General features: G+C 42.9%; 1 protein-coding gene across 1 annotated transcript; it reads left to right on the forward strand.

Annotated features, from left to right (window-relative positions):
• Positions 1 to 9,918: 9,918 nt before the first annotated feature.
• On the forward strand, positions 9,919 to 63,068 carry EMCN (endomucin; the record flags this gene model as incomplete). Its single annotated transcript, XM_084204825.1, is given in 13 exon segments — positions 9,919 to 9,981; positions 9,984 to 10,104; positions 26,062 to 26,121; positions 28,390 to 28,491; positions 28,890 to 28,997; positions 35,888 to 36,010; positions 41,869 to 41,901; positions 44,602 to 44,673; positions 46,144 to 46,239; positions 47,893 to 47,917; positions 48,904 to 48,965; positions 60,037 to 60,099; positions 61,349 to 63,068. Coding segments are annotated over 12 exon segments (924 nt in total). The 3' UTR covers positions 60,096 to 60,099; positions 61,349 to 63,068.
• Positions 63,069 to 109,491: the final 46,423 nt, after the last annotated feature.

Here is a 109,491-nt window from a genome sequence, read left to right on the forward strand (position 1 = left end):
TCAGATATCTGCAGGTCTCATTAGCAAGGTCACATGTGGTTATGAGAGAGTGCTGATTCCTGCACAAGGAGCCGCTGAGTTGCAGAAGGGCAATCTCAGGTGCTTTATGGAGGTATAGATCACATCTGCCTCAGCTTTCAAAGGGAATGGGATGTATGCTTCTCGTTCTGTGCCCTGGTACTTAGAATTGCATATGCTTGCCTGTTTTCATGCCCAGTGAATGTCACAGGCTAATGGTTCACAAAAACCTCAGCCTTAGATCTGATGTGATAGAAAATTCCTGTTGCAGAAAATTCGTGTTGCTGTTGGTATTCTTTCTAACTTGCAGGTTCTGTCCTGTCACATAAACTGGGCTAATGCCCAATGGAAATAAAGATTATCCCTATTCCATATAATCCCCACCCTGAGTGAGGCCAACCTAGTGTATATGACACTGGAGTAGGATTCTGGAGATTTGCAGAAAATAGAAATACAGGACCATTGTTTGCATGCCACTGTTCCTTCTCCAGGGCCTGTTTCTGTGAACACTTGAATGTGTAGCTTTCAGCATTAAGATGACCAGCTGAATTTAATAGAGTAATGATCACACACTCAAAATATGGATTTGTTAACCTGTCATTGAAGTACATATTGAATAGGCATGAGAAGATTTTTCCAAAGTAATCAGTCCTATTGCTGCTCACCAAAATTGTTGAAAGGATGGTTCTGGATTTTTTTCATTGACTTCACTAGGAGTACAGTTAGATTTGTCTGGAAGACTCTGATGAATTTCCAGTAACTTTATCTGGAGAGCAGATCTGGCCTGGCTTGAGAACAGATCTGGTATGGCTGGGCACCAGAAAACATTATTTTCAGTTAAATTCCTGAGGAAATACTGCTATTTACTCCCCAAAACATGCATTGAAAGCACATATATCACCAGCTGTGAAGATGATCAAATATTTAAACAATTCTTTATCAAATTCTTATCTTTTAGCAAAATGCAGAAAAACTCACTAAATTTTAAGCTTGATAAATAGTATTCCATCAGTTCTACTGTTTGAAAGATTTGTGAAAAAAATCCATTTTACAAGAGGGAATAAAATAAAAATATGGCCTGAAAGAAGCATATTTCTGATGCAGTTGCAAGAGTTGTCAGCAACCAGCAGTCTAGCCTGGATGAAGACACCTCCCAAACACTGCTGTTCTTGAAGAATTTTGTGATTCTTCCTGTTGTTTTATGGTGGGTAGCTCAGTGACTCACCCCAGGGCCTCCCAGCCAAACAACAGGATACCAGGGAAATGAAACTACCTCTAAAACACTAGTTGCTACCAAGAGACTAAAGTGCAGGGGCTCTCCTTTCCCCTTCCCCCTCAAAAAAAAAAAAAAAAAACAAAACAACAAACCTCAAAAAAACCCAAAAACCCACAAACAAAAAGAAGGTCTGATTGCTATGAAGATGTACTCAGTCAAAGTAGGGAAACCACAGAACAGGGGCTGGCTGTGGCTGCAGTGAGGTGTTGCTCCTCTTGCCCCTTGCTCATTGGTGCTCTGCTGGAGCAGCTCTAATGTCTAGATATTACTTCTATAAAATATGTACTTTCCAATGCTTTTTTTGCTTTCAGGTACTGAGCTGATCCAGTCCCAGCTGCAAGCTGATCCAAGTATCAGGTTATATAGTGGTTATATCGTGATTTCCAGCAGCTATAAGCTAGGTTGAAACAGTCTCTTCTCATAAAGCTCTGTTGTGCAGTGAGGATGACAGAAAATGGTTATGCCAATTAAATGAAATAAAAATCTTAGGTTTTCTCAAGGAGTACTGAACAAGTGCCAATACTTTACAGTTCTCCTAATGCAGATGAAGGTACTCTGCAAAGGTGAACTTTCTGTCAGTACCGTAATACTCCTGCAGAGGAGGAGTTTTGTGCAGTCATTATGTCCACTTCAGTAAATGGGACAATACAGGATGTCATGTCACAGGTCAGGGCTGTTTCTACCCATCTTTTGCTAACACATGGATTTGACAGGCCATGTTGAAGAATTGACACCTAGAGCAGCCAAAGGTAGACTTTGCACTTCATCTCATTACTCTGATGGATTAACCCCCAGGATCCCCAGCTATGGTCTGTACATGCAGGCTGAAAATGGCTCTGCATATCTGTGGGTGATGACAGAAGTTGGATAAGTAGTGGATTAATAAATTGAGAAATTATACATTTTCCAGACTGAGATTCTACCTCAAGACTCTGAGAATAGCAAGGGCTCTACAGAAATACAAGTCAGATTCCTGCTTGAAACCACGGTGCTTTATCTCAGATAGATACTCAACCTGCTTTTACATGCTCCCAGTGATGGCAATGCTCCATCTTCAGCCAAACTATTCAGACAGTAGAAAGTCAGATGAAAACAATATGCTGTGCTTTTATTGAGTGCTTACTTCCTTCATTAATGTGATGAGGGTACTCAGCCTGAAATGATGGCTGTGTGAATAGCACTGTCACAGCCTTGACATTGTTCCTCCTTTCTTTGCCCATCCCTCGAGGAACAAAAATAACTGGTCTGCAGAAGTAATTGCTGTCCACCTGCTACTCCCAGCTAAGTATTAACTTCAGTGTCCTACGTACTGAACTTCTGAGTGTAACTCCTGTTTTACCAGAAGTCACTGGCATTTTGCATTCTAGATGAGCCATATGAATTAACTGTCTCCTAATCTAATCCAGCTGTGAAGGAAAATAAATTACCTTAACCTGCTGGAGCATAACTTGTAGATTGTATGTGGTCCTGTTCTTCATGGAGAGATGCAGGAGAAGCAATTTCTAAAAACTGTTCTCTGCCTAGCCATCTTCTCATGGTACCCCAAACTAATATGTATAGGTCTTGACTGTAAATCAGCACTTTTGAATGTTAAATTGAGGTAGGGTGTTGTTGCTGCAAAGACCCCATGGTGTTAATGTCCCTGAGCATAGTTTTATAACTCCAAATATCTTCCAGTGTATACCATAAAGCTAATTTTAAAAGGTGATTGGCATAATACATAGTGGTTTAACAGCTTTTTGTTACTACAGGCAGTTTTCATTGCTACTGGACAGTGCAGTGTGTGAAAGCACAGAATGCTGGTAGTTAATTTTTTTCTATTGTTTGGTGTAGGGTTTTTTCCCTTAAAAAAAGTTGTAGTCTTATCCCAGCTGTCTGGAACAAAAGTTTAGATGAGTATAAGCACAGATTAATGTCAGTCAGTGCATTCCTGATGACAAGCTGCCCAGCAATATAAGAGATTTCCAAAAGCATGGAAGTGTGAAATATTTTTTGTGTGTTTTCAAGTTATTTGTGGGTGATCTAAAAGACCTGCTTCTAGCAGGTGCTCAAGATGCTTTTATTTTCAGTTGGCTACTTACTACCTAACTCTTAAATCCTGTGGAAAGCATTTATTCCCAAGTGGATTGCTGAATAAATTGGAAACTATAAATGCAGAGAACAAGAAAACGTTTGATATCTGTGAAGGGGCAGATATGCAGTCTTCTAGGAAGCTGGAATGCTGGGGGTATGTTTTGGCACAGGGATTTTACCTACTTTTCTTGGAAACGTTGTTTCCTTATCAGACCAGGCATGCATTGTATTTTGCATGTGTCAAAAAGTGCTTGCCAGCAGGACTCATTCTGATAGCGACAACAGGAAGTCTGAAATACACCAAAGGAATGAAGGCTTGGGAAGCCAGACACAGAGGAGCAGCAGTAATAGCTGTTCTGGATAAGGAGGTTAAGCCACAAAGAGTTCAAGCCTATCAATGCTGGAAGTTGGATTGCAGGAGATTGTAGGTAGCTGCAAACAAACCAAAAAAATTGCAAAAGGAAAAATGCCAAGCAGAGAAGAGCTGTCTCAGTTTGAGAGGCTCTGTTCAAAAAAATGTCTGATAGATATTGCCTTGGAGTATAACTTAGTCTCAGATTCATGATATGCGAATTCTGGCTTTTTGCTGTAAGTTCCAGAAGAAGCTGTTCATTATGAAACATCTCTTTACCTCACTTTTTTTGATGGAATAAGAGATGCAGGAAATGAACGTTCTGGCCCAGCTGTTCCTGCATACTCTCTATCTGCCCAACATTAAATTCTGCGCAGCTGCCAAATTTCCTGTAACTCTCCTTTTTCCAGCCCCATGACCTGCAACTCAGAAGCTCCCAGGGTCTTCTAAGTAGCCCAAGCCCTCTGAATCTCACAACATTTATGAACAGGAACAAAACTGATCAATGAGGAATCTGGAGACATTTTTATCGGTGACTCCTTTAATGAGTGGATGAAAATTTATGTTTATAATACACGCTGGGATACTAGCACAGTAATAGTGTTGGCTGCTAGGAAAGCTATAAATGCTTGTATTTAAGTACAATAGGCTCTTTATAATCAGAAATTTTATAATGTTCTAAGATGTTTCTGATGTTAGTGGCCTAAAAACAAAGCTGACACTGTTAGAAACTGTAGCTTAGAGAGACCAATGCACAGAGTATCCCCTCATAAGACTGCCAAGAAATCCGATACATTTTTCCATTGCTTGTGTAGAGGAAACCAAATGGAAAAGAGAAACCACAGAAACTCAGCTCAGCAGCTTAATGTCTAACAACATCTTGCACAGTAAAAATGACAAGTAAAATTGGAACAGAAAACACATCTCGCTTTTCAGTTCGGGGTCCACTGCAGTCTCATGCCGCTGCCTGTTTTTAACCAGGCTCAAGAAGAATGAGCTCATTGCAGTTTACCACAATAAAGATGAGATATCTCTCTGGATAGATAGCAGTTGGATTTATCCATCCTTTTGGAAAATTAAGGCATGGTTCAAACACATATTTGTGTTTTGTTTCTTCTGAGACAGCCAGCCATAATAATCACTCCTTGCGCTTCGAATAACATGAGAAACTGAGACTGACTCACTGTTTCCCATTTCATTAGCTCAGGACAGGATGCAGATCCTATAAACACATTCCGTGTGAGGCTTTACATGACATGAAGTTCCTTGCTCTAAGTTTGCAAACCCACTGTTTTTCATATCCCTAGAACAACTGTTTATGGTCTCTCTCTTCCAGCTCTTCTGACTGCCCATATCTAAGCATAAAATATGACTTAGGACTGCAGTAACTTTTCCCTTCATAATTTACTTTTCTCAGCCACAGTAGTTCTGCTTAAGCTTCCCTCTGACTAACAAAATCAAATATCTACCCATCAGTAGCTCACCAGTAGTGAAAGAATGGACCTTGGATGGTGCCCTTGGAAGGATCCTGGCTGTTAAGCTGCACATTGCAACTCCATTTCTGCAAATAGGGGCCTGAGTTATACCTGCTGCAAGTGAATAACCATTGAGCCGGATCCTTCAAGCATGTTTTGAGTCCCCATGGTGAATCAGTAGGGTTCCAGGTATGTAAGAGTGGGAAAGACATGGAGTAGGAAAGAGCAGGAAAAACACGCTCTGTGGTAACAGATATTGTTACAGAGTCTGTTGGTAGAGCAAATAAACAATCCTCTGAGAGCCAGAGATGCAGTAGTTCTATTGGCCTTGAAAAAATCTTTTGTAAAAAAAATAGCCAACAGACTAAATGTGTTTTTGTCTTTAGTTGCCTACATAAAGGCACTTAGAGATTTAGTGGAATTTTTCACATTAGCAGCTGTCTCTAAATCAAGTCAATGAGATTGAAGCAGTTCCATCCTGCAAAGAAAAGGTGGCTAGCTTGGATTTTTAAGCACCTAAATACATTTTTGAGCCTGGTCTTTAATATTTTTAATATTACTTTGTGCAGCAGGATTTGGATACTGACATTTCTAGTCCATGAAATATTCCAATGTTTCCATTAAAAAGTTCAGAACAAAATATCTACATTTTAATATGTCCCACAGTATGAATTTTTAGAGAAACTTCTACATATAGCCATTAAAATACCTTGGTTTTCTACTGCTAAATTCAAGTTCTTTGAAGTTCTACTTTTATGTAAAAATTTTAATATATGTAATAGGCAAAACCCAAGTACTTTAAAAAACAATTTTTAAAAGGACAGAAAGCATAGCAAAGCAAAATATTCTGGCACTGTTACAACTGCATTTTTCAATGCAAATTTACCCTGTTTATGGAAGTAAGTATAATGAAATATACAGGTAAGTCATAGGTAATTTCTGGTTTTAGCAAATTTCTGTATTTTAGCCAACACATCCAATATTGCTTTGGGTGTGTTTGCTACAATACAGACAGAGCAAAACAATAGACTTTGAGGTTAGTTGCTGTTTTTATATCATTCTGCTATAAGAGTTAAAAAATAACCATCAATGGAAAGGATAGCAAGCACCAGTGGGAAAGGCTGAAAAATTTGGCGCGTTTGTTTCTTCAGTTTAGTAAAACACCAAAGACTGTATTTTTTGTACCTTTTTATTTTTGCTTTTGTAAAGACTTTGACAAATTGACTCTTCACACCCACACTGGAAATTGTCAGCAGCCCACAGCAAGGTAGCACTGCTGTCCGTCCACGTTATTACCTGTTTTATGCAGTGGTGCTTCAAGGATATTGAACAATATGTAAAATTTTTACATTCTCTAAATCTGAAGGGGATTATTTGAACCTCATAGGAAAACTGTGCATGAAAAGGCAGTGTTATGCTCCAAGCAATGTGAACTAAGAAAGAATATATAAATACAGCCAGAGACCAATAAAGCTGTAACTGCAAATCCACTGTGGCTGTAAATGGTTTCCCTTTAATAATGAAATACCACACTGGCAAAAATGAATATATAACTCATGCTACCCCAACCCTTATTGGACTACAAAATAATGGTATTTTAAATAGAGAGTCCTTTCATTCTCTAGAGTGCTCTTTGGTCATGTTTCAAGTTTTCTTCTGCAACTAGGAGGACTAAAATCTTACATGAAAAGATGTAGAAACTGAGTCATACAGACACTTGTTCTGGGGCTTAAAGTGAAACTCCAGATATCTCAACACTGGCAGGAACACCACAGTTGGCAGGAGTACCAATGACCAAATTTCTCTGTGAAACAAAGAACGTGTTGGCACTGAAGCCAAGTTTCGCAGTTTGAGGAAAGAAAGAAAAACATTTATTCAAAAAAGGAAAACTTATTTGCTGATAGGAAGGGAAAAAACCTCTTTTCAGTGAACACATAGAAGAATAGTCTTTAGCTATGAAGATCTCTAGAAGCTTTTGAAACCTTACATTATTTCTTGTTAAGAAAAATTGTTTCTATTGACAAGAGTTGTGAGAATCTCTTCTGCAGTTCAGATAATCCAAGCCAGAAGCTGCAACTCAGCTTTAGCCAGAATTTTTCTTTCAGTGAGTTATTTGAGCTGTCCCTCTTTTGTTCCTATTATTTCTTACATGCATGCTCCTGCTGCTGCCCAAATTTGATCTAGCAGAAGTAGCTGCCTTTGAAATTGACATGAGTATCTGAGAGGGACATTTTTCTCATGATGTTCCAGGGAGCAGAAAGTTGTGTTAGGGCTCTCTGACATAGAACCTGAGTTGCATGACATAGTGTAAGGCAAAGACACTTGGTTCTTTCTCTTTCTTTCCCTTCCAACCCCTTGTGTGAGGCTGGGGAGGCTTTTCCAGACTTTTACCTACAATATGCCCACCTTCAGTGAGTTGCAAGGAACCATCACAGTCACCATCTTAAGCTGCAGCAACTCCTTGGGGAGCTGTTGTTCAGATAAACTGCAAACCATTACTCATTTAGGCATTCAGACAGTTTCTCTGGGTCTCAAAACCCAAGAAAAGGATTCTGTCCTCATACCCTCATGCCTCTTAGATCTTGCAGAGATTTCATTTCAGTCAATAAAATAATATCCCTTTCTGTATCCTTCTTCTGCATTAACATTTCAGGTGGTAGCAATAAAAGGTTAGAGTCCCTCTTATTACATTAGGAACAGTACTAACCTGGGATGAATTCACTCTCTGTGTTCAGATTTGTCATCTTTATTGAAGGCTCTCTGCTGCAGCAGTTATTGCTTTCCTAGCCCAGTCTAACTTTAAGTCCTATGTCAGCAGAAAACGAATGTAAAAACAGAGCACTGCTGCAACTCCCTTGCATAAGCTCTGATGAACTTGGCAAAAGTGTCATTGTGTGGCCCACTGCTTTGTGAGTCAAGTTTTTATTTCTGTGGGATCCTTTTCAATAATGCTGAGAACACAGTCCAGCTATGGAGAACCTACATGTTTGCATCTCTCATGGGTGCAAATACCCAAGTTTGTCTGAATGAAGTGCCAGAAATTCATTGCCTACAATCAGATTTCTGTTGAGCACCAGCTTCTGTCACCTGCAGAGGATGTGTCAGAGTCTTAAGATGTAGCAATGTAATTTCTTTAAACCACAGTTGTGTCAGTCTTCTCCCAATTAACAAGCAGTAGAACAAGAGGAAGTGGCCTCAAGTTGTAGCAGGGGAGGTTCAGGCTGGATATAAGAAAGATTTCATCACAGAAAGGGTTGGAAGCAAGGAAAAGGGTTGGAAGCAAAGGGTTCCAAGCATTGAAAAAGGCTGCCCAGGGAAGCAGTTGATTCATCATCCCTGGAGATATTTAAAAGATGTGTAGATGTGGCACCTTGGGACAGGGTTTAATGGTGGATTTGGCAATGTTGGGTTAGCAGTTGGGTGCAATGATCTTAAAAGTCTTTTCCAGCCTAAACAAATCTGTGATTCCACACATAATACCAAGCTACTACCATTTTCCTCATCCCATGGATAAAACAGCACTGTGGCTGGAAGTACTGTGGATTAGCTCTTGGAAGTTCCTGCATGTGAAGCCATTCCAAAATTTCCCCTTATAGCTAGAACCTGTCATGAAGAAAAAATATGTTAATTACTGAAATAAGTAGAGTTGACTATTTAATCAGTCAGGCTGTTTATGAGCTCAATTTTTCCAGTTTTTCCTGAGAGCTGACAAAGAGGGAGAAGAGCAGACATACTGCACTTCATTCTCATTGTGGTTGAAGGTTTGTGATTTATTGCCATCAGCTGCATTGAATCTTTGAGGGGCAGAGCACAGGACTATTACAAGATCATGCTTTGATAGCCTTTAGCTCTAGAGCTCTGCTTAGGTTTCTTTCACAGAAGCTGGAGAAATTGCTGAAATTGCTGTAAGAAGGAGGGATACCAAAATTTTGCAGTCTGTCCTAGGGAGAAGAGTGAGAATCTGTGCTAGTTGCTTAAACAGCTCAGGTAAGAGGCTTGTTTTGGGGGTCTGTACTCCCATCCCATGGCACAGCAAGTAGCTAAACAGAAGAATGAAAAAAACCCTTTCCATTACTAATGGAGCAGACACAGTCAAGGCTAGTTGAAACTTCTCAAATTATAAAAAAAAAAAAAAAAAAAAAAAAAGACCTATTTTCATGTAAACCCCCCACCCCAGCTCCTCTAACTCTGCCCAGCCCAGAGCCTCTCACTGCTGGGGCACCTTGTTGGAGCCACTTCCTCTCCCTGTCCTGGTAGCCCTTGCATCCTGTTGGTTGCAGGATGGCAGCTCTCTCAGGGAGACTCTCTACCTTTAACATGAAGCAGCTGTGATTTTCAGCAGGGCCACTTTACACAGCCCAGAAAAGAGGCAGATGAGGGCTCTTGCTTGCTTGTTTTACTCCTCTGTTCCAGGCTGTGTTATCCCCCTCTACCTGGGCTCACTCACTGCTCACAAATATGTGCTTTAAAAGTATCCCAAGCTCCAGTAGGAAAGCTGGTGATGTATAGTGTATCCTAAGGAAAGATTTGCCTCTGTTCAAAAACCTTCCTGACTTCATGACTGAAGAAGAACAAAATAATGTATTAACAAAAACATGGTTCACTGCCAAAGAAAAGGAGTTCCTGTAAGGACTGAAACAATAAATCTCCTCTGTACTGAACTCCCAGAGGGAGTATGTTGTGTTTCCTCCTGTTCTTTATCAAAGTCCCCAAAATAAGCAGGAATGGGCAGTGACCAGGCACAGTCACCACACACCTTTTTCCATGGAGTAATTAAGGCCTGCCTCAGAGGAAGAGAGCACTCCCTGCCCAGCTGCACAAGGGAGAGCTGACAGCACTACCACCAAGCATGAAGCTCCTGGGGACTGCCTTCTTTTTCCTTGCTGTACTCTGTGTTTGCACTGTGGGAGGTAAGTTCTTTGGCTTTTTTGGATAGACTTGTCATATCTCTCAAGTGGTTTGTGAACAAAAGCTGAGCTGTCAGTTGGTGTGTGCTTTTTCTTCATTTCTACTGCAGTGATTGAAAGACTGTGTGTTGGAGGAGAAGGTACTAACTGGCAGCTGAGTTATATGTGTTCTGTGAAAAACTTTCCTGCCATTGTATTTTTGTGACAGTTTTCTTTCTAGGTGTCATGAAGCTCCTAAATCTGAGAGGAGTCAAAAGCAGAGGTGTATTTACAAAAATTTGCAGTTCTGTTTTTCTTCTACATGTTAAAGCATTTTTTGCAAAGATGGCTTTAAGGGGACAATTGAAATGCCTGAAAGATTTTGCAATTTTTGCTCTTGCAAATTAGATCCATCCTGATAGATTTCCCTTGCACTATGCCAGCTATAGGTTTGGCCATGAATGTCATTAAGAAATTATTTAATTTTTGGCCCTATAGATATAGGGACTTAAAACTTCTGTCAAGTGTCTGATAATGAGGGGGGCAAGCCTAGGGGTCATATTGTTTACTGGGTGCAGTATCTTAGATATGGTTCTTAAATGCACAGATTTAATACAACTTTTGGTGTCACTGAACAACTTCAGGTGGTCACTGAACTGATGTTTTCGTTTTTCTTCACTTTGAAAGATCATACTTTTAAAATGGAATTAACTAGTAAAACCTGAAAGAGTCAAAGAACCTGCAACAAGGGCCAGAGTCTATCATCACCTTTGCAAAAAGATACATTTTAAGTAAAATATGCCTTTTATCTGTACTTTCATTTCCCATCTCTCTGGGCTACAACTTCCACAAATGCCTATAGATTTCCTGAAAAGGATCTATTAACCAGAATTAAAATTTGATAACACTAGATTACCCAATCTAAATGAAGTTAATCAACTTTTGCTCAGGTTATGTGTTGAAATCTAGTATTTTGTAGTGTATCTTATTCTATTGCTTGGGCTCATTGCTGTTAGGAAAACAGATCAATAAAGGAGATTAAAAATAAACCTGTGCCACAGAAAGAACTGCTTTTGAAGTTATGTTAAGTACAAGCCCCAAAAGTCTGTGTTGAGGTACTATTTATTCTCTGTCTGCTACTCCTTGTAAAAATAGTCTTCCTGTTATTGTCAAAGCTTTAATTTCACTATTTCTGAAAAGCAAAGTGGAGTTGCATCAAAAAGAGCATATTTAACACAACAATCCATAAAGCTTACCAGAAAGCAACATGCAAAGGTGGGAGGAATCCTACTAATTTTGTACAGTCCTTTCTTAAAAAAAGACTTTTCCTCCTCTGCATGATATGAACATGGCAGAAATTATGACAGTGAATAAGCAAATTTTATATATGATACATTTGTTCTGAACAATTTTGGTTCTGTAAAACGGAAAAAAAAGTATTTTTTAACACTTAATTTCAAGGTAGATGTGGTAGTGAAATTCTGTTGGTAAATTCACACTAGAAACTTAAGAAAATTTTTGGGGAAATTTGAAGTATGTCTTTTTCTACCTTGTGAAAGTAAAGTTATATGCTCTGGTCAAGCTTGCTTCAGGCAGCACCATGCACCAACCTGTTAAGACAGAAGTGGTTTTATTGTCTGTTGTGCAAAGCTGGACCAGAGTATTTGGGTTTCCACTTTTTGTGATCTCTAAAGTGCTCTGGTCATCTGGGCTGTAACAACAGAATCTTGTAATCTGAAGCTGGGAAGTGATGGTGAGGAGACTCACACCAGTCTCCCTTTTTTGAGCATTGGAGACAACAGCAAGACTTTCCTCCAGTGGTTTTTAGTATTTTAAAATTATAAATAATAATATAATTATATGTTATATAAACTTTAGAGAAGGTCAAATCCCACCCCAGTGTTTTAATGCTCCCTCCCCCAGGGTTTGGAGTAGTTTGCTTTCAAAGCTCACCAAGACAAATGTATGGGCTTCCAACTTTTTCCTGTGCTACACACAAGGTGCTTGTCTGTGTATTTTTTTTTTTATATCATACAGAAGTGGACTAGGACATTTCTACTGTGGTTAGTAAAGAACATACTCCTGTGGGGCTTCCACATTTCATGATTTTTTCTTCAGCTGTATGCTCACAGTGTTTTTCTGTGCAATTTTCTAATTTGTTTTGGGATCTTTCATCCTCAAAAGCCCGTAATGTTTTGGTGGATTCTGCCCTCTGTCAGAACATTACTAGAGGCTCAGTTAGGTACAGATGTGGAGGCTGATAGCCCCCTGACAACTTGTTCCTCCTACCTAGACCTTTCTCAACCTCTGGGAGTTAAATGGCATGCTTAAAATAGGAGTTCCTTCAAGCTCATCTCAAGGTGTTCAGTTCTCCTGGCATATTGCCCTTTATTCTTACCTGTTCCAAAATGTAGCTCAAATAAAAGTGCTTTCTAGGTCGGTTCATAGCATTTTCAGCTTTAAACAGGCAGCACTGGGATGTGTCAAAAAATACAATGTCAAATTATAGTAATCAAATATGAATGCTCTTGAGTCTGCCTTAGGATGTAATTACTTTAAAATGTGTAAAGGTGAACTTGTTTCCTTCTAAAAGATAAGAGGAAAAGCCTTGGCATGTGCTTATAATGTGAGTACTTAGACATTGCATTTTCTTGTGCCTTGGTCTCGGAATACAATGTGGCTGTGGCTGCACAGCAAACATCCTCCACACAGTGCTGTAGCGCAGCTCAGCATCCTTCTCCCTCAGGCACCCAGGCTGGTTTCTTGCAGAAGTGGCAGCAGAGGACAGTGGGCTGTGCTCCTCCCGGTATGGGGCTGGACGTGTCCAGGTTGTGCACCTGAGCAAAGGGGCTGGAATTAATCACCCTGTGTTGGACACGTCCAGGGGTGGGGTTTTAAATTCCAGTTGCTGACCCCTCTTGACAGCCAGAAGTAGCTTTATCTGAGTCCTCTGTCAATGTTGATGGCACCACAAAGAAACAGGGGATTCTTCTTTTTTTGAAAGGTAGGAGCAAATCTTGGCATTGAGGGTTTGGTCCAAATGCCCCTGAAGTAATTTGGAGCTGCTCTGTTTCACTGTGGATCAGCCCTAAATTATGAGTTTCCCAGCCCCTTTCCTCATTACAGGAATGCTGTGTAGCATCCCAAGCCTGCAGCACAGCTGATTAATCCTGACTCCCAGGCTGACAGCTTGAGAAAAGTTCCACTGAGCCAGGACTCCTGTAGTTACTACACACATTTGCAGCTGTCTGAATGCTGCTCTTGTTGATGTAAATTAGAGGAGATGGATAGCCTTTTCTTTTCCAGCTTCTGTGTTCATCTCTCACAAGCCCTCAAGTATTTTAAAAATTAATTTTCAAAATTAAATACTAACTAAACTGTTTTGAGCAGTGAAAGCTTTTGAAACCCACCTCACTCTGGGTTATTATTCACGTTTGTTCTCTGGAAAACCAGCAAGGCACATACGGTCAAAGTTGGATCATTGTCTCATTTCTGAAAATTCGAGAAATGTGAATAGGCTTTAGATATTACTTTCTTACACTTTTAACTTGCTTGAGCCAAAACTTTGGATGTCTAGAGAATTTGCCTGTTGTGAAAAAAAAAAAATTGTATTTGGTGCTTTCACTGTTTCTAGCAGTTTGCCAAGATTAGCTTTGTGAAAAATCAAATTATAGTGCTAGAACTTATGATAGCCTTTAATGGAATATTGAATTTTTATTGCTGTGCAGATTTTTTTGTTCTTTTTTTCCCCCCTGCTGCCACGTTCCTTTCATTCATCAGATCCTTTGCATTTTGGGGCAGCTTTTGACTAACGGAACTTAAAGGTGTATTTATTACTGGACAGAAGGAAACTGCATGTTGTATCCCCAAACCCGAAAGCAAGTTTACTGCATTTACTGAGGATAGAAGCAGATGGCTTGATACCTGCTTGGTTATGATTTACAGCCAAAATAAATGGAAACTGAGTATGAAGGGCAAGTTGCCTACAGCATTCGGTTCCAAACCTGGGAATACATAATGCTGTGTAACATGCCCAAAAATTGGTTGTCTTTTCTGAAAATTTACCAGAATGTTTTCTCTTTTCTTTAGCTGACTCTTTTTATCTGTGTTCAAACCTAGAGTTCTTATTAATCTTCACTAGTTTATAAATTAGGAAAAAAGATCTGCTGAGGTTTGGTTTGGTTTTGTGGGGTTTTTTTCCTAATTAGGAAAGTACCTCAAATTTGTATACCTCAGATGTATAAACAATCTGAGTCCTGTGTGGAAAAACCTGCTACAGTACTTGAACTTTTTGTTGTTGTACTATAATTTGTACTGCAAAAGTAAAAATTTAAAATTATCTTTAAGACACTCTTAACCTTCAGATGGGAGTACTTTTAACTGGTACTACTTGACAGCCAGACTAAGATCAACATGTAAAATTAGTAAAATCTCATGGAAAACCAGCATTTTTATTTATGGCCCTTTGAAGGGGTGAGGGGAAGAGGATGATGTTGCTTGTAATTTTTGCTGCAGCAGCTCAAGGAAGTCTCATTAATGGGTTTATTTTGCAATTCTGTAAATAGAGAGACAAAGTTGGATTTGTGTGTAGCAGGTGTTATTTCCAAATACAAGTCAAGAATTAAATACTTGGCTCCTTTGGAAGACAAACAGCTACTTTTGGTTTCAACTAGCACTCTAGAAATTGGTTTCTCTATTAAAATAGGTCTCCCTTTAAAACAGAAGGGTCAAAACCCTGATTTGCACCATGCCCTGCAAGTCACTGTCATTGTTCCAGCAGCTGACGTATCAGGTAGCAATACCTTGGCACTCCTCTTGTGAAAGTGGATCCTTGGATGCCCTAACAGTGGCATGTGGTATCAGCCAGACCTACTTGCCACAGGAAAAGGGGTTTGACACAATATAATATGATTTTATCTCCACGCTGTGCCTTCTGGCCCTACCTCCCATGAGAGAAGACTGAGCTGATGATCACTTGCTGATATGATGCCTTGGAATAACATTCAGCAAGTGTGATCTGCTGGGGTGTTGTAGGAAGGGCTAGGAAGCCCACTGCTGCCACCCACACATGTACTAGAGGCTGGTCTGGAAGGGTCCAAATTGATTTCAAAATACTTTTTTTCTCAGCAGTCAGAATAACAACGACCCCTTTCAGGCCAGACTAACTAGCTGGTGCTCCAAAGGCTATATTTCAAACTAGGAACAGGGCAAGGATTTTCTGACTGCTTTTATGTAGAAAGTGGATACTTGCCTTTGGTACAAGGCAAATTCTATGCTGTTTATCAGTATATCAGTAGAGTAGTTTTACAACAATTTTGAATACTTTCTTCTTTTTTTTTTCCCAATGGCAGTAATGTGCTTCTGGGTGTTAGCTGCATGTTGTAGATAGCGCTGCACCTCAGGTTTCTGAAACCACAGAGCAAGTGGCACACAATTTTGCATCACAATTATCTGCTGTAACCATTCTGCCTTGTCTTATCATTCTGACAAAATTATGTGTTTTCCTGGGATGGGAGCACTATACCAGCCTTTCTGTCTGAAGATTTCTACAAGATAAGTAATCATTCTAAAAAGTGTATTCAGTTTGTCTTAATGGTGTGATTTCTCAGTGTGATTGATGGTGTGATTTACTTGGTGTGAGGAGTGTCAGTGTAACTTTAGGGTTAAATCAATTAACATAATGATATTAATGAGATGTTTATTCTTCCTGCAGATTTCTTCTTTCATAATCTTTAGCAGGAGATTAATGTTGATTTTGGGCTTGAGAAATTCAGCTATTGAAGCAACAACCGATAAGAATGGCAAAAGCTTTGGATTTTAGTCGGTCTGAGGAAAACAGTGCCAGGAGATTTTCTAACCTTTTAGGCTAATTTGCATTATTTTCCTCTACAAAATACTTATTTGTTGAGGTGTCTTTCCACTGCATATTAATTACTTGAAGTGACCAGAACCCCATATATTCCTTAATTTTTTACTACTTTTCCTGATTTTTCTCATGCTCAACATTGAGTCTAAGGTTTTATTTGAAATTACAGTGTTGATAACCTTCTAAACATTATTATTATATGGGTACTATCTATCCCATTGGGAGGATAGCCTGAAATCATCCTTCCTAGACAGATGAATTACTCCTCCTCATCTCAGCACAGGTTATATATCACAACAATATAGATGATGTAAATATAGATGTTTGCAAACTCATTCAAAGGCTAAGCAAAAATATCACCAAATATTTCTATATAGAAAATGGCAAAAACAGGTGATGATTACTCTGCAAAGAAATGTGTAATTCAAATCCTTTCCGCCCAAATTCCTGGTCTCATGTCCAGCAGAGAGGGGCAGCTTTTGACATGATCCATAGCTAATCCTTCCATGGCCATTCAAAGTCCACAAAAGCAATAATTTGGGGATTTTCTTTACCCTGGAATTCTAGACACTCTGAAACTCCTGCCAAGTTGTCAAACCTCATCTACCCCTAATTCCTTCAGTCAGAAATGTGTGGGGTATTGAAGGAAGTGTTTGGGACCAGTGTGCAATTCCTGTTGTTACTCATTCTTGCAAAGGACTGTTAAAACCTTTTTGTGAAAACTAGTGAATTATGAAGCTTTCTGGACATCCTATAGAGTCCAGATGGGGTCTGGACATACTGTGTTTTGACTCAGATCACATAACCCTTGGAAGTTGTAGCTCCACCAAAGGCTGGCTGTCCAGAAAGGCTCTTCCAGCAGAGCAATTTTAGGTTCTCTTTAGGAAGGCTTTTTCCTTAAAAGAGTAGTTTATAAATATATTTGCTGTTATTCAGAAGATAGCAAATGTATTTAAGAAACTGTTGGGCTTGCAACAACTCACTAGTTTCCAACATGCCAACAACAACAAAAAAGACTTACTCAAGATCTATGCCAAATAACCCAGTCCTTGATATGTGCAAGGGAAGGACACAGCACACGTACTAGAGGCAAAAAAATCCTCCCAGTGCACGTTGGTTTTTGGTTCTCTGCACATTTTATCCTGTCTAGTTCAAATGGCTCCAGAGGATTCCACTACTTTTGCAAGCCATTCCCAGTGCTAATGGAGTCATGAGGCTGGCATGTCTTAATGCTCTTGAATTTAGATGAACTAGTGCAAAATTTATCTTACTGACTTAAGAGATGCTTTCTTGTAGTGCACTGTCTGCTTCTTCCCTATTTGCTTTCACCTTGCATTTCCAAGAGCTGGCAGAAGCTGCTGTTTCCAGATGCAAAATGGAAAGCAGGGATTGATCATTCATGGGAGAAAAAGATTGAAGAAGAGCAGAAAGGTTTGTGTAGGAATGGAACAGCTTATTCCCAATTGTAATGTAATAGTTGTAATTGCCATGGGAATATGACTGCCCTAATTGTCAATAAAAGTACAAGGGATGTCTGTAGCTGTTCACCAGCATGATGGGATCAGCTCCCAGCTCACCACGGCTTCCCAGTGCACTGACTGGAAGCTGGGATTTTGATAGGCCTGAGAATCTTGAATGTGTGCCGCTCTGTTCCCCTAGGAAGCTGTTTTTCAGAGTGGGAGACAGTGTGGCTACTGCAGCAGTTCCCACTGCTCTTTGATAGGATAAGTCCTCAGTGCTGACACTCTGTTTCAAGTGCTCTTTGTAGTAACTTTGTTTTTAAATGGGAATACTTCGTTACCTAAAGCCTGTGAGAAGAGTTTCAGTTTTGTATCTGACCTTAGCAGTTGTATCAGATTGGTAGAAATTCAGAACAACGTAAGTTATAATCAGCTTGGCGAGATACAGACAGGCGAGAGGAGGTCTTCTGCAGCTGTATGTGCCAATTAGAGAAATGAGATATTTTCGAAGTGTTCCCTTCATCCTTGCATACAGAGTAACTCCAGTGAGACTGTACTGCACGCAGGGCTTGCATAGCCCGTTTGGGGCCTTCCCTTTGGGATATTCTGTACCATTTAACCTTGTTCTAGGCAGTGTGGTAAAGACAAAGAGAGTCTCAATGGACCAGTGAGCATGGAATTACGTTAATTATAGAAGCAATTTACAGTGTTTCCACGGAGTTTTCTGACAGGAACTGCTTTTTGATGTTCCAGAGGCTTTCAGAGCTTTGTCAGGAGCAGAATGGCATGGGCGGGTATGGCTAAAATGGGTGTCTGGGTTGATCCCGGATGTTCTAAAAATAAATACATCATAGCAGACACTGCAGTGACCCTTTCCTGAATTATACAATTAGTCATGCTGCTGGAGATGCACTTGGGTCACAAACATAGCACAGAGCTATATGATTTTCCTAACTTCTGCAGCACATTGAAAAGGAGAGCTGCTGATTGACCCGGGCTCAGCTTCCGCTCTGGCTGTTCTGTATCTGCCCTACCCAAACGTGCTCTTTCATTGGAAACAAAAATAGGCTTGCCAGTAGCATGTTAAGGAAAAAGCATTGTAAGCGTTACAATTTTCTCTCTGCCTTCTGGGTGGGGGTGACTTGCACCAACACTTATTCCTTCCTGTTGCAAGGAAAGGGGCTCTCCTTTATTTCTCTTTCCTTCTGCTGCTCAGCAATGCACAATGTATAAAGCTTTCTATATAAAATTGCACCCTCTAAGGACATTTTTCAAATTTATTTAGCTTAACTAACTCAAGGGGAGGGGGTGGCAGTTCATTTTCTGTACTATAATATAGTGCTTAGAAATTCCTGGCTTTTATCTTACACATGGACAAACAAATATATCATAATCAAAGGGTGACAATCTGGTGGTTTAAATAGCTTTAAAGGACTTAATTAAAACCTATTAAATACTTTTAACAGGTTTAAATAAAAATAAGTGCGGAGCTTGGAGCCTTCATTCAAGGAAGGCTGGAGTGCTGATGAGCATGCTGAGCACATTTATTGTTCTATGGAGTGCAAACAATGTACTCATCCCTCTATAGTACACGGTAATAGGGATATCCACCAAAATTCATGTGAGCAGAAGGCACACTAAGAAAACTTGTGATTTAAAGTCTTTCATAGGGAGTTTGCATTTCTTCTAAGGCATTAAAAAACCCTCTTAAAACTGGCTATTTAGGTGCCCAGATTTCTATGTCCACACACGTAGAGGGGCAAATCATGCTGTGCTTTGGTTGTTTCAAATACTCAGTGACACAGGAGCACACATCCAACATTTGTCATTAATGTTTTGAGGAGGGGAGTCCTCACCAACTTACAGCCACGCTGGCTGAGGCTGGTCCTTGGCATCTGCCTTGTCAATATTTCTCTGTGCAGCAGGTCCCGAAGCAGGAGCTGTTTGCTGGGTGCTGTGAGCAGGCTTTGTGGGAGCCTTTTGCCTGGGGATTGGTGATTCCCAGGAGCTCTCTGCCAGAGAGTGTTGGGTCATGCTAGCCCCACTCCTGGGTGAGCAGGAGAAGCTCTGGGGCAGTGCTGGCGCCAAAGCTGCATTTCCTGCCTTCTCTCTGTTCCCTGCTGGAAAAATTGTGGCAGATACCTCCCTTTCCTTCCTCCCCTCAGCTCTTGCTGCCGGCTGCCTCCAGCCCACCCAGTTTATGTTTCCTCTGCAGAAACCAAATCCCACATTGCCCCAGTTGCTGCTGCCCATTCCCATGCAATGCAGGAGGAGCCCTGGCCCTGTCTCCTTTTCCAGCTACGGGGCCTAACACTTATTCTCTCCCTTCCCTAATATCCATCTCTCAGCTGTTTTCAGGTGCTTTTGCCCTTTGTGGGGAGAGTGTTATGTGTCTCTGGCCCCGGAACTTCTCCCCGCCTTTGTGTCCTCCCCATGCTCATGCCTGTTAGTTTTCCCCACTCTGTCGTGTGACACCAGCCTGCAAACCAGGACCGGCAGCTACAGAGAACAAGTAGAAAGTTGACCTTAAGTGTAAAATCTCCCCATGTAGGATTTGTATAGTTTGTTTTTAGTTTGTTGCTGAAGAGAGACGTGACTGGAAGGAAGGTGACAGCTTGGCAAACCGGAGGTGGTTTCCCACCTCCCTAGGCAGCAGGAATCACAGGCTTCCAGCTGGTTGGCATCAGGCAGCAAAGGATGTGGCCTTTCTCCCTGCCTTATGGTTTTAACACTGCCTGTAGTATCTTAATACACCTCACAGGGATTCACCTTAAACATGGCCAGTGTAACTCTGTTCAGGGTCTGCATTGTCCTTCCAGGTGCCAATGTGAGAATTTCACAGTGGAGAAATTCCTGAGGTGGAAAATGGCTTATGTTGCAAGAGGCTGCATTAAGAGCTTTTGCAGCAGTGCAAAATCATTGTGAGACCAGGCTGGAAAAACACTGTGCAATTCTGGCTTTTGGTGATAGTGACGTGGCAGTGACCAGCACAGAGCTGTTACTGGGGACACAGCTTTCCTTTCACCAGGGGCTGTCACAGCCTGAGTGGTTGTGTGCAGTTCCTGTTACAGGCACAGCTGAATGCAGGTGTGAGCCATGCCACACTTTGGGTATTGCTTAGCATATTAAAGAAATATGAAAACACAAAGGTTGTGGGGTTTTCTGAGTTTGCTTCAAATTCATGAAGTTTGAAAATGGCTTTGTTTAATTTAATATCCTTCCACACACTTATCTGCTGGGTCAGCTGTTATCAGCTTCAGCCATTCACAGGATTACATCAGAACCTTGGTTCCCCTTTAAAATCTAGTTTATGTGACTAAAGAAGGAAAATCTTTAGTATGAGTCCTTAAGGATTAAATGCTAGAAACTATCAAATACTAGAAATAGTATTACTTCTATAAGATTAATTCTTCCTGAAAAAAATATCTGGGGGGAGGGGGAAATAATTTTTTTTTCCTAAAAATTTATTTCTGGAGTATTTCATTAATTTTTCTTTTTCTTTTTTTTTTTTTTTCTTTTTTTTTTTTTTTTTTAATCTTTGAATAGCAAAAAAGGAGTTGATGTTTCCAAACAGCACTGTTAAAATTGCACTTAAACCTCTTCTATTAGTATATTTGTATTTTTGTTTTTTGGATAATGTATAAAACTTTATACAAGATGCACTACAAAAGAAAAAATAAATTTATCTCAAGGTTTAGGGTAAATGGTCATGCACTGGAAAGAAAGACAAATGATAGTGAAAACAGAAATAGGAGAAGTGCAAGGACTGTACTGGGCCTGGGGAAAGATCAGATAAGAGAATGTAGAGATGAAGCAGCGTTAAATGCAAGAAAACGTAACAGACAACAGAGCTCCAAGGTACGAGTAAACAAGTTGTTTTCTTGGTGTCAGGCAGCAGCTATTTCTTGGGACCCCTGAGTTTCCAGAACCAGATTTTCTACAAGGACAGCTATCACTTTGGTTACAGGAGGCTCTTTCATGGTCACAAAGGCTGGAAAACAGAAATCAAAAAAGCAACTTTGACTTCTCCATGACTTGTGTGTAGTTACAAAGGCCCAGGGTTGCACAAAAACCCAAATTTAACATCCTGAAAGAGAGTAGGTTTAGATCAGTTATTAAAAATTTTTCTACTAGGATTAGAATAGGATTGGTTAGGGTGGTGAGGTACTGGAACAGGTTATGTGGGGAAGCTGTGGATGCTTTTTCCCTGGAAGTGTTCAAGACCAGACTGGATGAGCTCTGAGCAAACTGGTCTAGTGGACGATGTCCCTGCCAACAGCAGGGAGATTGGACATAGATGATATTTAAGATCTCTTCCAACCCAAACCATTCTGTGATTCTATGATAATTCATAATAGACAAACATTAGATAAACATCTGTAGGTTCTGCTTTATAACCTTGAAGCAGGGAATTGTCATGTGCAGATTTCCTCAGGACACCTCTTTGGTAATTGCTCCCGGGTAGAGCCTATAGAGCATTGGTCAGGTTTGAGTGGGAATATATCACATCCTCATCAGCAAAATGGTAAAAGCACCAGCTCCTGGCTGTTATGCCAACAGTTTGACACAAGCACCGAAATACCTGCAGAGTTTATAGTCCAAATTTCCCTTCTCCATTACCTCTCATTCAAACTGCAGTTTAATGATAAGGAATTTATTAATAAACTTATTTAAGGAATAAATAAGTTTATTCCTTTGTCTTGGCTGCAGCTCCTCACCTACTGACAGCTGTGGTTGTGCCTTCCATTAATCCTTCCCTCTCTAGGCTGAGCAAATGCAGTTTTTGCAATCCTTCCTGAAAGGTCATTTTTCTCTAGACTCCTGATGATTTTTATGGCTGTCCACTAACTCCCCAACTCCAGGAATCCACATCCTTTTTCACATGCTTCTGAAGCTGGACCAAATACTTAATCTGAATGAAAGGATTTTAGCCATGTGGTTTTCTATCTAGTGCAATGTCAAGTGAAAGAAATGTCAAACAGGCTATTCCAATTGTTATCTGTAACAAGAGTGACTTTTCCAAAAAAATAATTTCTTTCCAAAGTTAGGTATTGATGCCAAACCAGACAGCACTTAAATTCAGTAATTCATGTAATGAATATAATCAATATATATTTTGAACTATCTATTAATCTTTTAAAATGTTTTTGCTTTGGCATTCAGTTTTGTATTATCTGTTTCATGTGGTGTTTTAAACTTTGTGGTTAGTAACCTGTGGTATCCTGTAGGATATAAACAGAAGTACTGATATAATAACATGCAATCATTCCCTTTTTTTAATGTCTTGATTATAGCAATAACAGGCACCAAATTAACACGAGGTCAGAACTTATCTTTCCAGTGTAAAGGTAAAAATAATAAGAGAGAGAGAGAGAGAGAAAAGGTTGTGAGAACTCCAGGCTCAGATCTTAGAGACTGAAGCCTACATCAAAAGCTGCAGTCTGAGGACAACTGTGGCTATCAGTCAGTCCTGTCTAAATTCAAGGACTCCTTCTGAATTTAAGAGAAGAAAGTAAGTTCAGTGTTTTGGTTCATCCATTTCAAAATCTGAAGACCAATGCTTTCCTTTTAGAACAAATATATCATTTAAATCCAACATAGGAAAGACAATAAATGGAAATTCTGTGAACCTGAAAAAAACCCAAACAAGCCACAACAGTTACTCTCTTTTCAGTTTGGTCTTGTGGCCATGTGTCACATGTTCTTGGATCTCTTCTTAATTCCTTTGTATTTTTCCTTGTGAACCTGTCTCAAGACCTTTCTGCCCTTCTCTTCCTCTCTTGTTATGTTTCTCCCAGTCTGGATTTCTTTTTGCCTTATTATCTGCTTTAAAACATGGTGGGTTTTGAATTTTTTTTTTCTTTTTGGATCTTACCACCACCAGCATCCCCCCTTTACTCAGCACAGTGTTGTGTCTGAGAGCCTTTTAGCTCCATGTGTATGTTCTGGACACAAGGGTGCTGCATCATGGGTTGCCCATCCTCCTTTAGCTGGGTTTATTGCCAGCAAACACAGCAAATGGCAGTGGTTTCTGTGTGGGAACTGTGGCTGACCAGATTTTGGCTACTCCTATGTCATAGTACATCCATGTGCTCTCATATCAAAGGGATCACTGCATTCAAATCTGCTAAAAATCCAGGGCAATTGTAACTTTACTTAGTTGTCCATCATCTGAGCCTGCAGCCAACTTTGCATGGGCAGAAAAATGAAGATTTCTGTCCCTCTCTTTGTCTATCAGCCGTCTCAAATGGTGAAAATTATTTTCTCTATTTTTTTTTGGGGTCTTGCTTTTATCTCCCATAGGATTCTCCTTAGTTACAATTTAACATTGCAAATAAGAGCATAATAAGCCACCAGTTCTATCATATCTTTTAATCAAACAGTTCCCCCCACAATCCTGTCATGGTTTAAACATTTTTGCATGATGTTTTTAACTTATTTTTAAAGTATGGTTAATTATTCACCATTTTACAAAAACAATTAATTCATAAAACTCTGTTGTACTCTGTTAATTGAATTTATCTTAGTTTATCTCTAACCTGTGATAAAATCAACAAATAGTGAGTCATAATAAAACTATGGCTTATATTCACTTTTTTTTTAGTTTTGAGGAAACCTTTGAAGAATAACATGGTTATTAAATAGAACACCTTTAAAGGATGAATAATCTTAGTATTGCAATGAGCTTCCTACAAAGTCATGCTGAGTTAGAGGAAGAGTTTTGGGAAGAGTGAGTTTGGGAACGAGCTGATTGGCCAGCTAGTACGTTTAGCTGGCATTACAGCCATGGTAGCTACTGAGATATGGTAAAACAAAACCATATGAAATGTAGGCACTGTTGAAAAAACATTCTGTTCTCGTGCTGTGGCCTTGTGGTGTGGGGGATTACAGGAGCTTTGTCAGCAGCACATAATGAGAATGAAGAGATGGAAAAATGCTTGCTGGTTAGGGAAACAAGATTGCCTTTAGGTCTTTCTGCATAAAATATGTTTTCCAAGTTTTTCAAGTGTGGGCTATGAAGCATCATTCTGACTGGGTAACCACGTGGCAAGAAAACCTGTATTTTAAATGCAGTGTGCATGGGTCTGTGCATGGTGTGACTCTGTCCATGTGTTCTGGAGAGTAAAGCTGGGGCAGCAGCAGGCCCACAGGGGAATCATTTAATTTTATATAGGATATGCCCATATCAAACTGGGCCAGCATGTGCTCTGACAAGGCATTATGGAGGCAACAGCATACCTAGAAAAGATGCCCAAGAAAGTGAGGCTCACTGGGAAGGGGCTGAGAAGTGTTAGAAACATGCAGGTGCCAAGAGGACTGATAACACACTGCTTGAAGAGGAGTTGTAAGGGCTCATCTGGTTAGACCTTAATACATTTCTGTAGAGCCCCTGCAGTTGTATTATGTTGTTTGGGGTTTTTTTTTTCCAGGTTAGATCTGTGGCTCTTGCAGGCTTCGGGTGGTGCTCGTGAAATTTTAATCAGAGCGCAGTACACCGAGCAAAGGGAACAAAACTGACTGTTCTGCCCTGTAGCCAAAAAAAGAGAGAATGCCAGCAGATATTACCATGAATGGAGTCACACAAGAATACTGACATGCTGTCCTGACTCAGTTTAGCATGTCTGTATTACAGCATGCTAATGCAGCCTGACAGGATGTCACACTTCAAACCTGACAGCACATGGGGATTAGCCTGTGCCATTTTCCTCTCCCATTCAGATACAGAGTTGATCTATTCCTCCACAAATGTACCCATACTTGTCTCACAGCAGTCTAAAATGGTTGAGAAATGCCTGTTTCTGAGTCAGTGCAGCTTTTTCACCCCTTTCAACACCCCCAACTTCTTTTAGTAGAAAAATATGAACGCCGCTGCAATAAGACTGAAAATCTTGTTTGAAGCCAAAACACTTTTTGAGTTATAATGGTACAACCTTGCAGCACAGTAAGAAGAGACATAAATTATTTTGCTTTTTTTTTTTTGTTTGTTAGGTTTCTTTTTTGGATTATTTATTTCTTTTGTAATATTGAAGTGCCACCTACTAAAGAGGTTTTAAGACTGGCATCACCTATGGCAGTAAAACCCCAGTAGCTGGAGCACTGCATTGAGGGCAATGGGGAAAGTCAGTCTTTCAATGTGGTGCTTCTTGAGCCATGTTCTGGGAATTTTCCTCTTCCTCTCACATTTAGGCATCAGGGTGATGCTGAAAAGCCCTCCTGAAGTGCCTAGCCAGGGAGCTAGTTCAATTTTGTTACTTCAAGGCAGAAGGGCTGCTTACTCCTGTGGCCAGTTATTTTAGTTAATCCTCCACCCTGAAGACTCAGAGCAGCTGTGGTTGTATTCAAGGAGAGGAGGAGATAGCAGAAACCACTTTGTCTCCATTTCCCCTCTCCTAAGTAGTCTGGGAAAAGAGCAAGCAGTCCAAGGTGAGAGGCAGCAGCAGATGCTTCCCATTACAGCAGTCAGGGCAAAATGAAGAGATTTAGGCTACAGCTTGAAAATGCTGGTAGCAGAGTTACATGATTTGGTTGCTTCTGCTGATAAGATTCTGAGCTTGATTTTCCAAGAAGGTCCATGCTGCTCTCTGCTATCATGACTATGTAGTGCTAAATAGATCTGGAAGGTACAGAAGTGATATGATTCTGTGTTTCTTTCAGAAGATGACCGTCAAACCACTACTGTCAAGACAAATGCTGCTACAGTAACACCAAAAGCTGGTAAGACTTCCAATTTGCTGTTATCTGGTGTTCTGAAGATCCTTTTGTCTTTCTAGCTTTCAGCTTTTCCAGCTTCTGGGAGAAACCAGGTGAATTATTTCATCCAGGGTCATCATAGGGCAATGTATTTCCCCCAATCTCTTATGAAACTCTGTTGCAAAGAAAGGATTGAAGTATCTTGGTATGGAGACACTTAATTTGAGCAGGCTGCACTTTTTGTTTTAGGTGAAAAAGGTTCTCTGAGTTCCTGTGCTCTCAAGGAGTGGTTCAAGCGAGAGCAGAGATTCTTAAATTACCAAGGACTCCCACTTCAAGAGGACTTAACAGAGAAAATACATGATTCACATGTTAAAAGTCTGTGATTCTGGTCCACATCTTCGACTGTCGCATTCAGTTCTCTTTATTGTGCAGCTTTGTTATGAAAATGTATGATAAATCAATATTTACCATATTTCAATCATGTGAGCTCCTTTATTAGTCTGAATATTGAAGACTGCTGCATTTAATAAGTTATACATATGAGAGAAGAAAACATGGACACTGTTCTATTTTTTGATAACTGGGGATACTAATGAGTCTGCTGTGGAGCTGAAAGCACTGAGATTATGAAGTATACACTTGAAGTGCTGGTAATGGAGGTGGATAAGATGCAACCAGGTGAAATATGTGTATATGATGTTTGTTACAGCAAAGGTTTTGACCTATCCAAATTGTGTTGCTGCTTTTTTATGCAGTTCTCAAAAATCCTGATGTTTATGTTTGTTTAAAAGACTCATCATAAATGTACCTCACAGTGAGTTAACTCTTTGAATGCCTCCCTGAAATTTTTCTTGCCGTTTTTTCATGGAAGGGAAAGCAGTGTTGATATTTTTGCCACTATGAGAAAAGCTTTAGAAACCCAGTATGAGATTAAAACAATTTGTGAGTGTGGAACAAGGAGGCCCATTTCTTGAGGCATTGCTATTCTAGGTGAACAGCCAGAAAAGAGCAGAGAAAGAAAGTATAAGTTATATTTCAAAAGTTCCAGTGTGAACATTGCATTTAGAAGTACTTGAGTCTTATGAGAGAAAATTATATAGGGTGCAATGATTTATTCCTGTTCTTTCACATATATCATCCATTAAAAATGCTAGAAGAGGTAGTATGTAGGTAGAGATAGTAGTCAGGTGTTTAGTTGAGCCTCTTTAGCTGACAGTAGCACTTCCTGTTTGCATTAGATCACAGAATTGAAAGCTGAACTCATAAATTGATTGGTTATAGGTTTTTTATCCAGATCCCCTGACTGTAATTTGGTAAGTCCATTCCTTTGAGCAAGGGCTGGGAATACATGGGACCTGCAGTAGGCCATCCATGCACAGCAAGACAAGGTGATTTAAACCTTGCTATTGCTTTAGTGATGTTTGGGCAACTCTGCTCCCATCTCTCCATAGCAGCAGTGGCTGGGAAGGTCCCTGCTGCCTGCAGGAACCCTTTCCCTTCCCCTTAGCCTCCAAGTCTCACTCCTCTTGAGGACAGAACTAGGAGTCACCTTACAAAGGGCACTGAGTTCACTCCAAGGAATATAATTTTCTAGAGAATACTACTGATATCATCCACAATGTCCTAAGCTCTACTGTACTCCAAAGAGGAGGGCCTGCTGGGTACTTCTTTTTCCCCAGAAATATGGGTGCAGAGGAAGAAGGTCTGGGAAAGCTGGCTTTGAAGAAGAAGACTCAAACATGTCTCAAAGTGGGCAAACACAGGGAAAACTGCCAAAACACTAGGGGAGTCCATTCCCCTTCATCTCTTTATCTGTGATCAATAAGCTGTGCTCCCATGTGCCACTCACACTTCTTTATGGAGATTTTGCATCCTTCCTCCTGCTAAGCAGGTATGCAGCAAAGTGCTGCTCAGAGGGGCAGTCCAGCAGCACACTGAACCCATCCATCCACTCCAGGCTCTGTTCCCCTCATTTCTTCCCTTGGATGTCAAGCCAAGCACCTCTGTATAACCCCCAAAGATCAGCCCCTCCTTTAGGGGCTGGCTGGAAAGTACAATTGCTTCCTTTCAGTAGGCAATTGCAGGTTGTTCACAGGCCAAACCTCCCCTCTGAAACCAACCATATGTACTTTGAATCCTCTTTCAAAATGTGTGGGTAATAAAGCTCTGCGAGGGCCAGCCTTTAAACAGAAATTCACTGCCTTGGTAAGAGAACACAGCTAGAGCAATGTGATGTTTATTTAGGCATGATAAAATAAATCCACAATGATGTGAATGCCTTTCTTGCAGAAGGGGAATCTATGACTACAGGAGCTTCACAAACAACAACATTGGCAAGATCAGTGCTGACAACATCTGCAGTCGGAGATACAAATGAAACCATCACAAGCAGTGAGTGAAAATCTCTGAGTTAATTGATGCTGCTCTAGTGGTCACTGAGGAAATTAGGCAGCAGTGCTTCCTGGCTTGGGAATTTGTTTCACAGGGAGTGTACTCTTTGGTGAAACCTTACAGGTGGGTGCAGGAGCTCCCTTCTGGTCAAGCTTAAAAGCAGCTCCAAGCTGCACCCTCCAACTGCATCGTCACTAGCTTGTCTGCAGCGGGATGACCCACCTATGGGACAGGGAGTGGCTTTCCCTGCTGTCAATGGGGCCCTGCCCCTCTTGATCTTGAATTTCAATTAAATATCCTTTTGATAATTTAAAATCAGTCTGCAAGCAGGGCAGTAGGTGTGTTTTATGAGTGTTTACAAAATCAAGGGAATAAATTAAATGTCTTTCCTCCGCTAGGCCCCATGTCTTCTTCACCTAATGCTACATCACAAACAACACAAAGTGCAACAGAAAAACCATCAGCTGTGACTTCAGCAGCAAATACAAGTCTCAGCACAACAAACAGTAAGTGATGATTTCATTGAGTCATTTCTGAGTCAATCTATGAAACATTTCTGTAAAACTCTGCAAAACAGTAAAAAGAGGTCAAAAAGAGTAGTTTGGTTGGTGGTTTAGGGAAGCAGACCTAGTCATCCTACCATATTATATATCTTAAATGAAGCTTGCCCTGGAATCTTCCACAAAGAATATTATACCTTTAATTTGTAATGGAGGTGATCTGAAGCCATTAGACAGGTTGTTTATCTCCCTGTAACTGGGAGAGATGTATTTCAAAGTGTTTTAATTTTTTACTTTCTTCTTTGTTTGGTTTTTTTCAATAAGTATAAAATAAAAAAAAATTATTTTATGTGATCAGAATGGTATCAGAACAACATCCCTTTGTTTCTTATTTTTATATGTGCTATAACACTATGCTTATTATGTTTCATATTATTGTAAGCCATAGTACTGAAAGAGAGGTGGTACTAGTTACTCTGCATCAATCTAAGGAGATACTTGTATTTCCCATAAATCTTCAGAATAGCATGTGTATTGGCCTGGAATATCAGATTGGATTTTAGAAAAATATAATAATAATGAAAAAAACTCCACAAAAACAAATAAAAAACCCCAATCAAACAGCAAGTCAAACCCACATATCCAGCAAGTAGTCAGGTTAATTTTAAATAGTATAATAACATCCCAAAGGAATTCAGTAAGCTTAAGATGAAATTCAGTCTCCCTTGTCTATGATATGCACTGTAAATGTTTGCTCCAGTCTTCTGATGGACCAGAGCTTTGGAACACTCCATTTTTTTATTTTTAATTGACTAAAAAAAATTAAATACTCCAGGTATTTACCTCAGCAGTCAGCAATACACCAATGTACTCAGAATTGAAGTTTACAGCATACTGAACTGTTACAAATTATTAGAATGTGACTTCTCTTCCCTTAGCTTATATGTCTGAAAAGGTACTCCTGTGAAGCAGTCTGCATTCTTTTTTTTGTGCAAATTTTCCTTTAAAGCCACCCCTCATGGACCCAAGCCTGCCAAGCTTCCTGGAGAACTATTCCCCTTTCACTGCATGGTTTCATTTTCTAATGATGCAGCTTTCCCGCTGTGTGTTGTGTAAGGAGTGGTGTGATTGTCAGCCCAAAATCTTTGGGGTTTTGGCTTGGCATTTAAATGCCACTGTCAATGAGTCACAGAATACACACAACCTGGCCAATGCACAAGCTGCTCAAAGTGATACCAGAGGCCCCAAAAAATCTCTTAAAACTTGCAATTGTGGCACTGCAGGCCTGTCAGAAGCCCACAGCATGGCACGTTGCATTATGGATGTAATTCCTGCTCCTTTCTATTTGGCAGAGGTTCCTGGCTTGTGGCTACCAGAGCAGCACAGCCACCTGGAACTAAACCTTGGTGACAGGTAGAACTCCCGGCAGGGGAAGGGAAGCTAATGAGGGAAGGCATGCCTGCCAGTGCAGCTTAGCTCCAGCCACTGCTCTGCACTGAAAAACTGCTGCTGGAGGTGTGATGGGCCTGGGCAGGGAGCTTTTTTGGTTCGTTTCCATTCCTCTTGCATTCTCTTCCCACCTGGTAAAGTTGAGTCTCTAGCTGCTTGTGTTGTGGTTTGGTTTTGAAATTCTTCATTTTAGCTAAGCCCTTGTCCCCCCTCAAACTTGTGGTAAAAAATGCTTGGTAAATTAACCTAAAAAGAGGGCTTTCCTGCCTCTCAGTTCCCTTTGTAAGAAAGAAAACTGGCACGGCATTTCCAGGACATTGGAAATGCCCTGCATTAAAAAAATTGTATCATCTTTTAATGCAGAAGTAGTACTTCAAAATATCTGTATGTGAAAATCAATTTTAGTGGGTTTTTTAAGATAAAATTGTGGTCTACATTTCAAGAAAATCCTAGCCTTGGCTTCAGCAGAAAGGAATGGGATGGGGCACAAAGTGTTGGTGCTGGGACAGGCGTGGCCCTGGGCCTCTGTGCGTGTGACCAGCCTTGCAGGAAACCCTCAGACCCCTCCTGGCCACCATCCAGGGGTCCATGGCTGCAGCCACCCCCGAGTTCCCAGCCCAGCAGGGCGCAGCAGGGCGGCCCTGGCTCCATTCCCTGCATCCTCCCAGCCCCTGCCACACCCCGGCAGCAGCACCGGGCTGCAGGAGCTGCACTCCCTGAAGCCAGCACAGGCACAGCGACACTCCTGCTCTCAGAATGGACAGGAGGGAAAACTGGCTGCTGTCTCTTTTTCTTTGTCACCAGCACTCGTTTTTCCCCGTTTCTGCATTGGCTGTGTGAGGCAGAAATTGGTGATGCCTTTATGACACTTTGAAATTTACTTTTGCTACACCTGATTTTTAATAAAAAGCAGGTACCTCTGTCATTCTGTAATGGAAGCCATCCCTTTCTCTGCTTCAATCCCTGCTAAAAGCTCCAGCAAGCGATTGTGTTCACACAACTGAGATTTGACAGGGCTTCCTGTCACTGCTGCAATTTCTGTGGCTGCTGTCACCTTTTATTATAGATTCAGGAAAAGCCCCTAGTGCTCCATACACTGAAATCATGCAAACATCTTTGTCCTTTATTTTTTTTTCAAGGCTTCAGTGTTCTTTTCCTTTGCAGGCAACAAGTACAATCTCTCCTGCTTGCCTTCCTACTCTGTTTATTGTGTTAGAAGCCAACATCAGACTGGTCTCCTTAGCCTTCTTATTTATCACTCACTATAAGGTGTCAAAGGCAAGGGTTAACATTTAGTCAGTGACCTCGCTTGTGAGGTTCAGGCCCTTAAAACAAGAATTCGTATGGTGTCACACCACAGAAAATTGCATCTGCAATCAGGATTTCATATCCTGGGACACCTGAAGTCATCAAATAGAATAAGAAATGAAATGCAACAAAAATTTCTGTTCTTCCTCCCTTGGATATGAAGCAAGCATCTTATATAAGATTAGTATTCAAGGTGTTATGTGACAAATAAGAGTGGAATTTTGACTGTTGTGTTTCTGAGTTCGGCCACTCTTCTGGATGATGATACATTATGGTGCAGTGGTATATTAAATATTTAAAAGTGACAAAGGAAAAGAGTGGAGGATTTTTTTTTAAAAATCAAACTACTGGTAATTAAAAAGTAAGTTCTACCTCAGGAACACTACCAGAAAAGCATTCTTGTAACAGGTATTGCTCAATTTTCCTCAGTTTGTTAGCACATGCTATAGGTAAACACTGGCTGCTGAGATATTTTGTGCAGAGAGAAGTTTTAAAATATGTATTTTGAAATACTTTGGGGTTTTGCTTACCAGAAAACATAAGCTGCAAGACAGCACTTGCAATCAACTATGGATGTAAACATTAAAACTGAGATCTGTTTGGTTACCTCCCTAGCCAGTTTTCATTCCTCTGAATGGGCAAAAATGTCATTGGGATTGCTACAATGGGATTTTTCAAAGCTTTTGTGCACTCATTCATGCAAATGGCTTTTCAGGTTGCTGATTATGGGGGCAAGGCCTGTATGTGTGTTAATTCTAAAAATACAAGCTCAAAGGAAAAGCTTTCATCTTCCATTTAGAAGAGCTTTGGTGCTGGTATTTTAACATGGTTTAGGTGGAGTTCATTTTGCCCCTTCAGATGTTTCCTTGATTGATTGCTTGGTCAAGGAAGGTTTCAACACACATAGAGATGTCCATATTCTTTGTATTCTTTGCAGAGCACAGAGTATGTGCAGGGTGTTTTTTTACTTGAAGCATCTTAAAATGTCAAAACTAATTAGGTAGCAGCTTAATGTAAAGAAAATTTAAAGCACTGTAGGGAAATGCCAAAATGTATGTGGATTATACGTAGGTTAAGCAGAAAACCATGCTAAGATCAAGTGAGGATATGTGTCGAATTTCAGCTAGTTAAAGAAAATTAAGGGTTTTCAAAGCACAGAGAGTAAGGAAATTCCTGAAGCTCAGACAGCAGCTTTGCAAGGCAGCTTCAGGTTCCCTGTTGTTGATTATCCCTTTGCCAAATATGTGTTAACACACTGTCATTTATCTTATAAAAATATCAGCAGGGAGAGCTGCATCACCACCAGAGAGTTCTGCCGCCGCAGCCATCATCCCCATTTGGACAGCTATTTTACACTCTGTACCGCTTTACCATTTTTATTCATAATCAGCTGTTAACAACAAACCCGTGAACGGATGATGCGAGCTCTTGTGCAGCTGCAGGAGCAGCAGCCGCCCTTGTGCGCTGTGCTGCTTTCCTGCAAGGCCAGGCCTCCCCCTGGCAGCAGGCAGGGATCGGTGCTGCAGCTGGCGGAGGCGAGGCGTGATGAATTACTGCAGCGATGTGTCAGCGGGGATGGCAGGACTGAGTCACCGCGCCCGCGCTGAGTCCCCCGCCTGTCCCCGCGCGGAGCACGGGCACCGCAGAGAGGGCTGGCGCTGTCTCCTGCCGCCGAGACCGAATTAAAGCTCGCGTGGATATGAGTTACGGGATTTAGCGAAAAGGCGCATCTTTGTTGAGTACATGAGCAGAGGCTGCGTATGGATGCTCCTGTTCCCACAGGCTTTTGGTGCAGAAGCTGTCTCATCTGCTAAATGGGTTGGTGGTAGAGCCTGGGCTGTGCATTGGGCGTGAGGCTTGGATGCTGCTTCAAAGCCACAAGTCAGCAGAGAATTGGGTTGCTAGGATTTAATCTTGCAGTGGAATTAAGGGAGCCTTACCCGCCAGGTCATGTTTTTCCATCTTGAAAGTGGTGAAAACTGGCACATGGATTTTTGCCCTGTAGCACATCTACTTTAGCCCTTGCCACAGGGAGCACTGAGCCTGTTCTGCAGTCCGGCAAAATAAACGCAACAAGCTTTGTGTCAAGCCCTAGGTAAAGGTGTAAGGCATACCTGGTGCTGCCTGGGTCACTGGGAGAATCTCATCCAGGCTAAATTTAAAAAAATAAAGTAAAATGGAAATGCCATCATCCCTCCTCTCCCGATCCCCTGCCAAGGCATATCCAGTGCACAGCCCATGTTCCTGAGAACAATCTGTTCTCACAGCTCCCAAACACAAGAGGAGCACCCGAGGCTGGGTTGCTGCCAGGACTGATAGGATGTGTGGAATGAGTGATCCCCATGGGAAAACAACCCTCTGTGGGGTTACAGGGTAACTGGCTGTGTCCCTCCTCCTCTCTCCCACACACCTGATTGTTTTGCAGTGCTCACAAAGCATATTTGTGTTTGAGTATCTCTGCGCTGTTATTCTGAGTTACTTTTCATTTTCCCATGCAAGCTTTTTCTAACCTGTGACAAGGGAGCCACAAGATGGTTGCTGTTACTGCTACAAGCTTGTGCATCTTATAGGGAGAGGGAGGTACCTCAGTTTGGGGTTTTTTCCTTTTCTAAAAATTGATCTCAGAGTAAAACTTAATGTATAAAATTTGGGTCTGAAGCCACGACAATAAGAATTAAATGTGGAAAAAGTTTGCTTCTAAAGATTGATTCAAAGCTTCCATAAAGAGAATGTAGGAATTGTTAACACTATGAGATCCTTGCACTATATCATAGTGATGAGGCAGAGGGGCTTTTTACACTCCTGTCTACTGCAGGCAGACCTGTGTATTGAAGGGGTACAATGCTAAAGTTCCTGGATGAAGCTGACATGAAATTCTGCTTGTCCTCAGTAGAATCCCATTGAAAGTTTTAGGCACTTAAGTTGTTTTGCATCATTTTCATGCCTCAACCTCAAAAGACACCATCCCTGGCTGCCCAGCTTCTCTCAGTTTCCAAAATTGTATGAATCCCCTGACTCCAGTGGCTTCAGCTCACTCTTTCTTATCTTATTGATTTTTGAAGCTTGCCTTTCTAAGGTACTGCACTTACTGAGCAAGAGGGGAAGGGAAAGGCCAAGTTAAAGGTGTGTAGTTGTAGAAAAAGGAGCTTTGGGTTCTTCAATTACCAGACTGGTAATCAGTTTCTAGATAAAGTGTGTGATGAAGCATTCCTCAGGATTTACATATTGCATGTGTGTGATGTTGCTTGCTGACTGAAACATGTCTTTAAGTTGTTTTAGTTCCAGTGTTTAAAATTCATGTGAAGAAGCACTGAAAAGTTTACCACTCAGTAGCCTCTCTGATTTATATCAGACAGGAAGTAGAAGGTTACTCTTGGGCACCTCTATGTTTTATTCAGGAGGCACTCTCTTGCCTGTTGTTATTCTGAGGTTTGAGTACAGACGTAGGAGTTATGGGCAGTGCTTGGAATATCTTAAGGTTTTTTTGGTCATTCTGTGACCTTCAGTTCCACGGGCTCAGGTCATGTCCTGCACCATTGTCTTGGCCTCACCTTAGGCTACAAATCTTGTGACACAATAGCCTCGATCTCCTGTTGACTGAGTGAGAGGAGAAAAAAGACAATTTATTTTTCATACATTAGTATTCAGGGATATGTTATTTCCTAGGGCTTAACGGCACAGAATGAAATAATTAATTCTTTGCTTAATTACAATCCCTAAAATTTATGCAGTATGATATTATGTGACAGTTGTAACTGAAGCTTGATTGATTGGTTGTTTTTAAAATGAAGGGAAATATAGAGGACAGTAAGTTGAGCTTCTTCTGCTCATGTTGTTCTTGGTCCAACACTGTCTAACTATTCTAGGGTCCCAGGTCAGAGCTCTGGGTTGTTTTCTGGCACAGATATGATGAGGCTGTTTCTTCTGCTACAATGTGCTTTGAAGGCGCCTCAGCTATGCCAGTAGTAATAATTGCACTGGGATGGTTTGTTCCTTGGGAGACAGTTACCAGAACATGTAGTGCTTTCTTACATTGAGTCCTGTCTGTGATGGCCCGAACATTTGTCTGAGGGGTGGTCCAGGATCTAAGACAATGCTTGTGCAGGTGCCTCTTACCTGAACATCTCTCTTATTTTCAGCTACAGAAGCAAGTGTAGTGCAATTGGCACAAAATGAGAGTTTGGATGCTTCATCTACTACGGGACAGTCTTTTACTTCTACGGACTCTCCTAAAGCAAACACTTCTCCTTCTGGAACTTCAGGTAAGTCTTGAAAACATGCACTTTCTTTCTCTGTACAAGCAGTTGAAAGGATGAAATAATTTTGAGTTTCTTCTTCATTTGCTGTGCATTGTGATGGAATGAGGACCACATCTCCTTATTCATGCAGTGTACACTGTGTCCATGTCACCTAGCCTCGAAGTTGTGTTGAGTGATGGGTGAACTTCCAAACATTCAGTTGAGATATATGGTGTCATTACAGGAAGATATAAATTACAAGTGATAATAGTAATTTTCATATATGCTGTGTGAGGTCATTGTGTAGCATTGGCTGTCAGAGGAGGTCATCAAGATAAATTCCCTGGCTGCAAGGCAGAGGAGACAAAGGAGAAAACAGCTATAATTTTTGCAGTTGTTAAAAAATCTGGAGAGAAATTTTATGCGTATTACCAATTAAATGATGTTGTTCAAGGTACAGCATGGTCACATGCAAGGTCAAAAATGTGTCAATTCTTCTCAGCTCAAGTCTGGTCTTACTGTTTTTCTGAGTGTGTTTGGTGTATGTATTCACTAAGAAACACTGTGGTGAATGCAGATGCCAGATCATATGAATGATCATTTATTATACTTCTAGCTGGCTTAGCTTTCCTAGGTTTTGAAGAACCACTTGTTCAGGTTTGCTTAAGGTTCCTTGGGCCTTCCCTTCATTTAGTACTTACTCTTAGCTACATGTGTGTAAATCCAACAGGGACACTCTCTTTGTTTGTATATCCCTATTATTAATAGTAATGCTTAACATCCCCCAAGGGATACAAGATTATTTTTGCAACCTCTGGATTGTGTCTGTGGGAGATAAGAATGTGTGTGTACTGTGATTTTTCCTCATAAAGGAGAGGACTGGATATAAAAGTGGACCAATATGTTCATTATGCACTGAAATGCTTAGAAGCATGCAAAAAGATTATAAGCATTTTAAGGAAGTCAAAGTCAACCCAAGGCCACTGATTCAGAGGGAAGTCTTTGCAATTATTTCAATAAGCCCATTCCCCATAATGCATATACTGTGACCTGTGGTTACTTGACTTTCCTGTTGGGTTTCATGTCTTTTGGCAAATATAGGCATAGTACAGAAACCTCACCATTGCTATGCTGCAATAAAACAGTAAATTACAACATTTTTAATTAAAAGTTCTCTCACTCAGGTAAATTCCCCAGGTTAATATTAAATTGTAATGCATATCTGACTGTGCATCATATGTATTGAATTACCTACTATGCTGTGTATATAATTACATTTTACATTTAAAATTTGTCAAGAAAGTTTTACAACCTTCCTGGAGTCTGTTTGCAAAAGTCATCATCTTACTCAGCTTACTCTGCTGTAAAACTAATAGATCTTCTTGAGCTCAGAGACTACCCAAGATGCCAGAACTATAATTGCCTGGCTGAGACAGAAAGAACTCATCCATCCAGAGCAGTCAGTCTAGGTATCATTGGCATAGCCAGTGCTCTGAGTTCCCATAAAACTGCCATTTCAAAATCACTTCTGCCCACACCAGGATTTCCACACTATCACCTTTCCTATCTCCTCACAGCACTAGCCCCTGGCTTCTTTCTTGAAGGTTGTATATGCAAGAAATCCCCTTCCTCACCCTGATGTGTAAGGTAGCTTATTCCAAATGGTTAAGCCTTAGACCACCCTTGCTCCCTTATTCTCTGTATGTGTTAAAAGCTTTAAGAAAAATGTCTTGGTTCCTTCTAAACAGATTTCTTCTTCTCTCTGCTCAGGCCCAAGGGAAGCCATATGCTGTACCCTAATGACTTTAAGGCAATGGAAGTGTGAAGCCAGTTGTTTCATCCTGTGCTGAGACTAGAGGAAATGTCACCTCTCTCACTGCCATTAGATTACTTCTAGGTCTCCAGAATTTCACATTCGGGGGCTGGGTGCCTTTTGTTCACCAGAGCAGGGGCTGGTGTGTGCCAAGGCTGCAGCGCATAGGGGATAGAATAGCTTGCAAGCTGGAGGTGTCTTCTGTGTGGGAGCTCAGGAGAAGACAAATTAATGTGAAATGGATCCAAACCAGAACATTTCTATTTGGTATGCCCAACCAAAATTATCCAGCTGGCTAAATATGTTTAGTTTTGAGACCATTTTCCATTTTTAAAAAAAATGCCATTTTGGTGAAAGTTTCCTTTCTTGATGCAGAAAAAGAAGAAAGCGCATTTTGCAGAGAAATTTCCAATCAGCCATATCAAAAGATCAGGGTGTGGGAGGAGTGCTACAGAGAGCTGGAGAGCGACTGAGATGAGTGGGGGAGCCTGGGAAAGAACGTGTAGGAACATCAGAGAACAGTATTGCTGTATTAAAGGAGACTGAAAGCACCAGCCACAGAGGAGGTGCTGCGTAGTGCACACCCCAGCTCGGGGAGGCAATAAGGACTGTTTTTAGCAAAGAGAGCCACCTGCAAGCGTGCCATTGACACATGCACTTCTTTAACTTTGGCTGTCATGCAGAATATACCTCCCACTCCTCCTCCACCTCCGCAGAGGATTGCTTGCTAATATTTCATTTTCTCCTTTTGTTTAATTAATGAAAAATTGGAGTTTAGAGTCTAAATACATCTGAGAAACTTCAAGTATTGTGGCTTTTTATTCTGTGATCTAAACAACAAAAAAATCCATGAAGCAGTATGAGCTTAAGTTCACCCAGCAGGGTGGTAAGACTAAATGATCTATTATAATAAACTGTCAGATGAATCAACCTGCTTCATCTATTGATATCTTTATTGCACTCCTCTAATTATAAATCCTACTCACTTGATTCACAGGAGGCATCTCCCTAAGAAAAATTTTTATGAGTAAGACTAGTAGGGTTTGACTCTATCTGTACACAAACTGCAGGAACTCTGGATAGTGATATTAGATAAAAATTACCCACTGTATTTTCATCTCCTTCACAAAGAGAGAGACACAAAACCAGAAGTTTTTGGGAGATGGAAAACATAGCAAAGCCTCAGTTAACACTATTACAGATCTATGGTGTGGTCAAGGCAAGAAAGGCTTTTTCAAGTTTTTAATTTTGCTTTGATTTATATTGTGGTATATCCCCTCTGAGTAATCAGCCAAATGTATTCGTTTGTTTTGCCAGTGAGCACAGTTGGATGTGGCTGCACTCCAAAAACCAGAAGTAGCAAACTGCAGGGTATCCAGGCTGTTTAGGTAGCGGCTGTTGGAGAGCAGAGTGGGGAGAGTTTAGTTATTGGTCTCTTCCTCCATCTGTCGAGCTTCTCACCAGTGCTGAACTGACTCAGGCAGGTAATTTCAAATCAAACCATGGTCATGTGCCAAATTTTTTATCCTTGTCCTCCTTACTGTGCAAGGAGGAACCCAGCACAGCCAGTGTTGCACACCTCACTTTTCATGATGAATCTGGAAATCTTCCCAGATTATTTATGCAGAGCATCTTGCTTGCAGCCCCAAAGAGGGTAGCAAGCTCTGTACAGGCAGCTAGAGCAGCTACAGTTAACTGTTACCAAGTGAAATGCTGCTTTTCCTTCTGTCCTTCTCTTTCTGGAGAACAGCAGCATGTGAGCCTGCACCAAAAAGGGCACTGGATGGTTATTTAGAAAATGCAAACTGAAAGCACCTGCTGAATCACTCGGATAAGCACAGCTTTGTTTGCATGGCAGGACCGAGTGATCTCTGAACAGAGGGTGAACCAGTGCCCTGCTTGCATGCTGGAGACAGAGAGAGAGAGAGGAAGGCATGAGATTTTTCCAATTTAATTTTTCATGCTCTAGCAAAATCTGGGTGAGATATCTTCCGGAATGATGCCGGTAGTATTATTGTGTGCAGGTGTGTGCAGTTGTTAAAAAATAACAGAGGCCTCGAAAGAGAGGGCAGGCACCTGCTGTCATGTTTCCCCTCGGGTAATTTCTGCTGTCTGGGTTTATCAAAGAGGCAAGGTCTGGCCAGGACAGCTACATGGCTTTTGGTTGTGCCAGTGGGTACTGAATCACATGCTCCCCAGCCCTTCCTCTTTGCAGAGACTTATGTCACCTGCACTTATGTCACCTGCATTCAGGTTTGAAAAGCTGTTAACTCTTTGAGGTTGGATATCAGTCTTGGACTTAATATGCTTTTTCTATTTATTTATTTATTTGTTTTAATTTGAACCAAGATGCTTCATCTTGTTTGTGAGTGTAAGGAAAAATGTTCAATTATGTTATATTGTTGGAGCTCTTTCAAAGGAAAGTTCCACAGACTTGAGAGACAAGCCTCAAAGTGACTTCAGAGAGAAGTGACCTATTTGTAAGACTTGACAAAATCCTCTGCCTTTCTTTGAGAATATGTACACACAGGGCTTTACAGTTTGCTAGTTTGCCCACATGCTCTGTGATCACATGGTGTTTTTATCATGGCATCCCACACCTTACAGGCTGAAGGAAAGGCAGTATTCTGGTAATAGCAATCATATCATATTTGGATGTTTCCTTAACGCCAGGTATGTGTCCTCCTGCGTTCTGTACTGTGTTGTTAATTTAAGAAGTGATTTATTAACTTCCTGAAGGTTTTGCTTGGTTTTGTTGGTAATGTTGCCCAAACATGCTATAAACATTGCCTAATGATTCATCACAGAGGTCCTCTTAGAGCACAGTGATATTGCTGTTTGCAGATGGATTGATGAGACAACAAAAAGCTTAGGAAAACAGTCTCCTCTGCATTCTAGGAAGCCAGGGTGAGGTAACTGTATACATTAGGGACACTTATCATTACAAATATTTAGTATGTTCAAGAAGAGCTCTTACTGTTGACTTTAAAGTACTTAGCTTTTCAACCTAAACATACTTTTCATGAACGTTTGTGATTAAAATGCGGTTTAAGTTTTGTCACATGTACCATTAGCAAAAGCGGTTATTTGCACCCCAGCGGCTGAAGTGATCCATGGTTTTAATTGTGTGTAGAGAGAAGGAAAAGCAAGAGCAGCATTCTGGTTTTCAAAGAGTATGTTCACAGCAATAGAACAATGTGTTACAGCTCTGCTGGTAGGAGCTGTCTTTGTGCACAGCACAGAAGGTGTAGGGAGGGTATAAGAATGGATTTGTGCTCCCTGGAGAAACTGATTTAGAGGAGCACTGCAACCTGGGCAGGCAGGGGACAGGCTTAATGCCTGCCTGGAGTTACAGCTGCCTTCATGATGTTGCCTCTGTGATCTCCCACCCTGGGCACAGCTGGGACAGAGAGGACACAGCCACTCTAATTTCCAAGCCTGCTGCAGTCTAGACACGCAGGAACAGCAGCATGCTAACAACAACAACAAAAAAATGTTGTACACCAAAAACTTTTGAAGTAGCTGGGGGAAGCTGACAGTAGAGCCAGTGAGCGTTGTGCCCATTGCTCTGTAATGTCAATTTTTTCCTCATTAGCAGTGCCTCTTGCTTCTGTTGCTTGGCAGTCTGCTATCCAAAAGTACCAAGATAATAAACAAAGATTTCTTTTTAAAGGGTTTTGTGACTCTTGAAGATGTGTCTCAATTAGTTTCTTTTATTAAAACACTTACTTGTCAGTTAAATGTCAGCTATTCACTCCCAAGCACTTTATCGATTTTGGAAGGAGGAGTTTTTAAGGAATGTATCAATTAATTCAGTATTTTCTTTTCTTGAGTGGAATAACAAGCTAGTATAGACTTTGGATTCTGCTCCCATCTATAAAGGATGGCTGGAGATTTTTACAGCTCAGACTTTCTGGGCTTGGGAACAGTGCTAGCATGTCACTTCTGGGGCAGCATTTGTTGTGGGTGTTACTGAGGATGTTCCTAGAGTCTGCCAGTTTGCATGATGTGAAGACTCTGGACATCTAAAACAGATACTAACAAACCTATTCTTTCTGTTTCATTGCAGGCCTTCCCATGAGCTCCCCAACAAATTCAACAAGTAAGAGCAATAGAAGAGGTTGCTCTATGCACAGTGATGACAAAGGATGGTGTGGGGTGGGAGAAGGACAGCCTGAGGAAAGGAAATGTTGAGGGAGCAAGAAGGATCTAGGGCAATAATGTACCTGAAACACAGACCAGAGGAAAGGCGATGTTCAGCTTGTAGCATTGAATAATTTGCTGTGATTTCAGCTGAATACCATGTTGAACTGGCAGATACTGGAAAGAAAACAGGGTGGGATCACAGAAAAAATCAGGCCTGGTATATTACATGATGCAATGGGAAGCTGTTATAAATAGAGTGTTTACCAAGGAGCTTGTTCTTGTCAGTGGCTCTCGTTCCTTGTCCTGTAGTGAGAAGCAGCAAGTCCCAGAGTAAGGCAAGTTTCCTGTGCTAATGAACCTGTATTGTCCTGTTTTCCTTTCTCTGGGCTTATCAGGAAACAGTCTCTTCTGTACTGGTCCCTGCAATTCTTGCTGCTGCCTGCAAAATTGTGGCCCTTCTGTTACTATGATGGATGTATTTTTCCAATTCATTTTTATTCTGATCCCAGATTATTCCATAACTGAGAAATCCAGATCCAGACAAACTAGACAGGAGGGGCTGACTTGTGAGAAACTTTAATGAAAGAAGTGGAGAAATGAGCTTAAGGTTTTAGTTCCTTACTCTGTTTTATTCAGTAATGATTCTTTTCAGCTGTCATATTTCTTATTGACGGTCATCAGTAGTTTAAATGCTAACCTATGGATTTTTTCTTTCCTTTATTGCTCACATCTTGGTCAATTAACAGATAAACAAGTTAAAAAAAGCCAAAAAACCACCACCAAAACAGTGGATTTCAGTCCTCAGTTTTTCTCCCGAGGAGAGGCACACATCTCCTGCACAAATGTGGGGATACACATTCCTGTTTTTCAGTGCAGTTTGTTTCTGTTGACATTTCCAGTCAGTATCCAGGGTAACTCATTGCCGTGATAATTGCCTGCTTGCCCTGGCAGTTGGTAGTATACCAGATAAGGTAACAAAAAGGCAGTAGTATTTCTTTGGGAAATCTGAAGCAATCACATGGAATTAAGCTTGCATAGGAATTATTTTAGTCACTTGGTGATGGCCCAGTTTCCAACCCTACATTATCACCCCTCAGCAGACAGGCACCAAGGGAAAGAGAACTTCTGCTTTAAAGAAACAGTGATTTTTCAGAGATAAAGTCTTGGACAACAATTGTTTCCTGCACTACAGCATCAGAATGTCTCAGCTATGACTGTATTGTTTAGGCACCACACAAGCACTTAGTAAGTGATCATTTTTCCCCAGGAGGCTTCTGTCTGTATCCAGACAAATGAAGGTGGAAGAGTGGGGAAAGGAGAAAGAAAACAACCACCAAAACATTTTTTAATAGTGGGAGTGAGTTGACAATCAGTTTTGCAAGGAAGAGGAATCCTACATGGTTGGGACAAAAAAACCTTATTTGTTACTGTAACTCCATGGATTAGAGTTACAAGTACTGCCTATGTAAAAGTTTCTGTAAAAATAGGGACATGTCTTTCAGAGACTTAGTAGAAAAAAATTGTATTCTAGACCTCAAAATGGCCATAGGATATTTTTTTTAATGACTTAATTCATTTCATAGCTTCCACCCTACAATTTGAGCCCTCTTCCGTTCTTGGGAAGCGGAACCATGCAATCCTACAGGTGTGGATTGTGAGTAGGTACCTGACCAACCAAACCTCAGTGGTTGCCACCATATTCTCACTACATATATATGGAGCTATAACCTCTGCTAGGGCCCTTTTTTAACAGATCACCTTCCCCAGATGCCTTTGTTTGAGAGCCACTTCTGATATTTAGCCAGGCAGTGGAAATGCTTGACCTTGCATCACGTCTGTCCAGCCGGTCGGCTCCTTCAGAGGCAGTGAGCACTTGTTCACTCAAGCCTCCATGCAATATGGAATGCAATCCCATCTGCTATGTAATGTACCCAGGGAAATGCCAATGTTTGCATTTTTTCTTTTCTCTCTGGAAGTTCAGTGACTGTTTTTTCACAAGCTGTATGCAGCAAGGTAATAAATAATTTGCATTGTTGATACCTGACTCAAATTCAGATTAGCACCTGAAGGTAGAAATACATTCCTTTAAACCTAGCCCTAAAAAGGCCCCAGAGGCTCACAACATTGCTGTTTTCAAATGGGCAAAGAGCAGGCACACTCCTCTATACCAACACTCAAGAAAACTTGCTGTCTACTAATATTGGACCTCAGACTTCTTCATCTACTATTAGCACTTTTTTTTTAAATTAGCAGTGAAATATTTTGGTCTTTCTTCTCTTGGAGATGGGCCTAATTTTCTCCCTCTTTTTTTGTTCATTTACTTGTTAAAAATTCTCTAGTAATGTTGGACAGTACCATAACCTCCTAAAGTGAAAAAGTTTGTAGCTTATAATGTGCAAGTGGACAAGCAGAGGATCTTAGGGAAATTTGCACTGCGTACAAAGTGTGTGTTTCTTTAGGCCACACTAGATAAAATTTTCCACCTCTCTTACCAAGTTATCCAAGTATTATTGAGAAGAAATAGAGATGTGAAGCACCAAGTGAAACTCCAGAACGGGGACACGGAAGTTGTTTTGTGAGGATAATTTTTCAGAGGGAGTTGTTTGGGGAATTCTGGCAATACATTTTTACCTGAAAGGTATTATTTCTTTTGCAGAGCCAACTTCTGAAAGTCCTAAAAGCAGTTCTGGAAACCAGACTCATACAGAGAGTGATATCAGCTATTCTAGTGAGTATTCTTGCTTAATTATCCAGCTTTTGAGTTTTCAGTTGATCAGTTTTGCTTTTGATGAGTGATTGGAGTAGCAGACAACTGAAACTGGCAGCTTTATTTCTAGCCTTATCAGACTTGGGCCCTATTACAAACCAAATTTAAATGCTGGTTATAAAACTCCTTTCAGAGAGAAACAGACCTCAATAAGTCTGCACTGCTCTCACTGTAGAGCAGCACAGTTATTCCCAAGGACTGATTCAAAGTGGGGAAATTGAAAAAAAAAACCAAAAATAGTCATCCCCTGTGAGAGAAGACACAAGGGAACATATGAAAAAGTTGCTCATATACATGTTGTACATATTATATGAATGTATTGTTGTGAATGTATGATAAGAATGTATTATTCATATTGTCATGGGAGAGAAGGTCTAGGAGGCAGTCTTCTGCAGACTCTTTTGATATTTGCATGATGCATGCTACTTAATCTTTCATTTTAATATTCCGCCTCTCTGGGACAAGAGTGTTGCTGCAGCTTTGCTATTTCCAACCCAGAGTACTGACTAAGCAAAGTATGTTTGATGTTTTCCCACTGTAAACTGTCTCCCTCTAGTTCCATAGATGCAAGGATGCATCTATATGAACATTAAATATTAATTGCATCAAGAGCCATTGAATGCAGCCTCCCCCTGATACAGGGCTTAGGCCAGTGCCTGCTGAATTTGAATGTGGCCAGTTGCTGCCAGAGAAATGATAAGAGAGAAGCTGGGCTTATATATTTCCCAGGGAAAGCTTCTCTTCATTACATAATTCTTTCCTTTTTTTGCTTCTTGGCTGGGAAACACCTGTCAGGAAATGACAGATGGTGGGAAATAATAAAAGGAAAGAAATGTCCTCATTTTAAAAGGAGATCTTGCATTTTCTATCCCTGGTTTTAAGTGCTGTGGGGAATGTTACTGAATTATGTAATTCCTTGGTGTCTCTCTGGGTGCACAATGTTAAAAGCAAAATAACCGCTTCAGTTGCTGAATTGCAGACTGCTCCTTTTTTTTTCCAAAACAGAGGAAAAAATAAATTACATTGGTTTAAAAAAATATTTCTAGAACACAGCTTTCTCACAAAACCTTTGGAGGCCATCAGCACTGGGTTGAATGATGAGAGTTTTCATCGAAATTAAGGTGGGCCCAGCAGAGTAGGTGCTGAAATCTTGTTCTTTTACTGAAAAATGGGTGAAATCAGTTCCACAGGGCAGCATGAGTGTCAGGGTGGGAGAAGGAACAAGCCTGTCTTCCCTCCACAAAGCATCCAAGGCTGAGGCTCAGTGGTTGCAGGAAGAATAACAGGAGCAGGAGGTTATCCTCTCCAAGGAAATGGGTCATGGTTGGTGGAGCTGGAGGTGCCTCTCACCTTAGTGTGTAAAAGCACCTATACACAGAGGCAATGTAAGTCAGAGGCAGCAGCCAAAATTATGTTCTCCCTCTTTTGCAGATGTTATCTTGCCAATTGTCATCACCCTGATAGTCATTACCCTCTCTGTCTTCTCACTGGTGGCTTTGTACAAAATGTGCCAGAAGAAAACTCCAGGTATTTGGTTTTCTTTCTCTGCAGGAGGGGGAAAATCAATGTGCTTTTTATTATTAAAAGATCTCTTTTGGATTACCTTAACTATCACTTTTGTGGTAGTCTGATGGGGAAAGCTTCTTGTATTTTATGTTTTGCCTGAAGTGGGAAACTAACACTTCATTTTCAAAATCAGTAGGGAGACCAGAGTGAGCCAAAATGATTTTTGGAGAATAAATAATGCTGTAAAGCTTTTTGTTCATGCTTTTGCAACTACAAAGAGCTAATAAATACCTCTGCTAACACAATCAAGCAGATAGAAATGGACAGTGAAAACTAAATTCAAAGATATTTAACAAAATCACTTTATTTATTTTATCTTTCTTCTAGATACAGGCAAAGAAATATCAGTGGGATTTTTAGGGATATATCTGATACATACATACACACACAGGCACATGATGCATGAGTAACATTTTCCAGTTACAGTAAAATGTGCATGGAGCAAAATCCCTGAGCAAACAGGGATTTTCAGAAATAGTCATTTTGACAGAGCAGCTAAAGTCAGTATCTGTTTCTCTGCTGTCCATTAAATACTTAAGATAATGGGTTATCCATCAAAGTCCATTTGCCAAATGTTTCAGGGTCACCCAAGTAGGCCGCAGGTAAGTGTAAATTTCCATTAAGTGAAAACCCAGATCTGATCCAGACTGTGGTTTTTCTGTCCCTGTGAGCTGGCATGAGTTAGGAGACCTGTGCAGAGCTGTGAAATCACCAGGCCTTGGAAATACAAAATCACAACAGGGTGTTGAAGCTGTAAACCAAGACAAACAGTGTGTCACAACCAATTTAGCCAATGACATGGAAAAACAGACCCAGATAAACAGAGGAAGGTGTGATCCTTACTTAGGAAATGATGGAATATTCAGAGTCAGGAGGTAAAGACGTGAGATGAAGAACATTTCCTTACCAGCCTCCCCTATGCACAAATGTCATCAGGCACCCTATTAGCAAGCTCATTTGGAAGATAGAGTAGATATCTGTAATGCTTCCTGTAGGATGTGCCCAGGTCTATCCAGTGCACTTCCCCTGTGCTTGGTGCCATGGAGTTGGTTCCATATCTCTGATGTAACCCCCTGGCCCCTTCCATCTGCCTACACTTGCACATAAGCATAAAATACGTTCAGCATATGATTCATTTTGGAGACAAACCTGTTCCTTATCGATGGGGATGACAAACTGTTCCCAGACATCATGCCAGGCTGTACCCCCAGGGGGTACAGCCTCAGGAACACCCTTGTTCCCTGAGTCCTCTTACCCTGCATCTTTCAGCTCAGTTGTATACTTGAGAACCATGGCATGCTCACATCCTCTGTGCCAGCTGCCCAGGGATTTGGGAGCTGCAGGGAAAAATGTGCTTCTGTTGTGCTCTTGGACAAGTCAAATGTCATTCTCTCTGGTTTCCAGAAGTGTTGGTACAAGCAACATCCCTTCACTTCCACAGATGACCAGAAAAATAACAATTAGTATTCAAGCTGGTTGATCGTGTTTATGAACTTAATGCAATACTGCAAAATTACAACTGAGCCTTCTGCCAGCAACTGCAATAGCTTGTCTAAATGTTTGGGGTTTGAGTTCCAGCAATCAAAATGATATTAACTTTGTTTCTTCTTCCAGAGAGACAAGAGAATGGCGCTGAACAGTAGGTTGAATCCTTTTCATTGCTTTGAGATCTATCACAGGGCACTTGTAAATGTAGCAGATTTTGCATAGGATCTTCTTTGATCTTCCTCTGTTTAAATATTGTCATCAGTTGCCACCCCAAAGAGAAATAACCTGTTGAAAGTGCTGCACTTGCAGTTATTGTAGACCTGTATGCATGATGAGCAGCTGTTTCAGCATGGATACAAATGTGGTGGCTCTTAACCATTTTGCAATTGATCCTTTTGGAGTGGATAAACAGCCTGTGCTGTGCCACAGGACTCACTTGCCCAGTCTTTTTTTCTTTTTTTTTTCACTTTTTACGCCATTGATTCCTTTCCTCGACCCCCATATCTTTTCCAACCCCACTTCTTTTGTTCATGTTTTCTCTCTTTTTAATGTTTCCTTTTTATTCTGGATTATTTATATATATATTTCACTTTCTCCCCATTATATCATGTTCCTCTGTCCCATCTGGTTTCCATTAGACCATGTGCGTAATTGAAATAGTAGTGGCTTAATGAATGTGAGGAGAGGGAAACTGAGAAAGATCCATTAGAAAATAAAACTAAAGGCCACTGCGCCTGGCAGTGGCCACTTGCATGACCAAAAGCAACATTTAGGCTGCTGGTTTACTTGGTAGCCCTGACTCCCTGGACATCTGAAGTGGTCCTTCTTTGCAATTCAATATGGCTAAAAGTTTACATTGGCAGAAAAAAGTATTCCTCCTTTTCCCTCCTCTTCTGTGAAGTCCTAGATTAAACCTGGAGTAATGAAACATGATTTGTTACATATTTTAAGAGAAAGGTATTTTCAGAGATGTTGGCATATGGTATTTTCCACCACTAGACCCCATGCAAAGTCTATTTTAAGCCTGCCAGTTTAGACTGGAGTAGGTGCTGCCTCCTCAGGACCAAAATCTTACAGTTTTGTTTTGACATAACCAACATGTGTGCTGACTGCTTAAATGTTTTCTGACTTCAACAGGGCCCAGTCAGATAAAGAAGGAGTCAAACTTCTTTCTGTGAAGACAACTTCTTCTGAGACTGGTGAGTGTTTCATTGTGTGTATGTCTGTTTCCCTGTCTGAGCTCAGAGAAGAGCAGTTTTTGGGATGTCATTTCCAATAGCAAACCCATCTTCAGTTCCTGTCAGGTCAAAGTCACTGCAAACAATTCTTCAGCAGAGCAAATCCCAAGACTGTGATCCTGTAGAGCTGCTGTTCAGCTGTACTGTGTGTGCTGTCAGTATTTGGGAGTAAGAAGTATGACTGGTTTAGGAAAATGTTTTATTTAAATCATTGATGGTAAGCGATCTAGCTAGGGACATTCAGGAATAACAGTGATCATGGTATTTATCAGCTAGATCTGGCTGCACAAGGAAATTTGAAGACTGGTAATGTCAGAATCACAGCATGTTCTGAGTTGGAAGGGACCCTCAGGTGAACTTAAGTGAATGGCCCATGTGAAGATCAAACCCACAACCTTGGTGTTATTATTACCATGCTCCAAGCAATTGAGCTAATATCCCAGGGATTAATAGGTTTGGGAGCCAGTGCTGTATGTAATCAGGATTCTGTTGGAGTTGGTGTCAGCAGTGTTCAGTCAACCCCATATTCAGTCATCCTTTGCATTCAAAATCCTGCTCTCATTGCAAATCCCTCTGTCCTGTGCCTCAGGTTCTTACAAAATCTGTGGTAATTAAGCCTAAAGGAACAAAGGTTACTGATAACATACAAAAGAAAGAAAAATCTCTAAGCAAAGAGATGGATGCAGTTATAGCTTCTGAAAAAAAAATGGAGAGGCACAAAATAAGACTGAGGCAGAACAGAATTCTGACTAAACAACCAAAACCCCTAAATCTCTCATGGTAGAGCTAGTCGTGATGAAACTTCACACCTTCACCCAACGCTTTCTCAGTCATGTCGGTCCCACCTCACCTGCAAAAGTCCTTCCAGAAAAACAGTGTCTTACTTTCTACTATTTAGGAATAATACTCTTGTTTTTAAGCTTTTTGGCTGTCTGTTTCTCCTACTGACAATTTCTTAGTCTGACCAATAGCTGCTCTCTCCTTTTCTCCAAATCCTTGGGAAGTCCTCTGAAATACAGCCCTTCATCTGAACTATCCTCTGCTTGCTGTAGAGGCACAGTTTGGACTCTCCAGCCTTCTCTGCAACTCCCAGAAGCTTTTGTGCAATCCAAAACAGCCACAGGGCATCTCTGGCAGCCCTTGCAACAAACCAGAGTTCTGCAAGGTCCCCATCCTCTTGACACAGAGTTAGGGGCTAGAGGGGGACAGGAAGGGCCTGCTCCATCACAGGACACATCAGTTCTGTCCCACTGCTGCTGGATAAAGGCAAACTACACTTTGGCACTTTAGAGGCTGCACCTCAGAGCTTCAATGATTTGGGAATTTTTTTCTTTTTTTTTTAGAGAATGTCTTTGAGAATGGACTTTCAGCTTTATTTGGAGTATCGAGTTGTGTGGATGTTTTCTTAAAGTTGCACTTTTTTTGTTTGTTTGTTTGTTTTGAAAGCAGAATGAAGTTAGAAACTAATTAATAGACAATTTTTGATTGATTCTGCCCTCATGCCATTTCAAAAACAAAGTGACTTCATTGACAGTAGCAGAATTGTTTGTGGTTTAAAGTGGGGTAAATGGGAAAAGACACAGCCTCAAGTGTGGGTTTTTTTCTTTTTTTCCTTTTTCCACAAGATGAGCTCTGTTGCCTGTTATTTCAGCTGCTGGTTCTTCCAGCATCTTCCATCCAGATGCTTGATATTCTTTTTTACTGAACTATGATGTGTGCATTCTATAATTAGAAGGTTTAAGTCATAACCGCTTAGAAGACAAGATTCTTGCCCTCTTCTTGTTAATACAATCCATATTTAAACTAGCTGCCATTTTCTCTTGAATTCTTACATTCTTATAAGTTTAAAATTAAACATGGTTTCACTGAAATTGAAGTCCTGCTTTTGCCTAGGTTTTTAGAGTCACTTTACTTCTTAAATTAAAAGCACTCAGGCAGAGGGGTCTCTTTCTTCCAGAAATATTTGTCTCTCAAACAGGAATTTAAAATATGGTAGGATGCCTCCCCATTTGAATCAGATTTACTTGCTTTATTAAAAGCTAAGGCATAAATGCAGATACTTCTCATGGTACACAAGAACTGCCTGACTGTTGGGCCTTCTCAGAACTACTGACAACAATTGCGTGCATAAAACTTCTTTACAAGTGTTCTTTTTTTTTCCCTAGGTTCAGTTGTTTAGAAAGTGTATGTTGTGGCTGTCTATGTATGTACCAACAAAACTACAAAAATTAGTGAGTAGAAAGGCTGAAATTAGAAAGATCTAAACAGCAGCCTTAACTTCACAGGCAGGGCCACATCACCCTCTCACTGTCAATAGGCAGCTCCTCCCTAAGGTCAAGCATATCTACAATGAAGTTATGCTTTGGTATGTATTCAAATTAAGCATTATTAGAAGTATACATTCTTTTTTTTTGCCTTCATTTTTGCTTTTCATTCCAAACAGAAGACTTTGAGATTGTATAATTTTTGTAAAATATATGCAGGACAACTAAGGACCTACAAACTGTTCAAGCAAGCAACTTAGAAAGACCCTGTGTCAGTGTTGTGCATAGATCTTGATCAAAGGTTGTGGTGAGTTTAATCTTGCCTTCTTTTATCTGTCTAAAAACCATGCTAGCTGCACATAGTTGAAAGAGATGTATGTGTCCAGAGGGCTGTTTATCCCATCTGCCTTGGACATCTATCTTGAACTGGAATGGGCTGATCTGTGGCAGACCACTGACTCCTGAAGGATCCTATTTTAGGACTTCTAAAATTAAGTTGTGAATATGAAATGAAAGACAAAGGAAAGACTCCTTTTTCAGAGGTACAGCTGAATTAAATTTAATCAAGAATATAATTTCAAATACCTACAATTAATGTGAAAGAATGCAGGAAAAGAATAGTTTTCAATTAAGCCTGGACTAAAGTAATGTTTTTAATGGACTAGTATCATCAAGAGAACTAGGTAAAATGGAACTTTAATATTGTCATTTTTTATAACTCTTCTTAGAAAGATGGAATTGCTAATGGCCTTGAGCTCTAGGGCACAACTCGTGTAGAATGGATATAAAGTATAAAACCACAGAAAACTAAACTGGACTCAGAAAATTTTTCATGCATGTTTGTCAGTGAACTGCAACACCTGATGCAACATAAGTGCCTGCCTTCTTGCATCTTACTTGAAAACTCAGGCTGGATAAGAGTTGTCTCAAAAGTTTCACACTAATGTACAAATGTGGGACTTTTTGGCAGCCATTTCATGTTGATGGTACAGGCAAATTTACAGTGGCTCCCCCTGGGGAGAATAAATGGTCTTTTACAATACAGCGTTCTAGAAAATCTACCTGCAAAAATATTTATGTGTGATTCAACACAGCCCACAGAACTGCACACTTAGCTTGTCAGTGATAGTTATGTTTCCTGAGAATATAAGATGAAGGGTTCTAATTGATGACTAAGAGATCAATACCATCAGCCATGAGGTTAAAATATTGCCTGTCTTGAAAACAGACCTAACTTTTTCTCCAAGAGTTCTGATGTATGACACTGAATAACAGCAAAGGTATTGATCACCTTTTTAGGACTCATGAAAAATATTGAGGGATGGAAATTTCTCAGTTACAGAAAGCTTGGTAAATAGAAATTTGGGTAAGACTACTACACACAGGTGCATGATGTGTGATAGAAGCATTGATATCCTACTTCAGAATTTTCTTGCATAGCCCTAGCCTGGAATAGCTGTTCTAGAGAAGGTAAAATGTGTGAAAGGCCTTTTTAGTAGAAGCACACCATTTTGATATTCAATGTGAAGTCTCATACAGGATGTATATGTATATACAGGATGCATATGATATTCAATGTAAAGTCTCATAGGATGTGCAGGTGACATAATATCTCAGACATGTTAGGTATAATCCTGGCACCTAAGCATAAGCTGATCCAATAAAGCATGATTTATAACCAGACTGAGCTGTTTTGAAGTGAAAAGGTAGGATATGACTTACTTGGCTTGTAGAGATATTGCCTGTTCTGCACTGAATTTGCTGAAAGGGTGCTAAATGTGTCAGAGCTGAGGTAGCTCAGATTTTGGTGAGGCACCTGAAATGGAAGGTGGCTGGAGAAGGATTTGTGGCACATATCTGCATTAGGGCTTCCCAAGATATCCACTGGGGACAAAAAAAAAAAAGAAAATTCAAGTGTTGTTACTAAACAGAAATGGGAAAATGTATCAGGCAAGGATGGATATTTGGGAGACACCTAACGTGTTCCATTTCAAACCCCTTTAACTTATTGCAATCACACTGGAGAAAGAGATCAGTTAATACCTAGAGGTGCTCTCTGACGGCAGTGCAGTGCAAAGATAGCATGAACTGAGGAAGCAGGAAAACTTACATTCTCCATATGCTCCACATCTCTTCCAAAAGCTGCTGCTGTTCAACAGTAATGATGGCCTTTGAGCTGCTACCTGCTGCTTCAGCTGAATGTGCTTCAAGACAACACACTGCAGGGCTAGGGCTTGGACATGGAAAATCCTGTGGTGTTCTGAAACAGCCTGGTCAGATGGCAGTGTCTTCATCACTGCTTTCCATAAACCTGCAAGTGCTGAGAATAATTGTTCTGCCTCACTCATCAAACCGTAGATGTGGTTTTGGTACAATGGGACAAATCAGGAGCTGGTGCAGACCTTGTTTCCTGTTATGCTGAGTACATCTGAGCATGAGCCATGGCATTTAGGTAGGTAAGAAATCTTTGAGTTTTACCTCATTAGGGACACAGCCCAGGGAAATGTACCCTGTGAGAGTGCATGACTCCATAGTGGGCCATGGGGTTTCTTAACATGCATTGGGACTTTGACCTCTTTCTCATTATGTCTGGGATCTGTATGGAGTCTCTAGGAGCAGATGAAGAATCTGAGTCACTAGATGAGTCGCTCTGTCAATGGAAATTCCCTTCCCTCTTCCACTTCCTTGCAGGATAAGCAGTGTAGGTCAGTGAAGAGCAGTCTGCTGGCATGCTGTGTGCTTAGGAGTAGTAAGAGTGGGTGCTCCTGCTAAAGTAGCATATGATATTGATTCTTTCTGTTTCCTCGTCTGAGATGTAGTTTCAGGGTCTTATGTTTTTTCCCCTGCATGTAGAACACCTAGAAGCTGCTTTATAAAAAAGGGTCCCCTTGCCACAGAGAAAGATACCAAGTATCTCCTTCCCTCTCCCTTTCCTTCTCGTTTGCTGACACTCTATTTTTTTTAAACCTCATGTTGTATACTAGCCTGAAGTTCTGTTTCTTCTTCGCAGGAATGGTAGAATTAACTTTCTTAGCTTGTGGTTGGACTCTGTGTTTACTTACACCACAAAGTTCTGACTGCACAGACTTCCAGCTGAAACTTTTGGACAAAAATGTTGTCAAAAACATAATCAAACTGTAGTCAAAATAGCATATGTTTCCTTCTGTATTTCTAATTTGGTTTGTGAGCTGTGCATATTTTCAAGGGTTTTTTAAGCAGTCTCTTACATTCAGCCTGCTGAGGGTCAGGTGATGTTTTCCACAGTGAAACATTTGCTGACTTTCCAGCCTGCAGTTTTCTGAGCTGCTCCTTGTGAGGGAGCCACCTCCTGCCCTTTGCTGCCCGTTGAGCAGGAATTGCCTTCCTGTCCTTCACAAGAACGTTTCCACACACCCTCTCTCTGCCATGGTGGATTGCTCAGACCCTCCTGTCATGCTGGCAGCAGTGAGGAGCAGTTTGCAGGGAAATGGTGAAGTGTGTGCCAGGGGAGCTGCAGCACATTGCAGGTGCTGGACCCACTGGCCCACACCAAACCCAGCCACTGGTTCCCACTTAATGCTGCTCTCCAGCATCTTTCTTTTAGTTCAGTCTGGTAAAAATAGACATTTTGATTCCTGTGTCTGCAGAGGTAGTTTTATACTTTTATAAAATATTGGCTTCTGCAATCAGATTCTGTTGAAAGCTTGCTTTAATTCTTTGCTCTAAATCTGATTGCCACTTACAAGAAATTTCTCAGCAGCAGATATTACAGTGAAATAACAGCACAACTAATTTCTTCTTACAGACAATGTAATCTGAGATGCAGTACAGCTTTTTTTTTTATATGAAAGACTGTTTTTACATCCTTTTTCTTCCAGCTTTCCCAATAATGTCAGAGGGTATTACCTAGATCAAAGACTTTCTGTACTTATAGTACTCAGTCTGTGCTGTCAATTATGTCATGATGTTCTGCAGACTGTATGTATTCTGAATAATATATTCAGATTCTGAATCAAATGTGGAAGGGCAGGAGGAGAGGAAAAATTGCAGTGAGATTAATACAATATCCTTCTACCACAGAGAGACAAAGTAATGTTTGTTTCAGAGCTTCAAAACTGATCTTATTGCAATCTATAATTTCAGCTCATTGTAACCATTACTTATTCACGTACGTTGGCATCAGAATGCAACATTAATGGTTGGAAAAGAGTATATTTGTGAGGGGAAAATCAAAACAAATACTGCACAAGTGAAATTTTAATTAGGAAGAAAACACTGCATTTTCACTGCAGCATTCTTTCTTTTCTGGCTATGTTTCTGCTTGGAAGAGCCCTCAGTAGCTGGGTACTAAGTTTACTTTCTGTGCACTTAAAACAAATATGTTGAAGGATGAGGATTTTTTCTTGTTCGTCTTCCTTGTCTTTATCCTTTTGAACCACAACCATGTTTTAAAGGAGGAATTGTGCAGGGCGTATTGGATGAGACCCAGTGCCTACACTGCCAATTTTTTTGGGTGGATCAGTGACTGAGGCTCTGGCAGAAGTGTTCAAAGGGTGCCACGTGGAGGCTGTGTGTGTGAAAGACCAGTGCTGTATTGTGCAAGTTGTTAGTGCACCAGCTCCTTTAGTATTGAGGCTGAGGAACCATCAGCTGAGCCAGCTGTACCTGCTGGGATCCTGGATCTCTGTAGCTTCAAATCCAGTCAAAAAGGATTTCTTAGAGGGTGGATCACATGAGATGAAAAGAAGTGTGACAAACAGGAAAGGAGTCCAATAACATGTCCTACGCCATAGTCTTCCAGCAGCATGTGGCTAGGAGATGTCCTTAATCAGGCTAGTTATCCTTGATGTTTCATAGTTTTCAGTGGTTTTTAATTCCACAAATTTGTCTTGTTTGCTGTGGTATCTGCAGCCTCCTGCAGCAATAAACCTGGCAGTTTAACTACAGATCTGTCTGTTCTGTGACACTAATAGAGACTTCATGATGCCTATGTCTTGGTTTTTGCAATGCAATTTCAGACAAAAATCAACAAAGAGATGCAACACCAGAAGATCAAGAAGAGAATATAGGGTGCAATGGCAGGCTTTGCATGTCACCTTAAACTTCCATGCCAGAGTCTGATTTTTTCTGATTTTCCCTTTCACAAAAGGGAATAAAATCTTGTGATTTCAATGACAATTGATTGGGAAAGCTTCAGGCCAAATTCCTGCACTTCAGGTCATCCCATTGGCTTTCCTTGCTTTCACCTGGTATCAGGTTTTATTTTTTTTTTTCGTTTGAAATTTCAATTCTTCTGTTTCTCTTCTGTCTCTATGTTTCCCTTTCTTTCCTAATTTTAGGGATTTCAAAAGGAATAATTTGGGCAAGTTTTGGTCCTTTTCCCTGCACCACATTTCATCTTAGTACAATTGGTTGTAGTCACTCCATTTCAGTTTTCTGAATTTTTCTATTTCATTTTTGATTGACCATATCTCCTTTCTGGAGTGTTTGTTCAACTCTGTCCTCCGATTTCAAGATTTCAGTCCCTTTTGGAAATTTATTGCCATAGCAGCCATCAGATTGGATCAACTAATACCTTATGCAAGATACTGAATACCTATATAGTGAGAAGCTGATGGTTCAAGTTCTTCCTGATATCTTCCATCTCCTGGTGCATAACACTAGAGTTTGTGTGTCATCTTTCCCTACATGCATAATCCAGAATAAATGAGATCCCAGTTTTTTTACTGATGACGTTGTGCCGCAATTTTGCTCTTGTTGGTTTATTTTGTGGAACTATAGCTGTTCTCTTTCAATGATGGCCTCAGGTTGTGCCAAGGGAGTTTAGATTGGATATTAGGGAATATTTCTTCACAAAAATGTTAAGCATTGGAACAGCATGTCTAGGACAGTGGTAAAGTCATCAATGCTGGAATTGTTTGAAAAAAATGCGTGGATGTGGCGCTTGAGGACATGGTTTAGTGGTGAACATGGAGATGTTGCTGGGTTGACAGTTGGACTTGATGATCTTAAAGGTCTTTTCCAAACTCAACAATTCTGTGGTCCTGTGACAGCCTTCAAGGCCTTGTAATGTATCTATGCAGTAATTATATATCTTCTGAACAGAGAGAGACATAATTCTCCCAGAATTTTAGAAGCTGTGGGAAACTTAGAAGAAAAAATTCAAACAATTATTGTCTTTCTGTAACCATTGTTTATAAATATAGTTCTCCAGAGTGTGCTATTCACAGTTCACCAATAGTGTGAGAGAAAATTCCTAAAGACCAATCAAGTCTTAAGTCCACCATTATTTCTATATAAAATGTAGATTTCTAATAATAAGGTGTCCTTTCATAACTTCTAATAATAAAGTCTCTATATCACCTTTAACTATCCACAATACCCCTTCAGTGATATATCTGGACTGGTTGAGCACCTCCACTGCGCTCTGTATTTTCTCAATCAGAAAAAATTCAGTGTGAAATGATTTCGTCAATCTATTAAAATGCCATCTGTTCTAACAAACTACTAAACACAAGTATTTGTTTTTCATTTCCATTATGGGAAGCAAGGTTCAGTCCATTTGTTTTGGTGGGTGATGGTTGAGGGACAAGTTTGGGTCTTGGAACCCCAGTCTCAGAATCTATTTGTGTCAGTTAAGGCTGTTTTGAGATCAATATAAATGTTTTCTTACTTGCAGCTAACCTGAATGCACTTCTTGGCTTGCCCTTTGAGTTGCAACGAGTGTTTAGCAGAATATCGAACTGCTGAACCACTGAACTCCAAAATTGATCTGGACACTTCTCTGTGCAGTCTCCAGCTGTACTGCAGCCCTGTATCTAAACCCATCCACCACCCTTTTATCTCTTGAACAGAGAGCACCTGTGACCACTCCTTCTCCAGTATATGATCTTCGTCTCTTCATCAGTGAATTGTTGGCTGGCTCTAACAATTACAGACCTTTCCATGCCGTTATCTTCGGGCACTTTTGCAGCCATGGAGTAGCCATAACTTCCTTTTGTTTCCCAAGGCTTGCAGGCTCCTGCCCTCTTGGAGAACATCCCTGCCTGCATCCGTCCCTCAGCAGACACTGCTGTTGTAGAGTGACATTGCCCCAGACAATAGCTGAGGCCAGTTGCCTGTTCCAGGGATAAGGGGTATAGCACCAGGACATCTGGCTAGGGGTGTGAGTGTCAGTGTGCTGCCGTGTCAGGCTCTGCAGAAAGGCAGACTCACCCCTCTGGCCCAGCCACCACTGTTGGCAGGTGCCTCTCAAGCACTGCCTTCTGCAGCCAGTGCTGCTCCCCCTCTCCGTGCTCTGATCCACAGTCTATTGGCACAAATGGGATGTTGTCCAGGGAGCTACCTTACTCTGGAGCCTGCCCTTAGACATGTTCTTTTCCTGGGGTGCTTCCATGTAAATCTGTTTGCAGGACAACCAGCTGAGAGTGGAACTGATAACAAAGTACTGATATTTATTAGTACTGTTGGATTCTATCGTCTGCATCGTAATATATTTCTCAATTAATTTCTTCTTCTTTTTTAAACAGTTTTGTTGATTTCTCTCTTCAGTCCCCTATTTAATCTTCTATTTCTTTATATTAAAGAAGGAAAGTAGAAACATGCAGAAGGAAAAATTAAAATAAAAAAAGAAATGAGAGTTCTTGAAAATTTCATTCCTTTGCTATTATAAAACTGTACAGTATTTGAACTGGTTCACTTTATTTTAGCTTTTCAGTACAAGATTTTTATCTAGCAAAAATGTTTCACCTACCAAAAATATATCTTGTTAAGACATTCCACTTTTTTCCTAGCAAAAACTTATGCTTTCCTTTGCCCTACCTGAAATTTGACATAAGAGCTTCTGAAACTCCATCTTGGCAACACTTCAGAATTATTTAAAATTTTTTTTTTTCCAAAATTGAACACTTGGGAAGTGATCACTATTCCAGCACACTAATGTTGAACAGTTTTCAGCAGATACCAAGTCTTCTACTCATCCCCAAAGAGCTGCACTAAATTAAAGAGTCTTTTTTTGCTGTTAAGAAAAGCTGTCTGAAAACTATTGATAAGTCTTTTCCATTGTCCTCAGAAGTGCAACTATTTAATTTGGCTGCTAATTATTTAAATGCCTAATCAGTGAATTTTTTCATGATCCTAATTTGTATTACAATTTTCAACCCTAGGCCATTGATCATTTGTATGTTTTTAATACATATTCACTTCTCCTGGAATGTAATAGATCATTTCCTTGCCTCTCATGTGGGCATGAGAAATTAAATTGTCTCCTGCAGGTGAGCAAGGAGGCAGAAGGAGATATTTGGGTTTTCCTGCCCTCATGCCTGTTTCCGTGTGGCTCTGGCTTCTCCAGAGAAGGAATGTTGAGAACTGTGTCAAGTTCTTAAATGTTCATCCTTCTACTTGGGAAGAACTGAGCTGATGTCAGTGTTAGTGGCAAAAATTAATTCTATAGTTCTATCTTCTTATTTTTATAATTCCATGTTCTGATCATAGCTATAAATTAATTTAAGTCTTATTCCTTTATTCCTCTTCAACCCCCTTGAGAACTGCCTTGGAAAATACATTGTGGTAGTAACCCAGCATTAATGAGCAAATCACAGGGGAAATAATCTATAAAATAGGAAGAGTGGTAAAAATCTATTTTGTGGACAGTTTTTGCTGTGAAGTAAATCTGACAAGGAGACTGGTTCGTTTGTACACTGGTCAGTGATGTGTTCCTGCTAGACTCATTTCCATATTTATCTGTCTTTCCACGTTGATCTGATGCAAATGTATTTTCTGTTTCTTAGGAGAGCACTCATCTCACGGGAAGAATAAAACTCGGCAACTCTTCACATCTCAGCAATAAATATGTAAGTTTATAGCCTTTGTTTTCCATCCTGTAACATTAGTGTTTGTTAATCCCTTTAATACTTTTTAGTCTAAATATTGTGCCATGTAACAAAAACAAACCAAAAAAAGGGGGTTAAAAATGCAAGCCAAAAAGAGAAATTACTTTATAATTGGCAGCAGCCTCAAGGAAAAGTGGCTTAAACAAAGCTCAGCTGGAGCACCCCATGGTGACCAGATTCACAGGCAAACTGAGGGGCTGAAGAAGCTGCCAGCCTACAGACAGACCTTTACAAGGAAGAGCATGTGACTTTAACTGTTCAGCATTTCTTGGATGTAAGCCTCTTGGGGAATTTTCTTTTTGTTTGTGTAAGAAATAATAGATTTTTAAGGGCAGATCCTACTAAAAAAAAAAAAAAATATTCAGTACCCAGAAGGTTTTTACTCCTTTTTTTTCCCGTGAAAATTCTGAATATTTTTCACTTCATGCAAAACCCAGGATTTTTATTAAGGTGGTTTATTATGGCTTGAAATCCTAGGTGGTTAAATTACAGCAAGTGCTGGATGGTATTTTTATGTATGAGAGGGCAGAGACCATCAGAGCACTCTGAAACACAGTTTTTGATGTGGGTGCTGAATTTTCCTTCATATATGAAGCTTTGTCAGGGACCACAATATCCACTTCCCATGGAGCTGCTTTCCTCATTTGTGGAGAGCTGTGGTCCTTTGCTGAGGGTGGGAGAAGGAAGCAGCCGTGGAAGGGCCCTGTGTGACCAGGGTGGAGCAGGAGGCAGGGGACAAGGATGTCCTGAGGAACTGGATGTCACAGCATACATGGGATGGATCCCACAGAGGCTCTGGCAAAGCCCAGACTCCTCCCAGTACTGTGGAATGAAGCCCCTGTAGAATGGGTCCCATCAGTCTCCCCTGAGAAATACCTGGTTGACCTGAAATGTGAAGAACATCTTTGATGGTTTTGACTTATTCTCCTTTCCCCTAGGTAGAGATTGAACTTTCCTGATGCCATTAGTAAGGACAAAATGACCTTCTTTGTTCCTTGAATTAGAGGAGCAGAATAAAGTTTTGCCTACATTGCTGTAAACCCAGAGGTGGTTCAATTTGTGTATACCCAGGACAAGGGCCTGGACAATAAATTTAATCCTTATTGTCTATCTCATACTGGATTTATTCTGTCTTCCATTTTAGCTTACTCTTATGTTTCTGAACAACCTTACCTGGAATAATGATCTTGAGATGCTCTTGTCATTTCAGATGTGAAGCAGCCTGTTTTATCACAATATGCAGGAACATCTCACCAAAGTTGTGTTTCAATGGGAAATGTGGAGAAGCTGAAGCTTTTTACCATCAGGACACTTGTGATAATGACCAGGTTTTGACTTCTAAATCTCAAGCATCTCCTTTCCCTTCTGGAATGACATGTAATTTTTTTGATGGCTTAATAACTGGAATACCATGTATATTTATTATTTTCACATATAGTAAAAACAGGGGAACAAGGTTGAAGAGAATGTAAAAACAAGATGAGTGAAGATGATGTAAAGATTTGATGATGTTTGGATACTAGCTACTAAAAATGTTTTCTGTGCACACAGGAAGGAATATGTCAGCATACTTTGTTGAACTTATGGTAGCTAGGGATATTTTAGTTGTATGTAGCAGAATGCAAACAGAACCTGACCCTGAAACGGGACTGGGCAAACAGCCACTATGAAAATTAATTCAGTGATTTGCATGAGATTCCTCACTGTAGCACATGCTTTGCTTGTCATAAATGTTCACAGGGTGGGATGCCTGGCTGAGATGCTGAAGTGTGTGCTTCTTTTTTGTGAAGGCAGGAATATACCTTGTACTGAGGCTCTTTGAAATTTTGTAAATTACTGAACATAATCCTTGCAATGTAGCAGGCAATAGCTGGTTTTCACCTGTTCCTTGGCTAATTGCACTATGCATGCTGCAGATCTGACTCCCATATAGCCTGGGGCACACAGTGGGAATCAGCAAGGTAAGCAATTTCACAGATGAACCTTCTTCCTTGTGTTCTGAGTAATGCATGGGATTCCTGCGGGTTATTGAATAACTCTGGAAGTTCAAAGAGTGTTTCAAGTGCTAATTACAGACACTCTTAATTTGTACAGAGCCGGCAGTTCCAAAACATCAAGTAGTGCTTCTGCCTGCATGGACCCTACCTTTCTAGAACTATAAATGTTTGAAAGTTGTATTACTGTGAGCATCTGCTCAGTCTCAATCTACTGACTGTAGCATTCCAAGAATTACCTTTTTTAAATTGGGAAATGGAAAGAAGACAACTGGTGGTCTAAATGTAGGGCCAAGATCCAGGTCAATCATCTAAGTTTTGATACCTATTGATAGAATGCTTTTGAGGAACTTTTCTCTCCAATTTCCTTCTCTGAAATATTAAAACTTGCTTAGCATGATGGTGAGAGATTGAGCAGATTTATTACTTCATGTCTATAGACAAATCTAAAAGGTGTCTATTTCCCTGTGCTTGGCTGTTGCTCTTACTTCTGCTTTGGTGGGTCTAATAATCTTCTTTCTTAGTGGCACCATGAGAGACTTTTGGTGAAGCTCAATAAAAGATGGGAAACTAACAAGTGTCCATGCTGCAGCTGAACTTATATGGTTCATTCAGGTATTCCTGGATCACTTGTATTCCTCAGGAGCAGAGAAGTCTTGGATGCCTACTTTGGAAAGGTCAGGCCATCTAAAAAATGCTAGTTGGTATCTTCAACTATTCTGGTTCCTGATTGATGAGGTTTCCTTCAAAAAAAAGCAGTCATTGTGGATTTTCATGTTGATTAAAAACCCAAGGTATTTTGTAGTGTATTGTATCATAGTGAAAGGACAGTAGAGAAAAGCAGAGAAATATTGTGAAATATCTGTTTGGTTTTGTGCAAAACCTGTTCAGAAACTACCATGTTGTGTCAAGAAAAAAAATTTACTGCCTATTAAAATTTATTATCTTTATTAAGTAGCTATCCTTTTCTGTTTGCAGAAATGCAATCCATTGCACATGTCTAGCACAGCTATTGTCCATTACTTCGCATTCCTGTTTCACAGAATGAGGTGGACCCTTTATGACAAGCCTGGAGAGCAGACATTAGATATTCTGGGCATGGTGGTGGCAGGGGCTCTATGAAACTTTGCAGAAGGCATGCTGGAGGTGGCAAGTGGAAACTCCTCATTACAATCAGTGATGGGGAGAGGACAGGCCTCTCTGCAAATCCTGATACTGGAAAAGTGAAAAACAACAAAATAGGGAAGGTGTTTGGGCTCTCCATTATAAGGGGCATGGCAGACAACCAAGCGCTCATCAGAAGGCTGGGAAACATCTCTCAAAAGACTGGGTTGTGCTGAGTGTGTATGAAGTAAAAGAGGTGAGTTCAATGGACAGCAGAAATAAGAGCCTGAGATCCTCAAAACTTGTGGTAAAGGGAGGCAATATGAACTTCTCTTCTTGTTAAGAATCATGAGGGAATTGATGTTTGTATGAAGGAGAGAAGACAGATTTGCTTGAAGGATATCTGTAAAGCACGGAAAGGATTTGGAAGAATATTTGGGGCACTTTCCTTCTGCAGAGTTGAAGGTGCTGGAATTGCCTTTAATGGGAGGTGATGAGCTGTCTGCAGAGAGAACTCAGAATTTAAAGAAGTTGCATGCAATGGCTTAGGTAGATGAAAAAGAAATGAAAAATCCATTCAGGTTGTCTGGCTGAACAGCTCTGCTGTTAATACGTGTCTAAAAGAGCCACTAGAGTTTTTCTTGTCACTAGTACATTAAAAAAAACCCAAAAGTTTAAGTTGATCCTCCATTGTGAGGTTTGTCTATATAAGAATACTAGGAAAATCGATCTACATTTGTAAAAGTCTTCTTACCAAAGTTTGACTACATCTTCTGTGGACAGTCCCATCTAAATTTAATGTTCTTCAGCTTCTGTGTCCTAATTTGCTAAAGTAAATAACATCCACTTCACTGTGGAATGAACATGCCCACAGAAATGTAATTAAACTGGATCCGCTTACAAATTAGTTCAGCTCATGAGCTACTTGTTAAACAAGTTTGTAGGTCGAGTATATGATTCTGATCTATACGTTACAATCCAAGACTACAGAACATATTTGGCTGGCAAAGACTTTGGGGTATCATTAATCACTGCCAGCAAAGTGTGCAGGGCTCAGGTTTGCCAGGAGAAAGTGTTTTCAGCACTGCTCATCTCAGGCTTAACTTGAGAAAACAAGTCACTGTCTTCAAGCACAGAAAATTTCCCTGAGCTCTTCCCAGAGTCTAACCCTGCTCAGTACAAAGATTTCCAATATTTTGGGAGTGACCGGTTGCAGCACGCTGGGATTTTGGATGCAGTCCCAAACAAGACAAGTGGGCACTGAAGCAAAACAGCCAACAAAGCACCAAAAAAAAAGGTGTGCCACAGTTTGCCAACAATTGGCTTTCTACTCTAAGATGCTATATATCAAGTAAGTTATTTGACTCACAAAAAGAAAAATACTTTCATCACTATTTACAGTGAAAAGATCTAGAAATGCAAAAAACAACATAGAAAAGTTGAAAATAATTATTTCTAAAAGGTAGATGCTGAAAAGGTAGGCATTAAGTGCTTTTCAAGCACAAGCAGCTTAGTAGCTTTCTAAGTACTTACATGTTCTCACACGTTTGGCTGAAGGCCTCACGATGGCTGCTCATGAATGGGCCAGTCTTTTGGGGTTTATTTTGCTTATTGGATCACAGGAATCATTCTGGCCCTTGACACTCCATTGTCTGTGGACAGAGTAGTTTTACAGGCACTGCTTAGAAAGCTGTTTAAATGAAAAATATTCCTTGGTCTGTTTGTTGTGGGAAAGTTGTACGGCCTGCCAGCAAGGCTGTTGCAAGGGAGAGCAGTAGCACTGTCAGGATGCTTCACCTTCCAAAACTCCCAGAGGCACCTGTGGTTTTGGAATGACTCCACCCCGCTGAAGAGGGGCAAATCATTTCACTGCATACCAGTGCACAGTAAACTTAGAGAAAGGCATAACACATATCAGTCTCTCTGGCTCGGGACAGGGAGGCCATCAGCAGCATCTGTGAGACTCCTTGGTCATCAGCAGCCCAGGATTTGGCTTTTCTGCTGTGCCCTGTGGTGGCAGCGCTGCCTTCACAGCCTTCCCTTCAATTTTTGGGCTGAGTGCTGGCTATTGATTTGCTGTTGTGTTTCTGCAGTGCTCCTGGGAGCTCGCTCACCAGAGCGTTCCCCAGCCTCATTGGTGTGTCCCAGCATGCTGGGCACTTCCAGCACACTGCCTACAGCAAAGCACTCTCCTCAGGAAGCTCTAAACATGTATCTCAGGACCTCCCTGGCACCATTAATTATGGCTCCTCAATTTCTTCAAATTAGAACCCTATATCTAATAAAATAAAAGAGCTTAAAGATTACTCTATTGATTTCCAATTGAGGCAGCTTTTCCGCTTATGGCCAAGGGCAATCTATAAAACACAGACTTTAATTAACCCTGGTGAATGCAGCTGACATGAAATGTCAATACCCTCAAAATTTTCAGCATAGACAGCTGAAGGATCTTCTCAGTTCCCTTGCATCCACTTTGCACATTCCCTGGCTGGAGAGGCCCTTTCCTGTCAGGCTGCACTGGGACAGGGACAGAAACCTCTCTGCTGCCACAACCATCTTTATTGCTGGCATCGCTGGCTTCATCTTGAGGGTTGGACTAGACCTTAAAGGCCACTTCCAACACAAATTATTCTGTGATCTTCTCCCATGGCTTTGCAGGTAGGCAGGACAAAAACCCACGAGCAGCCTGCTGGTGGCCTACAAGGGACACCCAGCAGGTCCTGCTGGGTGCTGGGGACCCTGTGCCATGGTGCGCAGCTCTGAGGCTGTTCTTCTGGCATCCACAGGTAACCCTTCATTCTATGGCCTCTGTGTTGTGCTGGGCCTGTTCCTTGGAACAGTGTCCTGTAATTTCAGGGTGTTAAGCTGCACAGAGCTTAGTCAGTTATTTGAGGTCAAAGCTACTGAGGTGCCTCAGCAGGACCAACCCATCGAGAGCTCTGTTACATTTCAGGACCCCCACAGGCGGCAAAATTCTGAAGAGAGGAGCAGCACTCAGGACCTCTGGCTGGCCAAGGGTGAAACATAAAGCTGCCTGTGGGAAAGTGCTTCACTGCCTCGCATGGCGAGGCTTCTGCAGCAGCAATGCCAGCTTTTGGGGCCACAGCACAGCACTCAAGGGAGCAGCACTAAACAGAGCAGCTACAGAACTCACTTCCATAAAAAGCCCACTAAATAAAACTGGGAAGAAAGAAAGGGTATGTGGGCAAGGAGCATTTCACCGGTTTTCATCTCTGCTTTCCACAGAGCATTTATTTTCTCTAGATTTGGTGCTTTCTGATAGAAAAGCAGCTGTGTTACTGTGTTCTTTATTATTATTAACAACTTTCACCTTTCTCATTACATCAGTAGGACGCTTCCCTGGTCAGGGCTGCTGTTTTTCTAATGAATGTGGCTCATTTGTCTGTTTCCCTCCCTCCCTGCTCTGCTTTTTGTCTGCCTGCTCTTTGGGTAGTAATTTGATGTATTGAGCTCTCACCACCTCCGCTGCCCCTGGGGCTGAAGTTCTGACGATGCTAAACAGTTAAAATGCAATGCAATTACAGGCAGTACAGAACAGCAGAGAATAAGCCAGCAAAAATTCAGTCATGCATAACGCTGTGGAGACTGTGTAGCTGTCAGTCTCCAACTCCAGGAGATAATTTGGGCTTTTTAAGAAGCAATAATTGAGCCTTTTGCATATGCTGCAGTTATGAACTAGTCAAAAGCCTGTTTGCTCTGCACCCTGGAGCCCCAGATGGATTGGTAGTCCCTGCAGGTCTTTGGGGGCTGCCAGCTTTACACTTCAAGACTTTTCTAGCTCCTGTACTTGTAAGTTATTCTTTTGACAGCTCTTATGCAAACAGGCACCTTGTCTGAATTTAGCTGGCAAAGTGAGGAAGGAAGGGTGAAGAAGAGCATGAAATCCACGTAGCTCGGGGGAGTTCAGAGCCAGAGCTGAACTCTGCTGCTCACCTCAACCCAAGAAAAAACCATTTGAGGGAGAAAACCATATCAGACCTTCAGCCCTCAGAGTGTGCTAAGTGCTGTGTGCTGCAGGTCAGGCTGCAGCCTCAGGTGTCCCATGCCAGCCAGTCTGATCACGCTCACTTTCAGTCCTACCTTCATGAATCCTACATGCAAATTTCCAAAGACTCAGTACTAGGAAGCTCAACAAAGAGCTACTACTAGAAAAAAAAGTAACTGGAGGGAGATGTTTTTTCCCAGGGATTTAGCAGCCGACTGCATTGGAGCGCACACCTGATGGAAAGGGCAGAGAGGAGGTGATTGCAGGTACCTGCAGCTGCTGGGCTGACTGTCAGGGTTTTGCATTGGACTTGCAGGTCAAATTTCAAAGGTGAGCTACAGAAATGTCCAAACAGCGCCCCATTGCAGTCAGAGCCCCTGCTGATGGAAGGGGGAGCAAGAGGCAGGATGGGAGGGAAAGCACCTACTGGACACAAACCCCTCATCTGCCCAATGCTTGTTGGGCTTGCTTACCACACTCTCCCTCCATCACATCCCCAAATCTGTGGGCATTCTTTGCAGACAGGGACGGAAAAGACTTAATCCTACCGCACTACAGTTTAAACTCTGCTAATTCCTCTGCATGAAGGGCCTGAACTGCACCTCTGGGAGGTGGAGATAAATGAGGCCAGGATATGAACCAGACTGCACTTTCATGCTGCTTAAGCCAGGTGTTTTAGGAGCCATGGCAAGCTGTCACACACCTGTGCCAGACTGTGCATGGCTGAGGGGCTGGGAGAGACTCCAGGTGCCCACTCCACAGGGAAGCTGGCCCTGAGGTACTTGTGTTCCCCATCACCCCTGCAGTTTCTTTCAGGTGCCACTACTGTGTGATCACCAAGGAGATTTTGCCTCGTGTATCAACCTTCCTCTCTCCCAGGTAGGCTTTTTATTCTTGGGCCTGCTTTGCACCCTCCTAAATTATTCTCTTGGAAAAGGACAGAGGCTTTGGGGCATCTTCCATCCTCCAAAAACCTGGATATATTTGAGTTGCCTTCAGTTGGCCAAGCCTGAGGAGCAGGAAAGATGAGCACTGGAAGGGGGAGTTTACTGGAGATCTGTGCAGTAGTTCAGTACATTTCAGTTCCTGCTCCTTGGCATGGGATGATGATGGGTCTCACTGAGGGGGAAAAATTGTTATTGTCCTGTAGCCATGTTCCTTCCCTTTTGAGATGTGCTGCTTCCCTCTGCTCCCTCAGGCAGTCTGGCTTTGCCTTTTCTAAAAATCCTCGTTGTTCCAAGGGGGAAAACACCCACATCTCTCCAGGCTGTGTCTGCTGCCCCCACACAGCCATGAAGGTGTCTGCATGCCTAGAAGAGCCCTTTGTGATGGGCACCACCTGGCTCCCTCCACACAGCCAGCATGGAGCTCTGTACCTAAAAATGTACCGTTCAAAACTCCATTTTAAGCTCAGAGTTCAAGGTGGGTGCCCAACTCCCTGTTCCCAGTGCCCAGCCTCAAAACCTGTACTAGGTGCAATCTGGAGTGATGCTTGTCCCTTCAAACAGTTCCTCACAGCTCATAATTTTTAGACTCCTTTTAAACAGCTTTTTAGTAGTTCTTTGGAACTTTGCTGGCCTGAAGCTGTAGCATGCACAGAACCACGACACGGCGAAGGTGATGGAATTCTTGTCCCTGGATGGAGAAATGTGGAATGAGAAGCATAAACAGGAGCTGGGCAGGTAGGAGGGAGGAATCAGTCTGTTCCATCATGCAGTGTCTTGGGAGCAAAGTTAAGGGGTGGGTTTTGATAAATGAAATGTGCCAATATGCTGCATCTCTGCTTTCTGGGCTTTCAAAGCTTTTTTTCCCTGTGCCTACTGATCAGTGATGGAATGAGCTGTTTGGGGATTGTCCCCTTCGTGGGGTGTGCACCATATACTCCTTGGAGGAATTTGCACAGGAGTCATTCCTGTGTCATCTGTAGTCTGCAAACACATCCCTGCCTTTCTCCACGTGCCTTTGTTAAAAACTGCCCTGTTCAACAGAGCAGGGCTGGGTCAGCTGTAGTGGTGCTTTGTGCACACATTCAGCCTTCTACCTCCACACGGGTCTTAAATTAAATCCAAAATATAAGGAGGAGGAATCCTGACACTGAAATGTCAGCAGGGTTCCTGCATCCCTGGGGCAAGCAGGTGTGAATTTATGTACCTGTGCATCCTCTGGGAGAATGAAATTAAAACATGTCACCCTCTATTTTCCTGAACTTCACCAGGTGATCTGATAATATTGCAGCTGTCTCTGAAGGACTGCAAGGCAGAAGTGAGGGTCTGAAGAGGAGAGAATGAGTCTTGTTTTCTAGCACTTGGGAAAAAACTTGTTGAAAAAACTGCAGTTTTCTAAGCCTTGCCACAGATTGCAGAATGGAGGTGACTTCTAGATCCAGAGATGTTTGGTTGAAAATATTCCATACTTGTTTTATTTCCCTCCTCATTAAATGAGGACACCTAACGTGCTGGTTTACTGTGCCAGTTTAAGGAACAGAATCATTAGGATTCAGCTGCAGTGCAGAGACAATGCACTAACTTGAGCTGAGCCTCAGTCATTAGGCACACACAGTTTTTATTTTCTGTAGCTGTGTCTGACATATTAAATTAGTTATTTTGCCCCTGTGTGTTGGAAGCAGCAGGAATTAGTGTAGAGTATAAACAACATACCTGGTAGAGCAAAATAAGGAAAAGTTGATGACCATAAGTACTGGAGAAAGAATTTTAGGTATTCAAGGTGGTTAGGGAAGAAACCCTAACTATTATGGATGAAATAATCTCACAGCTTTTAGACAGCTCTTTGCAATGGAGCACATGAATACTTAGAGTCAGTGTTTTCTAAGAGAAAATGAGAGACATTATTCCCACATTACCAAGGGGGAAAAACAAGAGTGAAAGAGCTTCACCTTGCCAAGGCATGGCATGTGTCTCTGTTGGGGGCAGCAACAGCAGCCATCCAAGGCTCGCTCCTGTTTTGCTCTGCAGGCTTCATGCCCAGGGAAACACATTTCAGGCCTGAAGTCCTGCAGGTGAAATAAAGGGAAAGGGAAATTGCAAGGGCCAATCATCTTTTTAGAGGTTAATATTGGGATAATGTTAGCCCATCCTGTTTTATTTATTTGGTTTTTATTTAAATTTGTTAACTTTTTAATTGTTCACCCCTCCATAGTTTTGTGGCTTATCTGAAACTGTGTGACAGCAGGTGCCTTACCAGAAATATTTAGCTGGCAAACTTGTTACATCAGCCTCCAAAACTGCCTCTTGCCACCTCAGAGCATCAGTGCCTCATCAACCACTCCTTTTACTTGCCATTTGCTTTCATCTCCCATACTAATCCAAACTGGTCTGCTTTTAGCTAAGCTGACTTGCAATGTCCAGCACAACACAGCAAATTGCCAGAGAAATACTGAAAACTTCTGGAGCAGGTGTAAAACAAGAAAACAAATCAAAGCAGTGGTTTGGATCTGTTGGGAGAAGTAAAAGCACAGCTTCCCAAATATAGAACCTATGAAATCCATAAACTGCAATAGAGAACTAAAGATTCCTGTCCTAAAAATACCTGTTAAAAAGTTGCTTTACAAAAGGAAGCAGTGCTTTTTGTATTGGACAACTTGCAGCAAATTTTAGTCTTTTAATCCAGAGAGACTAGAAATATCAAAGTAACAAAATAACCATCTTTCTTGATTTTCTTTCTCCTCAAGCAGCAAGAAATTCAACATTCTGATTGCAAATGCCCTTAGATGAACCCTGGGTGCACCACATGCAGTGGTGGGGGGTAGGTGAAGAAGGCAATGATGGTTTATTTTTCCTTGGGGTTTCCATTCCCAGGAAGTCAAAACTCCATTGATGAAACAGAAGAATTTTTCAAGGGGAAATGCATGATGAGCACTTGTGTAGGGCTCCCATGCAGGGAAGGATATTTCAGCAGCCCTTGAGCTGTGAAGTACCATGGCCAGCTGAAAGGTGGAGGTGTTCACCAGCACTGAAACCAGAGCTTGGGAAGTGCAGGTCTAGTTTAGCCCTGCAGGTGGTTAAAGACTTGTGCCTTCAGTAAGATGCTTTCTCCCAAATATATGGACAGCTACATGATACAAATGATCTCCTCAAGCCAAGTCTTATGAGCTCTTGGAGAAATGTATCCCACCTGAGATAGCTCTGAGGGCATGAAATCAGCAGGATGGCTTCTGTGGTAGTGTTGGAAACAGAAAAGTTTTAATAAAAGGCAAAATAACAAACCTCTTTACAGAGAAAACCCAGGCCAGGGGCAAGAGGCTCTTGCTCCTGGTAAAACACCCCACAAAAGCGATTAGTTCCTTTGTTCTCTTCTTTTTCTAGTGAATTGCTTAGGCAGGACTTTTTGGCTTCTGTCCAATTGGCTCTCCTTAAGTTCGAGGTGAAGTCCCCAAGGTCCTATGGGGTATCTTTTTACCTAACTGAGGAGAGAAATTTCCAGATTTCTTTTCTTTTTTAAGGAGACAAAGGATAATTTGGTCACTCCATCAACAGGGGCAGGTGCATGCCATTGGCACCTGTTGGCCACATCCCATGTAACTCCAGGGATGGATGAGGCCACTTGCTGCCAGCCCACGACAGCACCCTGGGTCTAGGAGCTGCTACTAGCTCTTCGTCCCCTCTGGAGATAATTTGCTTTTGCAGTGGGAAAGGTAAATGGTGATGGTGGTGATGATGATGATAGTGGTGGTGATGCTCATGGCAGTTACTTTGTTTCTTTACCTGACTACTTACTTCTGTCTTCTGTTTTGCAGGCTGTGTTGAACCCAGCAGTCTACACATTTATATTCTTCTGATTGCCCTTGAGCTTACAGGCTTTTTATGAGGGTGAAGAGCTTCAGAGAAGCTGGCAGTGCTCCTGTCATCAGCTGGCAGTCATCAATGGAATGCTTTAACCACAACATAATGGAGCAGCTTGGACCATAAAAAATCTGTCTGGATACCTACAGGTTATTCTCTAAGAAAACTGTTTTCTTTGCATCTGTGAACAACTTGCTGTTCTTTCAATCTTCAGAGCAGTGAAATCATGACATTTTCACCAAAACATCCACCAGAGTCTGACTTGAAAAGTACAAGGCCTTGCCCCCCAAGCAGGCCCTGTTTCTTTTTCCCCGTACAACACAGGCTGGCCACAAGAACTACAAAGCTTGTGGCTTTGGCACATTGCCCCCAGATCAATGACTACGGGGAGATGGAAAGAACGAGCTTCTGACTGCTCCAAGCAAGAGCCTTGTCCACCTATTAGACAACATCTCTGCCTATCAGTGCAGTCCAACACAGAAGAGCAGACAGACAATATTGAAATCAATCAAAACTTTATTTAAATTGAATTAATCAAAAATGAAACTATATACAGGAAGAACTATATACATAAAGAAACAAGTCCCTATATCGCCTATTCTCCAAGATCCATCTAAGTCTGTCCTGAGAAACAGAAGCATTCATAAATAAATGGGATGGTATAGTTCTGGACTGAGCTCCACCCTGCAGGTTGGGCACATGTGAGTACTCTCAAGGGCCATAGGGAGGCATCCACTGCAGAAGACATGGCCACACAGGGTTGACATAAGCTGTCGTCCACGTCGCACAAACTGGAAGAAAGAAAATCACAACATGTATTGGGAGGAAAGAATTTGATTTTGCTGCTCTGGTGGCACCAGAGGCTCTATTTGGAGCATCTGGGATCAGTTAGAATAAGGAGGGACCCACAGATGGGCCAGTGCCATCTTGGCAAAGGCTTCTCCCTCTACATTCATTGCCAAGAAGTGACTTGTAGAGTTTCACAGCAAGGGCTGTGCTTCCAGCCAGCTGCCCACAGCATCCCACATCATCCAACTGCCTTGTGCAGCTCCCCTTCTGCCTTTCTCCTCCCACAAAGCAGAAAGGACAACAACAGGTGAATCCTTACCTCTGAATAAGAATCCATGCAAATGGGACACCTAATGACAACTCCTTGCTGTGCAGTGGAGGAAACAGACCTAGAAAGAACATGCAGCTGTTAAGATCACCACACTTCAATGGTTATTGATACATAAAATCTCACATAATCATGCAACTGCACTGACTAGCCATGACACATTTCCTCTGAAGAACCCTGCTGTCTTTAAGTCTCTGTGTGCTGCATTGAATGAGGATTTGGGGGTCTCCCTGCCCTGAGGGAAAGGGTGTGTTGCTTTTCACCAGGAGGAAGGTGCAGTCAGTCACCCTGCTCTGGGATTTGCAGTAACAGCAGTCTCTAGCACTGGCCAGTTTCTGTATGGCAACTTTGACTTCCAGCAGGTCATCAGTAAGAGCTTTGTAACTACAGCATCCAGCTGTCCTCTGGCAACTCTTCACCCCAGAATATTCATTCCAGGATCCAGTTCTAAACTACAGAGTAACACGGCTCTGGCACGATCCAGCCCTGGGAAGGAGCCTTTGGTCAATTTTGAATGCTGCAGCACTGACCTCTTTCAGCCTTACCCACACAGAGCAGTTACATTCAGTAACTGAGAAGCTTGAGACTGAAGGAACAAAACATTCCTCTTTCATATTCACCAAGTGGTGGGATTTGTTCACCAACAGACTTAACAACCAGAACTTAAACATTTACAAATTCATTGGCAAAATGCATTATGGTTTAGAATAGTAGAAGCCCTTTAGGTGGCATATTTAAGGCCTGACACCTGAAAGTTCCATACTGAAGTTCTCTCCTATATTGCCTTTCCAAAAGGCTCAAAGCACACCAGTTATATTAAAACCTGTGTCTTTCCCCCCACCCCAAAAAAACACTTTAGAAAAGCTTATACATAATTCTCATGCTCCTGGTCTTCCCTAGTGACACAGGCACTTGGTTTAATTTAATCAGTCTAACGAACTGCATCTTTCTTATCCTGATGGAGTGCCCCTACAGCAGGGCTTTGCTGTTTCTCTGCAGAATGGGGATTTTACTGTGCAGGCACCCAACCTGAACTGCAAGATCTCCACCACAGAAGCAAACAAATCAGGGCTGGTGGCATCCAGCACTGGCCATAAAAGCATGACCTCCAACACTGCCCGTGTGCAAGTCTACCTTGGGAAGAAGGGCTCCAGCTCCAGGAGAAAGGCAACCAGCTGGCACCATTCCAGCAGGGAATTTCTGCTGAATTTGCCCAGCTGCTGCCTGCAAGTTCCCTGACACCAAGCCCAGTTGATAACAAAAGAAGCATTTCCATCTCTAACATCACTACTAGAGCTTGTCAGAAAAAGCAAAGGCAATACTGAGCTATGGCCTGTGACCAATCCCCCTTCCTTGCCATACCCCCACACTCATCTCTAAGGCTCTGTGCAAAGTTGTGCATCTGCTCTGGGATGCCTTTTTCTCCCAAAATGCAAATGGTATCCTTTGATCTTCCTGCAACATGGGAGAAGGTGGGAAATAAGTAGCATATGGAAAGGCCTCAGAGATAAACCAGGCAGACCTGTACAACTTAGTCCTACACAGAAAAGAAAAGAAAGAAAGGCACAGAACTCTGTTGGGTAGGGCATGAGCCATACATACCCTGAACTTGCAGTGTCCTCCTCTGCTGCTCCCTGTTGTGCAGGAGCTGAGTCAGCCACAGGTGCATCATTAGCTCCTGTTCCATTACCAGAGCCATCCACCTGTTCCTGGTTGTTCAGTGTAACATTTCTCCTTTCTTCTTCCTGCACTGTAATTTAATTTTCAGAAGTCAGATCTATTATTCTCTCTCTCCCTGGAGCTACCCTTGAAATGACTTATATAAATAGTCAGCAATGGTTACTATTTTAAATGGACTCTATATAGCTGAGTTAAAAACAGTCTTAAACAAACTACTTTCCCAAATAGTAAGGTTGAACCCTTCCAGATATTGTGACTATTCTGCTACAGAGCAACACAAAATATTTGCTCTATTGCTCTATTAAAGCACTGTCCTTTGCCTTTCGCTAAAGGCAGTTTCAATCTCTGCTGCTTGAGTTTCTTTAAAAAAAAAAAAAAATATATATATATATATATATATATATATAAAACTAACGTTTAGGACAATTCCATTACCAATTGTAAAACATCAACTCACCTTCAAGAAACTTCAATCGATGCACACATGGGAAGGGAGAGAAAAGAAGATACAATTAGATTTGGTGAGACCACTGGTGCTGCACTCAAACCTCAGCTCAACAAGCAGTTACAGCAGGGGAGGTGAGGAAGGGTAGGGTATCTCCCTCTAAGTTTAGTTAGGAACATTCAAAGCAGTAGCACAAAGAGCTGCTGCCCTGAAAAAGTAGTGGGTGCTGCTGATTCTGCTCTCATTGCTGCAATAGGGTAGGAACAGAGGCAGCTTAGGAACCCCCTGAACACCCTCCTCTCTGGTCCCCTATTCCTGTTCCCTAATTGGATTTGGCCTAGAGCTGTTTCTTTCCCTCTTTCTCCCTCAAAAGGGAAAATCAAATGTGATATCCATAAACACTCAGTATAAGGTGAACCTCTGCTGAAGAAAGGAAACCACAACAGACATTGGGAGTAAAGAATTCCAGTTTGCTGGAATTCTCTGTTGGCACCAGGCAAACTGGACATGGAGTATGTGCAATCTGTCACTCAATGCTAGAACCACAAGGAACACACAGACCTGCCAGGGTCATTCTGGAAAGGGCTTCTCCCTCTATGGACACCACCAGGGAGGGACTTGGAGGGATGGGCAAGCTGGAGCTTCCCAGCAAGGGCTGTGCTTCCAGCCTGCTGCCCGTGGCACCCACCTCAAACACCTGAGCTGTGCAGCTCCCCTTTTGTCTCTTCCCCTCCCACAAACCAAAAAGGACAAGAACATGTGGATCCTCACCTCTGAGTCCTCATCCTCACTAGATGGAGGACTGGCAGGACCTGCTGGCTGTGCACTAGAGGGAACAGAACTAGAAAGAACATGCAGCCATTAATTCCACTGTCCATCAATCAAGGGTTATTGATAAATAAACTGTAAGTGATTGAAACATCCCCTATTCTGATTTAGCAACATCCCAGCCCAGTAACACAATCATTCAAAAAACTTTTGTGTACTGCACTGCAACCTAGGCCATTCTCTAAGAAGCATTGAAGAGATCAGTAAGGTTTCTTCTGGGCTTTGGTGTTTGCTTCTCTTAAGTTAGTTGGTTCTCTCCCAGACAGGCCACTATATGCCAAATCAAATTTTTTCACGCAGAATCAAGTAGACCCCAAAAGCTTGGAAAAAAAAAGTTTCTACTGTATAGTAGAAATTAGACTTTGAAGAGACATTTTCTCTTACGTACTTATCATTATCTCTTTGCTCCTCTTCATTGTTCCCCATCACTAGCACAGCTGAATTATCTTCTGCTCTGACGAAATGTGGCTGTCGCCGCAAATACCACCACTGTTGCATCGGAGTAGAAATGGAGGCAACTTAGGAACCACCTGAACACCCTCCTCCATGCTCCCCCTGTTTCAGTTCCCTAACTGGGCTTGGGCTGGAGGTGTGGGTCCTTACCTCTGAGTAGTAATGCATCCAAAATCGAGCAACGTATACGCTCTCTGGCCATCTCCTAAAGGGAACAGAACCAGAAGTACATGCAGCATTAACTTCACTGGGCACCAAGGATTACTGAAACATAAACTGTCAGAAATTGAAACATTCCCTATTCTGATTTAGCAACATTCCAGCCCAACAGCACAATCATTCCCATAGCTTTTATGTATTGCAAGCATTTCAGTATATCTTAAGCCTTATTTAAGAAACATTTAACAATGTCTTCATGCACAGAGAAGAAAGGCTTCTGCTGGATTTTGCTGCTTGGTTTTTTCATTACTTCTCTTCAAGACACTGTATTCCAGGCCTGATGTTTTGACACAGAATCTTAGTGAGAAATTTGGTTTACCATATATCAGAAATTAGAGAGACAGTTTCTCCCTCCCGTACCCTTGATTATCTCTTGGTTCCTCTTCAGTATCCCTTGCAGATGGCTCAGCTGAATTCTCTTCTCTTCTGAAAAATTGTGGGGGCTCCCAGTCCTGCAGTGAGATAGAAATGGAGGCACCTAGGAACCATCTAAACACCTTCCTCCTTGCTCCCTTGTTTCAGTTCCCTAATTAAATTTGCCCTGGAGCTGTTTCTTTCCCTCATTCTCCCCCCAAAAAACCAAATTCTGCTGTCACAGCTCTAAACGCTTCATGCTGGATGAATAAATCAACATGTGGATCCTCACCTCTGAGTCCTCATCCTCCCCAGCCGGAGGACTGGCAGGACCTGCTGGCCGTGCACTAGAGAGAACAGAACTAGAAAGAACATGCACTAATTTCACTGCGAACCAAGAGTTCCCAGTATACAAACTGTCAGTTATTGAAACATTCTTTATTCTGATTTTGCAATATCCCATCCCAGCAACACAATCATTCCAAGAACTTTTATGTACTAAGAGAATTTCAGCATGTGTGAAGCCATTCTGCTAAATGGCTTTATGAACAGAGGAGAAAGGTTTCTGCTGGATTTTGCAGGTTGGGTTTTTCTTCTTTTTTTTTTTTTTTAATTACTACTTTTCCAGACCGACAACTTTATTCCAGGTCTGAAGTGTTTTGCACAGAATCAAGAAGAACCCAAAAGCCTGGCAAAAAAAATTGGTTTTACCATATATCAGAAATCAGAGTTTAGAGAAACACTTTCTCTCTTGCATACCCATCAGCGACCCTTGGTTCCTCTTCATCATCCCTTGCAGGCACATCAGCTGAATTCCCTGCTGCACTGGAAACATGTGGGTGCTGCTGGTTCTGCTCCCTGTCCTGCAATGGGGTAGAAATAGAGATAGATTAGGAACCACATTCCTCCCCTGTTCTAGCTCCCTAACTGGATTTTGGTCTAGAGCTGTTTCTTTCCCTCTTTCTCCCTCAAAAGGGAAAATCAAATGTGATATCCATAAACACTCAGTATAAGGTGAACCTCTGCTGAAGAAAGGAAACCACAACAGACATTGGGAGTAAAGAATTCCAGTTTGCTGGAATTCTCTGTTGGCACCAGGCAAACTGGACATGGAGTATGTGCAATCTGTCACTCAATGCTAGAACCACAAGGAACACACAGACCTGCCAGGGTCATCCTGGAAAGGGCTGCTCCCTCTATGGACACCACCAGGGAGGGACTTGGAGGGATGGGCACATTGGAGCTTCCCATCAAGGGCTGCGCTTCCAGCCTGCTGCCCATGGCACCCACCTCAAACACCTGAGCTGTGCAGCTCCCCTTTTGTCCCTTCCCCTCCCTCAAACCAGAAAGGACAAGAACATGTGGATCCTCACCTCTGGGTCCTCATCTGACCAAAATGGACGTTCAAAATTAAATCGCAGCCAATCACTAGAGAGAGCAGGGGAACATGCAGCCATTTAAACATGGAGCCATTTATTTCCTGGGTACCAAGGGTTACCACCAAATAAAATGCTGGTGCTTAAAACATCCCCTATTTTGATTTAGCAATATCTCAGCCCAGCAACACAATCATTCCCAGAGCTTTTACATACTGCAAGTATTTCATAATGAAGAAACATGCAGTACTGGCTTCATGCACAGAGAAGAATGGTTTCTACTGGATTTTTTTTTTTCTTGTTTTGTTGGCTTTTTTAAAATTACTTCTCTTTCTGTCAGGCCACTATTCCAATTCTGAAGTTTTGGCACAGAATCAAGCAGAACTCAAAAGCTTGGCAAAATCTCCTTCTGCTATGTATCAGAAATTAGATTTTAGAGAGTCAATTTATCTGTCACATACTCATCAAAATCGCTTGGTTCTTCTTCATCATCCCTTGCCAGTGATTCAGCTGATGCTGAAAGTTGTGGCTGCTGCTGGCTCTGCTCTCTGTCCTGCAATGGGGTAGACATGGAGGCACTTAGGAACCACCTGAACACTCTACTCCCTGCTCCCCCATTTCAGTTTCCTAATTGCATTTGGGCTGTTTCTTTCCCTTTCTTACCCCCAAACTGGCAAATGTGCTGTGGTATCCAAAACTATTTTGTATTAGATTAACAGTTGCTGATGAAAGAACCCCAAATCCAAACCCACTCTTGTTTTTGGTGGAACTGGAACTGGGTCATGCAGGTTCTGTTGTAAAGTTTGAGTCCTCTCCTTTGCGAAGGCTCGGGAATAATGCTGTCAGGAGGTACCCTTTATGTTATGTCTGCTGCATATTCTGCTTTGCACAGCAGCAGTGACATCCCAAAACTGAGGGAATGAACTACACTGTGGGCTGGATCAAGGGCTATTCTTTCAAATAGCAGGGGAAATTAAAAGAAAAAAAAAGTTATGCTTTTAAATACTTCTTGAAGTAATAAAAATAGAACTGGTTTGTACCCCAGTCAGCTGCAGTTGCATTTGGCACCTCAGTGATAAGAGCACCTTAAACTGACGTTGCGGTGAAAACACTTCTTATTTGGGAAGTCAAAGACTTCCTGTCTTCTCCCATGCTCTTTCTTTAAATCACTGAAGCAACAAGCTCTTTTGAATTATTCTTCCACTCTCTGCAAGTGATACTCAAAGAGATAGAGGCCAGAAGACAGGCACAGGAGCTCAAGAGAAACTAATTTGAATGCAAGATGGAGAGGAGTGTGCCCTTCACTACTTACCACAGGAGACTCATTGTCACTGAGAGTGGTGACTTCAGGCTGAGAAGATTCACCTGTGACATCGATGAGTTCTTCACCTGTGACATCTATGACTTCTTCACCTGTGACATCGATGAGTTCTTCACCTGTGACATCTATGACATCTTCACCTGTGACATCGATGACTTCTTCACCTGTGAGATCGATGAGTTCTTCACCTGTGACATTGATGACTTCTTCACCTGTGACATCGATGACTTCTTCACCTGTGAGATCTATGACTTCTTCACCAGTTGAAAAAGAGAACACTAAAGTCAAGATCAGAGATTGCAGAGGAATGAAATGGACTGCCACTGTGGAATAGGCTGAAGTTGGATTTACTGTGTTCTAGGTCTCTTTTTTTCAGGAATACGGCCAACATTTCACTCAAGCTTTGCCCTCAACAGTCCATAGGGAGCATTGCCAGCCCTGTCCTCTGAAGGGGCAAAACAACAGGAAGAGCAGCTGAGCTCCTCACAACTCCTGTTGTATGACAACAGCTTACAGAAGATTCACATCAACAGATGATTCCTTTCATATACAGGAATGTTCAGCACACAGGGAAAAAAAGCCCCACCAAAACTGTAATCATAGAGGGGATCCTAATTTTAAAGTATCATGCTGTACATGTTCCCCTGAAGGATGGGCCACAGCTATAACAGGTTTTCTTCATCTTCATCCAGCTTGGGAGATCCCATACTCACTGTGCCACCCTCCACTGGGGCAGCTGCAGCGACTGCCAGCTCATCAGCACACTCAGTCAGGGCTTTGAGCAGCACTTGAGGACCTTTGCTACACAGCTCCTCTCCCACTAGCAGCCAGTGTATTGAGCTCAGTAACAAACCAAAGCAGTTGTCAGAAGGCTTGCTGGTTAGGGATGCCATACCAGGTGCTTCCTCAGTCCCAAGGTTTCCCTTCCTCCCCAGTAAAGGGCCTAGAAACTGGCAAAAGCACATGGACACATGGTCTTCAACCCTCCAGAAGCAGTTTCTGTTCTCACCAGGCTCAAAGGCAGGTGCACCCCTTTCCTCAAGGTCTAGTGGCTCTGTCCGTGAAGTTCCACCTGCGCTGGAGGGCAGCAGCCTGCTCCGTTTCCGAGCTGGTCTGGAACCAACTGCTCCTCCAGGGCGCTTTCGCTGGCGCTGAGAGGGAACAAAGCCTCAGCATTTTCTGTGGCACGAATCTTAACACGGCCCTGGGGTTGTGCAACTTCAATGACAGCACACAAGGATACAGAAAAGTCCCCTGCAAAGGCTGGAATACACACCAAATGGTGCTATGGGCCATTCCCACCTGAGCACAGCACATCAGGGAAAAGACATCACCCCTGATCTCCCACAAGCCGCCTCCCAAGAGCGAGCCTGTCCCAATGGCTTGAGAATGAGGAGATCAGTTCCCAGTTCCAGCAGGTTGCTCTTCACACCAGAAGCATTTCTGCACAACTGCTAACATCCAGAGATTCAAAACCTTCACTGTTCCAGAATGTCAAGTTACATTAAGTTTTCAAAGGCTTCTGTTCCTCTGCATTTGCTACAAACTCTTGATATGCTTTCTAGAACTACCCTGGAAAATGTTTCAAGAATCAGGTTTGCATTGAGTAGCAAAGTACTTACTGAGCTCATGGTGTTTTGTGATCAAAAACCACCAGCAAAATAAGTGGGGCAAACACCAAAAAAGGAACGTCAGGGATGTGATCAATCCCTTTGTTTCCTTTAGGCAGCCCACTGCAGATTTTTTGGAAGTCCAGAAAACTGCTTTTCCAAACCTATCAGAAAAGCAGAAGGAAGATTACCTATTTGGAATGCCAGTTTTCTTGAACACCCCCGTGCCCCATGACTCCCATTCCCGAGTCCCCAGTTCCTGTCCAAAGCCAGAGGGGAAGTCGGTGACTCTGGTACTCGAGCCCACCTGCAGTCCATCCTCCCATCCCGCAGCCCAGCCCAGCCCCTCGGCATCAGAAGCCTTTCCAAGACTGGTCTGCACTCACCTGTACAGTCAGTGCAGGCTTTGGCTCGCAAATATCAGCAAATGGCTCTCTATTCCCAGCCGGGATGGAGAAGACGGATGCTCCGCGTCTGCTGCGCAGCAGAGAATCCGTCAACTGGCTCAACAGACTCCGTGCCAACAGAACCTTGGGAGCAGGAGTGCCCCTGGCAACCGGTGGCAACATTCCATGCCCAGGTAACGGGTGTGCTGCGCCCACCCACGGAGTTCCAGAGCGCCACGGAGGCACCTCGGCCATCACCTGCTGCTGCTGCCACCCGCCAGATCGGGGTGCTCAGGGCCCTGCCCAGCCTGGCCTGGAACGTTCCAGGGCACGCACAGCTTCTCTGGGCAGCCTGCTCCAACGTCTCACTGCCCTCACAGCCCTTCCCAACATCTGACCCCGATCTCCCCCTCCTCATCTAAAACCCTTCCCTTCCCCATGGCTCTCTGCCCCCTCTGGGCACGGCAAGGCCGCAGTGAGGCCTCCCCGGACCCTGCTCCTGCCCAGGCTGGACAGCCCCGGCTCTGCCAGCCTGGCTGCAGAGCACAGCTGCTCCAGGCCTGCCCACAGCCCCACGGCCTCCTCGGGCCCTGCTCCACAGGCACATCCTGCTGCTGGGCACTGCTCCACAGGCACATCCTGCTGCTGGGCACAGCTCCACAGGCACAGCTCCACAGGCACATCCTGCTGCTGGGCACAGCTCCACAGGCACATCCTGCTGCTGCTGCTGGGCCCTGCTCCACAGGCACATCCTGCTGCTGCTGGGCACTGCTGGGCACAGCTCCACAGGCACATCCTGCTGCTGCTGCTGGGCACAGCTGGGCACAGCTCCCACGTGAGGCCTCAGGGGCAGAGCAGGGACAGAGCGGCACCTCCCGCTGCCCTCAGCCTGGGCAACCTGAGCATCACTGGAGCCTTTCTGTGGCTAAAGAAACCACACCAAACCACACCTCCCCAAAGCAGAAAGAAATGTAAACCCTTCCTTAACTCTCCTCCTCCAGGTTTATTTGTCTGTTTCTGTTTTAACTCTTATCAGAGTGTTTTAACATTAACTCTAGTAAATAGCAACTAAAATAAAATCACAAGTTTTTTGGGTTTTTTTCCAAAACTGTTAAAAGGATCTAACCATTTAGATCCTTATTTCAAGTTTCTGAGGTCTTGACATTTTCAGGTGTTCAGCTATTTCTTTGACAGCATTTCACAACAGGGTTGAGAAGTTTTGCTCTGTTCCCAGAAATAGTACCTTCCTCCTGAGGCTCTGTTCTGCATGAAAGGTGAAACAGCAAAAAAAGTGGAATTAATAATTGGTTTTCCTTTTAGACATGCTGCCACTGGACCTGTGGACTGGGCTGGGGCTCCTGAGAGCAGCAGGGAACCCATCTTAGCCCTGCCAAATGCAGGGATATTCCTCAGCACCTAGTCCCATTGGGTGCTCTCTGGTGTGGGAAGAGGCATGGAAATTCATCCAATGCTGAATAACGACATTTTCAGCTCATGCTTTACATGAGGAAGATAATTTTTTACAACAAATTTTCAGTTATTACAATTGTTGCTTTTAGGTAATTGGCAACATGTTGAGTGTTTTAGAATGGGTGGGAATGACTTTCCCAGTATTTTGAGTCTTGTGTCTGGGAATTGAAGCAAAGTCTTGCTCTGGTCATCACATCCATATCACTTCTCATATGCAGTGCTTTGAGACTGGTATGAGGTACTTAATTATTAATTAATTACATATTTGGAGTTGCTTTAGCATCTTAGCATTTTCATATGAAGTACTAAATCTCCTCTAGTATTTTTCTTATCTAATCCTCTGCCCTTTGGACCCAACATTTTTGGAAAGTAAAAGTGTTTAAAGGGAGATGAAGTGAGTTTACAGGAGTCTGAGACATCCCATGTGTTAAGGCAGAGAGCCTGTCCACTCATTCTCCAGGTGCAGCTGAGGTTGTCTAAGTGGACTCAGCACCACCTGTGTTTTGGGACAGCACTGGATGGCTTTTAGCAGAAATGTGCCATCATGGGTAAGGGAGAGGGGAGCACTGAGGAAGAGGAGCAGATTTTAGTAAGTCAAACATTTGAAGGCTCTAATCTCCCTCATCCCTGGTGGACAGTGGCAGCAGGGCTGGGAGACCTTTACTGTAAGGCCCAACATTTTTTAATTAAAGCAGTTATTTAAAATATTCATTGCTGGGTGGTAAGAGGGAGAGAAACTTCCTTCCCCTTCACTGCACATCCCAGGGAAGCTGCAAAGGCCACATTCCTGTTCATCTTCCTCCCATGTGGGTCACCTTTAAAGCAAGGTGCAAGGCTTTTGAAACACCCAATGCTTTTCCATTTTGGGAAGGAAGACGTTTGCATATATTAACTTCCAAAAATAAAAGCTAACAGCCTAAACTAAGCCCAGATTGAGCTGGCTTGGTATGTTAAACACCTGGAGTTAGAGCATTGGTGTTTTCACATGATTAGCTATGGTTTGCCAGTAATTTTTGGAGAGAGAAGGAGATTGAGGAGAAGACACCTCAGGGAGTGAGAAAGCCAGGGTTCATTGGACAGGGGTTGTCAGCTCTGTAATCTCCCAAATGAGGGCTACCCTGAGGATCAGAGCAAGGGCCATGAAGTAATTCAGGAAGGGTGAATGTGGTGTAGGATGCTGCATACCAAAGCACTGCAGGGCGATCACCGATGACAAGCAAACCTACAATGACACCAGAAAACCCATTTTCCACCCCAGCTGGATCAGTGCTGCCTCTCTCTCTCTGATTCACTGTCTTTAATAACCAAAATTATTTTAATCTGAGGGTGGACAAACAACTGGATTCCACAAGGCAGCAAAGGTGCAGCAACCAGCCCAGCCCTTGAGCCCCATAACCATGGCCATGGTTGCCCACAGGGGTCCTGCCCATGGGCAAGTTAGTTTCACTACTGGGCAACCCAAGCAAAAAAGGGCTGCTCATCCTCACAGGCTGCTAGGGACATGTTAGTGGTGGGAGGCAGCCAGACACCCAGCTTCCCACACAGCTTGGCACAGGGACAGGTCTGCAATCCCTAGAGCAATCCTGCAGACCAGTCTCTCTAAGTCCACCACAGGGGTATGGTGAAATGGGCAAGGATTACCAAAAGACGCCCCAAAAAGCTGATAGTCTTGACAAATGATAATTTGTACCAGTCCCACTGAGGATTGCATTTCACTTCATGTCAAAATGTGCCTTTGCCTGACTCTAGCAATGGCTGTGATTTCAGAGTATGTGTCCTCAAAGACTGTTTAAAGTAAAAACATTTTTACACTCCTTGATGGTCGGCAGTAGGCGTGGCTTGTTCTGCAGAACAAATATATCTCTGATTTCCTTCTCCCATTTTTTTCTAACACTCCACAGAGGTTTGATATTCCTCTGCAGAGTCTACATGGTCATGAAATCTGAGCAAGATTTGTATCTTCCTCTGAATCTGAGGCAACATCTACGCGTGTGCTTGCAGGGAAATGTGCATGTAGGGCTTTTCGGGCAGTAACCAAATGGAAAATGTTTTTCCAAATATGGCTTACGTTGCTTGTTCAGATCCCAGACCTAAGACTAGGAAACTCACTGCATAAATTGCTTTCTTGTGAAGGCAGGTATCATATAGTGTTTTATACAGCGTTAAGTAAAAATTATCTCTAAGAATTGGGTCACTATGGCAACCACTTCTTATCTCAAAATCAAATAGCTGTTATGGCTGTAATTAAACAATATATTATTTCTACCAAGAATTATTCTGAATTATAATTCATTTTCTGTCATAAGCTGAATTATTCTTATTGCCCCCAAAGGCATCAGCATTTGATCTAATTCAGCAGTACAAAACTTTGCAGAGAGAGAATACAGCCTGTCAGAAATCATGGTCAATTACTTCAATCTCTTAAATACTTAAAGACACTCAACAAAATATCAGTAATAATTTCTGGGGAAGGCAGCAGACAAACAAGGTGTCCTGAAACTTGTGTTCCATTGCAGCTAGCCACTTGAGCCCAGTGGTGTAGAAGAGGGCCAAGTTTGCTGCTGTACACAGGGAGTGGACAGGCCACAAATTCAGATTTTCCTTTGGCTTAAGCAGAAACATTTTAAAACAAGAAGAAACTTCTTTTAAAAGAAAAAAAAATTGAAAAAAGAAGAAAACCTCTCTGCTTTTCTTCCTTTGGCACTTCTGCCTATCACTTCTGTTCTTGGGATCAAGGACATACACAGAAACCTTGGCAGACTAGTGGGACACAGTCAGCATCATTCACAGGTCAGTCACTGTGACAGCCTTTAAAACCATCACACAAGTGACAGCAGCACAATGCTCCACGTGGGTCCAATCAAGCCAGTGGCAAAAATGGTTTCCAAATAAAGGGGAACAAACCCAGCCTTGTGATTAGGTGAGCAGCACCAGCTGGCTCTGATGGGAGGCATCCACAGGTGGCTTCAGGGAGGAGCAAAACCCCCAGTGCTAATATGAACCACTTCCAAGGGAGTAGCAGTAGGGTGGTTTTATTCTATATTTTTTGGCCTGGGGCTGTGCTATCTCAGGAGGCTTTTTGCAGGACTTTTTGGTACTTGCACCTGTGAGTTTTTCTGGGGGGGAAGGCTGCAGATGGTTTGTTCTCTAGCTAACACACTATGGAGCAAATATACACCTATGTTCTATGTAAATACTAATAGAATTGTTTGCCAGAATGTTTCTCTTTTTTTTATTTTTCTCTTTCCAAGAGGGAGGCAAACCAAACATTTATTTTTCTAAAAACCTGTAAATTTTTGTGGCACTCATTTCTCCATACAATTGTGAATCCCTGTGGACTCTTGAGTGTTTTCTCCTGGAAGTGAATTTACCGCTCAGCGGCTGCAGTTATTCCAGCAGGTAACCATGGAAAGTCTTTTGGTGCCTAAAATAAGAGTTTTTTCTTCCTGGTCTGGAGGAGCAGCTTCCTGTGTTCCAGATGAGCAGTAATGCTAGCCATAGACTAAAATTTTAATGAGCCATGGACTAATGTTTTTTTATTCTTTTGGAGCTGTTCTGGCCAGCCATCTACCCCAATGACGCTTAGTGGAAGAAGATTAACAAATCATTGAGTTACCTAAGGACTTTTGGGAAGGGACCCTGTAAAAAAACAGAACCCCAATGTGTCTGTGGAGCCTGAGCATTGCACCCAGGACAGTGACAACCCTGCCTGCAGTGGCAGAGCCACTGCATATCTCTGGGTGTTGCACAGGGATGCTCCCAGCACTGACTGCAGCCTCCTCATCACAAGTACAACGCTGTGGGCTTTCCAGGTAAACCTCTTGAGTGGTGAATGGCTTCCTGCAGCATGGACTAATGAACAGCTTAAGCTGCTGAAACACATCTCAACCAAGTGCAGCTCAGAGGTGAGTTAGCTGGGGCACGCCGGGCAGGGGCGGGAGAGGATGCTGGCAGTGGGAGGGCTCTGCAGACTCCTGCTGAGGCGCTTCCCCAGGCATGGAGCAACCCTGAACGGGAGGGGCAGCAGCAGAGGAATGCCCTTAGGGAGAGGGGCTTTCCTGACCCTGCAGTCTGCCCTGTCACTGCACAGGGTCAGGGCTAAGTGAAAGGCAGCTCCTGTGGCAGAGGGACTGAACCTTCTGGCCTTGAGGCTTTTCTCTGGCTTTGCCCTGGGCATCCACCCCTTAGCTCCACTGTGGAGCATCAGTATTTTGGCCTTTCCTCTGCTGGCTTTTTCCAGAGCCTCCCTGCTGTTTTCTCTGTTCTTCTTTGACAGCGCAGGCTAATGGTTTTTTCCCCAAACCCCAGGCTAGTGGCTGCTTTTTTTCTTGTCTTCTCTCTTCAGTTTTTGAGATATCCAGCAATTCTCCTTTTTTTCCTAAGCTGCTGCAAAAGAGTCACAGCTGAGCTGTGGTTCAAGCTCCAAGAAAATATCCTGTGCCCACCCTCCACCCCAGCCCCCAGTGCAAGCAGGTTTTGCACTCATGATGGGTTTAATGTCAAGCAGTGTCTTCAAGTGGGATGTCATTTGCAGGGGCTGGATCTTTGCACTGCCACGAATTGTTAGCCTCCTCTGCCACCCTCATCTTTCTAGTTTCATGAAGGCAGTTGCTGGCATAGCCCTACCCTTAAATTCGAGAAATGAACTTGTCTGTGTTGACACTTAAGACTACACTTTTAGTTTTCAACAGAGGGTGTCTGCAGTGTGAAATCCTGCTCACTACCAAGGACGTGCTTCACAGTCCCAGCCAGTGGGGACCACATCTCCATGAACAGTGGAGTGCAGATGTGCTGTGAGCAGCAGGAAAAAACGGTGTGTTAGTGCTGCACCCTTGAAGCTGAAGAAAGGAGGCCTTCTTTCTTTACCTGGCCCTCTTACTTTGAACTGACCTTCCCTTCCTAACTCTCCCAGCAGCACTTGGGGTCAGAAACACAAGAGACCATCAGGAGCAGTTTTGGGGGAGGGGACTCCTCTGCAGCTCTGCCATTTCAGAGGTCCTTGCGCTGAACTCTGAGGAGCCCTTGGCAATGATAATTACTCAAGATTGCAGAGGCTATGCAATCAGAGCCATGCTAAGCTTGGAGGAGCTTACTTCAGTTTGAAGTACATTAGCCTGCTCAGTACTGGAGAGGAGAAACCAGCATGGTGCATCCTCAGGCTGTGAAGTGAGAAACAAATCCTGCTGTTTGAGCTGGCTGCCAGGATGAGGTGGCCCTTCATCTGTCTTCTCACACGGAATTCATTTCCTCATCCTCTGGAGAGGGTAGGACAAGACAGTCCTTGCCCATGGGGGATCAGAAAGAAGGGAAATGTGCTCACAAAACTTACTGCCCTCGTGGAGCCAGGTGTAAAGGTGGTCAGGAAAGGACCAGCTGCACTGGCAATGCTGTGCCAGTCCTCAGGAGCACTGGGGCCTTTCCTCCCCCTCTCTGCTGAGCACTCATCCTTTGGATGATGAGAATACATTTTAGTCAGTTTTTTATAAATGTTGGAGCATTCGCATTAGGCTTTTCATTCTATGCTTTTTCAGCCATTATATATATGGGGGGGGAAAAAAAATCCTAAATCATATCTTTCAATGGCTACAGGAAAGTACTTACTGGTCTGGTTCCTACCTCATGTAAGAAGGAAAATGTGTGATACTGGTTTTCCCCTCATCACTGACAAGGTGAGTTCTGTTACAGTTGTTACTGCTATTTTGTGACTAAGCTTTGGGCAAACATCCTGGGAACTGCTGAACATGCTGAGACCCAAGGCCCTGAGTAATTTGTTCATCCCACTTTATAAAATAATTTAATAGAAAATAATTTAAGTGTGGACTTAACTGTGTTGCTGAATTGGACTTTAGAGTAAAGTCCCTGCTGGATTCAGCTCATCTTAAGCAGATATTTATTAGAGCTTGGCAAAACCACTGACATTTTGCTAAAAGTGTTTCATAAAAATGCTGCTGGTGATAACTTGGACACCACCACACAGGCATTTTGGGAAACAAATGAGTACCAACCAGTGTTGTGCTGGATGAGTCATATGGGAAAGGGGGGAATTTGGCTGACTCCCTTCTTAAGGCAGTCAGCCATACTGATGTGAGTGGCAAACAGGAGAGCCAGGCAAAAGTCAGCTATGAGGGAGTCCATGATAGCATGCTATTCATTTTGGAGGAAAACTGGCAGTAAAAAGGATCTGGTCATCATTAAGCTCCGGCAGAATTTATTCTAATTTTGTCAAGCTGACTCCTTAATTAAATGGCTGGTTTATGGGGAATTGGAGAAGTATTGCATGCAAAGCAGCAACAGGTAGAGGCTGTCATCCCAATTAATCTATTTTCTCTGAACTCTGAGAAAACATTTTCCACCTCTGAGAGTCTCTGTTCCCAAAATCTACCAATCCTTCCCTAATCAGAGAAGATGAAAGTTGGAAGCAGGGGGAAGGGAATCCCTTTTTCTGTCATAGCCACCTGCTGCTGTACCCCAGCTAGAGAGGATAATTTTGCTTTTAGTTTCCAAACAGTGCCCAGGCATTTGTCTTTTCCTAAGGGACAACTTAATTCCTTTTGTGAACTCATTTTTGGGTTATAATGTGACTATATTTCAATGCCTCTTATTAATCCCATATTGAAGGCATGCATAGTAAAGGTGGGAGAAAAAGAACTAAAAAACCACCAAAACAGGAGTTTGCCAGTGGAGAGGGAATGTTGCTAGGTGCTGTCCCAGCAGTACCCACTGTGTGGCAGAGATGGTTTTGCAAAAGGTCCTAAATCCTTCTGGGAGCAGCTGCCAGGGAGCATTCCGTGCAGAACATGAACCGAGTAGGAATGCAAAGCTCATCTTGCATCTGTCTTACCTTAAGCAATCCTTAGCGCTCTAAGGACACTTGTATTACAGTATTAGAGTACTTGTACCTTTTTAATTCATGAGGGAAAGCATTGTGGAGTATGACATGTGAGAGTGTCTGAGAGCTGAATGACAGAGCTGTCAGCTGTGGGACACTGCAATGACAGCCCTTTAAAGTGCTGTCAGCTCTTGCTGGATACTTTTATCATAATGCTTATTTTAGCCTCAGGAAGACAAATCCATTGTGTCTTCCCTTTCTGGGGGTCTCCTTAAAGTACTGCTATTCAGTAGTGGGAAGTTTAACAAAATGGCTTTCTTGAAGTTGTCTGCACTGTAGGCAAGACCTCCTCCCTTCCCAGAGACAGGAACCACACCAGTGCCACAGGCAGGGGCTTTGAGCAGGGTCCCCAAGACACAGAGAACTTTCCCAGGCCTTGTGGCCCTTTCCCTTTCAACATCTGATGGATTCAAAAAGTGCAAATGATCTACCTAACCCCACTGCCAGCTCCTCTCCCACGGGAAAAGCCCAGCTCCTTCCCAGCTGGAGGAGGTTTGGTGCAGTGTGGCAGTGCCACAACAGAGCTTCCCCTAAACCCACCCACAACCATTAAGTCTCCATTACAGGGCACTGAATTCACTCTGCAAATGAAAGATAATGTCTCCCGAGGAAAACAAACTAAAAGCGGGGAAGGGGATTGGCAAAACAAAAACAACCCTTCCCACTGCAATAGCACTTTCAATTAAGAACAAAACAGAGCAGGAAGCTTTGAAGCTTGACTTTGGGCAGAAAGAAAAGGCCCTTTCTGAGAGCCCTGGGTTTCTGTAGGCACAGCACAGCGGCTGCTGTCTTCTTTTTACGTCAGAGCATTAATGCTGCTGTTTCGCCCCTGGTATCAACAGAGCTTGCCTGGTAGGTGGGTGGGGTATTGGGATTTATATTGTAGACAAATTCAGAAAAGCAGAAAAGCTTCGGTCTTTTTTTTTTTTTTTTTTTTTTTTTTCCCCCTAACAAAGCTTTTGAAAGTCCACTGGGGACCCCTAATGTTCAGCTACTGCTGAAGCAAGCGCTTCAAAGCCAGAGCTGCACAGCTTCTTTAGCCATCTATGGGTTTGATCATTCTGGTGGGCTTTTATTACAGGCAATCACACTCCCTTCCCCCTACTAAAAGTCATCTTTCTGGGAGGGTCTGAGAGCCCCTCAAACTGTTTGGTAAAACGACATTTCTATGGTCAGAAAACGTGCCAGCCAACTCAAACTGAGATGGCCCCAGAGATGCTTTGGGAGGCAGGAATCTTTGCCACCTGCACAGCAGGTAGGATCCCTCCCTGCCCTGAGCTGTGGCAGCAGACGCACCTAATGTGCCCAACAGAAATATCTGCAGAAGAAAAGTGGGTGGAAGAAGTGGTTATTGTAAAAGGGGTTGGGAGGAGTAATCCTGTGGGATTTTAAGGATGTCAGTGACAGACTGCATTAGCCCTCCCTAAGCTCCCACCGCCTAGTCCCTATTCCCACACATCTCCCCATGGCTGCCTCGTTTGCCCCCCAAAAAAATCTCAACTGCCCACCTTCTATGGCCCCTACCAAGGTGGGCAGCCTCCATGACCAAAACCTACAGTCTTCCCACTGCCTTCAGCCAGGGCAGATGGGAATTGTTGTTATCCTAGGCTTTATCCTAGTTTCCTAGTGCCTCTGCTGGTGGGGCTAAACAGGACACACAAACACCTCCACAATAGCCAGGTTTGGGATTTTTTCAGCCAGATTCCTGGGGTCAGCTTTTCTCTCTCATGACAGGAATGCATTTTCTCTCCTAGACTAGCATTAATATAATTCTAATTTTCCCCCACAGCCAAAGGCAACAGAGTGGTCAGTTACTGGGAGAGCCACACCAAAAGCACTTGAAAGTTTGGGCAGAAAAATGTTAGAAATGCAGCTGGAGTAAGTTACCTCCCTCTTTCATATCTCCATCTCCAATCCTAAGCAAATCAGAAAAAATTGTGCTTTCTAAGTGGTTTCTAACATAATGAAAGTCAATTAGAGTGATGCAAACAGAGCTTGTAAGTGCAGGTTTTCATCGTTGACTCTGTGCTAAATATCTGCACTGTGTGGTTTGCAAGGAAGTAAGGGTGCATGGAGGGGAAGGGGGGTTTTAAAAGCACTTAAATTACCTCTAATTAGCAACACAACTGTAGTCAAAACATAATGTGAGGATAATAAATTGATATTTGCATAATGGAAAGACTACCAAACTGTACTTCAAATAAAATGAATTAGATTATAATTAGAGCTGTGTTTTGGGAAAGAAAATCCTTCTAATTGCCTGAGTACAGGCAGTGCCAAGGAGGGGAGGGCTGGCAGCAGCTGGGGAGGTCCAGCCAGTGCTGTGTGGGACAAGTGCCCCACAAGTGGGGCCATTCCCTGAGGGGGGACAGGGCCCCCACATCTACCAGAACAGCCATGGCAAGGCAGGTCTGGGGAGAAAAAGGGAAAAAACAGGAGGAAGGGGAATGTGTGCACTCTCAGCCATCAAGCGCAAAACCATGAACTGAAAGAAAGTCCAGGGCAAAATGGTATGGACAGCATTTAGGGTGGGAGACACCTGTGTTTCAGGGGGAGGTGTTGCATGGGTAGAAATGGAAGCACTCCTTCTGTAAATTGCAGGAAAACAGTGAACATCCTTTTCTGGTAAAATCTCGTCACCACCTTGAGTTCCCATGGCTTCCTCCTGCTGCTGTTTGATAACTGACGTTTTTAAACCAACAATTGTTCTCATTCTGTTGAATCATATGCAAAGATGCTTGCAAAGATTTATTGTCCAGCTCTTACTACTCTTTTTTAGTAAAGAGGGCCACCTGGATGGCACTGGATGATAGGTCACTCACCCATTGTACAAGACCATGTATACCAGTAAGGAAATTACTGCTGATATGTTATATTCCAAACCAGCTTTTTTTTTTTTTTTTGAGAAAGCACACAGAAGAATTACACCTTGTCATTGTGGTGAAGGCAAAATTAACCCTAGGGCTGACTTGTTGCCTGGTAGCTGCAGAATCTTGTGGTTGGTGCTGATGTCCATCTTGTTGTTGCAATGACATGGTTCAGGTGGGAAAATTGATCAGCATAAAAAACCTGCCCCCTCATTTTGGCTGGGGGACTGAAAAAGGTGATTTCTTAAGTCCTGTGTGTACTGGGTTTGTGTGGCATTATTTTGATAGTGAGGGAGGTATGGGATGGTTTCTGTGAGAAGCTGCCAGAAGCTTCCCCCATGTCTGACAGAGCCAGTGCCAGCTGGTTCCAAGGCACATGTGCTGCTGGCTAAAGCTGGCCTAGTCAGGAATGACAGTAATGCCTTTATGAGGACATATTGAAGAAGGGAAAAATAGGTATTGCACAGGTGTAATTGTGGCCAAAGAAGAGCAGAAGGCAACTGAATCTCATGGAAAGTGACCTTTGTTGGAGCAGCGAGTGGAGAACTGTCTCCTCTGGGAGGGACCCCACACTGGAGCAGAAGGACTCCTCTCCCTGAGGAGGCAGCAGTGGCAGAAACAGCTGGGATGAACTGAGCATAACCCCCATTCCCCATCTTTCTGCACTGCTGGGAAGAGAGGAAGTAGAGCCAGGGAAGGAGGGAGGGATGAGGAGGAAGCTGGTTTTAATCTTCTTTTTAATTATTCTGCTCTGATTTTTTTCTTAATAAATTTAATTAATATCCCCAAGTTCAGTCTGTTTTGCCTGTGACAGTATTTGATGAGTGATGTCTCCCAGTCCTTATCTCAAGCCATGAGCCTTTTGCTATACTTTGTCTCCCCAGTCCAGTTGCAGAGGGGAAGCGAGATAATGGCTTTGATGAGTGTCTGGCATCCAGCCAGGGGCAATCCAGCAATTTACTGTGAGATGCAACGACCCTGCTCACCAGGCCCTCAGTGTATTTGCTCCTCACATACCCAGGTGAGTGTGCCTCAGCTCACTGAGCTAATGTCCTATCTGGGACACCTGGCATCATCCTGGGCCCAGCAGCAATAGGAAAGGTGTGAAAGGTGCCTGAGCTTGGCCATCACTGGTTGGCAGAAGTGTGCAGCAGGATATGGCTCTCTGCAACCATGCTTGGATGCCCCTCTGGCATTGGCTGCTGCATTAGGGAGGATGGAGAAAACAAGGAGGATGATTTTGGGGGTAGAGGAGTGGCAGCACACGCTGGTTCTGGGTTTCAGTGGGGTTTTGGAGACAGCTCCTCATGTTAGTCACCCTCTGGGTGCTGTTTTGAGGACACAAAGACAAGGTTTTCCTGCTCACAGGCACAGAAAGGAAGGGGGCCTGGAAGGGATGCCTGGTGCACTTAATTGGTGCAACTCTCTATTTATGAGATATGAAGCATAGGTCTGGTTTCTAAATCAGGAGCTACTGCTCATGCATGTTTACTCTATGAGAAAAAAGGGCAGGGGGTGAGATGTGATGCAGCACAAGCTCACATCAAGGGAAATATTCCGCTGTCTTCAGAGGGTCCTGGCTCAGGGCATGGACTACAGAGCCCACGGGAACAAGCTCCTTTTTGAGTTGGCAGATGGAGCCTTGCTCTTCTGCTTGAGGAGCTGGAAACAGAGAAACTCACCTGGAGCTCTGCTGTGCAGTTGGTGGTACCAGATTTAATAAAGGGCTGTGTGGGAGGGAGCACAGAAGGGAAGGGGAAGGGAGATGAGTGGGGGGAGCAGGCAGCGGCAGTGCACCAGAGAGCATTGGTGTGCAGTATGCTGGCAGGGACCAGCTGAGGGGGGCAGGACAGCCAGGCCACAGCTCTCCTCTCTGTCCTCTCCCGTTGGGAGCAGGATAGGGAGCTGGCCCTAAGGAGCCCAGCCTGGGGACAGCCAGGTGGAGAAGAGGCAAAGCACAGGCATCCCTTCCTTAATGAGTGGCCACCACACAGCCTCCACCACTCCACTGTGCAGGGTGCTGGCATGCTGTGCCTGCAGGATGATCCCCCAGCTGTTGCCAGGATCACCTAGAAAGGTACTGAGGCTGCCATCCAAGAGGGGACAGGAAAATAGGAACCTGGATAAAATCCTTCATGCCTTTGCCTACGAGTCATGGCACAACAGCAATTCCCAAAAACCAAAGCTTGGATCCCACCACGGACTTGCTGTCCCATTTGTTCCCTTGGTGGCAGCCCCTTGTTCTCAGGCTCACCAGAGTGGCCTCATGCACTCAGGGGGACTGCAGGACCTTGTGTCATGCAACAAGTGAGCTGAATAATCATGGTAGGAAGAAGGGAAACATTGCACACCAACAAAAACCCTGGGAAACAATTTTATTGCTAGCAAAACTCTGCAGATCTTTGTTTAGTGAGTGCACTTCCCGTGAAATGCAATTGCTCACTGTGGTTTTAAACTGTGACCACCCTGAAAATGAAGGCAGTTTCCATTAAATTGAATTACTTTTCCCCAGAACTGGCACAAAAATGGTAATGTTGATAAGGAACAATAGCTGTTAAGTGAGAGCATCATTTTTATTTTTTATTAAATCACTGTCATTTCCAGTACAAATGGATCATGCGTGCATGTCATGCTGATTTACAGTGATAAAGCCTTAGCTGTGATCAGTTATCACAATGCCTGAGCAGAGCATGAAAGTGCCACAAACATGCAAGCAACACTGCACTGGGCCCAGATCAATATTTGGCTCTAACTTAGCATTAGCAGATGAGTTGGTGCAACAGTGATTGGAGTTTTTTCAAAAATATTCATATGCTCATCCTCAGTATAACCTTAAAGGCTATTGATCTCCTCCAGTGAGTCTTCAGAAGGGACAAGCCAGGAAGGAAATGGAGAAGTGCTATAGGCCTGACCATGGACCAAAGCGAATGTAATGTGCAGTGAATGATTCAAATTCCTGAAGATTAGACAATCAGCAGGGAGAAGGTGGGGCTGCTGAGTGCAGAAGGCAAGTTAGGATGAGCATTGGTGCTACAGCAGTCACTCAGGGAAGGTTTCTGCTCTTGAAGATGTTTTCTAAAAGTTGCTGAGCTTCTAGGAGCCCATGGGCTGCTGCCACACCGAGGAGCTTCTCCACTTCCCTGAAGGACATGAAACCTTCATCAACAAAATATAGGAGGAAGTCCTAAATTCATTCCTAGCTAAATTTTAATTACACAGGCTTTTTTAAGAGGAACACAGCTACTGAATATGAAAACATCTGTAAAGTTAACTCTCCCCTACTCAGAAAAGGATCTGATTTTCCTTCTGCTTTTTCCTGTGGTCTGAGCACATATGTTCTAGGTTTGGTGACTTTCTCATCTTAGTTGAAGGAGAAATGGTTTTGGAGTTCTTGAAATACCACTCAATATATGAGTCTGATCATGCAATATGCAGTGGAGACTGAAACAAAATGCACTGGCTTCAAATCACAAGGTTTGTCCAAACAATGCTTTTATAGCTTCATTTAGTGTACAACTGCTGCCTCCAACCTCAATTTTAATTTTCAGGCTTGAAGCAAATGAAAAGAATCACAATGAAACAATACATGAAACCAAAAAAGAGCTGCGTTTCACTGTGGTGGGATCGGTTTCTTCAGCTTCACTTAGCCCTAGGACAGGTTGCCACAGTGACTGTATGAAGCACAAGGCAAGTTTTCTCCATCTGTGGGCCTTGCTGGGAACACTGGTGTGCAAGGTGCACTTGCACATCAGGGAGAGAAGCTCATCCCAGGCAGTTTCTACCCAACACCCAGGCAGTCAACAGGAAGCTTCTCATTGACCCCACTGGGTGGAAGGAGAGTGAAAAGGGAACTCCCTTAATAGAGAAAGACAGACAGAATTTTCTTTATTGCAGAAAATTCACATGTCACTTCAACAGCTCTTTCTATACCAGTACAGGTCTTGTCCCTTGCCTTAATTGGGAAACCATCATGGAAAAACATATGCAATTTTAGGTACTGTGGCAACTAAGTTTTAAAATGTCATTGGACTAACTGTTTTTCCATTTCCCTGCTGCAGGTACTGCATGACTGACAATTCAAAACCAGGGCATTAGAAATGCTGGAGTGGCTTTGTGCATGGAGTACCTACAGCACCAGGTTCCTCCCCTCTCCCCAAGAGGAGCTGAGAATGAAGCTGTAACAGGAAGGAAGAGGATTATCTCAGGTTACCCTTCTTCAAGTGCCATGGTCATGTTTCTGAGTGTCCCCACTGCCAGGTTGAAGGAGGAGTGGGGATGGCCCTGCCCCGCAGCCTGCCTACAGCCAGAAAGAGACAAGAACAGAAAATGGTAAGAGAAGTACAGAAATAAAACAGAGTTTGGATGTTTTCAAGCAAGGTAAGAGCTGGTTTTGGCTGAGAGTCACTTTTCTTCCTAGCAGCTGGTCAGTGCTGTGCTTTGGATTCACTATGGCAATAATGTTGGTAACACACTGATACTTGGGCTGTTGCTGAGCAGTGCTTACCCTAAATCCAGGATTTTTCAGTTTCCTATGCTCTGGCAGTGAGCAGGTGCACAAGAAGCTGGGAGGGAGGATGGCTGGGGCAGCAGACCCAAATTTGCCAAAGGGTATTCCACCCCGTGGAGCATCTCATGGTCAGTGTATAAACTGGGGAGCTTGGTCAGGAGCTGCTGACTGCTCATCAGGGACAGGCTGGGCATGGGTCAGAGTGTGGTGAGCAATTGTGCTGGGCATCACTTCTGTTTCTTGGGGTTTATTCTCTCTTTTGTTATTATTGTTATATTTTACTTTATTTCAATTATTACGCTGCTCTTATCTCAACCCATGGATTTTACATTTTTCTAATTCTCCTTCCACAGGAGCGGGAGAGGAGAAACCAGTGGGCAGCTGCACAGTACTTAGTTGCTAGCTGAGATGAAACCAGGACAGAGCAAATAAGGGAAAAGTTATGTATAATTCACTTTTAGAAATGTGACTCCTTTGAAATTTCAGGCCCTGATTTGGGAAACATCCTTATTTAGAAAAGCATGAAGGCTTCAGCATTTCTCTTGGTATGGACATCTTTAATGATTCCTCCTTGATTTCCATCTCCTGCTGTCACAGGCATAATTCTTTCAACCCTAAAAGTCCTGCAGCTTGATGCTGTTCTATGCCTTGAGCAGGCAGAGATACCATCCAACATGCCTACATCTCTCCCCTTGTTTTCTGGGTAGCACAGTACATTTCCCTGTCCTTAATCCTTCCCATTTCTCACCAAGAATGGTAGCATTTCAGGGGACACAGCCCAGGCTCCCACCACAGTGTAACTACTACGGGTACCACAGCAAATGCACACACAGGCATGGCTGTGTCACCCATGGGGCAGAAGCCTCTTGGGAGGGTGTGCTGAGAGCAGGAAAATAATACACTGCTGTAACTTGATCTCCCATTGCCTCAGCAGCTCCTGGCTCACTCCCTTCCTGCACCTGTGCATTCTTCCTGTTGCCCACCCGCAGCTCAAACCTTCCCAAAAAGCCATACTGCAGCATCCCTCTGCACTCCTGCTGCCAAGATACTTCCTTTCTTCCCACTGGTTAAAAACAATAGCAATAGCAGGTGGGGAAAGTGGAGCAAAGCACAGTGCAGCCCACAGTGAGAAGTCAGGAGCTCCCACTGTCCCTGCTACCACCTGTGAACCTCCTTCCCACCAGCACAGGACAGCTCAGTGAGGGTTTCCCCCCAAAGCACTGCCAGCTTTTTCTTCCTCCCAGACCACAAGTAGCCTTTCCCCAGAAGAAGCCAATTTCCCACAACAGGAATTGCTTGGGGGTTTTTGAGCCTCACCTGAACCAGTGCATGGCCATGTCCTCATTTTTTTCCACTCCAGCTCCTGGGTGTGAGACAAGGTAGCAAAGGTTATAAGATACAGTGTCCAAAATCTAGCAGTGTGTTGGTACCACAAAGCCACCTTTGTGGTTCTGGCTTATAAACATGCACACTCTGGCAGCAAATTAGCCACAGTCTGGAGAAACATTACCTTGCAAATACCTCTGTCCCAGGATGTGCTGGGCATTGGGGTACCCCAGGCGAGCATACACATGAGCCACGTGGAAATGGAAATCCTCGTAGCACAGCAGGATGTAGAGCAGGAGGAGGCCAGCAGTGATTACAGCTGCCAGCTGTAAAAGAGAGGAACAGTCATGATGCAAGAAAGAAAATAAGCTGAGGGCTAGCTACAGCAAATATTTCGTCTGAACTCTGAAGCCTCCCAAAGCTATTCCCCACAGAGAAATGGGAGGAAAGGCCCACACAACTGCAGAAAATCAAAGTCACCTTTGATTGATAGAGAGCCAGTTCTAGAACTTCCACTGAAGCTGGCAGAAAAGGCCCTGCTGAATTCAGTGAGCAGTATATGAGCTCCCAAGTTAATTTCCCCTTTAAGCTCTGCTACAGCAAAGGAAAGTACAATCATTTAATTTTCTAGTGGTCCTCTTGAAGTAAAGGGGAAAAATAAACCCTGAGGTGCCATCAGGCTTTTAGAAACAATTCATCAAAGGCACTTACCAGAAGGAGCCTCACTCACTCTCCAGGCACCTGGGGACTTGTGGCCCACCACTGCCCACAGAATTGTCATACAGATGTGAACTCTCATATAATCACAAAATGGGTCAGGCTGGGAGGGACCACAGCGGCTCATCTGGTCCAACCTCCCTGCTCAAACAGGGTCAGCCTAAAGCACATGGCACAGGATTGCATCCAGACAGTTCGTGGGTATTTCCAGGGAGGGAAACTCCACACCCTCTCTGGGCAATCTGTTCCAGTGCTCAGTCACCTGCACAGTAAAGTTCTTCCTCATGTTCAGGTGAAAGTTCCTGTGCATCAGGAACTGCCCATTGCCTTTTGGCTTATTGCTTGGCACCAATGACAAGTGCCTGGCTCCATCCTCTTTTTGACATCCTGCCTTCAGATACTTATAAATGTTGATGACTTCCCCTCTCAGTTGTCTCTTCTTGAGGCTGAACAGGCCCAGCTCCCTCAGCCTGTCATCCTCCCTCAACCATCTTCATTGCCTTGCACTGGACCTTCTCCAGGAGCTCCATGTCTTGCTCCCTTTGAACATCCACAGCCCATAAACCCTTTCATTCTGTGTTTTAGCAAGAACATGCCTATACCTGACAGGAGAATAACCTTCAGTCTGAAACTCTTCTTGCATCCAAGATATAAATCAGTGAAAAGTCTGATGAACTGCACCAGCAAGGGAAAATATATGAGAGACCAGAATACAACTGTTTGCTTTTTTTGCCAAATTGGATTTTCTTTGTTCAGTGACCTAGCTATTAGCTTCCAGTGAGAGGAGTTGGCAACTTATATATCCACATCTTGGCAGTCAGATGTTCCTGGCTGGGGGAAGAACATACTTAGGAAAAGGCTGTAGGAGGCCCACGTGGAGCCCCCTGCCTGCACAGGTTACCAGAAGCCCCTTGCCTCCCTGGAGGGGAAGGCAGCGTGTCTCACCAGTGGTGCCAGCCCTGCAGAAGGTAAAAACCTTCCCTACTGCAGGGGAAGATGGACCAGGTACAGTCCTGGGTGGAAGATATGGCTTCTGAAAACATCAAGGAGGTGAGTGCTGATCAGTCTCTCTGTGCTGAAAGAAACCATGTTGATGGTGTGGGATCTGCAGGAGGTGGGGGGGTATCCAATAATACCTCATCCTTCAGCTCTGTAGCTTTGGTGAAACAGTGATGGAGTCTGTCCCTAATGCTCATGGGGACATGCTGAAGTGCCTGTAGGTGCTCTGCATGCCACTGTCCCTCCCCTGTGTGTGAGAAAGCAGAGCAGACACAAGTAAACCTTTTTTAACAGCCAAGTCAGAATCAAGCCCCAAGGTCTGTCCAGTTGACCACAGCTGTTGCAGAAAAAGCTCACATTTTCATCTGGGCATAATTTCTTGCTTCAGCTACTTGTGCATAGTGGCTACAGCATGTGTGTGCGTTTGTCATCATGTCACATTCAGAATGAGCCAAGGGGACAAGAAGCAGCTGCAAAGGATGATGAGATAGAAGAACTTTAATAGTCAGGGGCTCTTTTGGCCATCATGGATGGTCTGATGCAACTGACACAGACATGTGCAAAAACCAACTCTCCTTCACTTTTTTGGGGGGCCTGTAGTGCTCAAGATAGGTGTAGTGCTCAAGATATATGCCAACCACTGCAAAGCAAAGGATGCATTTAGATCCTGATCTGCTGCTCAGTTGTCTTTACAGCTTGAGCACAGAAGTAATGTGGGTCTGCAATTCCTTGCTGTTTCATGGGGGCTCCTGCACTCCCACACATCACTATCAGCTGCAGGGATTGCTGGAGGCAGCAGATTGCCAAGAGCTTGTTATCTCCTAATTGGGACCCAGGTCCTGGTTTGGGCCCATCTCTAATTGGGATTAGTGAATGCTGAGGATTAAATGAGCCTAGTAAACTAATCAGGCTAAATGATAAAATAGGTAAGCAATAATGACATGCAAATTCCCCAACATTTGATCTTCTGACTGATAAGTTTAGGAAACTTGGATGCACACACACACATTCCCCTGTTCAGCCTGTGTGATGCTGTTCTGAAAGTGCTGATGGGTATGTAAATCCCTGTAAGCCAAAGGCAAGTCCAAAAGGAAAGGCAAGTCATAGGTCAAACTGGTTATTGTTGAAAACTTTTGATCTTATTTAAGAGGAGGAAATGATACTCCTGGTAAAAAGTGCTTCTTCCTGGAGACGGGGCTGATGTTAAAGGTCCAGCTCAGGCAAAGCTGAGTACAGATCTATGGTGAAGGGTAGGACAGTGTTTCTGAAGCAGTGTAAAGAGTCTGGTTTCACACAGTGGCCATGGGCTGTTACTGTGCTGTTTTGTCACTGTTGCAGTGGCTGGGGCTGGAACTTGTCAGGGAATGTTCATGGGGCTGCAGGAGATCCAGTGCACCAAACTGCAAGAGGCAATGGCAGTGCCTTTATGGGTGCAGGTCTGTGAAGTGCAAGGTGCTCACACTGTTTTGTGCTCCATGACAGGTTCCATGAAGCCTCAGGAAAGAAGTAGGAAATGTAGTGTTTTGGAAGAGCTGCTCTTATTGCAAGTCTGGAACATGCAATACATGTAACAGCAAACAAATGACCAAGACAATGAAAGGGGAAAGGATATGGTCAGAAGCAAGGGGACAAGGGAAACCTCTGTGACCATGCACCAGTGCCATGGGGGCACATCCTGGCATATGCTCTCTGTGGGACATCACCTTTCCACAGCGATGTCCGTAATGATCAGCCATGCCCTGCTGGCAGCCCCCACCCTCACTACTGCAGAGATGCTGTGCCTGGCTCCTCTGAAGCAGGCGGTGCTGGAACCTCTGGATGTTCACTTTTTGTCCCAAGATGTTTTTTGAGGGGAGGCCTACAGCTTTTTGCAGTTGTGTAGGCACTGTATGGCAAGTTCGAGTTTCACAGGGAGTTCCTTTAGAAATCGATCCCTGAGTATCCCAAATCTGATTGATTTGCTTGCTTGTTTATTTGGGGGGTTTGTGGGTTTTTTGCCTTTTTTTTTTTTTTCTGTTTTCTTTTCCTAAACAGCGAGAAAAAAATGGGACCCATGCATGACAAAAGGCAGGTGCACAAAGTGCTGGAGTGCACTGATCCCAGCTCCAGAAGATGGTACCACAAACAGCTGTTGCTTGGCTGCCCACCATCTGAAAATGCATCTACAAGCATCCACATCTAGTCCTATACAAGCAGAGACATTAGCAAAGATATTCCTTTGTCCTCCACTGTGGTTACATCTGAGTTCAGGTAAATATTGTGTTATTTTAAGTGTCTCCAAGACCAAGAGAGGAGGGAAATGCAGCTGCTGGTGGATGGGGGGTCACTTTGAAGTAAGGTCTGCCTGGAGAAGGGATGAAGGAAGGAGATGGAAGTCCCCTGGGCTTCTTCCCTCTGCAGCTCTTTGCCCTCACAGCCAGCAGCAGGGACTACAGGCTACAAGAGCTCCTCAGGGACCCCAGCTGGGCAACAAATATTAGTCTACTTCAAATGGGGAGCCCATTGCTTTGCATGCAGAAATGTGAAGCAGATCACTGCTGTGAAACAACCCTTGTAGTCTTGGGTGGCACCTTTCAGTTGCTCATCACACCCTTTTCTGTGGCAACTCATCAGAAACTACTTTGCATGCTTGGCACCCTGCATCCTTGAGGCTGCTCTAAAGCATGGGGAAGCCCAGTGCTGTTATTGGGGCTCTGCTGGGGAGCCAGGCACTGGGGGAGACAAATCAGGCTGTGCATATGTATGTATGCAATGTGGCTCCTACACATCACCCATGTCCCAAAGCCAGGTGAACAGAACCAAAATCATGACCAAGAGGAATGCCTAAAAATCCCACCCATAATCACTGCATTTGAAGATGCCACATTCCTGTGTGCTAGCAAAAGCCTCTGCTCCCCAGGCTGAGAAAGGCATTGCAAACCTTGCAATTTGGAGAGGCTGCTGTGAGCAAGCAGCTCCCGTGGCTTTGACCCACTCTGGCACCAGTGGCTTTCAGAGGCAGTGTGTGACATAGCACCTGCTGCCAGCACTCCCACCCTGAGCCCATGCCCACACTTACCTCCCAGCTGCTCCATGCCAAGCTCGGGGGGTGGGGGTTCCCACCTCCCAGGGAAGGATTTGCCCCACAGGTATCAGCTCTGCCCCTTCCCTGCCGTCGCCACCGCGCTGCAGGCTCCGCGTCCCGCATCCCTCCCTCCCGCAGGAAGTCCGAGCACCTCGTTTGGAGCTGCTCTCTCCCTCTCACCAGGCACCACCACTGCCCTGCCATCACTCTTACCCATCACCATCCCTCGGTTTTGCTCCTGATTTACAGCAGCAGTAGCCCAGCTGCTTCACTGAGATAAGAGGGATGGATACACATCCCCTTGAAGAGTCACAGAAAAGATGGTCCTGTTGAAAGCCTTTCAAACCACCCATGTTTAACTCTTCCTGTGCTGAATATTCCTCTTCTTTCAGACTGCTCCCAGGTGTTGCAAGGCCTTACCAGTAAATCATTGTGTTTGACAAACTTGTTTACATTTTTTCCTGGTTTTTACATCATGGATTTGGGACAAATGCAAGACCATACAGGCCCAGGCACAGGTGAGAAAATTAGAAAAGATGTATAATCGAAAGTTATCAGGACATACATACAACCCTCCCCCCCAAAAAATTTTGACAGGATGGGAGGGGTTTTTTAAGCTAAAAAAGAGCTCACTTTTTTAGTCAATAGTCAAAAAGTCAATAATTTTATAGCTGCATAATTATGCCTCTATTCATCTGCAGTAATTTCACCTAGTGAATTTCACATGCTAAATTTTGTTTTGCTTTCTTATCTAAGAAAAAAAAAATACATTTTAAGACAAGATCCCTAATGCATGTTGTCTTTGCTGCTCTGAAGACCTAGCAGAGGATCTTAACCAGATATCAGCCAGGCAAGGTCCATCTCAACATGAAATACTGACCTTGCCTGGTCTCCTGGCCACAAAAAAATAAAATGTTTTTCTTTCCAATTTTTCAGCAAGATAAGTGCTGTGCTTTGGTTCTAATGGCAACCCCACCCCCAGAGAACAAGGATACCACTTTGGTGATGATGACTCAGCCTAAAAAGCCTTACTGAAGAGGAAACCCTTCATATTTTTGTATTTTATTTCTTATGTTATGCTGCCACCATTGGGACAATTTCATTTGGTCAGTCACAGCCTCTTTACAGTTGAAGAGATTCATCTTTATAGCCCTGGTCAAAGTGTGACTCACTTTCACAGTATATCAAATTTAATTGGGCAGTAATAGTCATACTGCAAGATCAAATGCTTCCAAGTACAAACGTCTGCACTAAGGAGACTTGGAAATTTCCAAAACAAGTCCAGCACAAAAGGCCCTTCACTGCAGCAAACAGTAAAGAAGAGATAAAACAAGGTGAGGAGTCTACTTACTTACTTGCTTTTTTTTTTTTCTTTAGGCACAATTTAAAGATAAATGAAAAAAATTAAAGATACATGAAAAAAGAAAACAACAAACCAAACTCTCTGGGAGTTACTGTTCTTGGGAATGAGATGCCCTTAGCTACAATCCCAAATTTTGGCAGAAGAGAACTCCTGAATTAATCTTGCTGTTGTTTGTAAAGGTGTGTCAGTAGGAATTATACTCCCCTTGACCTCTGACCTATGAGCCCTCACCTTTGATCCTTGACCCTTATCCTTGGCTCCTGGCTTTTGACCCCTGGCTCTGCAGCCTGGACCCTGGCCCTGGGCCCTAACCTGCTCCCTAACCATCTGCCCTGCCTGTACCCAGACCTGCTGCTGTGTCCTGTAACCCCAACCCTGGTGTGTAACCCCCAGCCCCCAACCCCTGCCTGTCACTGCAGCCTGCCCGTGCCATCCCTACCTTCTGGGGTGCTCTTGTCCTCCCGGGAGGGTTCTGCTGGCCTGGTGTGACCATTGCTGCTGCTGCTGCTGCCACGAGGGTGAAAATGGCACCCTCAGGGCAGGGCAACTTTCTACTGCTGCTTGTTCATTTTAAACTAGAGAGAAAAATTACAGTCTGGTTTAAACACAGAAGAGCAGAAGAGACTAGGTCTTGATAAAAAAAGCAGATCAAACGCAGAAAGCTTTGAAATATACCTAAAAAATGTGATTAAAACCAAATAAGCTTAGATGTTGGTGCCAAAACATTGATATGTTTTATTTAATAGTAAAAGGGGGAAGGAAGGGAGGGAATGACAGGGGTTAGGTAGAAAGGTATCCTCCTTCCAGGGGTCCCTACAACATCTTGTTTCTCCCCTCCATCTAGTCTTCTTGGTGGTGAGGGTCCCCCACCACCAGGGCCATGCTGAAAAGTACAGAATCTGGTGGGATTTGTGCTGACACCTCGACTTGGTCTGTGAAACTGGTAAGTTCTCAGTAGAAAACAGGCCCTGGAGCTTGCAGTTCTTTGTTGCAGATGACTAAAAATGAGAACATGTTATTATTAATTATGTACTATTCAGTGGGGGCTGGGCTGTCTGTGTCACAAATTAGGTGTGGTACAGGAACTCATTCCAGTTGTGATCTTCAATTACTTCTCTACAAAACCCAACTTCCACCATGAGGAAGAAATGACAGCTGCGGTAGCTGCCTCCTACCACCTAAGAAGAGCTGGATTCCTCCTACTTGCAATGACTTCAGCAAAGAAAGGGTTAAGCCCCCCAGTGAATTTTCTCTCCAGACTTCCAAAGGCCAGGTGGCATTTCTTTTTTCCTTTCATTTTCACAGAACAAGTTTCGTAGAACCATTTCCAACTCCTGCAAGGGAGCATTTTGTTTGAAAACCTGGGAAAAGCCACCTTCAGGAAAATGCAATTTTCTGCCCTTTTTTTTTTTTTTTTCATGTTTTCCAAGTTGCTTTCTTAGGCAGAGAAACCACTATAACGAATTTTCTATAGCTGGCAAAAGCCTTTTTGATTACAATGCCCTCGGGACATAGGTATCACAAGGCAAATTAGAGTCACCCGAGAACTCCCCAGCTTGAACACAATTGGAGTAAAGTGCTTGCAAATGACTTCGTAGCCCACACAAAATATCATGTAAATATAGCTTCAATTACCATGTTGAACAGAGCTCAGACAGGAGGAAGGGGGAGGACCAAAGCAAACAGCCTCGGTCCTCCGAAGTGTTTGGTCCTCCAAAAAGAGTGTTGAGGGATAAGTTTCTGTGTAAGACAGTGGGTAGGAGAGGTTAAGGAGTTCTGGTTGTCACCATCTCTGGCAGACTCTCATTTCACCTTGCCTAACTAGCTGTACTTCCCTTTCTGAGCTGGCTAAACAAGAACAAGATAAAAATCGATACAGACTAGTCATTGTGACACTATTAAATATAAGGGTGTACCATGACCAACAGTGTGGATATAGGGGTACTTCAAGTCTTTCTGAAATCAGTATGCAAGTGTTATCTGCAGAACTACTACAGACTTGTATTTTGTTTAGTATAGAAATTCATCAGAAAAGAAATCCTCCTGCTTTCCAGTTGGTCCTCAGAGGGTCTGGGTCCAGCTAGGTTTAATTTTTTTTTTACAACCAATTCAGCACTGTAAGTTCAGTTGCATTTAGTAAGATCCCCTCATTCACAATCAGAAATTCAGCAATAGTGCAGCTTACCAATGAGATACTAAGTCTGTTGGGTTTGGAAGAACTTGCACAAACACAGACTCACCAAAAGTGCAGTTTATTTGAACAACAGATTGTAGATTCTTACAGATTGGCAGTGATGGATTCACTAGATGTGCAAAACAGAAATGTACAGCACTATGTACCAGTGTTTCCAGGTATGTTCTAGAGGTGCAAATCTTACAAAAGAGGCATCCCAACTTTGGGGAAGGAGAGAGCAGTAATCCCTTTGAGTTGTCTGCAAAGTGGTCATATTCTCAAACTCTGCCACAGAGCATTTCAAATACCAAATTACATTTTTTGGAGAAGTGGAAGTGAGAATGTAGTCAAATATTCTGTTAGCTGTTACCACAAAGGGAAGGGGTAGACACTTTATACCTAAATGAGGCAGAGAGTTACAAAAAGAGAGATTACAAAGGCTGTGTATTTGGGGCAAGGGCAGAACAGGACTGTGACACCTGAGTGTTACTCCCTCTTCCAGCTGAGGTGATGAGAATCACCTACAACCTAGAGATAAGATAACCTACAACCCCAACGGCAGGCCATCATGCCCATGGTAATCCCTTCAGCACACATCTCACACCACAGCTCATCCCTACAATGTGTGAAGCTGTTTAGAGATAACAGATTAATAGATCTATCCGTTAAGCTGAACAATTGAATTCATTAATCACTACAAACAATACAGCAGTGCAGCCACAGAGGGCAGGATTTTCCTGAACCTAAATACAGCAGCCAGCAGGGAGACCCAGCAGAGCAGAACCCTGTTCTTTCATAGAGATCCTGGAAAAGGGCACAAGGGAAGCCCTCTGCAAGGGGAAAGAACCCTGAGGGCAAACAGAAGTCATATGGGAATTCATCTCACCACAAAAACTAGAGCCTAAATAATTTAAGTGGTGTCTAAAAAAAAAACCCATATGAACTATATTACTCACCTAAGGGGAGTTGGTTCAAAGTTCAGCATACTAAAACCTCTGACTAAAAACTGTGTACTAAAAACTGAACTGCTTAGCTGTCACCTAAAAAAAAAATTAATTTCCCAAATGCTCTCTGCCTGGCATTTGACATTCCAGAGATATCCAGATTTGTATCCTGGGAACACCATGGCAGAGTTGAGCACCTTGACATGTATCTCCCATTTAAACTTACGCAGGATCCAGAAACTGTAAAGTTCTGAAGGCTGTGGTACAAAGAGCTTTCTGGGAATGCTTCATCAGCCCACTAAAGATGATCTCCACCACTTCTGCAGAAACTAAAATCCTGCAAAAAAGGAATTTAAGGAAGTCCAAATATTATCATATTCATTGCCCAGTATTTACTGAGGGGGGAGAAGCAGTACCTGCTTTAGAGAATATTTTTTATATTTTTGAGGCAATTGGAAATAATAAGGAAATAATACCAAGTAGTAGGCAGAGTAGAAAAGAAGGCAACACCACATCTCAACTCTCCTAAAGCTCTGAGAACACAGGTTGAAGGTCCTTCAGGTACCACTCTGTCTCCAAGGCAGAGGTTACCTTTACCCAGCAGCTCCCACTGCAAGGCTGACAGCGAGGAGCTGCCCCAAGCTGGCTCAGGCAGGGCACCAACAAAGCCATCCAGCTTCCTGGGGCAGGGGGGAATGGTCCAGGACAACCCTGAATGCTGGGCTGTGTGATGGACTGCAGCAGCCTGAATGCTGGGCTGTGTGTGATGGACTGCAGCAGAAGCAGCTCAGGCACAGCCTGCCCAGCACAGACAGCCCACACAACATCAACAATGAGAAGCACCAGAAAAACTTCGCAGTAAAAAAGCAGGGGCACAAGGGCTGGGTAAATGATGCAAAGCCCTTCACCACTATGGCCTTCAAAGGTAAGACACCTGGGGATGGGCTTTCAGTACAAATATCATTATAAATATCATTAGAACATGGAGGTGGTAAGTGCTCCCTTTGGCTCTTTTATGCATGTGGGATTGAGGTTGAGTTATTTGTGCTCACAACTGGGTCTGAAGTTGCTTTGGGATTGCTCCTGCGTACCTAAGTTTGTTTCAATCCATCTCTTTAAATAGCAGAGAGGGGAGTTCAGGATGTGCTCGTGAGAGTGTCTTGTTAGCCGGCATGAGAAGACCTGAGGCTGGTTTCATGTACTTTACCTGGCACGTCCCTAACCCGATCTGGAGGGTAAAAATATACCCTTGCTTTGTCTCAGCCTTTGGTGTGAGGCTGCCTTGCCTGGTAATGCCAGCTGTAAGGAGCTCACAGCAGCCAAAGTGAGCCGTGTGGAAAGT

Source organism: Fringilla coelebs (genome assembly GCF_963513975.1).
Source record: "Fringilla coelebs genome assembly, chromosome: 4".
NCBI lineage: Eukaryota > Metazoa > Chordata > Aves > Passeriformes > Fringillidae > Fringilla > Fringilla coelebs.